This window comes from Siniperca chuatsi, linkage group LG17, assembly GCF_020085105.1.
Source record: "Siniperca chuatsi isolate FFG_IHB_CAS linkage group LG17, ASM2008510v1, whole genome shotgun sequence".
In the NCBI taxonomy this organism is placed as follows: domain Eukaryota; kingdom Metazoa; phylum Chordata; class Actinopteri; order Centrarchiformes; family Sinipercidae; genus Siniperca; species Siniperca chuatsi.
Window position 1 is genome coordinate 13,672,705 of NC_058058.1, and position 144,179 is coordinate 13,816,883.

The following is a 144,179-nucleotide window of genomic DNA, read 5'->3' on the forward strand; positions in this document are numbered from 1 at the left end:
GTTTCAGTCGTAGTCATCTGGACACTGTTTTCAGAATCAAGACGTTTCGGCTCCCATCCGGAAGTCATTCTCAATTGTGAAAAAATTGGACGGGAACTGGAAATTTAAACTACTCTGAGTTACATAAGCCCTGCCCTCAGGAAGGAATCTGCCTGAGTATCTGTTAATAGCTAGTTTCACCTGAAACTGACCTAATAGTTTCAAGATGGCCCAGTAATCAGTAATCAGGCCTATTGTTCTCTGGCTGCAGAGAACAATAGGGCAGGGCTTATGTAACTCAGAGTAGTTTAAATTTCCAGTTCCCGTCCAATTTTTTCACAATTGAGAATGACTTCCGGATGGGAGCCGAAACGTCTTGATTCTGAAAACAGTGTCCAGATGACTACGACTGAAACCTTTTCTACGAGAGCTACCACAGGTACAATAAATTACAGTATATCAAAAACATGATTGTTCCTCATAAGATCATGTTAGGAAAAAAGATCACTTGGCATTGAGCTTAGGCTATAGGCATTTTATCTCCATAGGATTATGATCATAACATAGGATTTTATATACTGCCATCATAGGGGAAGTATAAACCTACTTGTGACCGCCCATGTCACCTTGACATGCCCGCAAAACTAATATTATAGCAGTTACAACGCAGCATTTAGTGCAAGATCACTATAAACTGTGTATTGCAATTACCACAGACCCACTGGGTCCGTAAAAGAATATGGTATAGGAATATTTGGCAGCGTTTTGTGTTTAGGGTTGTCTTATAGGCATTTTGAAGTTGCCGCTGAATGGTGAAGGATGTGATAGGCTGAGGCTAGGGAAGAAAGGAGCTGCTCTCAGTTAGTAGAGCAGTGCCGCTGGAGAGCTCTCTCGTCGACTGCAGGCTCCAGCTAAAAAGACGTGACACCTAACGTTTTATTTTTAATTTTATTTATTAATTTTTCGTCGTCTCGTCACCTCAAACAAGATGTAACTTGTTGACATCACCTCAAATATATTCATGTATTTGAAAAGAGCCGGGAGCGAGTGCGCAGAGACGAGAAGCCGAGCTGTTTTGGCGAATGGAACTTATTGTTGTGCATTTGTTTTGACTATGTTATCCCCAAGTGAGTTTGGCTTCAGTCCGTCTCTGTCCGTCGTCGACCCTTGAATTTTGGGATTTATATCCGAATAGTTTAAGGGAAAGACCGAAGGAGGATTCTGCAAAGCCAGCAAGCTTTTCCTACAGAGCCGGGGATTTAAATCGTCATTTGGTGGTGCTCCGGGAGAGGCGAGAGTCAAAGAAAGAAATTCATGTGGCCATTCTCTCGATAGCCAAACATTTTTTGGGATTGCATAATGAGCAAGGAAAGACCTAAGAGGAATATCATTCAAAAGAAATATGTAAGTAAAAACACACCTTTTCTTAAATTGCTCACAAATGCAATTGCTCTATTCAAGTTTGCCTTGCTCGTCTCGATGAAAATGCATAAACTTTCATCACGGGCTGTGAAGGTTACCATCAGGGAGCTTGTGTGCTATTTGGGTCAAATATCCTTTTAAAAGGTAACGGCTAAGTTGCCTCAGCGTGTTAACAATTACATGCTTTTTATTTAAAGAGACAGCAATGTTTATTCAGTGTGTGTTGCAGCGTTTCTTCGACATCAGACATGTTTTAGGCTATTTGAATATCGGGGGCGTTGGGGGATTGCTTCGCTCATTTTGACTCGTTTTAACGCGTGGTGGGGGATGCACGGTGTGTCTTGGCTACGTGATAAAGCTATAAAAGGTTTTTAATTAAAAGACTTGGCAAACTGTTTCCAGAAAAGGCTTTTGTTCGCTCCCCATTTCTTCCTATTCAAAGCCGTGAAGACAAGCCTGTCGGCCATGGCTCAGCTATTTCGGCTTCCATTTCGTCCCATGCTGAGCATTTTATCTCCGCTTTAAACTGAGCTCTTTGCTCGTGAATGTAAGACCATTCTCATGCTGCAGTTTATGTATAGAGTTTATGTTAAACGTAGCGTTGTGTCTGTCGGCGCTGTGTGTTTTTTACTGGAGGGCTGGCAAACCGACATGTTTCGCGGACTGTTGTGGCTCTTTAATTTTCTCCATAAAGAGTGAGGGAGAGCAGGAGGAAAGGGGGTCATGCAATTCAGCATAATCGTTCAATTTCCAACACTTGAAACGGTGTGGGGACACTCTTGGCGTTGTTATGATGCGGTTGTCTTCGCTATTAGCCCTACTATAAATGATAAATCCGGCAGGGTCTCAGTCATTTTGCAGGTCTCCGTGTGACCTCTGTGAGCGAGCAGATATTGCAGCAGTCCGCTGTGGGATAACTCCATTTTTGCAATACTACGGGGGATTAGCTTACAAGCGTTTGGGTCTCGTCCTCAGCTACCGAATTCGCATTAGACTGCACATTATGTGGTCGATGTGATTGAACACAATGTTTCTGAATGAGCCAATCTTTTTAAGAGGCTGTGTTCAGTCGCATTGCAGAGGCTCATGTATGAAGCGATACCAAGAAGCAACCATTTTCTTTCTGCAAGTAACACTGGTGAATTTATGGGGAAGGGGCTGTGAAATAAAGCAGTTCAGCCTAATCTTGGCTTAAATTGTAGTCTTGGGTTAGGCGTTGGTCTGGCGAACACCTATTTGTCCTCCCTCATGACTGAAACAAAGAGTTTTTAATCTTGCAAAGTGTGAATGGCTCAGCATATCACTGATTAAGTTACCATGTATCGTTTTTCATGAAGACTACGCGCCGGCCGGGCCTCTGTGTTATGGGCTCTAAAGTTTGTTGCACTTATTTGATTAACTTATAGATTGTTGCTGTGCATTATACTCACGCGCCTAATGGACACAGTGTTGCGTTTAATTGCACTAGGCAAAGCCCGTCATGTCTGTTAATGCTCTGAAGCTGAAATCAGCAGAGCTAACCGCCCCCACCCCGTCCAAACAACACGTGGAGTGTCTTTTATAAAGTGTTAACTCCTGCAGGCACTTTGGTTGCTGAATAAACCGAAAACGGAACAATTCGTCACATTTATTTGGTGCTGAAATAAAATATTGCAAAAGGCCAAAGTGAGCAACAGGTTTGTAGGCGCAAGAGAGCAGTTAGACTAAATACAAAAAGGTTTGTTTCCATGCATTCTTGCATGCAGCTTAATTCAGCTGGGGATTTGTCTGTTTCTCTGAAGTATAGAGAATTAAATACATTTCATGTGTAATCAATTAAAGCATAGTCTGAGTATTTCTGCTAATAGTCTTTTCTCAAGAACTCTTTGTTTTTTATGGCTGCATTTATATAGTTCTCCATGTGGTTTCTGACACATAATATCTGTACATGTCTTAGTAAACATGGTGCATTGCAGCCCAGTCTGTTGTGTATAACATTAGTATTAGATGATTAACATTCCATAGTGTTCTTTGTCATAGTCAGAGCTGACTTTTTAAATATTCAACCGTGACAGTGACTTTTCACTTCCAGTGACCAAGTAGTTTCAGTTACTTTAACATTACCATAACCATACTTTAATTGCCTTGTGTTGAAAAAGTGGGTTGAATTGTAAAGTAAACAACAAAGTTCCCTCTGAATTGAGGAAACAGGATGTGCCATATAATTGATGACTAACCGAAACAAAAGTCCCCACTTAAAATTGAGCCAGACTACGATGGCCACCAGTGTCACCTTCTAAAATTGGATGGGCTATTTTTATTTGGTCTATTCATAACTAACTATTCATAAGAACATCAGGGCTGTGGAAATGGTTTGACTGTGTTTCTGTCCCGTGTGTGTGTGGGGGGGGGGGGTGCGCGCGTGCATGTGTGTCACATCTGTCATGTGTTTTCAGCAGCTGCAGTTAATGCATAAAGTCTGGTCCAGACCAAATAAGGCTCACAAATGTGCATTTCTGCAACAACCTGGAGGAGTCCAGTTCCCCGAGCCCCCCTCCAGGCTTTGAGACATGACCCCCCCCTCCTTAATTAGCGTAAGACAATTATACATGCTTGGCTTAACCATTTCCCCTGAAACATGAGTGTGAGTTGTTACCCCTCCACCCCCACCCGCTGCACCCAACAAACAACCTCTATCTGTGAATTATATTAAAATTCATCAGTCATAAAATGATTGAAAAAGGGGGATGAGTCCGTAATAAAAGCAAACAAGGCAATTACCATTTTCTACTAGAATTTATGACCGCCAATGTGAATGGAACCAAAAAGAAAAGCCAAATGTCCGTGTCAGTTTTCTTTTTTCTCCAAAGATGCTTCGTCACTAATGTCAGGTTGAGTGACACTGCAGGAGCAAGCGAGCACGCGTTCTCTCTGTGCTCCCATTAAAATGATTTTTGTAGGTTTATTTTCTTAATTAGTTGGTGCCTTTCAAGCCAGTGGTTGAGGGTAGGTGCTGTGTAATGGCTGAGGTAGCAAGCGCTAATCTGTGGCAGTGTTGTTCTATCTAACGAAACATGACACACACTGTCTGAGTGCATGTGTGTTTGTGAATGTGTGTAAGCGAGAATAGCAGGAGAGCAAGGCAGAGTGCAGCTCAGTGCAGCCAGGGCCATTTTGTGCGGAGTCGGCTCTTCCTGTAGGCCCCAGCTGGGGCTAGGCCTCTGATTCAAAGGTTGTGTGTGAGTGCGTGTTTGTGTGTACGCATGGTGTGTGTGTGAGACAAGCACAGCTGCTGCAGGGGCCTTTACAAATGTAAAGAGGCTGTCAGTGTTTGTTTCATCAGGCGCACAACTGATGAGGGCCAAGTTGAAAATCCATTGCACTGTGAGTGTGTGCGTTGAGCGTGCACAAAAAGAGGAAACAAAAATAGAGAGTGGGGGCAGAATGGGGAGTGCAAAGGCACAGACTCTCCCCCTCCTCTCCTCCTTTTCCTCTCTTTATCTCCCTGTCTCCCTGTCTCTGTTTCGCTCTCTCGTTCTTGGGCTGTCCAAATGAAATGTGGGCCTCGTGTAGGACCATGAAGAGAGGGTCACAGGGTTGTTTTTTCACCGTGCCGGAGCCTCAATGCGCTTCATTTAACCTTATGTTTCAATGCAAATTATTCCTTCATAAGCTCCCTTCTCCTCACGTGTGCAACATGGCAGGGTTCACTTTGCAACCTCCCTGTCACTATGGCTACTAGGGCAAACCAAAGTGTACTGTGGCAAAAGCAACATTTTACTGCCTGTTTATTTGACACTGTTTTCGCTATGGTTACTTTCCACGTGGCACCTGTGAAAGGCACTATGGGAAAAGATAACAGTGCTTTCCATATGTGCTTGTTCATTTTGTCAGCGTTGCTTTAGACAGTTTTTCTGTGAATGTATACCCATGCAGAATGTAAAGCCATGAGTGTTTCATGTTTTGAAACCAGCAGGATGTGGTGGGGATAGCCTTAAACAAAAGGCAACAGAGGATAATCCTTTTTTCATTTGAAAATAACATCACCCTGCTTTTATTGTTTTTATTTTTTATTATTTTATTCACCAATGGGGAAAAATCAAAGCTTTGATTACGTTGCCAAATTGTATCAGCGTGGCATAAAAGTAACTGCCAGGAATATAAAAAGTCTTCATGAAGATTGCCAGCAATTTACACACAATGGAAAATAACTGAAACAAACCAGGAGTTTGAGTGTCATTTACACTGTGCACAGACAACATAAAGCATACTATATATGTATACTTCACACCATTTCTAAGAAACAGGAAATGCACAACACATAACCAGATGTATTCTCAGCCTTATTTCTCTTTGTGTCTTAGTGACAATTCATTTTCTACTGCAGTGAAATTTGTCAGGTGAACATTGCCTCAGTTCATGTGTTTTTAAAGCAGGGAGGAAGCAGTCCTTCCCATGCTGCAGGCGCAGCCTCATGTCCCTTTGGCCTCATCTCTCCTCTCGCAGGGCCTGCCGACTTGACAAGCACTGCCAGAAAAATTTCTGGGAGTGAAGTTGGCGAGTGAAGAGCCCAGCCTCTTTAATTCAGCCTTATTTATTTATGTATTTAATAAGTTTGTGCTGAAATGAGGAGAAGGGAGCCTTTTTTCCCCCTTAAATAAAGTGTGCTTTGCCAACAGAGTTTACTGCATCGTTACAGGCGCTCTGTGAGCTGCCGGCTTCAATTTGGACTGCCGATGGATGTTCAGCGGCCAAATGCATCACCACTCAGCTCTTTTCTCTGACATAAATAGACTCTCTCTCCCTGTTGACTCTTTACTGTCTCTGCCCCCCTCTTTTTCTCTTGTGTCTGTTTTCTACAGCATTATGTCACACACAAGGCACAAACTCCTGTTATGCAATATGACCTTTTCTCTTATCAGCTGTTGACATTGAGCACAATCTCCGGGTCTTTGCTGGCACCAGCTCACTCACTCTCACACAACACGCACACTCAGGCAAAGGTCTTTAGGTGTGCACCTGCAGTCAGTAGGTGAGAGAAACTGGTTTTAAAGCCAGCCTTGCAAGGTGTCTTGTGGATATCAGCAGCGTAGGCTATTTACCGTAGTAATGACATAAACTGGGTGTGACCGTCTTTGTTATATGGCATGTGTGTTTCTGTCATGAGCACTGTGTGCGTAGGCTTGTGTAGGTGTGTTTTATAGCAATATGCTCCAATAGTTGGACACAAGGGATGGTTGGACACAGTTGTGGACGGCCAATGCACAATGCGTGTGTGTCATGTACACCACGTGCGTTCCCTCCGTGCGCGTCTTCATTCTGCCGAGTGATTTATATCCTCCTGCTCCTGTGGGTTTGGATGGAGATTTGGGGGCAGCTGGTCAGGCCCTGAGAGGCTCTGTGTGTGTGTGTAAATGTGTATGTGAACACACATGCTCACTCGTGTGTGTGAGAGTGAGTGAGAATGAGTGAGTGGTTGCCACAGCTTATCCGTTCAGGATCCCTATGAAGCTGAATCAACACTTTAGCTTTGTCTTTGGTTTGGCCTTGCAGGCTTTATGGGGGCCCATGAAGGACATTCAGCAATAGTAGAATGAAAAGAAAACAATTGCGCTATTTTAATTCACTATATCTTTCTGCAAGCATTGTCAATTTTTTTTATTTACTTATTTATTAATTTATTTTTTATTTAGAAAAATACACAATCATCTTACAAATCATCAGGTGTCTTTTTGTTTTTTAGTTCAAATTTAAGCTTAGCCATGGGCTTCTCTTTAAGCTCTGTAAAGCTGAAATAGGAGGCATTAGGTTGTTTTTTCATCTGTTTTTGAATCACCAAGCTATTGTAGCTTAGTCTGGCATTAGCTTTTAATGACCATTATGTACATCTCTCAGACAACCTCTTGACAGATCTCTGCTCACCCTCTCCCCACTCTTCATCTCAGCTACATCAGTTTAATAAACACTCCTTACATTTTCATCTTGTGGTCAATCCCATCTGATCCCCTATTGTGACACCGTCGTCTTTACACATCCAGTGAATTAAGCCTCGGGGGATGAAGCAACAGAGCAGAGGCTCAGTCGGTATCGATCCTCCATTACTCCCTCTCTTTCTGCCCAGAATACCACAGTTTCACTGTCAAACATTTGCCAGTAAGACTCTGTAGGCAACATCATAAAAGGTCTTGACTGTGATTCTAAGATCAGGAAATCCTGAAGCTTTGCTAAGAAAATGCTATATGCTGACTTATATTTTCTGTGAAGATAGCTGGTTGTACAGTGTCATCAGATTTCAGTCTGGGAATACTATTCAGTTTTACCATTCAGTGTACATTCATAACTGTTCTTGTTACGTGTTACGGTCCCACAAGCTTTCTACCAAGTGCAATAATCTATGAATCATTCTTTTTATGATGAAGCAGTTTGTTTCTTCCTGCCAGCAAGCCACTGGCCACTCAATTCAGGCCCTCTTTGGCACAGCGCTGCCTTGGCTGATGAAACGCTCCCTCATTTAATCTCTCACAAGGGTATTTTCCTGTGATAACTTTTTTTTATATTTAACTATCATTGTCCCACTTTTTCTCAACAGTCATTTGTGGCTCTCCAACATGCATGGCTAGTTGTGGAACAGTGACCTCCCTTCTGTTAAAGCGCTCTCGAATGCAACCCTTTTCACCAAGCATTTGGCCCCTTGCGAGGGAGGCCTTAATTCAGGATGCCCCCCTCCCAACCAGGGGAGTAATGAGCCAGTGGAGCAAAGTGGCTGGGTGACCACTGTTGCTGCCTAATCTCTACTTCTCAGCCCTCGCTGAATGATGATGATGATAATAATGATAATAATAATAATAAAAAATAATAATTAATAATAAAGCAGAATAGTAGTTGTATGTCTTGTGGTTTTTGACTGATTAGAGGAAAATAACTGGTTACAGAAAAGGTGTTAACTACATCTGGCCCTCACTTGTACAAATTCTGCCCGCCAAACTATATGTGGAGGATGGGTGAGCATGATTAAATGCTGAAATCATGATTGGTGGAAGGGTATCAGTGCTGCTGAGTTGTTGGATGTGCTGGTTCCCGTGTCAGCTCTCATGTGAGGAAACAGGAGGAATGAGAAGGTAGTGGTGGTGGGTGGTTGAGGGCTGTAAGAGGCAGAATAAACGGTTTATTTGATTTGCAGGTCAATATATAAACATTCTGTTTGCGTCTATCCTCCACCCCCATCCTCCAACTGCCATGAGAAACGCATTACTTCCCCCCCATCTTGTCTTGTAATAGAATACTGAGTGGATTTTTTTCCCTCTGTTCCACTCTATCTCTCTCACCTCCTCCCTCTCAACCCGTTCGCTCTATTACTCAGCACAGCTACAAAGAGAGGAAAGAGGCGTTGGGAGCTTTCTGTGGGATAACGCTGGAGAGAGGACGGAGAAAGCGGGGGTCTTTTCTCCTCGCCTAGCTGCAAAATTTCCTCGCAGTTGCAGAGGAGGAGCCAACGCACAATCAGCAGGATCTGTTCCCTTGTCTTTGCACTCAGTATAAATTTTACTGAGTATGTGTGTTTGCATGTGATAATCATTTGCTTGAAAGATCAGACTGCTTAGCGACATGATTAGGTTGTTGGCAGTTTTGCAACTCTCTTCTCTCGGTCTCCCACTCAGTCGGCATCTCGCATTCTTCCATCCGTTTTGTTTTGATTTGGTCTGCCAAAGGAAACTTTGGAATCCTATCCAGTTTGATCTTACACAGCTGTGTGAATTAACCCCCTTCAACATCACCTTGCCAGACACACACACACACCCCAACATACTAACATGCATTCACACATGTAATCTGGCCCTCTGGGGTTGTCATTTTGCACTTGGTAAATCTTGTCCTTTCTGTAACGCCTTTGCAAAAATTAAATTTAAAGAGCCTTTGGACACATTTTCAGTTTTTTTTGTTTTTTTTTATGTATTTTGTGCTGTTACCAAACATTTTTTATTTAAAGTGAATTGTTTATATTTGCTGTAATAAGTGTTTATTCATTGTAATCTTGTTATATAAAGCACTTGGGGGTGTCCCTGGGGTTGTTCTTATTCCCATAAATGAAAAACGGTATGAAAAACAGTATGAACTGACAAGAGGAATATTGATTTTTTTTTTTTTTTTTTTTTGAGCAATAGGTGCTTTTTAAGTTTTTCCACAGAGAGAAGCAGAGTGTGAGTCAAAGGTATTGTTCTCCCTGTTTTTAACCTCTGCTCAATAGATGAGGGCTTTTATAATTCTCCTGGCTGCGTGATTTCCTCCAGGCCTCACAGCAGGGAGCTAGAGTGCATGGTACACTGAGGGAAGGGCGCCAGAGTCTGGGCTGAATGTCTGGCTGGCCTCCCCTGGCCCTGGATCAAACATCACAAGGCCTGGGGCCTTGGAAATCACAACCTGTGATCGTCAAGGAGAAGAAATCCAAGAGGATAGAAATAATCAAATTAGGCACCATCTCAAGTGGAATATCCACAGTGACGGCGAGGCCTGTCTGCTGATCTGTCAAAAATAACAACACAACAATAACAATATGCAGCTCCTGAAAAGCACATGTACATCGCAACGGCTGACACAAGTGCTCACTGTTTTAGATTTGTTTGAGAATGTTGATAGGAAACGAGATAACCACTGGTTGAATCCAAGCCTGACTGTCGTGGATGTACGCTCACTTTCACACGTTTGAAATGAGTAATACAGGTGTTGGTTAGCACTTAACTCGAAACAAAGTCTGGGTAAACACAATTTGTAAGCCAACTAGCAGGAAGTTACCATGGTGACTAGAGAGTATTACCCCCCCACCACTTTATTCTCTGTGCCTCGGGGTGTGTGTGTGTGTGTGTGTGTGTGTGTGTGTGTGTGTGTGTGTGGGGGGGTAAGGCATGTATGACTGGGGGGACTTATACCCCCCACCCCCAGGTTTCTATAGAAACTGACAGGCTGACAAGGTTACTGAGCAAGTCAAACATCTCTTCCTCTTTGTATCAGAGCTAGCATGAGGGTGTGGAACTAGATGAAGAGTAAAGTTAGATTATTGTTGGAGCATCTGGTTCCTGGCTGCATTCTGGGGGAAGTTACTAGATCTGTCTTGCAATCATGTGAGTCAGAGAAATCAAGTGTGTAGCTGTGAAACTGAGAAAATGTAGTTGAGAAGGGACATTTTATGTACAAAAGTTGGTATTGGATTAGTTGGGTTTTTAGCAATAGAAATTTATATTTGAGACTTTAATTACTTCCAAAGACTAAACTGTTGCCTCTAAGCATGTGGTAAAACTGATAAGAGAGAAAATAAACACCCTTTTATTTTGATAATCATTTGTAGAGCCCTTTTAAGAGAATAGAAAATGTGCATTTTTGTTAATACTTTTACTTTATTTAGTCATCTGGTTTTCTTGTATTACCCAGCTGTTGAAACGTCTATTCACTACGTTCAATAGTCATAAGAAACTGGTAAGCTTTCACAGTTTATGATGTTGGCCAATTTCCTGACAGTAGATCAGTTATTTTACTATTATCGACAGTCATTTTCTTTTTGACAAAAACACCCCCACCATTCAGTCACTGAAATCAAGAGTGGAATTTCATATTACTCATACCATTCAGTCAGATATGACTGTTGTTTTTAATTCCTGTCGTGTTCCTGAGGTGGAGAAGTGATACATGAATTCTTCATACGCCGTTTTATTTTATTATGTGCATGAATAAATCAAACAAACAAATATGACAAAAGAAGGGAGCCGTAGCAGGTATAAGATCTACTTATGCCATTGTAGTGTGTTGCATCATAATAAATGATCCTTGCAGTGTTTCTTAATGTTTCTAATGTCTGTAGCTGTATTTATAACATTAGCTGTGACTTGCATCTTTATGTGGCACAGAGTTTTCAGTCAGAACGTCTTGTGCATGTTGTCACCTAACAACTTGAAACTAAATGACAAAGGGTCAGTTCACCCTATATCACAAAAAAATTCTCACTCACCCTTACTGGTATCTAGTTGTGCAGACAGTTTCACTTTTATCTGCTGGGATTTCATTGGGACTATGTCCTTCCACTGAAGAAATAGTCCCAAACAAAACTGTCCACAGCAAGTCTGAAGCTTATTCAGAGTAACAGGGACATTGTTTCTGTACACACTGATATTAAGTTTTCTGATTTAAACTTTCAGTGCTTTAAGTAGCACAAGATGGTTTTCATTTAACTCCTTTTATTGGGGTTGCAGCAGAAATCTCAGTCGAATATCTCGAAACCTAAGCACATAAAACCAAAACTATATGCGTAGCTAGATACCACTAAGTGTATGTTTTTGTGTGTGTGTGTTACATGCTTTTTTGTTTAAAAAAAAAAAAAAATGTTTTGGGTAATTTAACCCTTTTTTAAGTGCGTGAGCTAAACTACTAAACCCACAACATAAATGCCTGTATTGAAGAGATAAACCATGTGTGTCATACAAGTTGGAAAAATTTGGTCAAAGTCTTTCCAGGAAAAGGTGCAACCAGTAACATTAAGTATTTGCCATGGTTGGCTACATGTCTGATGGTGAATTAGAGCTTAGAATAACTAGTGTAAGAAATCTATTGAGTTTGGTATACTGAAACATCATTAATGGATTTATTTGAAAGACTGAGTCAGACAGAATATGTCCAGTAATAAAGTTAGCTAATTTGTAGAGGACTACCAGCTAGCCAAGTGACTCCCATTCATGATTTAACTATACCTGCTCGACCCATGCAGCTTGAGCTGGTATAAGGTTGACATGTTTTGAGCTACCTCTTTCTTCTCAGTGCTTGGACCTAAATTCATTTATTTTACTTCCTATCCAGGCTCCCTTTGAGGTCAATTACCAGTGATAGTCTGCAATATACATGTGGGCTTCTCTTGCTCTCTCTCTCTCGCCCCCCGTCTGTGGGTTGCTAGCTACACTGACACTATCTAATCGCCCCTCATGCATCACCTTCATTCTTCATCCCCACTGTACCAATGCCATTATTCACCTCTTTCTCACATTCCATCTACACTGCCAATGTTCCGTTGCTTTTGCACACGATATTTCCTTTACCATGTCTCACTATTCTTATACTCCCTCTTTTCTTGCCATCTCTCACCTTCTCTCTCTCTGTCCCCTGTACTTGGTCAGTCTTGTCCCCCCTTTGTCTCGGCCCCCTAGGCCTTGGAAACTTTGCCTTTGTGTGTGGGTGAGTGGAGCAAGGGGTGGGGTGAGGTACAAGGGTTTTGTCCCAAGCTGTGAGGTGAAAATCATTTCTTAATTGCCTCTTGTCTTTTTTGTGCCAGCGGTTGTGCCAGGGAATGGACTCCTGGGCCTGCACTACAACTCCGTAAGCAGAGGAACTCCCTTGCCTAAGCCCTGGCTTTGTTTCATAACGTTCTCTGGCTACATTTTGTGTGTAATCTGCAGTCATACAGCAATACACGCACATGCGCGCACACACACACACACACGCACACAAACAGAGGCTTTAAAAAGGCTTAAGATGTTGGACACAGCAGAATACAGAGAAAATAGGCTTTGGATGTAGCACTATGAGGTCTAGATGAGTTGTAAATGAGCAGTTGTGCTGCATTGTAAGTTGAGTGTTTCAGTGTGTGTGTGCTTCAGTGTAAAGAACGGTACGTGTTAGATGTTAAGCAATTGGAATCTTTGCACAGTAATTTTCAATATTGTCTGAGATCCTGACTAACATTTGTGAACAGTTTGAGCTGTTTTTGTTTTGTGCTTTTCATCTCACATATTTTGTAATGTATTAAACATGGTGTATGTATGTATGTATGTATGTATTAAAAAAATATAAATAAAAAAACAGCAACTTGGCGCTCACCACAACTTCTTGCAGTTTTCCTAATATCTGCAGCCCTATTTTGTAAGTGTAATCTAGTTTTTAAATCTAGTTTTTGTTCATTAAACTTGGGGTTGCTGTAGTATAAAGCTAGATTCAAATGTAGATATCTCGTTAGCCAAAGCTCTTTTGGAAATGGAACCTGAGAAGCCACATTTTGCTTAAGTTGAAAGATCTTCTGTCTGTTTTTCACCAATTTCATACTGGAGATAAGAATATGATGTGTGTCTAATGACTGTGCGCTCAGCACACTTGACCCATTTAAATGGATCTCATATCACAGGTTCATTTTTGGCCGTTGCGGTTCAGAGACTGATCTGCTAGAGTTTGCACAAGTCAGGAATTCATTTACATGTTATTTAACCATCTGTAACATTAAAGCCTTACCCCTAATCAAAGCAGTAGATTCTGACTCATGTTTAATCCAGGTCAGGAGGAAGGTTGTGAAGCCTGTTTGGATGATGTGTGTTGACCATGGAGACAGGTTGAACCCACGTCATTCAAACGGGCTTTACCCGTGGTCAGGCCCCATTCCTGCCTTTCCTGTCAACTGTCAGCGCAGGGCTGTGGTGGCTTCCATTAACCACCACGCTAACTGGTAATCTTATCTCCCTGACAATCTGCATTAGGCTCAGCCTGCTGCCGGTTAACCCTTTAAAGGCCACAGCACAGGCATAGTTTTTCTTTGATCCCCAATGGTGGAACTGTTGTCGTTTGGGGTTTAAACTTTGGCTTGTTGAAAAGGCCCAAACAGAGTTTGATTGACGGGTCATATTCTGCACTTGATCAGTCTGTCATAGCTGCTTGGACATAGAAGGAGCTTATCTCTCTCTTGCCTCCTCCTTCTGTCAACTCACGAAGAGGATGTATGAATTTCGGAGCAGGCTACTTGCTAGTTGCTTGACTTTGCAGCACAGTCATAGACACACAGCCCCTGATCGCCATAAAATCTGTCTCCCACTCTCCCTCCCTCTGTCTGTCTCACTCCCACTCCCCTTTAATTTTACTCGGCCGCAATATCCTACCTAGACCGTGATTGTTGTTTTCGGAGAGCTGGAGCATTGTTGTTGTAACATAATCATTTAGTCTCCCTCCCGTGGTTCTGGCAAGCTGCACGCTGAAATCTATCCACTGCTCATTTTTATGGGGAGCGAATTTGTTGTAGCTACTGTGACTGCCGCTGGCTCACCTTTTTACGCTGTATTTACCAGTGTAGATGGATATCTCCCCTGCAAAACATTTGAGAGATGACATATGTTATATACACGTTTAATATACCCAAGAGGTCATGCTTGTGAATTTGATTAGCGCAGCTGAAATATGACTGTTGTGATATCGAGTGACTTGGCCTATATTGAATTTTTAATCTCTGTGTCGACTTCAGCTTATAGGACATTCCATTTCTCCTGATCAGTGTTGTTGGAACTGGAGAATTGTTTGGTACCTCATTGCATTAAGTTAGTATAGTTAAACGTGACAAGTCAAGGGTTTGTTTTTAAGGTTAACACAGAACCCTCATTGTGGTATCATTACTGGAAAATACAAGAGGTTGTTGAGGTGATCACAGGAGCGGTTTTTACTCAGGTCAGATTTGTTGACCCTGAATGAGTGTTCAGGACAGCAGTTTAAGCTTGTGCATATAATTTCGAGTAGAGCTAGGGGCCAAGGTGGTATCATGGGAAATGAAGCTGCTTGTGTACTCAGCATCCCCGCCATTCCCTCCTGTTGGTTGCACACAAACCCCCTTGGCCTTTGCCTCAGTTTGTCTTTTTGTCTTTGTCATGTTTCTGTGAATGTACAACTGTGCACACTCACCATGTCATGTGAATTGTAGCAAATCTGTCGACTATCCTTCCACACAAACCATACAAATTAAGACTCACACAGCTCTAAATCTTTTATTTACTTGTCTTGTTATTGTATCTGTAGCACATGCTAAATTCCGTTGATGCAAGATCATAAGGATGCTTAAATCTATTTTTCTCCAACCTCTGCTGCTGTAAAGAGTCATAGATTTCAGTAGATTTTCATGCACAAACTTTAATGCTACTTTTGGCTTTTATTCCATCTTCCTACTTCCTACATCTACTAAGAAATGTCTGTTTAAATTGCAGATGTCTAAGCTAGCACAGTTTATCATTCTCTCCCCTCGTTAGTGAAAAGCTTGCCATAAAAATATCTCTTTTCTTCCGCACTGCAAGAACACCAGATGATCTTGTGGGGTAATTGGATAAGACCCTTGTAAATGTGTCTAGTGCTCGACAGCGAGTTTGCATATGATTTCCATAAACGAGGGTGTTGATATATGAATTACTTGTCAAATGGATTGATTTATGAAGGCGGCTGTCACTCACCGGTGGAGTCTATTCTGAGCGTGCCCAACCTCACCCATCAGTGGCTGACTGACTGGCTGGCTGATTGACTATCTGGCTGACTGATAAAAAATGCAAGGTTATCGAGTAATATCCACCTCCACTGCTTTCTTTTTCCGTTCATCACACTGTAGCTGAGCTTTTTTTCAGGAGTGGACTATTTTTGTCAAATGAGAGGAGAAAAACTCACACAAGACTTAACTTTCCTTATGGGGAAAATTTTCTGCATGGCAAGGAAGTGAATGGATATCCATTGACAGGCTGCAATGCCTTTTTCCTTCTATGTCTCTTTGTCCATTTTCTGTGCCTTCTCCCTCTTCTTTTGTATCTCTCTGGCTGGTAGGTGTTATCAATGCAGCTATTGTCAGGGCTAAAAGAGCAGGGGGGCTCATGAGACCCCCTGACAATGGGCACATGCTTCCCCCTCTGTGGGCTTCCTGTGTTGTGTGCATGTGTGTGCAATGGTTGCAGGTCTTTGTGTCTGGGAAACACCTCTCTTCATCTCCTATAATCACCTGTTTTAGCTGCAGGTATTATGGCACAAACAGTTAAGATCAATCAGCTATGAATCCATGACCGTGGCAAACCACACCCGTTAAATAAAAAAAGAAAAAAATAAAGTTTAAAAAAATTACTGCACAGCTGGATGGTAATGTTACACTGCATTGATTTCGCCAGAGACTTCATATATATCAAGTTTGATCTGGAAACCACCTGAAACTCTTTTATTTAACTAGCTTCTGATTCAGAGGATCCGCATGTCTGTCTGTCTTAATTTTAGGGTGTGAAACTCTGCACTTAGGCTGCATTTCTGAAGTTGTAACTAAACGTGTGTCCATCCAGGACTTCCTAAACAAAAATGAAGTATATGAAGTGTTTCTTTGGTGATGAGAGATCTGAATAGCAGAACTTTTGTGCTAGTTTGCCAAAATATGCCAGTGACTGGCATACGTCTGTATTCATAGACTGTAATCCAAGACTTGCTTATCTTGACTGAATGGCAGTTGACTTATTACTGAACTATGTGTTGATAAACCATTTACAAAACAAGAATTAGAGTTCAGTTTTCAGGTGTTAGTAATAACCTGCAAACAAACAAGTGGCCCCGACAGAGGCCAGGACAAGGTTGCTAATGCTTTAAGCACTTTGTGCTTGATATCATTCCAGAGAAGAAGAGGCGTTGGCAGTACTATAGCCCTCTCAATGAGTTTTGAACAAACATTTTCTGTTTCTAAAAGGAATTTCTTTAAGTAAGATAGCAGAGAAAGCATGTCAAGGTTGTTTTTGGCTGAAAGGAGTCTGAATGGAGATGTGGTGAGCTGTCCATAGCTGTGATGGGGGGAAAAAGGATATCTCACTGTCTTAAGAGGATCAAAGGACAGAAGTTAAGATGTGATCTTACAAAATGCCAAAAAAGATGATTCATACTGGATTTCTGAAAGTTTAAAAGGCGCTTCTGTGACATCAACACACACTTTCCAGACATCTTTCTGCTTCACATTTTTACTCATTCTATTATTCTCACGCACACAAACAGACAAGATGGCTGCTTAAGGCTGTAGCTGGCTGTTAACACCTCCAGTCTACAGAAGGGGGCCTCTAATTGTTGCCATCTCCTCACCACAGGAAAGAAGGTGGGGGGGGGGGCTGTGAGGTTAGAGCCCCCTCTTGATCCTAAACATTCACATCATGCAAACAGCTTTATTGCAGAGTTTATGTTGAGTGCAAGCGTGCCCAGCATTTGCCTCTGAGTGACAGTAAAGAAGTAGGTCAGCAAAGAGACCCCGTTCAACCCGAGCTGAGCCACTTGTGTGTGTGCAAGTGCATATATACTGTATGTGCGTGCACATATGCACTTGTGTGGGCATGTGTAGCGCAGTGTGTAATTTGTTTCCTTCCGCCAGGAACCAGCCTGACCTCCCACGGCTTCCACAGCATCAGGCAAGTGTGTGTATATTTGTGTGTGTATGTGATGGCTTAAGCCCCGGCAGAGCTCTGTTCAATGTCGCTGTGAGCAACAGAGTCAGCAGTCACAGACTGACAGCCAAGGGTGGCGGTGGGGGTGTGTGGGCGGCACTGGATGGGGAAAGCACTATTTTTCAGACAGAGCAAGTATGCATGGTAGATTCAGAGAAAGACAGACTAAAGGGCACTGGCACGAAGGGCACGTAAAGAAGTGGAGAGGAAGAACTAAATACAAGAGATGGTGAAATTGGATGAGTGTATTCTCTATCATGCTCACTCACTCATTTCACAGCATGCTGCTGTTGTTAGGGGATGGCTGAGCTGCTCCCCCCCCCCACGAGCCAATCCACTAGCATATTCCTCCCTATCCTGCCATCTGATTGGTGGGCTGTCTGAGCCAGTGGAATAAAATGGGATTGATGGGTAATCTGGGACTGGAGGTTGGGGAAAAAGGGGCAGGGGCTCAGGGCACATCTAAGGTAAGAAGGTAAGACTGACTTGGCCATTTGGACAGGGACACAGGGCAAGGATAAGAGCATGGCAGTGCAGTCACATTACAGTACACTATTCCAAATGTGCAGGATTGAATTTTTTTTCATTTTTTTCAGAGAAAACGGGTCAGTCACAAAAATTGGCTACCTGATTCCAGGTAACTCTGGTCACATTTGGATTGGGATACTAATCACTCTGTATACACTTAATGCAACATGTAGCTCTATGGCACATGTAGTACTGTATGCACAGCATGGTAACTTCCATTTCCAAATACGACCTCTGTGCCCTAGATGATGCCTCCCCAGGGTCGCTAAGGTTAGAGGTTGACTACCTCTTCTCACACACTCTTCCCTTTACTACGGGAAGAGAAAGTAGGTAGACAGTTTTAGTCAGACAATTAGGGGAAAATATCATCACCTTGCAAAACATGGGCCCTCTGGAACAGTTGGTAGGGTACATATAGAGAGAGAACTGACTAATGTGAGGGCCTTGGCAGAGGGGAAAAGCCAGGGCTGCACAGTCTCCCCCCTGGGTATTGTCATGGCTCTGAATGGCTAATGGGAAGTGAAACCAGAGCTGGAGATTGCTCCGTAATGGCTGCTGAGCTTTGTCCTTGGGTATGTTGTATACTATACAAGAGCTGCATTTTGTTGAACTTTGTTTGCATATTTATGCAAGTCTGTAAAGGCAGAACAAAATATAATATATATGCAAGCAAACACACTTCAAATGCAAGTTGGAAATATACTTGCTTTGTGTGTGTGTGTGTGTGTGTGTGTATAGATAAAAATATGGTTCAAATGCACAAGAAGCGGCTGTCTCAATTTAATCAAAGTTTCTTTAGATACTGACTGATGTTCTGTCTTTGCGGAAGTGTTGGTTAACTGTACTCACACACAGTAAAACTACATGTTAACAACATGCTGTTAAATGTTAACAAACTGTGCATATGGAGTGCTCCTTGGAGCAATTCTGAACATATTAAGAGTGGTCCCGCATTTTTTTTCTTTAGTGTGTGTCTGTCTACCTCTGATCACTAGCACCCTTTCTCCCTCGGTCTCTTTAAGATGCCTTAAGCGTCCAAATGAATATAGATGAGAGGAGAGATCAGCACGTCTTCAAATCAATGGCCTGCTAAACACAATAAAATCTTCTGCTTGCTACCAGTCACGTCAATAAAACATTGATTTGGAAACACAGGCATTTTTTTGCGGTTCTTAACTACCTACACAATTTTCCTGAGCTGAAGTTGCTAAGAAAAGGTTCAGCTCAGGAAAATTTTGAATATGTTATCTGTATTTGTTTTTGCTAACTTGCATGGAAAAAAGTGACAAGGCAGTCGGCTACACTGAAACCTTTTAGATTTTAACACATCTCAAAGGTAAACATATAGAAACTGATGAAAAACAGTGTGCTCCTTTTATGTTGTGACTGTTCTCATAACTGAGATTTTCCATTACTGTCACTCCTGTTCATACAAATTTCTCATCATATCTGTATTATACTTGGTGCCTACACCCTTCACTCAGACTCAAAAGTACGTACACAGAAAAGTAGCAGAAATCCCCGTGTAATGGGTAACTGGGAACAGATCAGAGAAGCTGTGCATCATCGTGTCTCGCAAAGGAGTCTTTTCTCTTTTGATTTCTTTCTGAAATGACTTAGCCGCCACAAACCGCAAATGTTCACACCTTGAATTGGAGAAAGTGTGTGGTGTGTTTAAGCGCAGTCCCATAAGAGCCAGCACCGTCTCCCCATTTTTAGCCGAAACCTGAAGGAATTAAAAAGGGTGAGTCAACGGTCCAGCAACTCTAAATAAGCCCAGAGGATAAACAGGCCCCAAGTTAATTATTCAAACCAGCGGGAGAGATGCCTGGCATGAAAACACACACAGGGTTTCCCCAGGGATAGTGCAGGGGCCTCCTGCTCGGCCTCCTGTGGTTTGGTTATGCAAAATACTTTGAATGGTAGTGTTGGTAACTGTGGTAAAAATAGTTACTTTAAACATCAATGCACATGTTGTACGATGTCCTTATACCAGACGGCATTTTCAGTTTGGCTTTCTAAATGTGTGTCTGCTCATGTGTTTTCTAAGATAAACGGAAAAGCTACACTATCTTTAGCTTCAGTCAGATGCTCTTGCACAAAACCATTATTTTCAGATTATTTTTTATTCTTAGTCATCATACACTTTCCCCTGTACCACCTCCTCCTTGGCTGCACTGACAGGAAGACAACCTGATTTCAGATTACTTTCACTATGATGCAACTTGCAAGAAAAGCCTCCATCACCAATAAACATCAAGAGCTTAGAGAGGGGAAAATCTTTGTTACGTCACCACTGGTTTTCCAAAAAGTAGTCACATCCACGACCTCTTACGTTTGGTCCACTCAGCTGTTCGGTGCTACACGTAATTTCCAGGAAATAGATTCCACATAACTTTTGATTTGAGCCCCATTGGCACAGTTCTTATCCAGTAAATTAGCTTCACACAATGTGACTTTAACCATACAGTGCTGTACATGGTCACACTGTTTTTATAGCAGTAGTTAGTAACAGAACCTGACATTTGCCCCAGTATGGTGCTACTGTCTTTGATCCCACTTATCAATGGATAACAAAAGAGAAATGGTACCATGCTGTGTCTATATAGCAAGCCACATCATTATGTCTTGTAGACGGTCATTTCAGAGAACTCTTGTTTGTGTATGCGAGACAAAGTGAGTGACAGTGTGCGTAGGTGTGTGCGAGCAGGGGAGTAGCGTTTGTTTGAAACGGCAGGCCATATTTGCTTTTACTGTATAGGCTTTCCATCAACATAGGCGCTATTCACTTTACCAGGAAAGTGGTGGATGTGACCTAGGTGGTAAATGGAGGTGTGGGAACAAGAGGGAGTGCAGATTGTGTTCTGCACTGACACATACTCCTCCATTGTGATGAGCAAAGCTGAGATGATGCAAAGCCACACACTCACGCATACTCCTCCATTGTAATGCGCTGTACTGATATATAATGAAAAGCTCAGTCACACCAGAGAAGCTTGCGAGTGTGTGTAGGTGCTAAACACAGATAAAACAAACCACCCAACTGCTACTCCTAAGACTATGGCATCACAAACTTTCAGTTTGATGATAGTTCAACCGAAGGAAATAGTTTTCTGTTGCATTCTAGTCCTGTTCCAAATGAATCCTTAGCTGTAACCCAGTTCCATAAAACATACTAGTTCCAAGCAAGGGTTGAGTATGTAGTGTATTCACAGGAAAAGTGACAAAATTCTGTATACTCAAAGACTCTGCATACTAAATTCACATTTTTGAGTGTGCTGTTGGTGGACACTGTTGTCTCAGAATGCAATGCACAAAGGAAATGAAGAAAATCAGTAACAGCTGGAAAAAATCTAAACTGAAACATTTTGGCAAACAAATTAAAGGGATACATCTGTGGAATATCCTGTTGCTTTCTTGTTTAGTTTAATTGGCAGTTGTGTTCCAAAGTCATAGTTTGATTGACATCTAATTGATAGCAAGGTGCATTAATTTCTTTGGGTACTAACTGCCAAACAGCATGCTCATATAGTGTGTAGTTTATAGTGTTAGATATGGGACACAGCTCTTGTCCCTCCAGTCATGAGAGTGTATCTGTATCTGCTAGCCTAGCACCACGTGTGGGTGGCTGGCTGGCTTACAATGGCTTCAGTGTACCGGCCTCTCTCCTCACTGAGTCCTCACTGTACTCAGTGCTCACACAGAGAATTCCTGGATCTTTCTGACAGGATACCGTCCCTCCCCCACACTCTGAAGCTTTAGTGGGAAAGAGAATCCGAATAGCGAGTGATCGCAAACTGGGGGGAAACCCTGACAGTCGTCAAAATTCCTGAGTCTCCCACTTGGTAGTTGTATGGCAAAAAAAACACAGGTCTCCTGCGATTCACATCATTCTGCAGAAACGCAAGGGGATTGATTGTGTGGGAAAACAATCTTGGGAAGTGGAAGGGGGGGGGGGATCCCAGGGCCATTTTCATGTTGTACATGCGGTTTGCATGGCTATCAGGCAAGCCTGAGTTGAATTAACTTCCCTGCCACACAGACCCACCACTTACAGGGGGATGGATGAAGGCAAGGAAAAAACAAGACTTTTAATTCAGTGTAGAGGGATTTTTATTTTTATTTTTTTGCCTGGTGGTCAAGCTGCTGACTGACATCGCTTGGCAAAGAGAGAGGGGAGAGGCAGGGAGTGAGTGAGAGGGAGGGAAGGAATAAGTGGTGGGCAAAGGGAGACAGAGGGGAGGAGGTGAGAGAGAGGGCGCAGGTGTGAGGGACGGGGGAGAGACAGGGAACAGATGTAGAGAGAAAAAGGGAGTGCGAGGGAGAACGGGAGAGATCAATGGCTGTTCACTAAATAACGGATGTTTGGGGCGGCAGCTCTCTGGCCCGTCTTCCGCTGTGTGCAGACACTGGCAGTTAACCTGTCTCCAGTGCACAGGAACACTTCTCTGAGCAAGCTCTCACACACATTTAAACACACACACAGACACTCCCCTATGGCCTTCCCTGTACTAATTCTGCTTCTTTTCCCAGTTGGTCTAGTTAGAGGTCGTGTTAGCTCCCGACTCCCAGACTGCCCTTGTGGTCAATAAATCCCCAGAGCCTCCTGGGAATTGTGGTTTTAGAGGGCCAGAGTCACAGTGCCCCCCAACCCCCCCCCCCCCTTACCCCTAACTCGGAGGGTGTGTAGAGTTCATACACAGCCTAGCAACATTACACCAAGCTCAATGTTACAATACTGATGTCAATGTGTGAGATAGTTAATGTGCTATCATTCCCTTTTTTTTTTTTATTTCTTGCGATGTTGTGAAATACTTTTTCTCTCCTTTCCTTCTTCTCCTCTGTCAGGTTTCTCAGGTTAAACCAAACGCTTAGCCTCAGGAATCCCAGGAATGTCAGTGTAGATCTCAACATCCCTGCATAAACACACACACACACACACCTAATGCCATGTCATTGTCGCCACAACACATTTCTCTCCTATTGATTTAGTTTTCCTCCCACTCCCTCTATCAATGTAAAATGAAAGGGACACGATAGATTAAGATTGATTATTTTTGCAGAGACGAATGTGAACATTTTTCTTCAGTGCCACGCTGTGATAGATTGCTTTCAGTGATCCTTTGTCTAGGGCAAAAAAAGAGAAGTGAGCGTGTACACACAGGGCATATGGGTGGTAAGCTTTTATGGCAGGATAAATCCATCGCAAATCATTTTGAACTCGTTCCTCCTGCTCAGCCGAGATAAGGATACACATGCCGAAACACACATTTGATTGTCTTTGAGAGAGAGAGAGAGAGAGAGAGAGAGAGAGAGAGAGAGAGAGAGAATTACTCAATTGCAAGATTTCTCTGTCAGATTTTGCTGGGCTGTATGAGACCATCTAGAGAATTTATTAGCATATTGTGACTACTGTAGTTTTTGCCTTGTCTGGCAAAGCTTGTTGTTAAAGCAACGAGGGCAGCTTTGAAAAGCTGGCAGCAGCATACATGACCAGTGGAACATCTTTTTTCTTTTTCTTTTTTTTTCTGCACAAAAACCTGTCAACTCTAGTTTTCAAAGCTGGATGACAACATGCCCACACAGCCACCATTAGCACAACTTTTCCCCAGCGCACTTGAAGCTGTTCTTTTCTAGTCTCTTTTTGCTGATTCCAGCATACACTTGCTTTCCCGCTGCACACAAATGTTTCCTCCATGAGAAACCTCCTCTGGGTTTCATTAAATAATGACACTGACATGAAAGCGTGATTCAGGGGATTCTGACTCAGACCTGGATTCACCTCCGCCAACCCTCCCTCTCTCCTTTCCCCCGGCCTTGCATCACTATAAGTCATTTTCTGTGTGTGATTTGTGTAACTAGAGTGAGCCACTGCACCATGTCACTGACACACATTTGAGTCAGCTGAATGATTTCCTGCATGTGAGCAGCAGCTCCTGTGCCGCTTATCCGCGATGAAGACCTCAGGCTTTGTTGTGGTTGTTGTAGTTGCGTCATTTTCCTGAGACAAACATGAGGAAACCCCTGGAGGTATTTCCCAGACGCAGGGCACGGGCCGATGACGGAATGGCAAGTGCTGTGACGTGGCCAGACAGAAAGTTCTTTGGAGATAAACACGAAACTCTGGCTTTGGTTAAAATGTGTTTTTTGTTTTCATTATTATTAGCTCTGTGGTTTGTCATTGTGGTTTCACCCATCTCCTTGAGTATACAGTTACTCAGCTAAAGATAGACAGACAGTAATTATGGCCAGAAAAGGCCTATCATTGGGTGGGCGCACCACAATGGACAAAACAGGATAGAATTGCACTGAAAGGACGATACACAGCCAAGGATTTTTGGTGATATTAAACAGATTTGGTCTGTGGTGAATATCAAAATCTCATGTGTGGTTCAGAGTGCTTCTGTGTCTTGTAGCTTGTCTGAGTCACAGCAACACTTTGTCAGACTTAAAGACAGAGATGCCACCAGCTATTAATCACTCTCTATAAAGCGCCCCACCTCTTCTTCTCTCCCTGGCTGGTGTTTTCTTTTAGCCATATCAAAGCACTGCCTCATCTTACTCACCAGTGACACTGCATACATTGCATAGGTCTCTCTCACTGGACTTCTATGTTTCATTAAAAGCCCATTTGGCTGGAGTCATTTTGGAGACCCAATAAAGTGGCCGGCCTATAAATCGAGGGGTTTTAATGTGGTTGGGACGCCATATGAAGTGTTTTTATGACAATATGCAGACAGCCTTGAGTTTAAACTAGTGAGCTGGCCTCTCTGTCGCTAGCTCGCTCTCCTTATCCTTATTCACTCACCCCCTGCCCCCCAGTACTTAGACATCGCTCACCCAACCATGCTCCTCCGGTTATTTAGGTCTAAGCTTGCTTTGATCCTGCCTAGTAAACCCTACCCCCACCCCCTGCACATGGCCGATGATTAAACAAAGGGTCACAGAGTTTGGTTGAGGAAGTTGTCTGTGTGTATGTGAGCATGCATTTGTGTCTACAGGGTTTGAAGGCGATGGTGTTTAACCTTTGGATGATGGCCTTTGGAAATCTGTTTCAGCAGGCTAGATGTATAGTGAAGGGAGATTTGCAGATATCCAATGAATACACATGCCCTTCCCAATAGTAAGAAAAAAAAAATCTAGTATCTTGACACCGATTCCATACTGGGGAGTAAATGGAGGTGGATGACTACAGCCAGAACCAGAGTGACCAGAGGGACACTCTGAGGGCAGCGGTGGAATGCAGTTTACACTACACTACGATGTGGAAAGGCTGATGGTCTTATATGGATTTATAGCAGACAGGGCAGCTTTAAGTGCAGCGAGGGAGGATTATTTCAAAGCTTTTTGTTGGCTTTGGAATGTAAAATGTTTGGATCACCCTCACTCCGAGTTACAGGGGAGTTTGGGGTGTCCTCCAAAAACGGGTGCCTCTCTTAAAAGATGGTAAATCAGGTAGTCATTTAAAATAGTTTGGTATGAGAAAAGATTGTTGCTCAGTTTATTAGGAGAACCAGATTGTGTAGCAGCTGTTTATAGTGTTGCCAAAAGATCTCATGAAATAGACCAATAAAGTACAGAATTTCAGAGGGAGCCACTGCATAAATTTGTGCCTGACTGTGTGGTATGGAGACATGGTCCCAAGTGTGCTGCACTGAGGTGTACAAGTGCAAAAAGTAATCCTTTATCAGACAGAAAGATAAATCTGCTTCTGCCTGAGTTTTGACCTACTCCTTTTGCATTCTGTGTGTGTTTGTGTGTATGTTTCAGTGAGTGTATCCGTCTGACAAGTTATGTACTTGCTCAGCTCTGTTGTGATGAAGCCACATTTACTGGCTGCACATCAAGATCACTTCTCTCTTGCTCAGGCCTGATTCCTCTCTGTCTGCTCGTCATCTCGTCAGCCTGACTCACACAGGTCTCCAGCACAGATGCCTTGGCCCACTCTGCATGTGTGCAAGCGTATTTGCGTGAATAAGCGTGTGTGTGTGTGTGTGTGTGCGCACCTCCTGCTAGCCCTCAGCAGGACTGCCAGTCAGTTTGTGACTACACTCCCACACATCTCGGTCTCTTCTGCTCTCTCGCCATTTCTCCCCCTCCCTCGCCTCCCTTTCCCACCCGTCCTTTTGCAGTTTTTAATATCCTAATCAAATCGAGGAAGTACGTGTTCCATACAGGCAGATGAGGGTTTAATTGCAACATTCTTCATCTCACTTTCGTTAGCACAACTTCACATCGCAGCTTAATCCATGTGGGTTGATGTTGTTGTTGTTGTTGTTTATGCTGAAGTGGATGGATGGGAATTTTGGATTTAGACGAGGGCTGGACACGAATGTGAGAATCGTTCCCAGATCATTCTCAGGCCATGCCTCATGATATGTCTGCCAGAGCACCAACAAGCCCACTAAAGCTGTGAGACCGTGTGTCTGTATCTCGAAGGGTTTTTTTTTTGTTCCTTATTGCAACTGGAGCTGGTATTTTGGGGAAGTTGGTGCAGATATAAATATCTCTCTGAAGCCACTTTGTGAGGGCTGCTTAGCTTGCCTATTCATTCACCCGTTCCCGTCAAACCCATGCATACACACTCTGATGCAGGCGGGTGTTGACTCCCAGTGGAGATACTGTCTCTGCTACTGCTGTGGAGTACAAATGGACAGACAGGACCTTGGGTGCACGCAGGCAGCAGCAGCAGCAGCAGTCTCTCTGTCTCAGTAATGCACTATCGACCTCTTTCCTACTTTGCAGACCTTGGGCTCTCCAGTGGCCTCAACCTGTTAAGTACACAGACACACACACATGCACCCTGTGACCACGCTGACCTTTAGCTTGCAGAACGAGACTTGATTTCCAATATGGGTTTGTCTTACAGCACTCTGCTCTCTCCGTCCTCCCTTCATCCTTCCTCCAGTCAGTGTTAATGCGATTAGGCTTGTGTGCCTGCTTCCCGCATGCTGTTTTCTTTGTCTTTCTGTCTCTCTTTCACTTCGTCTCCTTCTATCTAACCCGTCTTCCTCTCTTTGCTGCTGTAGCTGAGGTAATGGCATGCTGGAGTTCTTTTCTGTGCACCTCTGCTGTGTGCTAATTCACTAATTCACTTTACAAATCCCTTTCTTCATGGTAGACCATTCCCTTCGTTCTTAATCTAATCTGGCTTACTTCTAGTCTGTTCTTCTCTCTCGCCCTGTGGTCTCTCCCTTTCTCTCTCCTCAACACTCCTCCCTCCCTGTGCTCGATAACGCTAACGCAATGTCATTTCCTGTCTAAACTGGGTAAACGTAGCAGGGCCAAGGGAATCACAGCATGCTTAATGAAGCATAGTGGCCACTTTACCTGCTAGAGGCCCTGAGCTATTTATCTCAGCGTTGTGTATGGTTTTGTGTGGGTGTGTTGTTGCTTTACAAGTTCCTATTACCTTTTTTGTTTACCTACAAATATGATGAATATCAGTATGAAGTTAAGATTGTCAAATCCATGTGATGAGAAGAGAGAAAGAAGAGAAAAAATTCAAAACTCAAAAATTCTACTGCGAACACTATTTGGCCACGTGGTTGACGTGACCTTTAAAAATTCACAAGCAAGAGCCTGCTCCGAAGAAGGTTAATTTCTGAATTTGCTGATTTTTTTTTTTCTTTTTTTTTTTCCTACCTCACAGGAAATAGCACCAGCGGCTGCTCGACACTTCATTTATCAAGAACCCAAGGCTAAAATTTTCAAGCAAAAGTTTATTGAAACCAAAATGGTTGGTTGCTTTGGCTTCACAGCTCATTCATTCCCTCCAGCATTCCCAAATCTCATTAAGCAGCAGAGGCCCCCCCATGGGGGGTGGTGGTGGTTGTAGTAGTATTTTTTTTTTTTTTTTTTTTTAAGCAGAGCCTCATCAGGAATCATCTTAGCTTATATTTAGCTGCTATTATCTTGATGTGCTGAGTGGGATTAGACAGAGGTCATTAAAGGGAAGGTGGGGCAGACTGAGATATGGTTAGAAATGACAGCCAGGGGGAAAAAAATGACCTCACTTAGGAGCCCTTTGTGGCGGCGCCTCCTGGATGTTCTGTTTGTCTATCTCCTCCTCTTCCTTCTCCTCTGCTTCTTCGCTCCTACTTCTGGCAGCAGGCGCCAGGCTGGCAGACTTCAAGTGTGTGTGTCTGTGTATGTATGTGTAAGACTGTGTATGTATACTTGGGCCATTTGGACAGGAAATTGTGGGCAACTGGATTCCCCTGCGTCTCCTGAATCCAGGGGGCAAAGGTAATAGTGAGTGGTTTAGCAAGAGATGGAAATTTCTTGCTGCATTTTGAATTGACTTGAATGTCTTAACCATTATGATGCATTCTTACTGCAGGTAGTATGGACTATATGCTTTTCTTGTCTGCCAGAGGGCATCTTGAAGAGGGGCAAAGTTGAGTGCAGTCAGGTGGGGAAAGGCATGTTTTGGGGTTGGAAAGGGTGAGGAGAAACAACCAGACTCTATGAAGGCCAGCAGCCTATTTGGCCCAAGAGCTTCAGGCTGTTCCCCAGCCAGCCATGCCTGCCTATAGCAATATTTACGACCATTTTTTGGCAGGTGAGAGTAATTGAACAAGCATTTGTTATTTGGCAAACAAGTCTCTGGCTGCCGTGTCTAGACTCAGAGAACGCCCCTCGTGTTGTAGTTTTTAACACTCTGCTAATTGGGCCACATTCAAACAGCAGCTGTAATGTGTTTTGAATGATCAGAGGTAATGTTTTATTGCAGAATGTTTTATTGCTGATGAGAATGTGACACTTATAGCCCTTAAATATGCAGTTTTTTAAATTTGGATTCTAATATTTGATTTTAACTGACAGTTGATGTTGTTCTCCATGTGTAGAAATAGTTTTATGTCAGTTGTGCCAAGAAGGGGTCATTTGCAGAAACAAGCATCTCAAGTTATTCCTGAAATAATCAGCAGAATAGTGCAGAGAAATGGTGCTGTCAACTTTCTCACTTCCAGCCTTATACCCATCAAATCTATGAATGCCTAGGCCTGAATGATTTTAGAAGAGGAGGCAGGGAGTTGTACCTGAATGAGAGCCTGCCATTATTTCAATGTCCTTGTAATTTTAGATGGAAGTGCAGAATGAGGCTTTGCTTTTACTCAGCCATAATAGCCCAAGCCACCACACTAAAATGTGTAACAGTTTTTCCCCATTTTCTTCTTTAAATAAACAAATGTTCTTTTTGTTTTAACCACTTCACCTCTTCTTGTTTTTAATCCTGCCTTAATGTAAATTGGCAATTACACCATCAAAGAAAAAAGGGTGCTAGTGGTGGTGAAAAAATTTAATGCAGCATGTTGATTTGATTCTGTATTTCTGATGTCTTTAGCACGTTTTTTTTCTGGGTTTTTTTTTTTTTTTTGTTTTGTTTTTAAAGCAGCACAAAAGCAGAATTCAAGTTGATTGCAAGTGGCGTGCAATTATGCCCTTGTATTTCCTGTGCTTCTCTGCTGCGCTCCCCTCTTACTCACTCCCTCCTCTTTTTTTCCAGTCCCCAGTTATAAACGACAGAGAAGAAATAAAACCGTCGAAGGCTCCTCACTGAGCTAATACAGGAAAACGATTGTGAGCATTTTCTAACAGAACATCAGCTTAAATTAAATGGCACATTTTATGAGAGCTCTGTAAATCACGCAACTCAGCTCAAGACATGTAAAAACACAAGCTTTGGTTTAAATGGTACGTTGGGCACAATTAAAGGTACTTATACTGATGGCACCTTATTTCTTGGAAAGGCACTAGCGGTAGATGGAAAAGCACTCTTTTAATGGTTTCAGCTAGTCAGCCAGAAGTGAAGTATTTTTTTACTCAGCATGTTGTTAAAAGGAGCCTCATAACGTGAGTGTGTTTCTACTGTTGTCACAGTGAATGGACCATTAATTATATCATAAGCTGCGTTTGTGAGAAAGAGAAATGGGGACATGAGGACAGGGTGTCACTGTGCCGTGAAGCCACCAGGCTGTGCGGGTAAACTGGGCCAAGAGCAACAGCTGACCCACACACAGCTCACAAAGAATGACACACACTCTCTTTCTCTCATTCACCGCAGCTCGAGAGGAGCACTGTTTTCTACTGACTTTTACTGCAACTGTCTGTCATCCTACCCACATGCTTTATGCTGTTCTTTTGCTGTGCAACTGTGTGTCTCTGTAGCTGTGGCATGGGGCTTTTTTAAAGCCCCAAGTTGTTCTCACTTTTCGTCTGCTGATTTCATGTGACAGGTACATTCCTCCGGGCAGTTTAGAGTTTGAGCTTTTTATTAAAGCATGTGAATCAATTAAGAGCCAAGGTGCTGTGGGGCACAAGCACATGCACGCTCTTTACCCCTATGTAGAATCTCGCCAGGAAAGGAGCCAACATCAATAATAAGCAGAACAGGGCTGGCTAGTATCAAGACAGGGTGTGCCATGCATAGCTGGGTGTCAGTTACCAACCTGTCCAGTGATAAGTGAGGCGGTTATGGCCGATACTGTGAGTCTGCGTCATAGATGAGGTTTGGCAAGATGAACAGGTGATGCAGGAATGGCTCTTTTTAGGGGGGGGCTTTTTGCCTTTTTATTGGATAGGAACAGCTGAAGAGACACAGGAAAGGCAGGAAAGAGATGGGATGACCTGCAGCAAAGGGCCCCCGGCTGGAATAGAACCCGGGCCGCTGTGGTAAGGCCTCAGCCTTAGTACATGGTGCGCGTGCTCTTCCAGGTGAGCTTGAATGGCTAATTTCTACATAAGTATGTTGTGAGAAGCCATGGCCTGTTGCTAACATTCTAACAACATTCTTTGTCAGAAACTGCCTGAAAAAACGCTTCATCAGTGTTAGCACTATTGTGCAAGAATTGGTCTTTTTTTTTTTTTAACTTGGTGCCCCTACAGCTTCGGAGTGCAATTCACTTTTACACCACTGTCGTAAATACAAATCGCACCATGATGTCTGTACTGAAAAGACTGACCTAGCTTCTTCTTATAGCTAGTTGAATACCCATAGGGACATCGTACCTGCTCAACTCAAGAGACATAGTGCAAGAACAGGCGTTCAGGGCTCGTAGTGGGAATGAAAGAGGAGCGCCATTCTCCCCATTACAAGTCAGGGTACCATCAAAATGATTTTGACGATATTATTTTAAGGTAAAATAGTTGCATAATGTTGCTTTAAGGAGTATCAAGAACATGCTACAAAACTGTTACCACAGTTGTCAAATGTGAAAGGCAAAATGGATACATGTTGGCAAAATAAATCCCAGTTATGCGCCATGTTTTGTTTGTTCCCATCATTTTCACCAGTTTTATCCTTTTGTTACACAACAGGTAAGCCAGGCCTCAGTTGTAACATATAGCATTTTTGTTGTTTGTATAGACACAATAGGTCAGTCAGACACAAAGTAAAATGTCAGTCTGAAACACCTTGATGTAGTGCTGTGGGCTCTGAAGGGGGAAAACCTCTTAAAATCTAAGAAATACAGATTAGCAAACATCCTGAAATGTCTCACATAAATGGATGTATTTCAAGTTATATGTACATTTACAGGTCACAGCATGCACACAAACATTTTAGCTTTTTCTCCTTATTTTCCCTCCTTCCCTCCCCCCCACCGCGAAGTCTGTGGCAGGTGAATAAAATAAACATACATCTACCAGTGGCGATGGCAGGCATGTCAGACTCCCTTAGCTGTCATCAGCCGTGTGTGTCTATGTGGGTTATTTGATGCATGTGTGTGAGTGTGTTTCTAACACACTGTCACTTTTAGCTGCAGCTCGTCTGTCAAAGCCCTCTCTCTGTTAGTGCCCCTTCCTAGGTTCATTGGCAGCCCATATGGGGCTGGGCATTAGCTTAGCACGCTGTGTACCAGTCCAATTAATGGCTGTTCATCAGAGTTCACTAGGGTGGTATGTTGTAATTCTACTCTGGTTGGTTAAATAGGGCATCTTCCTGTGGGAAAATGATGTGTCCCTGTCATTTGATAACTCTGACTGGTTAGTAATCTACAGTAATATTATGCTTTATGTGTGTTTATAAATGTTGTGCCTTATGATTCAATTTGAGTATCCTGAGACTGAATTAATGTAAAACAGGTATTGGTTACAGCCCTAATGTGCACTATTTTGCACTGAACTATGCTGGTGTAGGATAAATTGGTCAGGTATTATTATGCATAGTTACTCACTTTCTTTAGAGATTAACTACTGCAGGACTGGAGAGGATGTTGAAGAGTAACGGCGCGCGCGTGTGTGTGTGTGTGTGTGTGTGTGTGTGTGTGTGTGTGTGTGTGTGTGTGTGTGTGTGTGTGTGTGTGTGTGTGGGCCTTGTCCTCTAAAGGCTTTGTGGTGTAGGCCAAGCACAACACAGCTGCCCACCCACCCAATCTGTCTCTCTCTCACACGCGCGCACACACACACACCATCTCTCTCTCTTTGAAGTTTGTCCCAGTCCAGTAGAGTGGTACAGGGTCAGGATGGAGAGGAGGATTAACGAGGCCCCTGTTATAGACGGATGAAAGGATGGTGGGATGAATGGTCTTTATGAAGTGTTAGATGAGAGGAGGGAAGGCCAGGTGATGACGGCCAGTAGACTTTGGTTCTAAAGCAGACACTGTGATAGAGAGCCCAGATCTGAGGTTTAGATTAAAGAAAGTCCTGGCAGCACTGATATCAGCACAGGATGCACTTCTCTGTGGCCATATTTACAGTAGTTTTTAATGTTTGACCTCTGGCTGTCAATGGATGTCAAAGATTTCTTTGTCCGGCAGAATCTAGATTTGAATGTAACTTTCGTTTGCTGCTTTCAGGGGTGGTGGACTAAAGTTTATACACAATTTGTTGGGATAAAGGTGAGATGAATGTGTAATATAACCAAATGTGAAAAAGAAAATTTAGTGACTGGCGTAGTCTCATGTTGCCGTATTTGTCATTTGCCAAAAGTGAGGCTCCGGTGTGGTTTTCAATGGTTGCTGGCTTAGATTCCATGTCCGCAGAACTCCAGTCACAGAAAGAAATGGCGTCTGCTTTATATTGTTTAGCTGCTTCTTGCTCACACACCCAAAACCAATATGCATATTGCAAACACACTGTGAATGTGTGTTTGCATGCCTCACAGCCTTGATGCTGCGTGCCATTAAACAGACAGTGATTGATCTACGGTATGATTGTTTATTTTGCAGTGCTGTCAGTGATGGATGAAGATTTGCGCATATTTGAAAAGTCTGTGTGAAATATGGTTGATAGCAAGGGGAGGGGGTTGTTTAAAATCAACTTCCCCAAGGAGAAATGCCAGCGGGCCTATGGCGCGACCTGTCATCATACCTTCACCTGGTCTCAAATTAAATGCTCCCCATAGTGCAATAGTAACTCAGCAATCACCATTTTAATAGGATTTGTACGATTTGTAAACGGTTATTTTTCTTGAGGTGTAAATAGTTTTTGTGTCAGAGAAACCAGCTGAGTGTGTGGATGCTGCATGTGTAGAGGAATTCAGTGCCCTTTTTTATTTTCTGTCTTCATATGTATTCAGCTTTTTGAGAAATTCAGTGATTACGGTCATTCTGAGATTGATCTCACTTAATTTCATACTGTTAGTTTCTCATTCACATAACAGGCTACAGGCTAATCAAAGTTTCCCTATAACACCATTGTCTTTGCTGGCACTGTTGCAGCATTTGAAGCTTGTGGCAACATACATTCAGCTGCAAATGTGACATGTCTCTTTAAAATCCTACAGCTATTGATATTCAGTGGGCTCTGTTGTCCTCTACAGATGCCAGTTGATTGAATTCCTTCATCCTTACAGAGCACCGCATTACAAAACTTCCCTCTGTCCACAGATGACAGCCTCCGAGCAGCAAGACATTTCTAACACCCTCTTTAGTTACCATCCCCCAAGAGACCAAAAAGGAACCATGGTGAATGAATAGAAAGGGGAACTTGAGACACAATGCCTACCTGTCCTCCCTCCCTCTCTTCTTCCTACCAACTCCCCTGTGACACCCCTTCTTTTCCTCTTTTCTTTTTTGCTGGCAGAAACGGTCTTGAGTCCTCCGATTTTTTTTTTTGATTTTTTTTTTTTCACACAGGCAGATGGCTTGATCGGGAGTTTCTCCAGCCCAGACTCAAAACAAAATCAAACCCCAAATCCACCATCTTCTCAGTACTAATACCCCCCCACATTTTTTTTTTTTACTCATAACAGACGCCTTGTTTGTCTGCCAGTTTTTGTAAACCATGGAAACCAGGCTTCCCCTTTTTCACAACTTGTTTCTCTCTTTCAAAAACGTTCGCTTTCACTTGCCAAAACATTTCTCTGAATCCAAGCTCATTTGAAGACAAAAGGGAGAAGGTTTGCTTCTGTCTTCTTGTCTCTTTTAAGCAGTGATAACTTTAGCACATTGCACATCATTAGTGAGGGCGAGGTTCAGAGTGAGGTGAGTGAGCTTACAGCTGCGAGCTAAAGTTATAACACATGCTGTAGAGTAGCTCAGAGCGTTAGCGTTCAGAGCAACCCGATCTAATTGGTTTCTAGTGTGCAGAATGTTTGCTGTTACAATGACAGTCTGACTTTAAAATAATGCTTATTATGTCAGGACTGGTTGGAAACTAAAGAAATAAAAGAATAGCTTTTTGGACATTATTTTTTAAAGCTTTAAGATTAGAAGCAGTGATTTAGGACTTTAATTTGAGATCAAACTGGTGCAAGATACTTGATATCATGTTGGGCCAGGGAATCCAAAGTTCCCATTTCACCTTTGAGTTTTAAATTAGAACCATGTGACCATAACCTTTTGTGGGCAGAGGATTTGCTCCCCACCGGCAACTGAAAGGAACTTCTTTCTTGTCTCTGCCCGGGTCTTCCACAGCACTTTGTCATGTAAAGAAGCCCTTATCTGGCTCTGGTTGGGGGTAAAGAGGCTGGAGAGAAATAGCAAGCTGGATCCCTGGGGCCAGCAGAGGTCGACGCATGATAAATAAGTGAGTGTGATTGACGGGTCCTTTGAGCAGAGTGCTTTAAGCCCGCCCACTGATGTGTCCCTCTGGGAGGTCAACTTTGACCCCTTCCGGCCACCTGCTTGCCCCCGACCCTTGACCTTTAACTGGACTTTTGCGTGGAAAGGCTCAGGACATCAAGTCGATGTAGAGCTTTAAACGCATGTGGCCTTTGATAAGAAATTAAGTGGTTGTTTTGCAAGTAAGCTTTTGTTTGTGTTTTTTGTGTTTATCTGTATTTTCCCATATATACATGGACCATTTATATAGTATAATATATATAATTAAAATCAATTTCCTCTCCTCACTTTAAAGCTATAGTGCTTTTCTTGCCTACACTTTAAACACCTGCATGACCCCATTTTACGGCTACAAACTCTGATCCATCTTATTGAATGTCTCAGCAAATGATTTCTCATTTAGCCCATGTACCCCACCTCCCACCCACCTAGTGTGCTGCAATTTCCGCCATGTCCTCTGGCTTTCTGCTCTGCTCCTTGAGCGTTACATTTGTTTTGCTGCGTCTCATAAATGGCTGGCCAACAATGACAATTTAATGGACAAAACGAGGGCTGGGAAGTGTAGCGATTTCACAAGGCCTGATTTAATTTCCCTCATTCGGGCTAAATTGGGCCACGGTGTCGGGGTAAATAAACAGAATGCATCTGGACTGCAATAAAGAGAGTGAACCGGCAAACGGGTGTGTGAATAAGAGGTTGCACTGTAAAGGTTGCTTTTTCCATTCCCCTGTGAACTGTTATAGATTTATTACAGAGTGCTTGTCTAGCACTTCACTTGTGGACTAGCTTAGCCTTTTTAAATGGTGCAGTAAATAAAAACATTTTAGGTGTGTGTTTGTGTGTGTAGATGTGACTGTGTGCAAGCTTATGTATTGCTACCTCTTACTGTTCATATTATAGATTCATTGTAGTTTGCAGTTTCATTTTAGTTTATTGGCTGTGATTGGTAATTTTGTCAAGATTGAAGTTTATGAGATTTTTTTTTTTTTTTTTTGGCTCCGGTCCACTTCAGCCCACTTGCTGAATATTTCCACTCATTTGAGATTTTGCACACCAGTCACAGCTGCCTTTTCCATAAGGCTTATAACTGAGAAGACATAAGTTGGTCTTTGTTGCCAATTTCTAAGAAACACATTGGTATGTAACAGGGATTGCGAAGGCCACAAAGCAGCCATTTTGTTGAACAAGACACTCGGTCATATGTCTGTGTACACATGGTTACATGGTGAAGTGTTTGCGCATGTGCATCCAGCAGAAAACTCCCTTAGCTCCGCAGAAGTGTGTCATGTCTGACATATATTTACTGTGACCCCTGTTGTTCTTGATTAATGCCAGCACATATAGGTTTTGGATTATAACTGTGTGTGTGTGTGTATATACATGTACTTGAATGTATGTGTCCATTCAAGGTAAACTGCATGTGCATACTGGGAGTTTTAAGACAGGGTGAGAAACATCGCATGTACCTCACATTCCTCGAAGTGTGAGCCAGATGAAACAAAGGAGCTTTACGGCACTCACACACTCCCTCCCTCTCCTCTCCTCTCTTCTCTTTGATATTGAACTACCTCAATGACCAGGAGAAGCAACAAAGTAATAACAGGCCTACTGACCCACCCCAGAGCTTCCACATAGTTCTTTTCTGAAGAACTCTGCTGATGTCAGCTCCCCACCATGCAAACGCAGGCCTCTGTGTGCACATGAAGTCTCATTTCCATAAGGAAAATAGTTCACTAGAACCAGAGCCAGAGGGTAATTATTTGCTTTATTAAATTGGGTAATTAACTTGTCACACAAGTGATATTTGTGGCTTGTTCACAACAGTTTGATTCATTTCCCCCCTGTTAAGTGATGGGAGACTGCGAAATAATTGTTGTCTATGAAATAGTTATGTTGCCTAATTATTGCTTTGTTGGAATGGTCTCATTTGACTTGCAAGTTACATGAAAAATAGCACACATTATTGTATTGTAAATAGCATGTCATCAAAAATATTTCAACTGCCGTGTACCCATTCGTTTCAATAAATACTTGCCATATATTCTAATTTGCTTACTTTGTAGTACTTTCCTGTTTGAAGCTGTCTTGGTGGTGAGGTACATTTTGAAGGCAGGTTTTAGAGATATTCCTGTTTGTTGCAGTTGAAAAGGATGATGTGTAGGAGGTACCATTTCCAGACGGTTTCTTTGATTCATATGTAAGCTACATTTGAATGCATATAATTAGCAATCCATGATTGTACATGTGCATACACATTGAGACATGCACAAACACACATTGACAGCATTGACTTGCTTGTCAGAAACCGCTGCTAGGAGAAGGGATGGATGTGCACGTCTTGGCCCTGACTATGTGTGTATGTGTACATAACAGTACACAGTCTGCCAGTAATGATCCAGACAAGCACTTGTAAAGTGTGAGCTTTTAAGTCCTTCAGCAACGGTCTTGTGTATCTATGTGTATAGTGTGTGTGTGTGTGTACAGTGTAGAAAGAGCACCATGTTGTGACATGCTTGTTAGTGAGATTGTCAGCCAGAGAGAGACTTGACCTTACATGGTCTGTACAAGCTACTCTGTTGTTACTGTCATCAACCCTAGTCACACTATGCTGGGATTGCAAAGAAAAGAGACCCACTAGGTTTTTTTTTTTTTAGTAGCATTACATCATTACATTAATTGTATCACTAGTGTGGGATGTCGGGCTAAAAGACGTTATCAGTATCGGAACATTTTCCTGAGAAGAGTCATATTAACATTTAAATTTAATTTCACTTTCTACCTGTTTTACAAATGTTACAGCTATCAAAGAGACCAATGAACTGTTGTTGAGTTACTGAAGAGGAATCTTGTTAATGACAGCATACCGCTGTGAAGTTGTATCTGCAATGAAAAAGAGGTATTTGCACATCCCTGTCAGATACAAAACCATACACAGCCTTTAGCCAAACAAAGCTGTCTATTCAGTTGTGAAAAGCAAGTATTATTCTGGAGTGGAGGTAGAGCCCCAGAGCATGTACTTATAGGAGCTGATATGGTCCATTCCAAGGTTATTCAAAGGCCTGGATTTTGCACTGTTTTCAAATGGGATTTAGGAGTGCTAGCCAATATTTTGTCACGTTCTCAGGCTCTCTGCTCAGTTTGGTTTGTTTATGGTCTGGATCCTCATGCCATCTACCACTGCAAGCAGCTGCATGTCCACTCATACACACACGTTTGGTCACACACACACACACACACACACACACACAGAGAGCATGTGCGCACAGTTGCACACACAAAGTCAGACTTACCCTCAAGACTTACCGACAAGTGTGCACACACATCAGGGCCAACGGAGTGCATCTTAGGACACACGCACACACAGAGCGCTGCCCCACCTCTAGCCTGGCTAGTTGTTGCCCGCATGCCCCCACCAGCCGTCTGCCAACAGGCGGGTTAATATTGCCACCAGCTGCGGAGGGGGAGATGCCAACCAATGCCAACCGGCACCAGGCCCAGAGTGGCCACACAGGGGCCACTGTGTGCTTCTCTTCTCTTGACACTGTTTTTTCCTGTTTACACAGTTTTTTCTGCTTCAATTCAAAGTGAAATTTAAATATAAAATGTCAGTGTGTGTGTGTGTGTGTGTGTGTAAAGGCTGATACGTGCTTCTGTGAAAATACAGGGTAATGTCTTTGCATAGGGATGCTGACAGGGGGTTTCGAGGTAAACATATACAGAGGCCTTGTTTGCACCTGGCATTAGCATGCATCTTGGGTGATCCGATCACAAGCAACACGCAAAGGTATCTGTCCATCAGGAAACTCTATAAATCGCAGAAAGTTGAGGAAGAGAGCAGCCGGAGGACATCACACAGCGTGTCTTGTGTGTACTCATCCACGAGAATCCATTTTGACTGTTGTTATGGCTTCTTCTTGTTGTGTCACACTTCCATATGACGCCGTTGGTGCGTGAATGAGTATGTACTTCCACTTACACAGAGGACATCAGTTGAGTAGGCGGTCCTTCAAAAGGCCTAGACCACTTCCAAATGTGGTCTGAGCAATTGGATCTCAATGCGTCTTTGGTGCATTTACACCTGTACGTAGAGCTGTCCACTTGTGATCAGATCACCCAAGACTCATTTTAATGCCAGGTGTAAACAGGGCCAGAGGTTTGCAGAGGAACCAATGTACACACAACCACAACATTTCATCAACACATAATGTCTGTGGCCCTGTGTGACAGACTGAGCAGATAAGGATGTAGCACTGAGGTTAGGTTAGGCCAATACCCAATATAACAAAGAACCAAAAAGGAAAAGCACACAGATGGTGTTGTTATTTTACTATTATTTAAAAAAACATTTATTAGAGAATTTTTCCTCAGGTTAGAGGGTGTTTCATCATCATTGGATAAAATGTCACACACTTTTTTTATATTATTTTTCCTACAATAATTCAACAATTCAAAACACAACATGATTTTCGATTGATTGATGAGCCTAAGGCCCTTGAAACTGCTGTCAAAACCGCTACAACATTGACAACAATGAAGAAGAAGAAAAAAAAAACACGCCTGGTTCCTAAACAAAACTTTCCAAACATTTGAAGTAAATGTTGCTGATCCACATAGCTGCTTTTGTAAATTGTTACAATGCAGGCACAATCCACAATGGTATCAGATTGGGTAAAATGGTATGTGTAGGAAAGTGTGTGTGTGTGTGTGAGAGAGAGAGAGAGAGTAAGGGTAGAGAGGGTATGAAGAAAGAGGTTATTTTGTGGCTACAAAAACAGTAAATAGCTTAATTCAGAGGCCTGGCCGAGGCTACTGCTAGAGCACTGCTACAGCACACACACGGGTGCTTATCGATCTTCTAAAGACTTAATCGCGCTCACATCAACAGACACGACCATTCAGTGTTTCTAAAAATGATTGTGCCAAGATTGAACTTCGTTTGGGAGATGAGATAGGGAGGTGCAGAGGCCATCTGTTTTTCTTTTCCTCTGCGTTTGTTAAATCTAAACAGAGATGTAAGCAGGATTCAAATACTCAGTGACAAAATTTTAGGCATCTCTACGAAGAGCGGGAGATGCTTCTGAAGTGGCTTCTTTTTTCACAAATGTACTCATTTGTGGTAATCTAACTTGTCGCGCAATACATAGTCATTTAGCTCTTCACTTGTGTGGGCAAGCGGCGGCCTTTTTCAAACGCTCAATATCTTTTTATGTCCTGCTTGTGGAAAGGGGAATTAATGAGTCTTTCTAGTAAAGCAGCTTGTCTGAGCTCGTGCAAAGTTCTGCAAGGGTAAATGAGTTTAAAGCCTCAGGCTATGAGTTGTTGCTCTTGTGTAAGTGTGTCTGTGTGTGATGGTGCTTGTGTGTTTCTTCCTGTCTGATTGTTTACAACTTCACCTAACTGGATTCCAGATGTAATCCTACAGTCTTTCTGATGAGCCTGACTATCCAAGGCTAACAGGGAGACTTTCTAGAAGTCCCCCTCAGGCGTTGCTCTCACACCAGCTTACTTCCATACAAATGGCATCTTCCACTAGTAGCAGACCGATGCTGCATTAACTGACCAGAGGCCGGTGGTTTTCTGTATATTCGTATAAGCCTGCTAGCCTCCAGGCTGTTCCTGTCAGACAACCCATGAGGCTAATGAGGTTACTCTGTTTCATGTTTCTGCCTTCCTCTCCCCTCCTTGTGTTTGTGGTAGTGGGAGGGCTTCAGCTCTATGGCACGATATGTCTACACACTGTAACATAACTTGCATATGCTTTGAAACATTGTGTGTGTTTGTGGATATATGCACATACACCGCACTTCTGTAAGTATTTAGCTACACTATCTGGTAGTATCTTAAGATGTTCCAGTCATGTAATGGGACTGACATACACAACATTCCCCCAAATACAAAAGAATGTGTCAAGTGTTGCCACATTTAAAGGCCAAAGCTGGCAGGCGGAAAAGCTATATCAGAGTTTCTGGTAATATATCACTGTTGTCATATGAAATAAACCGAGGAAGTCAGTTTTGATTCAAGTAAATACTCCTCAGCATGCCTACAGTATTTAGTTTTATGACCCTGGAGTGCATTAAATCCACCCAAAACCCATTACAAGAATCAAAATGTATTTCCAATTTCTGAAATAAGATTTGTTTTTGTTTATTCCCCTAAACCCAGTGTTTTAGAGGTCCAGCTGCAGAAAAATTGTGACCTTGTGTTTTTAGAGGTCCAGTGGCAAAAATGTGACCTTGTTTGTAAAAAGAGAAAATATTCTTAAAGATTTGTTCATTAGCACTGCCATAGCCTTAGGCAGTTTGCTGGACAAGATTGTATTTATTTATTTATCATACATATGTAGCAAAAAAACTTAGTGACACAGATATTTCTTCTATATTCTGACCTTTTACAAAGCTCTTAATACATTTGAACAAGTAGGATTAAAATTTGACATCAATCTAAGTTAACAAATGTCCTGATAAGACTTTTATTATGTGGAAGGATTTTTGTAATCTCGAGATACACACAGCGCCTGGTGTCATATAGCCTGGGTGACAATGAAGAACACATTCCTTTGACTGAAATAAACTATTGCTACTGATATAAGAAGTCATACCTCATATTTTTAATGGGTAGACCACCACAGCTGGTGTGTGGAGGAGAGAAGGTTAGAAATGCAGCTCTGGTAAGAGGGATCAGCAGCAGGGCCTTCCAAGGCTCTCGAGGGAATAGGAGGGAGGCGCAGGAGCCATTGCCGCTGCTGCTATGATGAATGACAGCAAGTTGGGGAGCACTGTCGATCAGAATTCACTGTCCACATGACCACAGCTAGTGAGCTTGTTTGTGTGCATGTCCCCGCAGTGCACACAAGTGCAAGTGTTGCTTTATACATTTTAACATACATTTCTCCCATAGGTCTTTTGTAAGACCAAACGTAGCCCTGTCCTCTACCTGAACAGTCAGCACTCTCAAACTGCCAAATGTAACTTAAAATGAAGAATGTGGTGCCCCGATAGCTCACCAAGTAGAGCGCGTACCAGATATCAAGGCTAAGTCCTTACTGCAGTGGCCTGGGTATCGAACTTTGCTGCATGTCATCCCCTCTCTCTCTCCCCGCCTTTCCTGTCATTCTCTACTGTCACTATCCAAATAAAGCAAAATGCCAAAAAAAGTATGAAGAATTTTCCTCAACTGAACCCTAAAAACCATGGCAACAAGGCTGTGAAACTGACAGACACACCGCTACAAAGCTGATATTACGCCATTACTTCAACATTTCACTTTGTGAGAGACACTTAAAAGTCCCACAACAACAATTCCTCCATCCTTTTTGGCTTTGTGGCACTGAATGCACAGGAAACTGTTGCTTTGAGCCCCGACTCTTTACGGTAATGCTCCTCTGGTGCTGTGTGCCATGTATGCTCTGAGCCCAACCTTAAGAAACTCCTTCCATGTTCTGATAATCAATACTGTTAACAGTCAGTGTTCCAGGAATGTGACAAACAAAGCAGTTGTACAGATTAGCAAGGGCTTTACAATTTTTCTAATAATTCTTTATTTTCAAGATTTTAACACTACAAATTAATGACTGTTTGTTTGTTTTAAAGACATCTCTCAAAGTTAAGAGAAGATTCGGATTTGTAAGTTGCTGTTTGTGTATTTAGGGTTATGAGTCAGAACAGGGGTCAGTTGGTCACATAGCCAGTGTGGGTGGGCAACCAATTTAAACCCCTTATTATGCAGTCAGTTGGGCCTCTTCTCATATGCGCACACACACAGGATCTTCAAAGCACTGTGACATTTTTTTCTTTCAGTCAAAATAAACTGTCACAGTCAGTATTTAAAAGCTCTCTCCCTCTCTCCCTCTCTCTCTCTTTCTGTGCTCTACTTTTTACCAGCCTGATAGCGTTTTATGCTCGACAGGGCTGAATGGCGCTGGCAGTCTGTCACTTATGTACGCTCAGACAGATTCAGACTATGTGTGTGTGTGCGTGCAAAAGCAGACAGCTGATATGATTGACAGTAGAGACGTGTGTGTGTGTGTGTGTGTGTGTGACACTGAGCTCAGCAGGAGAGACCATCACGCCCAGGCTACAAACAGAAGGCATTGTTTTGAGGGAGAAACCTTTATCTGCTGCATATGGAGAGGGAATATGGTCACACACACAATTTTTTGCGTGTAGACTATTTAAAAATGGCTCTTTTGACACTGAGTATCCACAAAGCATCTGTCTGGTTCCAGTTGATATTGCATCATTATCATTATTTTTTTTGCAATTCCGTTGTATTGTTGTAAGGAAGTTGTGGTCAGTAGAATTTCTGCTTATGGAAAAACTGTGGTTTGTCATTTATACGATTGCAGGAGAGGCATCTTCAGCCCTTGTAGCATTCGTCTCATCTCCTCTCATGCAGATCGAAATCTTCAGGATCCCTCTACTCTAAATGTTGGGGCTATCCCAGCATAGCTAATTTAAAGGAAAGGCCGCACATGCATGCATGCATGCACGCACGCACGCGCACACACACGTTTGTTTCACTATCCCCGTGGGGACAGTCATTGACATAATGCTTTCCCTAGCCCCTTACCCTAACCTTACTCTAATTGTAACCGGTACCCTTAAACCAAGTCTTAACCCTCAAAAAGCAGTCTCTACTCATGGGGACCTCAATTTATGTCCCCATGGTGATACAAGTCCCCATGGTTAGTGTGCATTCAGGTTAAAGTCCCCATTGGGATATAAGAACATGAAACACACACGATTCTAAACCATTAGCAGTTGGTGTAAGCATGTAGCTAATGTTAGCATTATAGTATTTAACAAGTATCATGTGGGCCATATGTGATTTACCTTCAACCGACTGGTCATCCGTTTCTGTGTCTTCCACCACGGTTACCAACAGTACAGTAGCTGGGCTGCTGCGCCAGAGAAGGCTGGCCTGGGACCCACCAATGCATCGATCCAGATGGTCAAACTACTTGCTGCTCCGCCTGTCGGAGAACGACCATTCAGAAATGTTCAACTCTGCAAGCCCGCACCCCGAAAGTTCCTGTACTTTTGGAAGGTACTACCACCCGAGCTGGGACCTTTTTGGGGGATAAAATAATGTCCCCGGAACTTAATTTAGACCCTGGTCCCTGCGGTGGAAATGCACTGAGTTCCTCTAAAGGTTCCTAATCTCTGGGAAAGTTCCTGCGGTGGAAACGCAGCTATACATTCCGATGCAGTGAGCTTGTGGTGTGATGAGGCGATTATATATGGCCTCTCGTCCCCGGCAACCCCACAACCTTGTTCCAGTCGCCTATTCTCCGAGCTCTAAGCTAAGCATCCGGTCATGGGGACCAGGATGTAGTTAGGATTGGAATGTGAGTCTTCTGAGCAAACATATGCTTCATAGTTGAGGAAGTCAGCCTGGCTTTAGCAGCTGCCTCTGAACTAGAACTGCTAAAAAGCATTTGTCACATGGTCTGACAGGTGCTTTTTGGGAAACAGTAGCCATTTACATCAAAAGTGGCAGTGGGCTCGAAAATACCTGGACTGTCAGTTTCCAAATTTTCAGTCAGAGTTTTCTAATGAGTCACTTGTTCTCAAACATGCTGCTTAGATGCTCTTATTTGCATTTGCATCTTTCACTCACAAGATTGCTTTGAGCCCTCCGTTATTTTGGTGGCATAATTTGGTCCTCTTGCTGCATTGTCTAGGCTTTATTTAATGCTTTGCAGTTGTTTTTGTTTCTCCACAGGGTCATAATCAGCATGCCTTAAATGTTTCTAATCCACAAATGGTTGGTCATGACCCTAACAAAGGTTACAGTGATGCATTTGGGAATTAGATAATTGTTATCGCTGCCATCTGCACCACTTGTGAACCCTGAGCAGTCATATCCTTGCAGCCAGTCATCTGGGGCCCATGTGTTGGTGAAAGAGTAAGAAAGATCAAGATGTGGAAGGAGGAGGAGAAAAGAGGGTAGTAGTGGGGTAAATACTGTCCTGACTACTGGGTACAATAACCCAAGCTTTGTTAAAATAACATTTCTCCTCTATCTATCTATCCATCCATCCATCCATCCATCCCCCTCCCTCCCTCCTCTAAAGGGCAATGTGTGTTAGAATAACAGATTTTGGGCTGGTTTTGTAGAGCAGATCGCAGCTGGCGCGTGGCCCACATTCCTCTGCCATGACATCCACACAGTCGGCAGCAGCACAGCGCTATTTTTGGAACAGCTAGTGAGAACATACGCACACACTCACGCACACAGAAATGTACGTATATGCAGATTCCTAAGAGTGTTAATGTATACGCTCTTAAGCTTGAAGGTTTTGTTTAACTTAGAAAGGGAAATAAAATAGTAGTGCTGGATGCATACCAACATTTTGACTGATTGTAGCCTTGTTACCTTGGTGTATATGTACACTAATTGATATATTAGACATTTAATTGATGGATAAAAGCTGAAACACTTAAAACCAAATATTAGAAAACTGATTTTATCACCTTTTTTAAATCTGTGGTTTCCATCTCTCCTGTACAGTAAGCACTGGCATGTCTGCAGAGCTGAAGTTAGTGTAGCGTGGCTTAGCTTTCTGTCATACTTGCACACGCAGACCCAGAGCACAACACAGAGGCTCTGTGATGCTCTTAAAGGCACAGTGTGTGTTTTTCAGTGAATGGTGTAATAAGCAATTTCACACATTAAAATGGACACACTGTACAACCGGTACTCTTCATCATCCTCCTTCCCTCTATCTCTCTCCTCCCTCCTTCCCTTTTATCTAATGCTACATCCAGGGTCTTTTTTTTCAGCATCCACTATTACACACAGCCAGAGCAATCCACTTGTTTCCTCATCAACTATCGGAGTTATTGGATTTGCCTGCTGTGGAGAGAGGATTGTTGAGTAAGGCTGGGGTTATGAAGTGGAACCAGCTCCACTTTTCATCCAGTTAGATAAACCGATACAGATGCAGTGATAGATTAATCCTGCTCAGACTCTTGACTTCTTACCATTGGCATGCTGCTACAAGCCTTTTAACATTTTCTCAATTCCTGGAACAGTTCTCAAAATTCAGTTTATTCGCAGTTGTTCTGTTGTTGGCAATACTCTGTCTAGCGGAGATGTTTTCTGGGTATTTATTCGCTGGATCTTTTCTCGCTCTAATGAATTTAAATGTGCATATCTTCAATATAATCTTGTATAATCTTACAACAAAATTGCTAGTTAAAGTAATAAACACAAACTCTAGCTGGAAATGATATTATATTTTGAAGCATAAAAGCCTTGTTATGCTCCAGAATAATGTCAGGAAAAGAATTTTAATGTTGCAAGAATTAGAAAATGCTTCTCAAGTGTGTTCAGTGATATTTTCTCCCCTTGGATTTAATCTTTTGGGGAAGTTTATTGGGGTAAAATGTTTAAAGAAGCCCAGCGGGAAAGGTATTACATTGGTATACTTCCAAGAACGGTCTGATTATTATTATTTTTTTTTTTTTTTGCAGCACGTGTGTGTGTGACAGAGAGATAGACAGAATGAGAGAGGAAGAGGCATACTTTTCAGAGTAGTAGAGCCAAAAGGTGTCTGTGTATCTGTGTGTTTTTTGCAGGTCTGATTACCTGTGTATTCCAAAGGAGTTGGGGGTGGGGATGCCGGGTGATAGTAGGCACACAACGTTCCTGACGCGTCACTTGGTTACACACACACACGCACACGCATGTGCACAGAAAAAGTCCCTGCGCTCATTAGTGGAATTCCACTAGCCTGATGGGAGCTGGTCGGGGTGTAGATGTGTGTGTCAGTGCCAGGTAGTGCTCGGCTGGCATTGCTCTGTGTAAGAGTTGTCTCTAAAGAGCTCTGGCAATACCTCAGAAACATGCACACACATTGCTTATTGCTTATTTGAGTTTCCCTTCCTCTGTCATATTACATTCACCCTCTGGCAGGCAATGTGAATGTCTTCGGAGGGGTTTTGCATGCAATTTCTGCCCATCACTTCTTTATTTTGCACCTGGAAAACACAGACACAGGCAGGAGCTGGCTTTTGTGACTGAAAATCCAGCCCTGAAAGCAGCCTTGGCCTGGAACAGATGGTAAACTACTTCTCAGGTCAGATAAATAGTTAACCTACAGTTGAGCAAATGTTGTGAAAACCCATTTAACCTATTATCTGAAGTTATGAAGAATTATTAGTGAGGTTTCAGGGTACAGCAGCTGTAATAGAGCAGAGCCCCAGCTGATGAGAAGTCAGTCAGCATTCCCCCCCTTTTCCCTCCAGACCTTGTTGCTATGTATACACAGTGCAGGAAATATCTGTGGCACGCTGCCAACAACTGTGGGGAAACCAGAGAGAAAGTGAGAGAAAAAGAAATGCAGATGAACTTTAAGGTCAATATTTGGAGGGAAGATGTTTTTTTCCTCTCAGCTGTGTGTTGTGTTTACGTGTGTGTCAGGTAGAGATGTGGACACCATAGAAGCTGTATATGTGAGAGCACTTGTAACCCTGAGATATACTGTCAATGCTATGTGTGTGTCAGTGTACATTTGGCCTTGTGACACACCAGGAGGGAAAGAGTGCCAGTGAGCTGTCTAGGTAATTGGTGCTTACCTGGCAGGCTTTTGCACACACACACACACACACACAGAATGGATTAGATGACATTAACTACAGGAGAAAATAATTGAATACTCGCCCTACCTTTCTCGCCAATGTGTGCACACGTGCACTCACTTGTGACAATGTAATGAGGGACTGCACGCTACACACAGAACACACCCTATCAACCTCTGTCAGAGGCTGCAAACCATCGGCGCACTGAATGGTCTGCTCACTTTGTGTGTGTGTGTGTGTGTGTATGTGTGTGTGTGCATGTGCCAGCGTACTGTATGCATGGAGATGTGGCTGTCACCCATCAGCTCCATCATGTGCAGACACCCAGCTTTTAATCTGGTGCTCCCCCCCCCCTCCAGCTCTGCTGAGGCCTCGTCCCCAAGGCCCTTAAGCAGACCTGGGAAATCAAAACAGAACTCTGCAAAAGCTTATTTTTATCTGCTGAAGAGACAAAAAAAACAAAAAACACACAAGCATGACAAACAAGCAAACTCTTCAGTCTTGTCAATATTGTCAAAAAATATTAGGAGTTATGAAATGAATCAAGTGAGTGAATGAGGTCATATCATTTTTTTATGTTCTAATTACAGGAAGTTTTCAATTACATGGATATAATAAACCATATTCACCAATTTCTAAGTAATAGTTCACTTGCAACCTTCTCTCTCATGACCCACCTATGGCTTTTAAGTAATCCACTAAGAAGCACCATTTTTGGCTTTGTGTTGAATTAAACACTATATAGTATTGATGAGTGACAAGGCAGGGAGCTGTTGCATGATGTAGATCCAAGTTTATACTCAAAACATGGTGAACTGCAACTTCATTTTAAATAAAGTGTATGTATGAAGCACTTTGAGTAGTCAGAAAGACTAGAAAGGCGCTATATAAGTACAGTCCATTTACCATGTATTGTAACGGTTCAGAAATGTCATCTTGTGTAAGGCCATTGTCCTGAACTCTGAAACTTTGAATAAACGCACACAGACACATTTGCACACACTCTGTTGTGATGCTGCTATAATTAGCAGTGAGTTGTCTGCACTGATCAGAAGGCACATTTTATCTATCATAATATCTCTTATATCTTGTGTGTTTGAGTGTGAATAGAGTATAGTAGACCCGGGATTGCAGCACTGAAAGAAGGACATTTATGAGCAGTAGTCATTTCAGTAGCCTTTTATTCACTGGCTGTGGGAGGATGCATAATATCAGGATGAGATTAACTTTCTCCCTTTCACAGAAATATAGGCTGACACACACTCACACTTTGTGTTACCCCAGCCACAGTCGTCTGAATTCCTCCTCCATTTTTTTTGGGGGGGGGGGTTTGAGAGCGCACTCATTCTTAATGGAATGCTGTGACTGTTATCTTATTACATCAGCGATAAAACATCTTTGGAGTAATTATTTTCATGTGAGGTGGAGATCTTTTTATACACCCTGCACTGATGTCACTGTGTTGCCCGCCAGCCACTTACCTGAGCAGACTCAAATGATCTTGAGTCAACTGGATGACGCGCTCCCACGCACGTTGCTTTTCACGTCTCCCTCTTACATTACATTTGACTAAGAGAGAAGGAAATGTGCTTGCTGGGATGAGCCAACAGGATCAGAAATGTGTTTTTAATTCAAATAATTAGCATACATTAGCCTTTCACGCAAAGACAGAAAGTGTTTTCTTTTCTCAAACCTTAGAGCTGAAATTCACTCGCCTGATGGCTTGACTAGAGAAAAGCAGTTTCCAGTTTCCATTATTTATTAATACCTCTTTGTTGTTGCTCATGTCCTAATCTCATTTCCTTTAGTCATTAGCGTTGTTCGACATCAAACACAGCTGCCAGAGCAATGAGTGTAGGGGAGCAAAGAGGGGAAGAGAAGTATGGTTATTGCTGTTGGACACTCACTAAAAGACCCTTGTAACAATCCTCATTTCTGTGGAATATTTTTCTGTTGCTGTTAAAGTGCTCAATATCAGCAATATAGTGTTTTGAATAAACTGCGGCTTTGATGTGATATACATTCTGCTATCATGTGTTTGTTGCTCACATTGTAACTGACTGGGAGGGAAAAGGATGTGTTGTGTGTGACTTATGGTGACCTCTTTGACAATAACATCTTCTGTCTCAGTCTCCCTGGGAGAGATTAGCAACACATGAACTCACAGTCCCATGATGCTTTTTTCATTTGCTTCCTACCTATTCATCGCCATAACACTCTCCCAACATGGCATTGTGGTGAGATGCAGTCCTTCGTGGCATTCTTATGCTAATGTGTTTCCCTGTGTTTAGCTGCAAGCTAATGCTATGTTATGCTAATGTTGTGTCATGCTAATATCACAATACAGCATGAAATGGCAGCCGGTACAATACGTAAGGAGATTCCCTATTATACAAAAACTTGTATAGCTGTCATAACTTTTCATGCATTTCCACATTGAACACAGCATCATGTTGTTTCCTGTATTTCGTTATTGTTGTCAGACTACTAAAATGCTAACTTACTGCAGCTACTATCACTTCTTGATGTAAGCAAATATATTTCTAGGCAGTTTTTAGAGTTTCCATAGTTCAAAAAAAGATACATAGTAACTCTGTTGCACCTAATTGGCTGAAGAAGGTTAAAATGGAGAGTCTGTGCTGACGTTAGCTTGTTAGGTTTTGTTTTGTCTTGGATATCTCAACACAAGTGGCCTGTAAGTTACACTTTTATGGGCACGCTGTTGTCTGACACCAGAAACAAAGGCAAAAGCTCAGCAAAAACAATTCTCCAACTTGTAAAGCAGCAGACTATCTTAATGGGTTGTTCATTGTCTGTCTTTGATTTTTCGAACAATAACATGATAATTCAGAACTGTCTTTTAGCTAAGTATTGGAATTGTACTTTCCCACAAGCGCAGAAACACAGCATAATAGTTTGTACATAACATGCCCGGTGTTTCTATCTGTACTGACCCATTCTCTCTCTATCTGGATGTTTCCACAGGATGACAGTGATGGGATCCCGTGGTCTGAGGAACGGGTTATGCGAAAGGTGCTTTACCTCTCCCTAAAGGAGTTTAGGAGTGCACAGAAACGGCAGCTGGATGGTGACGGAACCACAAACTCCAATGGTAAGTTCATATCCATGTCCTTAATGCAAGGGAGCTATACCACTGTGTATCTCATCCTTCCACTTGTGTATTTTTACTGGGATAGATGCTGATATCGATATCAGGTGAGTATATTTATAGCTGTCCACTTTACCACAGTATGATATTTTGGTAATTTAGTGTATTCAATGCCACATGGTGAATAACAGGAAATCAAGCAAACCTCATATCAGATTTCAATTCAAATCACTAGAATACAATAATTGTAACAAATAATACATAATAATGTAAAGTTCTGCCATATCCTACAAGTTAAGATTGAAGCCAAAGGTTTAGACATACAGTACCATTCCATGCCAGTCTAAGAAGTTTAATTTACCTTTTTTTTTTTTTTTCTTCAAGTGGAGATCAGGTTAGACTGAATGTATAAAAGTATCTTATTTGTCACTCATCCTGTACTTGGAAATCTTTATTTACCTCCAAAATGAGGACTTTTCAAAGAGCTACATTTAAATGGAATTAAATGAATTACATATCTCACAGCATACTGTAAACAGCCCTGCAACAATTAAAGGATATCTTGAAATGTAGCAATTTGACATGTTGAAAACTTTCACTTTGTTTTGAAGAAATGAAAGAAGCAAAAAACTGCTGCACGGCATTTTGTGGAGTAAATGTCAGAGTTGCCAATTTTGTCTGGCTTGGCTGACATTAGCGTCTCCATGTAGCTCTTCATTCCTTTAATTGCAAGCGACAGTTTTATTAGTCTGTATGTAAAGACTAAGCATGTTTTCTTTGACGACGGAGCCTGATTTAAGTTAAAATGGAGAGAATCCAATGAGAACCGATGATCAAGGACTTTCATTTGCCTTTTGTTGTGTGTTAGTGGGCAGCGAGCTGCAGTCTTTCACTTTGCTGGTTCAGTGTCACATCCTCAAAGGAACCCTTGAACTGAAAGTTTTCAAATGTTGTTTACGCATCAAACAGAGGGACTCTGATGGGGTCAGTGCCCCACACACGAAAAACACGTGTAGAAGTTTTGTTAATCTTTTCCAACTTGGGTATTTACACTCACCCTTGTGTCCAGACTCATTAAAACATGGACTAATAGAAACCCTGACATGAATTAATACTTGAAGTTGCTTAGTTAGACAGAAATCCAATTCCAGGTGGAAGCCTGCTACAGTAACAGTTGAGGGATTTTGCTTTTGTGCCGTGTAAACCTGAAACAACTCAAGAAGAGTGAGAGCACAGGGGGATGAACAGCTTGTTTTGAACCTAGCTGCCACCATGTCTTTGTTTGACACTGGTGCTCCCATACAAAAAAAAGCCCTCAGCCAGCCAACAGCGCAGATTTGAACTTCACACGTGCCTCAGAAGCTATTCTCAGCTGACATTAACACAACCCAGACACCGAAAGAAAGGAAAGTCATCCAGCCATCCAGCTAGGCAGAAAGGGAGACAGGCAGACAGACAGGAGGGAAGTCTCTTTTGAAATGTAGCTTATCTTTTATACCTAGTGTTTTTTTTTCCTTCCCTATTTTTCTTTATTATATATTTTTCCACACCTTCATTTCTTCTCTCTATGTCTGTGCTGAGTGCCCCCTCCCCTCCCTGTAGCTAGTGTATCTCTGTGCGTCTGTCTGGCATCTCATAGCTGCCACTCCAGAGCTCCTCAGGGCCTTTTAAGCCGCCGCGGGTAGCTGACCTTATCGCCTGAATAAAAATGACTCATTAGAAAGCGTCGGTGGCCCGTCGTGCCGGGGGTAACGACAGCAGCCCGCGCTGACACAAAAGGGAGCTGGGCTGAATAGACGGGCCCTGCTGTTTTAGAGCACCGTGGGTTAGCAAGGCTTTGGAGGTTGTACGAGTGGCACAGTTTCCGATCTCGCATAGACGTTGTGGTGAAACTGTCAGCCATTTTGGAGGATCACACTCAGCGTGCGCTACATCCTGAATGGGCAGCCCCTGCTGTTTTAGAGGACTGTGGGTTGGAGAGTCTGGGCTTATGTTGGAGCCAGACATGTGCCACAGTTTGCAGTCTCACACAGGCATTATTGTGAAACTATCAGCCATTTTGGAGAGCCAGACCATGCATGTACATGATCATTAATGTCACAGATGGAGTTGATGAGATGATGGATTAGAGATAACTGTCATATCTAAATGATTAGTCAGTTAATGTGTGTGTGTGTGTGTGTGTGTGACTTGATTGGCAGAAAATTAGTAAAGGGGAATTTTAATAATTGTATAATTGCTTAAGGAAAAACGTGAGGAATTATTGCATTTCTCTGTTTGATATAAATTTGATAAGTTTAGGCTTTGGACTGTTGGTTGTACACAATAGTCATTTTAAGGCATCGCCTTGAGCTCTGGGAAATGATGATGGGAATTTTGTAGTATTTTCTAATGAAATTTTGTACTATTTTATAGAAAAGTAATTGAAAGTAAAAAATTTGTTCAATAGAATGTCACAAAATAGTGAAAAATGCCTGTTTTAAGATTTCAAGGTGACATCTACAAATATCTTGTTTTGAGATTTTTACACTGCAATCATAGTAGACTAAGAGAACCTGAAAATATCCACATCTGAGAAGCTTGTACTGGATAATCTTTGCCATTTTTGCTTAAAAAACGACTTTGATTATCGAAATAGTTGTAGACTAATTCTCTGTAAATCAACTAATTAATTAATTAATTTGCTAATCGTTTCAGCTCTGATTAAAAGAATATCAGAAAAAAAATTGTTAGTCAAACCCTTAGTCTATACACAGGATCTCGTCCAAATAAAGGCAAGGTCCTCTCTGCTTCAGTATATTTTAAGATAAGCATCCACCATTTTGGGAAATAGGTAGGTCAACTGAAGGAGGTTACAGCAATACCTGGCTGTAAGCCTCCGTAAAACAGCATTTGTCCCCAGTCCCGCCTTTCTACCATCCATCCCCAAACTCTCCCTCTCTCCTCCTCTTCTCTCCGTCACTGCGTGGCCGCAGTGGCAGCAGTGGCTATCTATTTTAAAGGGGGTGTGGCAGTCTGTCAGTCAGCTGTGTGTGTGTGTGTGTGTGTGTGTGTGTGTGTGTGTGTGTTATTCTCAATCTCCCCACCCACCCAGCCTTCTCCCTGCCCATAGCTACAATTATGCCATCTCCCTAGCCACTTTACCTCTTGCTGTTGGCAGCCATCCATCTCTGTGTCCATCACACTTCCTGCTTCTCCCGCTTGCTGCCTGCATTATTTAACAAATGACATTATGCCCTTCTGCGTCCCGGCTTCCGCTTGTTCATCCCCTCACCCGTCTCCCACTCCATCATAGCCACATTCTTCCTCATCCTCTCCTCATCCCTATCTCCCTCCATCCGTCTGTCCTTCCTGTTGTCTCTCCCCCGGATGCAGGGTTTCATTACACATCAATAGGACTCTGGTTACTGCCTTCTACGCAAGCTCCTGTCTCCTCTCTCCCTCCCACTGCTCAATCTCCTCGATTATGTATCTCCACACCCCCACCCTCCTCACCATAGCCTCTTTCTCCCGCCTGTTGCCTCCATCCGTCTCTGTCTCCCCTTTTTCTCACCATCTCCCTCTTTTCCGCTTTGTCCTTCCTGTCCTCTGCCCCGTCTGTCTTAACTATCTACAGTATCTGTCACACAAACCCTCCCTCCTCCTTTTTCCATTCTTCCTCCATCTCCACCCTCCCTTCCTTTCCCTCTGTCCTGTTTCCCACCCTTCCTCTCCTGTTTTCCGAATTGTTGAAGCTGCATCTTCTTCCTGTACCTCCTTACCACGCCATCTCCCTCCGATAAGCACGTGTGTACCTTTCCTCTCCCCTGCCATCCATTCCTCCCTCTCCATTTCCCTGAGTGCTATTGATGGAGGAGCTGGCTGCTGGCCAAAAACCATGAGGGGCTGAAGAGACGGCTCCCTGTTTGCCCATTTCTCTGACTGTCCCCTCTCTTTCTCTTCCTGTCTGTCTGCCCGTCTCAGGACCTGCCGCTCCTACCCGTTTTTATGCATGTTGTCCCATTTCCTTCAGCACTCACTTCGCTGTCACTCTGCTGTCTGTCTGTATTTCCCATGCCGCCAGCCCCTTGCATGGCCAGAGTGGCATCCGTGGCAGCTAAAACACTGTGTGGGCCCTCTATTCTCTCTGCTGGTATTCCGGGGGGGGGGGGAATAAGAGAATCACAGTAGCCGAAAGAGGGAGAGTTCAGGTATCGAATCAAGTGAGTGAAAGAGATCACATCTATTCTGCCCTCACATGCTCTTTTTAAACAACGGCTCAAGCCATTATAGAATCCCATCTTTCCCTTTGATGTTTTAGATTTAGTGCCTTGAACTACACAAAGCAGATGCCATGTTTCTGAACTGCACATTGTTGTATGCTTTTGTTCTGGCTTGTGGTAAGTGTCATGCAATGTTGTTAGGTCCAATTTTGAAAGGAAGAGCAGTATATTTTGGGCTGTTTGAAATCCTCTTGCCAGGCAGTCAATTATAGTATCTGCTTCTACTCTGAAAAACGTCTGGGAATGGATACTATGGGGAGTTTCCCTAAAATAAAACTACCCATTGTTTCTTTTTATATTATCCCGCAATTTTAATTGTACACAGAGGATTACTTGAACAAAAGGCATGAAATAGAATTTTAGTGCCCTTGTTTACAAGAGGGAAATGAAAATTAAAGTTTTGTATAACATTAGAATTTCAACTGCAAATGTACAGAATTGTTCATTTATGAGAAAGATATCAAAAGATAGATTACTACCATATATGTTAACCTAGAAACAAGTATGAATTTTATCTCTTAAAAGGTTCCCTGTCCATTAGGTATGATATTGCACTCATTTTCACATTAAGCCTGTGTTTGTAAGTGTAATCAAGAACCTATTAGGGCAGTCTCTGCCCCCACGGTAATTCTTTCTTATGGCATGACTACTCTGCAATAGTTCCACTCTTATTACTGCAGCTCACACTAATAGGCTCCTCTCAGCCCTGTGATACGCCATGTTACGCTATGTACCTCTGCTCGCTCGCTTGCTCGCTCTCTCTCTCTCTCTCTCTCTCTCTCTCTCTCTCTCTCTCTCTCTCTCTCTCTCTCTTTGAGGTGAACATAGCGAGGCGATGGGCTTAGTTAAGCACGCATAAATCTGATTAGAAACTCCCCCATAGGAGCAGCTATTGGGATGGCACACTAGCATTTTCCTGCGCTGCCCCATCTCATTCCAGACTTAACCCCTGCCACTACTCCAGGCCTCTACCAGCACCAGGAGCTTGAGTTTAGGCACCGGCCTTTGGCTCCCTGCCTGTCTGCCACACTCGCCCATCCCCAGCCCTCTGCCTTCCAATGATTCCCAGCTCTGCCCCTCATATGGGCATTCATGTGCAACCAGCATATGTCAAACAACTCTTTGGAGGAATGGGGGGGATAGATGGAGGGAGGGAGAAAAGAAGAGGGGGCAGTGAAATGGGCCTCTGCCCGTTTGTTTACGTTCTGTGGGGACATCATGCGTCAGTCATTTGCTGAGCACAATTAAAGTTAATGAGCTATTTCGGGTTTTTTTTTTTTTTTTTGCTCTGGTGCAAGTTTCACTGGCAAAACATATTGTCCAGAAGTTGCAGTAAGACTCTTTGCACCATTTCCTATTTGTAGTGTCTCAACTAATTATAATTTTTTCATGGTCACGAATAAAGTACTGGAAAATGTCTTAATATGTCTCAATCTTTTGGAATATATTCTAGAAAAAGTGTAGAAAATCTTTCACAAATGTAGATTAATTGAATTTCAAAGGGTACTTCAAAGTTTTAAGTGAAACTCTTGATTGATTAAAGGCACAGGTTTTAAGCCCTTCGTGCTAACCATGACATTGTAAGGCAGTGATTCACCCCTGTCCCATAGACTTCAAGGCTCTCCAACATAAAGCATTGCCTGCAGTGCAGTGATCACTCATCACGCCGGCGCTTGGTAACTTTCTGACCGCAACGGTGTGTGTCTGATAACTGTACCTCTACTTTCAGGTACTGACCTGCCCTGCGTGTGTGAGAAAAAACAACAGCTGGTGTATATGCAACGATAAAGTGTGACTGCGCTTGTGTGCGCTCATTCAGCCCAAAGCACATTTATAAATCTCATTTAAATCATATGTTTGAAAACTCCTTTTACCTGCTCCACAATTGCTCATCCTCATCCTGTCTCCTACTCTGTCATTTGATCTTACAACTCCCCTCCCCGTCCCATCTTTGTCAGATGACACAATGCCTGGGCATGTTCGACAGTAGCCTCCTTGCTAACAGGATATCATTCAAGTTGCCACTTATCCTAGCCCGTGCTCCACTCGTCGTTATTATCTTAATTTATTTTCCTTTTGACACCCACTATTATGAGTTTGCGGTGCAGGGTGAGTGACACATCCCACCAAAGCATCAGTCAAATGGAATTTCACTGGGTGTGCAGCAAAGGCAATGGACTAAGAATCCCTCAGCCAATGAGAAAGTGACATACCACTGGAAAGGTGAATGAAAGGGTTTGACAGCAGTTGTCTTGGTTAAACAAACCTCTGGGAGCTTGAATGTTCAGTGAGTCATCATTTGTTTTTGCAAAATCAACATGAATAATTTAACAACCTGCCATACCAAACTCCAGTCAGACATGAATACTTGTCAAAACGGGTAAAATTTGATTAATTATTGTCAGTGTCAAATGTTTGATTGCTGCATTGCTCACTCACTGATATAAATCTTCAGCTTTCAGCTCCGCAAAGTGATATTTCAGCAGGCAAGAGCAGTGCAGTTTTAAACATGTGACTGCCTCTGTCTCCAGTCGGTTACAGTCTCCTTGGCAGCTCCCGCATTCTCCTTTTTTTTAATAACTCTGAAAAGCTTTGAACTCCCCCAGTTGTTTCTCTGATAAGTTTGCTCATTCACACGCTATTGTAGATTCAGGCAGGCCTGTGTGACACGTTCCAACAATTGCAAGAATTGCCCATGAGGAAATCAAGCCTTGTGATATCTATTTCATTTGGTTGTCTCCCTTAATTACCATTGACTTCCACTCCTCTGTTTGACCTAATTTGAATTCTTGGTGCCTGTTGTTTCTTTTGATTTGAGAATCTGTCTAGGGGCTTATTTTGTTTGTCTGAGTTGCTTGCTAAATATTTCATTAGGGGTCTGTCAATCGGGCTCACTAAGAATGTCAAGTCCAGCAATATCTGTGCACTTCTCTCACTGCCTCTGGCTTGTTTTGTTTTTTTAATCCTTTGTCAAAGGGCACACATCATGTACGTCAGCAAAGAACAGCAATTGCATTTGACAAGGGAAAATGTGGACAGGAAAATGAATAAGTAACACTCTCCTCCTAACACTCCTAAACTAGTCCCCATGATGCTGCAATAGATGTTGCAATACGTGATGTGAAGGACTGTGGGAGAGTTTCAATCACATTCGTTGGATAGACGATGTGTCACTATCTTCCCATTGTTTTCAGCTCAGGGGCTCAGTGTATTTGTACACTCTAGATGCTTGAATAATTTGTGTTCTCTCTGTATTTATCCCCTTCTCTCTTTTTATCTATCTTCTGTTTTCCATGTTCTGATCATTCTACACTGTCAGATAAAAGCAGACCTACCATAATCTACCAAAATTTCAAAAGAAATGTATCTACTCTGCCTTCAGCCCTCTCCACTGTTTTAAATCAAAAACAGAAGGCTTTATTAACACTGTCAGCTGAAGACGTTGTTTGTTCCCCAAAGACTATATTTTTATGCAATGTTAAGCCCCCATAAAATATTCACAAAGGACCATGCCAGATTTCTGGAGTTGGAAGGTTTCACACAAGTGCTCAGTAAAATATTTGCTGGTTAACCCTTTTGGTGCTTCTCTTCTCAGGTTCCCTAGCCAATGGGCAGCTGAACGGCTCGGGTTCAAAGGGCAGCCATAAAGAAGATGGGCGCTCTCAGGGCCTGGATGGGAGCAACAAGTACTGTGAGGACGGTCCTGCAAAGAAGAGGTGAGACTGTGTGTGTGTGTGTGTGTGTGAGGTTCCTAATCCTGTTTGTGAGTCATTGGGTCATCAAAGAGCTTTATAGAGCTGTGAATCTTGTATTGGTGTAGAATTGTGAGCCTGTTGGTGTCTGTATATGTCAGTTCATACCAAAGGCTGCTGCTGCTGCTGATACCTTGAGGGTGTGAGTGTGATGAGAAACTTTACACACGTTACTGACTGTAAGTGCCGCTTAGTTGTGATGAATGTCCTATGCTCTGAGGGTTAAGAAGCTACCACATGATACCAGCTGCTTTCAAGTTCTCTACACACGCTTTATCTTCCTCTTTTTTCCCCTCATTTGCTCTTTCTCTCTATGTAATTCATTCTGTCTGTCTCCCCATGCTTCCCATGTATACTCCACAGCATCTTCCAGCAAAATCAATTCTTTCAGTGCTACTTTGTTCATTGCATTGATTTATAAACGTAATGCATGCACTCTCTTTGTCATTTCTTTCTTGTCCCTCGTCTGACTTTTCTCTCCCTTCTTCACTCATAAGTATGTGCAGTTAAATGTTTGGAGAAGAGCAAGTTGCCCATTAGTTATGTAATAGAAGATGGCAGTCAACAGAGTAAGTAAGTGTAAATAGTACCACCCTGTAAAGGGTGGCTAGGTCTTTTAATGAGCACACCCCCTCGTCTTTTAATGTAATGCCATGCCATTTCAGTCATTTATAATTAGCCACTTAAAAGAATGTTGCCATGCATTTCCAAATGAATCATTCAAAAGTGGAAGTTGTTGCAGAGTACAATAAGCTGTTAATTTCCGGCCGGTATCTTTTTTTTTTTTATTTTTATTTTTTTTTTTAAAGGAGGCATTTATATCACAAGTGAATTATTGAAATGGATTTTGTCTGTGAAAAAATAGTAATTCTTTAGAGAGATTGGTATAAAACACTGCTCTCTCTTAGACAAATGTTCTTGGAAAATTGAATAAAGGATCTTTGGAAAATTTTATGCTTCTAATGCATTCAACATGAAGCAGGTTTTGAAATCACAAGCCGGAAAATATGATTTACAAATAAGCATGCTCTATAGAGTGTACAGCAGATTAAAATGGCTAGTGTGATGTTTTTTCCTCTGCCGCATGCGCACACACATAATACAGAACACAATGCACTATTACATTCATGCTTATCTTTTTGTGTCGTAAACCAGCAGCCATAAACCTTTTTCTCATATTTTTATTCTAGCTACTGTAGGTGGCAGGTGTGTGTGAACGTGGGTGCATGCCTGTGTGTTGTTTTGTTCTGACGCTGGTCTCTCACACACACATTGACAGGGCATCAAAGCATCAGTGTAAAGCAAAGGGTGGAGTCTGGGGGCTGGACAGCAGCAGATGTCCTTCTGTAATGAGCAGCCCATACAGGCTCCATTCACTGCGTGTCAAGCACCTGCCTAAGTCCTCCTAGCTGTCATTCGATACTGTAACCTCCAAATCTGAGCTTGGCCATTACAAGCTTCCATCTACCTGATTTTGAAACAGCAGAGCGGGCCTCTGAAGCAGCTGATAAGAAATTCAAGTTTTTCAGGAGGCTGTTCTAGAGATGTAAAAGTTAGAGATCTTGTAGACTTTGGAATTTAAAAAAATAGTATAGCCTTGATAATGAAATAAAGGTAAATGTGTAAAAGAAAGAGAATTTTTGCTTTTTCTGCAAGCAGTAGAAATAAATTCTAGTTATAGGTGATCTTGAAGTCAGACAGGATAAATGAGGTTGAAGTGTACTCTGAGAGAATAATTGTAGTGGGTACTGCCTGACTGACCACAACAGCAAGTGTTATATTAAAGCAAAGCATAAATGCTCTACTCTCTACCAACTGAGGAAGAAAAGCACTGAAGGAATAACGTAAAACAAGGGCACTCACACTTTTATTCTCTCTTGCTCTGATGCCCTGTAGTGCTGTGTGTTGAGTGGAGTTAAGGTAGAAGCCAGTCTGCTCCGTGGTTTTCATTAGTTCACTCCACACACAAACACACATACACACAGCAGGAATGAATGAAGAAAGCCTCTCTATCTGATGCTAATGAAACACAAGCCTAGCCAGTACTTGGCAGTGCCTCGTGCCCTCTTAAAAAGCTTATTTTGTGTGTGTGTGTTTGTGTGTGTGTGTGCGCTTTATGTGTGAAGGATGACTCCAGTGCCCTGGCATGGCTGCCCCACACTGTTACTGAACAGGACTAACTGAGATGATGCCAGGAGCTTTTACACCTGGCACTGGCCAAAACAGAGGAGGAGCGGTGGTGTAGCTGCTTCCAATTTTGAGCGAAGAAAAAGTTTCACACTGTGGAGAGAGGATGAAGGGATAGAGTGTAGACAGAGAGGGAAAGACTGGGAGGAGCAGCAGAGAGCGAGAGAGGAAGGGAGGCAGAGACAGAAGGACAGGTGCGAGTGATTTTTGGCAGGATGTGGTCCCCTTTAGAAGTCTTTGAGATCAACTCTGTGTTTGCCTTCCCATGCTCCTGAGTTTGGCGAAGAGACTGGCAGCACATCCCCTCAAACATGCCAGCTCATTGTAGCCCTCTCATACCAGCTTTACCATATTCTCCAAATGGGGTTCCCCCTGCCAAAAGTGGGCCCTGCTCTCACACACACACATACATACATACGCACACACATATATATAAAAACTTTGATTCACAACCCAGCACAGTCTCATTTTCACTGCCATGGTTTACTGACCTAGTTATATTCCCGCACCTCTGTTCGCCTCCCACATTTGATTTAGGTTGAAGACCATCTGTGTCACTGGAGTGTCAGGACTAGTCCCAGAACAAGCTTTTAAATGGTTTTTACCATGAAGTTGTTGTCTTTGCAGCAGGTAGCCTTATCCTTTGCATGTATGATTTAATTTATTTTTTTTTTTTTTATACAGTTGTCTTCAGTTGCATTTGAATAGAATACTTTTGTGTTGCCCCCTGAAGGATGTTCTCAGTTGAATCATAAAACATGCTGCTGTTACAGAAGCTTCTTCTCCAATAAGCTGTCATCATTTTAGCATTTAGTCAGCATCTGGTAAATCTTGTAAAGTCTTAAATGAAATGAGTAAATCATTCTTTGGTATTTTAATTTAGTATTACTGCTCTCACGGGTACAATCTAAACATGACTCCAGTGTGGTGTTCTTTTTCATGGTCAGGAAATTTTTGTGGGCGTGATTGTCTAGACTTTGGAGCATGTAGGTGTGGAATTCTGGTTTTTAATTTGTGTTACACATTATTAATCTGGTCATTTTGAAGCCTCTAAAAGTAAAAAAACAAACATTGTGAGCTCTTAATCTGGGGTGATTTAAGATTTTCATATCTGGTCTTATAAACCAGAAAAAATAGATCATGATGCATCTTGTTTTAGCTCATCTGGTTAATCCTAACAAGAGGTTTCCATGGTGTTGCCCCGGCGACTCAGCGATTAGTTCAACTGTGTGTGAGTTTAAAAAGCTGAAGACAAACTTATGAAGCAATGCAAAAGGGGGGGTAGAGTGTTAGTGTGGATCAGAAGTTGAGTGGCCTTCTTAAATAGACCTCTCAACTTAATTTCTGCGTTCTCTTTCTCTGTTCCTCTTTTCTTTTCTTCTTTTTTTCTCTCTCTCTTCACTGAACCCCACTTTTGGCTCTCTTTGAATCTGTTCTCTCTGTTGTCTCAGCCAAGACACACACTCACACACTCAGCTGCTGCCGCTTGTTTTGTTTCGACTTAATGAATGCCAAGTGTGTACACACACGGAGACACACACACGCACACACACTTGTCTTGTCTAGCGTAACCAATGACTCTTGTCAGTAATACATAATCACCATTTCCATTTATGAACGATTACATGCATGTGCATGCAGGCCTGCACGCACACTGTAAATGTGTGCGTTAATAGAGGGCCATAATGTGTCTATTGATTTACTTTAGATGGTATTGTGTAGGAACCTATATGCAGTGCAACACCTAGCTCTACTACTAACACCTCATCTTGTATTCACACATAATGGAGTACATGCATGCACAAACAACTAGGCATCCATTGAGCTTATTAGAAAACTAGACAGCTAGTCAGTGTGCTTTAGCCAGTCAACTAGAATGGCTACTTGGATTTTGCAGTCAAATGGTGGCTGTGTTTGCAAACAAACAAAAAAAAAAACCCCAGAGAAATTTGGAACACCACTAAACTATATCTGTGCTTATTCCAGTACAGTTTAAACGGTCTCTCTCTTTGTTTTTCTGCCTCCCTCTTTCTCTGTCACTCTCAGTGACTCACCCCTGCATGTCAGCATGTCAGTCTCCAAAATCTCCTCTAAATTCTCCTCTCATTGTCGCTGCCTCGCTGCAGCTTTATGAAAGCCTTCCGCTCTGCTGAAATGGCGGGGTGAAGCAGCATTAACCATCCACCACAGTGCATAATGTCACTCAGCGCACAAACTCGCTAATCACTGTCAAATACAAGTGCTACTGCTGTGATTGTAGCACAGATTAACCATGTTACAACTGGTTTGCATGGTGCCTCATGGCATAATACAACAACATCTAAATGGTTCAAAGGATTTACTGTCACTGTTGTTTTTGTATCTGGAGCAATCCTAAAGTCAGAAAAGTCTGTGTCCTTTTTTTAGATGCAAAAATATCTATTGTAAGCCAATCTGTTAAGATGACTCAGAGTACTGTAACAGTATATTAAAATAAGTTTATGATTTCTGAAGAATATCTCATTTTGAGATGACACCTCTCAATGAGAAGCATAAATCTTGTATGCTTTATACGTTCCAGTAAAAGGCAGAAAGTATTCCTTTTTTTAAATGTAGCTCGACAAAGCCAAAGGCAGGCAACATTACACCTTGCTGTGCTATTAAAGCTAGAGCTCAGTTGGAGGTTATGTGAAAAGAAAAACATGTTTCAAAAGTGTAGCAAGAGGTTCTCTACTGCAGTGCAGACCCATTGGAAGGGTCAGTCTTGTCATCTCAACCTAGGAATCCTCTGTAAATTGGAAACGCACCGTTGAGAGATTGATCAGTTAGGAGCAAACTGTGTGTGTGTGTGTGTGTGTGTGTGTGTTTTTGTGTTTAGCACTTAGAACAACTAAGCAGACAGATTTGAAAGAAACTGAAGTGCACATGTACACAAAAGCATGGTGATCGAATAGGTGAACTGCAGGATACCAGGATATTTTAAACTGGAAATCATGAAAATAACAGAAAAATCTGCATTCCAAATAGAAAAAATAAGAAAATGAATTTCTACTACTCAGTTTATGTACCTGTTTTATTTCATTTGACCCCTGCTTTACTCCACTTGCCCCCGATCTTTTGTTTGAGCCACAGCCTCCTGTGTCTCTAGCCCCAGGGCCTCAAGTCCACTCAAGGTCTCTGAAGGTCTACATACGGGACTCTGGCATAATTAGACTAATTGCTAAACACATACAGAACAATCTCGGATGTTTATTGACCTAACCTGGCTGTGGTCAGCCTCTCCCAGGGGTGATTTAAGGAGGACTGCAAGGTCAGAGGTCATGGGGTTTGAGTTCAGCATGTATTGTGAAGGTTTAGGGTGTTGGTGGGTGGGGGAGTGTCAAATAGCCATGAGCAGTGGACCTTGACTGCTAACAAAGCCCACATTTAAGTGCGGTGTTTTATCTTTTCTTTCTGTCCACAAGTGAAAAGGAAGCAGAGCAGGAAGCACTGTTTATTTCTTTTTTTTCTACCATGTAATTCACCACAAATTCAAAACCTCTGGCTACATCTGGGGGAAGCTCTATTGGTACGGTATTTTAGTGGCATTTAGCTTAAGTGTAGTGCCACTTTTGTACATTAACATTTTAAGGTGACAAAGGGGACAATGGCTGACTTCCATCTGACCTAATATAGCATTTATATATTCACAGAGATAAAGCTAAGCTTGATCTATTGTCAAGATGTCTTTTCTCTCCACATCTGCCTATCAGGCCATCTCAGCTCTCATTGTTTCTTTCAAAAAAAAAAGAAAGAAAGGGGTGAGTAAAAAGCCAAGGTTATATTTAAATATGCACGCAGGACCTGCTATATCTTTAATCTGAAATGAATATTAGCCTTATTGTGACTGCTTGAAGCATGTAACTGTCACAGCTGAACTGGGACAGGGATACATGCGCGCGCACACACACACACACACACACACACACACACACACACACACACACACACACACACACACATCACACCTCTGGATAACACTCTCACATTTATCTTGATGTCAACGCAAAGCAGTTGAGCGTTAAAACCACTTGCTGACAAAATAAAACAGAAACAAATTCTTCAGTACATACATTACTATCATGGTTGTTAAGGCCTGTTCCAGTGGACTACTCTGTGTACTTTTCCGTCCAATATAGTGAGCAATAAGTGGACTTCTGTGTGCGTATTTGTCCTCTCAGCGGGCTTGGCTCATTGACTAATGATGGTGTTTATTTGGTGTGCACATGCTCAGTGTATATGTGACTGGGCTCTATACAGGGGCTGTTTGCATATGTGAAGGTCACAAGGTCAGTGGGTCAGTTCACTTCAGGGCCTTCCCTCACCTACATGCATGGAGACAGAAAAGCAATAAACACATTGAGTAAGGTGAGTGTTCAGTTACGACTGTTTACTGACCACACATCATCCATTTTAGGATTTGTGTTGGGAAACTGGTCTTTTAAGAAAATGGTTTTGCAAGCTCAGCTTGAATATATTTTCAACCCTGGTAGTTGCTCTAACATCTGTAAAGGCCAGTTTTCTTCATTTAATATACAGGCTTAGAGCTCTTGAATTTGTAATGCCAAACTAAAAGGTATACAGTGAATTAACAGTTGGGATGCCTGTGAAATGCAACACAAGAAAAGTTTGGTACCCATGCTAAAACATAGTTGCCTTGAAGCTTTGTGTCCTTCATACATATGCTTTAATGCTCATATTCACACATACACATGGTGTCAGTTACAGTGTGATCGTTGTGCATACACACAATTTCTTTTCCCTCTTATCTGCTGATGGATTTTATCTGAACAGACTGCCAAATAAACACACACACACACACACACGCATACATACACAGAAATAAATACAGATAGATGAGTGGGAAGATCATTGATTAAACACACATTTTGTGAAGCTTAATCCCTGCATGTAAACATTGATACACATTTCACTCTTATGTACATAAACATGTACATTTATGATGCTCTGATTTGGACAAAATGGACTCAAGCACCCACACTGACACACACACACACAAGCACATTCACAAAGCCAGCTGCAGCAATGTAGTCTTTTATCAGGACCATGTGGGCCATCTGGAGCCAATCAATTCAGCCCCTAAGGTACAGACTCTGGATCTGTGCTCTTCTCCTCACACAATAACCTTTACCATGGGAGGGAACACAAAGTCTGACTCGAGCCCAGCCTCATGCCAACATCTATCAAACCTTTGGACACACTGTGGACAAGCTCAAGACTCAGCTTGATCCAAAGATTGAGAAGTAGTAGCCGGATTTTGAATGTCCGACATAGCTTGAGGATTACTTACGCTGGTATAGATGTATTTACTGTATTCCTGAAACAGTTCTGATTACTGAAACACATTCAAATTATACATATATACAATTATTTTGTCTGTTAGCTGTATTTTTTGGCAATTTATTTCAGTCTAACATGTATGCAAGTTAAATGCAGAGAATAATTGTTTAGCTCTTCTAATTGCTCTTTTCTTTCTTGCCATTTGCCTTGCTTTCAGTCTTTCCTGTTCTCATCATACATGTGACATTTTGGAATGGATGCAATTAAGATACACAATTATTTTCCAATTTAATACTGCATTTCTGGCATCGCTGGTGACTACTTGTATCCAAAGAACGTCACAGTATTAAGAGTGCAGAGTGCTTTAAAAGTCAGAGGCTGACACATTTTCACAATTCCACACAGGGACTACTAGCTCATGTTCCACTCACCAGCCTTATCCAAATATCAGGTTACAGTGGTACAGCAAAGGTCTGAAACCAAACCACACAGCAACTGCCATACATACTGTAACAGCCAAGGCTCCACTGTAGAGGACCCAGGCATCATCTACAAGGGACACAGTGTACAGTTTGTGACTTTGGGACCCGCAGACACACATGTCATTAAATGGCTTCTCACATTAAGGTGCTCATTCATTCAGTGTGTCATAATTAAATGATTTAGTTCTGATGCTAAATTTGGTGGAAAATGTGAAACTTCTAGCTAAAAGTAGAATCTGGCTTTAAATGTCCACATATCAGAGAATTGGCTTCACATTCAATTGAAACCCGAGTATCATGTTTCATGTCTAACTTTAGAATCAGAAAGTCTTGGTATCTGGTGTTGTAAAAGTTAGATTTCACCCATTAACACAAATGCCAAAAACAAAATGTTTTCTCAAGCTTGAGCAATTAAAACGGAGTCATCCAAAACATGCTGTTAAGTTCTCTCTCTTTTTATCTCTTTATTTGTCCCCTCTGCTTGCACTTGTCCATATTGGTCTCTATTCATCAATATTTAATATACGTAAAGACTTGAAACATGCTGATATGCTGAGCCAACAGCATATTCAATAAATCAAACATGCATGGGAGACTGCTTTTTCAACAATCAGTCCTGCCTAATTGGCATTTAGAGTATTTTCCTTTGCATCTATTAAAAGTGTTTTCTTCACAAATTAGTTGATATGCAGTTTCATAAATCAGCTGTTGTCAGCTCTATACACACAAACACACACATGTGCTTTGTCATCTAGTTTCTTGCACTCTGCACCCTGCTGTAGTGCTTTGGCTGACAGTAAACTGGTATAAGGAGCCAGTTGGGGTTTTCTATTTGTGATACACTTCTCCTATACTGAGGGTTGTTGAGTTATTGATATTGAGTGTGAAAGAGAAATTAATTTTTTTTCTGGCTTCCCTCCACTGGGAGCAATCAGAGATGAGTGTCAGTTACTGATCAACATCCCTGGAGCTGGTAGGGAGTGCAGTCAGTGTCTTGCTCAGTGACACTTCAGCAGGGTGGATGCTTGCCAAAACCCTCGTAGCAGAAGTCGAGATGACCACATTGAGAGAGTCCTGCCATCACAGCAGTTCCTGTTCCATCACTGGAAAGTTGTTGATAAGATGGAGACTGAAGAAGAGAGCTAGAGGTCGCGTTGTCTTTGATTGACAGGGTCCATGTGCATGTGTGGGATCTGTGTCAACTTTCCACAGCTGTGCTGCCGGAGCACACGGTGGTCTGGCTTTGGCTGAGTAAAATACATTAAACTAGCTGTAGCTTATCGTTCTCTCTGTCCCAGTCCCTCTGTCCCTTCATAACCACCTCCTTCCCATTTTTCACCTTACTTCATTTTATGTGTTAGAGGGAAAATCACAAATGCCCCTTTATCCTCTCCCTTTCTTCTTCCTCCGTTTCGTCTTCTTTCCCGGGATTGCTGGCTGACAGTATCGTCAGATTTTCTCACTCTGTCTCTCTCAGAGATAATCAATGCTCTAGCAGCTACGGTGGCATGTGTAATATTAGACATTAGAGCAGCCCTTTGAAGGGTAGATGGCTGGGGGGGTAGCAGGAAAGGATGGAGGGAGGAAGGGATGGATGAAAGGTGGATTAGAAAGGGATGAATGGGGACATCCTGCTGTAATCTCTCTGCTTTTTCTCCCGCTATTGGATCTCTATTTCCTCTTTTCCCTCCCTGCATCTCTCCAACTCTCCTCTCATTTTCCTTCAATCAGGCCAATCAAGTCTAATTTTAACTTGCATAAGCCTCACTTACCTACCATGGCACTGTACCAATGAGTATTCTATAGTTCAACACGCTTGGGAACATAGTGTACCCTGGCTTACACACACAGGCAGCCCTCCTCTGGGCAGACGAAGGGCTAAATCAGAGGCTCATGTTACCACTCAGCACAGTGGCAGCACTTACAAAAACAGTCATGTCATTGCAAATTGTTCCCATGCTGATTTCTCAATATTTACCTGGTGCTTGGGACTCTGAAGTGTGTGTGTGTGTGTGTGTGTGTCAGCTATACTCAAGCCTTTCTCATGCATGCCTAATTGTCTCCTCATTTGTTTTTTTATCTAAAGAGATGAGGCTCAGCATTGACATAGTGGCAGAACTTTGGGGACAGTCCTTCATCTTAGAGGAATCTCGACGAATTTGTTAGATAAGTGTTACTATAAACTTCATGCTCTTATTGCCTGGCACCCTTAATAGTGAAAATAACAGTAACTGTTTTGCCACCTGAGCAATTTTTCCAAAGAAGAGAGCTGTCTGTCATCTTTAAAATAATAATTTGTCACTGAAGTTTTTTGCAATGTAAGGTGATACCATACCTACCTGTAGATTCGCTGCCAGACCATGCATTATCACATCATCGGTGAAGATCAGTTTTTATTACCTTTTTTATTAGCTGTGTCTTTGCTTTCAGCATACCAATAGAAAAAGAAGATAACTGATAATGCATAGAGAAATGTACATTAAAGAGAATTTAGTCCAATTAGTAGAGATTACCTGTAACCAGAATCTCCCATGTTAGTTAATAGGTAACAGATAACAAGGGATTGTCCCAGAAAAATCTGAGGCTCGTCTAAAGAGGCTCTGGTTGACTGTCTAGACAGGATGTAGTAAGCACATTGCTTTATTAGCTCATCTGTCTCTGTCCCCATTCTTTTGCGCAGTTGCTCGTGCTTCATTTCTGCTGTCATACTGCCTGTTTTTCTTTTTTGTGTGTGTTAGTTATTCCCTCTCTCCCTCTTTTTAAACAGTTAAATAGGATCCTATTCATCTAAGGCTGGAACTATAAAACTATCCAGGGTTTAGCTTACCAAAGAGGCTTTTATGAAGAGCTCAGTTACTCCTCTGCTTACTATTTAGAAAGTGTTCATAGCGCTGATTAGTCTGCGTTGTTCCCTTCTCTGCAATATTAGATTGCAGACGATTGAATTTATAGCATTGTGGGACTGGTTTGGGTAGCTGCACATTTGAACCATGCATTAGCACAGCAACAGCTACACAGCCATGCATACATAGGTGTTCACACATGGCCATGTCTGTATGAAAGCACTTCCCTGAATTAAGACATTTTATTGATATAAAATATGGTATATATATAAAGGTGTGGTAAGGAGAAGGAGAGAGTGGGGTTTTGTGTGTATAACAAACAGTTGTCCCTTAATGGTCCTTTTACAAGCACACATATTACTCATACAGTGCATGCACACTGACACCGGAAGCTTTTCTGTCTTCAGTCAACTTTTGAATAGAAGGGTGGGTCAAAGAAGCAAAAGAAAAGGTGAAAGAAGGATGTTAGGTGAATAAAAAACGACATTAGAAAGGAAAGACCATGGATGAACAACGGAGAATGCACTTGAACATGAAAGAGAAGCTGGCTGGATATCGAAATGCCGAAATGGATGTAGTGGCATGTTTGTGGTTAAGGTTACCTAACTATGATTGTGTTATTTCTGTGTATACTGTGTCTTTCCTTCTCTCTCTTATTTCCTTCCTTCCTCTCCCTCACTTACAGCAACTTATTCTTACACACTGTATCTTACCAAGTCTTGCAGTCACGCAAACCTCCAGCCTCCCTCTGCACATCACCCTCCCATCGGCTCTTTCTCTCCTCACTTCATCTCACTTTCTTGCTTTGGCCTCATCCCTTTCCATACTTCTCCCTGTCAGTATGCCCTGCACTCTCAATCCCTAGTGGTCATAGCCAAAGCAGAGTTTTATTTTGGTGTGTGTGCAGACTGAGCAGGTAAATGTTTCATGAGGGGTAGACTTGAAGTTGGATAGGCAAGGGTATAAGTATGTATTTTGTGTCTTTGCGTGTGTGTATGTTGAAGTGTTGGCATTTGTTTGTGGCTGTGTACATGTTGAGTACCTCCAGTCAGGCAACAAGAAAAGGCCAGCCTAGCGGACACAATGTGGATGTGTGAAACACAGAGGTTTGTGCTTTACCTCTCACACTAGCTCGAGCTGTTCATCACGCTCCTCTTCTGTAACTGGCCTTGAATGGGTTTTGATGTTTTGATTGGTTCCTTCACTGCATTTCCTCAGTTTTTGATAATTTTTCCGATCTTTTCTTTTTGATCTTTTTCCTTCTCCATATGCTTGTTTGTCTTTGTTGTGTCCCTTTTTATTCTATGTCCCTTCCTCTCTCTCTCATTTATTACCCTGTACTACCCTATCCTGCATCTAAACTGGTTGGCAACCCGAGAAACTCAGCTTCTCCCTTATCAGTTAGTTTGTCTCTCTTTCTTTCTCTCTTCCATTCTTTCGTTGTATCTCAATTCTTTCGTCTATGTCCGTCTTCTTGCCCTATCTTTTTTCTCCTTATTTTGCAAGTATATCATAGCCTTGCGTGAAGTGATACCTGTCCCCATTGTGTTGTTTTGCCTACGCACCTAGCCTTTAACTGAATGTTGAAATAAGGCAGCTCAATAATACCTTGTTTTCAGTAAAATTAGTGATTAAACTCTGTTTGTTTGAGAAAATGCCTGAAATTGATGGATATGATGGACGTTTTGGAAATTCAAAATCAAATTCAATTAGATTTGTTTAAATGGACTGTACTTATATAGCGCCTTTCTAGTCTTTCTGATTACTCAAAGCGCTGCAAACTTAAATGCAGATCACTTTTGTGTACTATTGAATTCCAGCTTATAAAATCCCAAGCCGATCACAATCATGGGCTTTTGTTTACTCAGTGTTTGATTGTAAACAAACTGGGCATGTGCAGATAGTTGTTTGTTCAGTTTTCTCACACCTTGCGTCCAAATGCAGCGCTTTGGCAATGTGTGTGCAATCATCTCTCAGTTCCGCACATATTGAGCTTACACCCATGTCACGGCAGGATATTGACACGTTTTGACACCACATTTTTCTCTGATTGAAGTGTAATCGTAACTCGGCACCTTTCAGTGCACCAAATGCATTGTGGGTGTTCTTCAGACATGATCCCATCTTCCCTTACTTCAGTCCGGTCCGCAGCAAATTGACAAATAATACCAGGATATCACATTGCTTCTATCACTACTCCTCAACATTTCTAGCGTAGCGCTCTCTCTCTCACTCACACACACACACACACACACACACGCAGCAGCAACACTAATCGATTCAGGCCACTTGCTGGTCCATGTGGCCTCTGACAGTCTAGGACTTTAATGGTTTCTGTATGTGTGCATGTGCCTACATTTTATGTGTGTGCGTGAGAGTGAGTGTCCACACCAAGGTGTGTGTAGTGTATGAGGGAGGCGGTGTGACAAGTAAGTCCATCGCTTTCTTTCAGACATCCACTTTAATATTCTCCTCCTTCCCTCGCCTCCACTGACACTCACTGTGAAATAAAGAGAGAAAAGAGACAAGCAGAGAGAAAAATGAGGGAGACATCTCAAAGGTTTTGTGCACCGCATAGGAAAGTAAGCTCAACGTAAGAGACAAGAGACAGAAGTAAAAGAGAAAAAAGAAAGAGAAAGACGAAGAAACTTAAGTTGTTCTCTGGCTGAGCGTGCTTGTTTCTGAAGACAGTTCCTGTGTATTTGGTTATTATCAGCTGCCACCACTGGTTCTGCCTTAATTATCTTTCACTCAGTGCTCAACGGGGATAAAACAGGAACTACTACATGTGTATAGCTGTGACCACGCACATGTAGATTTGTTTGTGTAATCACATTTCCAAGTGATTATGATGGACTCGCACCCATTCACTGAAAAAATGTTCATAGACACACACACACAAAAGTGATCAATTCAGGGTAATTAAGGCAATCCACTCTACAGTGAGGTAATATCTATAGAGAGAGTGTGTATGTGTGTTTGTGCATGTATGTAAAAGAGCAAAAATGTGATTTTATTCAGCTGCATACTACGTTTGTCTTTGCTGAGATGTAGAGAGATGAATGATATCAGCACCACATACCTCAAACAACATACCATCCGTGTGCGTATTTTTCACGTTTTTTCCTAATGTATAATTATACGAAACTATTTGAAATGAATGTGATTTGTCTTAATATAAGTCCTGTAGTGGTTATTTCCATGCGAACATAGGGCATAAAATCTGATAAAATGTATTAACTTATCTCAAGCAGTCAAGGCAGCCTCCTTGGCGTGGTGGCCCACTGCTGCGGAGTAGACGCTGGTTTGCTCAACTGTAATTAAATAATATATATCAGTAACTTACGTTCTCCTTTCCTTCTCGTTTTTTCCCCCTCAGACCTCGGCTCCAGGCTCAGAGGAAGTTTGCCCAGTCGCAGCCCAACTCGCCCAGCACTACGCCCGTCAAAGTGGCCGACCCAGGCAGCCTGAACACCGGCCTGGCCACTGTGCCCTCCTCATCCCTCTCATTGCTCTCCTCTTCATCCCTGTCCTCTTCCATTCAGGACCTGTCAAGACGCAAGCCCAAGACTGAGGACTTCCTCACCTTCCTCTGCCTGAGAGGTAAGACACAGCAGAACGGAGCAGATGGAGACATAATTACATGCACACCCATAACCAGTGGTACACGTGGAAGGATGTTGTTGAACAAGAAAACTGCAGATATGTCTTGCTATTATATTAGAGGTTTTTATACGGGTCCAGGACACAGGTCTCTGCTAGAAAGCCAAACTACATATGAGCTCTGAGGCTGGATAACGTTTTGCTACTGTTTGGCTGTCTTTGGATAGGCCTGCACTATGTACGCTTCTAATTGCAAACTTATGAACACACCCAATAACTGCTAAATATCAGGATTAAGCATTTCCAAGACCTGTCACACAGTATGTACAGCTCAGTGCTGGTATTGTCAGACCGAGATGGATTGTCTCATATAAAGGTCTAAAGGGAAATCTGAGCTGTGGTTTAACACTTTGCTCTGCTCTTTATTTAGACACACACATGCACATAAAGATGCATACCTAAGCAATTCAAGTGGACATATAGTAAGTTTTGTTAAGTCAGGTTTTGATCAGCAATCCCCACCCACCCACCCACCCACCCACTCACCCACTCATACACACAAAAAAACACACACACATACTACAAATTACTGTGTACTTGCCCAAGGCTAAGATTATCCTGCATTTCATCAGCTTGCACATCTCCCCCTCCTACCTTTCAACAACTATCTGTCTCTTTAACACCCTGCCCATCACCATCTACCACAGCAGCTGCTCGTGCATATAGTACTCACACAGTCACACACCCTACACTACAAACACTACACAGGTTCATCGACACTATGTAGCACCTTCGATGTCAAATGAGCTGTAAAAGCCATGGCAGAGTAATTAGCAGAGTTCGAGTTGTGTGTGTGTGTGTGTGTGTGTGTGTGTGTAGCTCTCCTGTGCCACACACAGCAGCAGTGTTTGTTGGGAGTGTTTTAACAGTGAAAACTATCTGGGTTAAATACAGGCACTAAGACGCTATCACACACCCCTATAAAAAGTGCCTGTGTAACTCAAGTTAACTAAGACCACCATTCGACACTCACAGTAACTTAAGTCCTGTTCTCTCTTCCTCTAGAGTTAATGAAGGATTCATGTTACATATGATCTATGCTCTGCTGGCCAGCAAACAGCAAAGGCTAGTCCACTGCCAGAACACAAAGTTTCTGTTCTGCTACAGAAAGTTCTGCTTACTTTTATTTTCTTAGAAACTTTCAAGACCAAAGACCCACGTTTCAATATCCAAACCCATGAATCCTCTTTCAAAATCTGTACTGTAATTTATAAATCTGAGCATGCAGAAAACTCTGAAAAGAGAGAGACATTTTTAAGATTTAAAACTGATTTAACATCCACAAAAATAACTGCAAAACATTTCTTCAATCAATAAGAAACCATAAGGGTTGCTGTGGAGGAAGTATTACAGTAAATTCTATGTAATGACATTGTGTGCTTTTTAAAATTCTATATATAAATATCAAAATTGCTTTTTGGATAAAAAATAATAATAATTTTGCTCCTAGTTTCTCCCTCAGCAATTTTTCCTGCTAATATACACACGTGTGTTGTTGATTAGAACATAAACAGTCTCTACTTCATGTCCTGTGTGTAGGCAGACTTGTACATAAGATGTAAGGCTGTACAATGACCATTATACACTTCAGTAAATACAGTAAAAAGCTTTACCTTACATTTAATTCCTAAATCATCCTTTTTCTTAAGAAATATGAAAGGAGAGGGAGTGACATTTTCTCAAACAACCTTGGCCGTGACTTCTTTGCTATCTTAATTTTATCCTTTGTCGTATATCCCACTCACCTTTTTCTTAAACATGTCCTCACAACCAGAATTAACTCATTTGGAAGACAAAACCCCTCGCTTCAGATTAATTGTTACTGTTATCATTATTAACCTCTGCCCATCTCACAAAGTAGGCTAAAGACTCAGGAGAGGCAAATTTAGATTCAAGTCTATTGGGACGTGATGGCTAAACATTGCTATTCTGACGAGAATACTCCCATTATGGAATGTAATTTTAACCTTACAGGGCTCATTCAAGAACGTATAATTGGAGGTTGCTAAAACTGACTGAAGCCTTCGGTGAGAGGGGCTTTGATTTGCATATATAGGCCAGGATGTTACATAGGCTAATGATATAATGTCCCATATACTTTGAAGTTGAGAATATTCTGAGCTCTGGGTACTAAGCTGACCCCACCCTTACATGTGGAGTGGTAGACTAATGAGGTGTGTAGGTGGCTGGTCCTGACTCAGTTTTGCTGCTTACTCTCTTTATAATTAAGGTTAGGAATGGTGTGTGTGCAAGGTCTGCTGTACTCTTCTGTGCTACTAAGGCTAATTTTAGAGCTAGGCTGCTAAGCTAACGATTGAATGGTTTTCCACTGGGCTTTTTCCACTCTGCCGCTCCCTGCTTTACCGCTGTATTTATAGACCCAGTTTAGCTCTGTGTATATGTATGTGTGTCTACTATCCATGCCGCGAGGATGACATTTTCCTGTGCGGACTTCTTCTGCTCTGTTTTTCCCCTTGGCCTCTCATATGACCCATATGCAGGGACCCTTACCAAGAGAGGGACATGGGAGAATGTCAGCAGAGCCCTTGAGGTTGTGCGTCTGTGGATGCGTGTGTTCAAGCGTGTGCATGAGTGCAAATCCATGCTCAAGACTGATGTTGCCTGTTCTGCTTGTCTCCTTTGTGCCCGCCATCATGTGTGTGTGTGCATGCGCGTTCCAGGGTATATGACGAGACACAGCCCATGAGGAATACCATGTTAGTCTGGTTAATCTTTTCAAAGGGACTCAAGTCTTTGATATTGTCTGAAACCCCCAATCCCCTTTAGGATTCTGATACGTCTCTCTGGTGATCTGACCACCACACACATTAGGCTGCTTCATGTCTGCTACCAAAACACCTCTGACAGGATCTCTAGCTATATTATGGAAATATCATATCCATTATCTCCCTAATTCTCTTTTCAATTTCTTTTAAGTATAAGAGGGAATTTAGCAACATTTCAACCCTAAAACCTAAATCAGTGGCGATTTCTGGGATTCGTCCCAGGTCAAACGTTCACAATGTGTAAACACATACCAGTACACCCCCACACACCCACTGCAGTATTTGCTTTTCTTATCTGGTAAACATTACGCATCCACCCAAAAGTCTTCTATCATCACTCATTCTGACTGCTACATAAAAGCAGTTAAAACATGAGGCAAAAGTGAGCAAAAAAAAGAAACAAATGTTGTGAAAGCAGGGATCTTGTGTCACTCCGTATTGTGAAATCACAACAAATTTTTCCATCATTCTGCATGTTACTCATGTTACCTTTGAATTCAATCGGAGTTTGTAATTGACGACATCTTATTCTTTTGGGATTTTTTCTCCATGACAATGAATTGGCTGGCTGCTAGTGGTAGCGTTGTTGCGGTATCCAAGGAAAAGTTATTTTTATTTCCTCCAGGGGGGAGCAGGGGTGCCCGATTATTCTGATGCAACGTGGGAGTAACCGGACAGAGAAGTGGAAAAACAAGATTTCTATCTACTGTATAGAAGGATGCACACCATGTATGCTCACCACCCACACTGTCTAGAGCCTATATTCTGTATTTATCTCATTGCTCATTTCTTTCTCCTGCAAACACACACACTCGAGCACACAAACTGAGTGCTCAGCCTGTGTTCTTAGAATGGTGTTTATGTGTGGTCCAGGCCTGTAGTTGGGCTGTTTATATCCATGGAGAAAGCCATTTGGGTGGTAGCCAGACAGTCTGCCTCTGGCTCTGTCTGCCTCTGGTAACCTAGAGGGTGTAGTGCTGCTGTTGGCAGGGTGGGGGCAGCACTGAGGGGAGCAGAATGAAATAGTGTAGTACATTCAGATTGAAGTGCTCAGTGTTAGCCTGCTCCAGGTTTTCCAAATCATCCAAAGGTTTCAATTCAAATTGAGATATTTGAAATAGAACAGTCTTTCAGGATTGATTGTTGTCAAGCATGTAAACTACACATCTTAGAAGTGGTATTGGTTGCTCTCTGACCTTTTTACATTTTTGAGCAAGCATTAATCTTTAAAATATTCAACAATAAATATCAGGAATTGTTTCTTTTGTGCATTTGGGAACAAAGTTATTTACAGAAGTTTGTTCTCAGTGAGGCACAAATACACACACATGCACACACTCCCAACCACGCACAGTATACACATTGACATAGATGAGATAAGAATAGATTAGGGAGTAAATTAATAACTGTCTGCACACACACTCCTGGAAATTTGTCTCTTACATAAGACTCATTTCTAGGACTGTGATTTTTATTATTATTTTTTTTTCGTATGTCATGTCTGTGTGCCAGTTTCCCAGTTTGGCAGTGTATAAGTGCACCACTGCTGTGTTTACCTTTTTGCCCTCTGGGCCTTCTTCTGTGCCTGCCAGCCCCAGCGTGGTACACCTCTCTCAGGTTCAGCGAGGCCAGTTTCTCTGCTCTGCTTGCATAACCTCCCAGCCCTGACCTAGTGAACCAAAGACCTCAGATTCCTAGTACATGATTACACATGTGAGACAAATGTGGAATCTGTCTGGTTTATAAGAAAATACTGCCAATCCCGGGAATTGTGCTTGGGACCTCTGTCTTTGTACGTAGATTGTTAGATTTGATTTTGATATTTTTATTTTCTGAGAATCTCACTTAACTAGAAGCACATTTGCCTTCCTGGGAATAGGATTTCAAGTCCGACAGCTACTCATGTGTCTCAAGTGCATTGCTGCTGTGACAACTGAATTTCCCTCTGGGATAAGGTACTTTTTGCTCTCTCTAATGTATGATTGCTATTTGATTAAAGCCTGGAAACTATTTGCGTAGAGTTGTGACTTTCTTGTCACTCATGATGCTGTGCAGGATTTGGTGGTGCAACACCGACTGATTCTGCATTCTCCTCCCAACAGCAGGGCCACTGTTTGTGGGGTTAATGGTTTTGCTGACATCAAGGAATGGAGACATACTCCCTAATCCCCCCCCCTCGAGTGACTGATTAACAGTTTTGGAAGAACCCCGCTGTAGGAGATAACTTTTGCTCTCCCTGCCAGAGAACCTAGATTCGTCTCTCCTTTCTGACCTTCCCTTAAAAACAGCACTCATACTTCTTGTGCATACATGTGGCACTTAAGTCAGCACGTCCACATGTCCTCATGGCAGCTAAACCTTCCTGATTGACTATTTAAATTGTCCTCATTGTTTCAGTTCCAGTTAAGGGGACAATAGAAGGGTAGCTAGAGAAAGGAGGGTTTGTAATTATGCACCCCCCCCAACAAGCCCTGTTAAAAATGACAATCCTAATAGACTCTTTCAGACCTTATTATGATTTGTCTGCGGTTGGAATGAGGTGGATGAAAAGCCGATGTAATTGGGGGATTGGGCTCAAACCCTGTTGGAGATCTTGGAGAAGGACTGAGTTGTGTTTTTCACCATGTTTGTGTGTATGTATGCATATTCATTGCAGACACTCCTGTAGTCGGGATGGTCAGTGTTGGACCACTAGATCCATTTGGCAGGCTGGCTCCTTCACTCCCAATCCTAGACAGTCTTATTTTGGGGATCTTGAATATATTAGAGGATACAGCTGTGCTGTTGTTACATTGGTCTGATGTCTGGCCCTTGTTTTCTACCCTTCTATTTCATTTTGCAGCTTTTAAAAAACATTTCTTTCTGTCGCTTATTTTCTTTCTCACTTTCACAGTTCTATCTCACTTCTTCTTTTCAGTTTCTACTCCATATCAGCAACTCTGGTTACCTCAACATACTTATCCTGTTAAATCTCTTATCAAAGCTTTTGATACAGTCTATCATAATATTCTGCTGAACCAGTTGGAAACACTACTTTGTGTCACTGCCACTCCATTATCATGGTTAAATTCTTTCCTCACAGCTAGACAACAGTTTATTTCCATTAGCAGCTTTAGGTGTCCCACATCCCCCCTTTCCCACGGTGTCCCCCAGGGCTCAGTTTGTGGACCATTACTGTTCATTACTTACATTCTCCCTCTTGGACATATAATTCGTCGACATGGCCTCAATTTTCACTAAGCTAACTAAGCTGACAACAGGCAACTCTACATACACACCAAGCCTTCGGACACTCTACCACCATCCAACCTGACAGACTGCTTAAATGATATTAATGCTTGGATGACCTGCAATTACCTTAAACTTAATCAGGATAAATCTGAGGCTATCCTCATTGCCTCCCTAGCCACACTTCGCTAAGTCTCTAAATTTGTCCATTCCTGGTTTTATTACATCCTCCTTTGCTGAGGTAAAAAATCTTCAGACTCCACCCTCTGTTTTGACACACACATAAAAAAAACATCACCAAGATGGCCTTTTTCCACCTGAAGAACATCTCCAGACTATGCCCCTGTCTTTCCCACTCATTTGCAAGACTCTCATTCACGCCTCTATTACATCCTGGCTAGATTACTGTAATGCCCTTCTCCTTGGTGTACCCACTCGGGGGTTAAACAGACTACAGTATTTCGGCTGCCACACATGGTCCTGGGAGCACATCACCCCTACCCTTCAGCAACTGCACTGGCTCCCAGTTAAATACCGCATTTGTTTTTAAGTACCTCTCTCCATGGCTTAGTGCGTCCCTGCCTATCCAATCTTCTCCATCCCTACACACCTACTTGCTCACGATGTTTCTTTGATGCCCATCTACTCTCCACTCCCCCCTCCAGGCTTTGCACTATGGGTGACAGGGCCTTAAGTGTTGCTGTCCCTAACCTCTGGAATGCTGTCCCTCATCCACTGGCTCTAGTGCACATCTGTTGCTTCTTTTAAGTTGCAACTGGAAACTCACTTGTTTAGATTAGCCTTTCCTGGTGCTTCGTAATGTGTATATTATGAATGTATTCTTTTATCTGTGTATATATATTTCATTGCCTTTGTTGTTCTTTGTAATTATCATTATTGTCATTATAATTATGGGCTTTGGTTGCATGCAGGTAAACAGACCGTATGTACAGTAAAAGAGACGCCTAGAGATTATATTTTTATTACCTTTTTATAAAATGTATCTGCATTCAAATCATCGGCAGACGATAGCCGATGGGTTCTGAGATTGCTAATCAGACTGTAAACCATGACCGGTGAACGGAAGAGGAAGTCTTGGCCTGGATATCCGTTATCCGGATATCTGCTGGCTCCGGAAGCCCCACAAAGGAAGCCCCAAAACATTGGCTGTTGCCCCCAGAGGCTAAATCGTCATCAGACGATAGCCAATGGCTTCCGAGATTGTGAATTAACTGTCTTATCTGGATTTGTAAAGTGTCCTTGGGTGACTTGAAAGGTGCTTATAAACAAAAATTATTATTATTATTACTATAAAGGCACACACACACACACACACTTCCTCTACTGTATTTGAACATTTTCACTTGTTCGTCTCCACTTCCCTGCACCCCCAAACAAACACACACTCCTTCCTCCATTTCTGCCCCAGGTGCCCCTGCGGTCTGTTTGCCATTGGCCCTCTGACCCCTGTTCAGGGCAGTAAATTACAGCCATTTAGCTAATGAAGCAAATCATTAGAAGCTGATTTGGCCAGTGTGTGTGCCGCCTCGGCGTGTTTGTTTGGTCTAAGACAGGAGCGTTTGCTCTGTGGCCAAGATAAACGAGGTCTCTGTGTGGTGTGTTTGTTCGTGTGTGTGTATGTGTGTGGCATTTTGTATCTGTTGATTTGTATGTGTGCTGCGGTCACCTAACATTAGAGGCCTGATCCACTGGTTAAAAGCCAGAAAATTGTACTTTGCTACAAAGTGGCACTGCTACATGGGTTTAACCACTTATAATTGTCTGCATCCTACTTCAGATGCTGTATGCCAAGAAAACACACACCGGGTATGGGTTATGAGGGCTTCTTTATACAAACGTGGTGTGAGAATCTACCCTTGCCTGCAAAGAAACAGGCCTTACCACGTGGGTCATTATGGATTATGTAAAAGCCATATTTCACTGTTGTTGAACAGTTACTTTTTTGCCCTACAGACCTCCTTTTAAAAGTTAAAAACAGGTAAAACTCCAATATTATCTGTTTGCTACAGATTTTATATTCTCTCCAGCTCTCTGAGGAGATAATTAGAAACTGGCAGAGCTGCTGTGTGAAGTGTAATCCAAGGCACAACAAGATTTATTATTACCAGGCTCTATTTTTTAGTGTTTGGAAAAGCTTTGATATGAGTATGAAATATAAACTAAGCTTTCAAATTAAATGTGATGTGACATGTGGTAACCACAGGTCCCCCGCCAATAATAGTTGTTAGTGCACTTTAAAATGGAAATTAATGTGTTCAAAGATGTAGCTTATGCTTTAGATAAATGTTGGAAAAAGTTGGAATAATGATTTTAATATGCTTATTATTATTATTTTATGTTCTCATTACAAAAGCAGAAAGTAATCTATCAAATCAATGTCATTTAAGAAGTTGATTCACAGCAGTTTGTTGGTAGGGAAAGAATAGGGTTCCCTTAAGGACTCTTACTTTCTATTCTTATTTTCTTATTTTACTCTGCAGTGTAGGCTATTTAAAGGAGAATGCCTCAATACTCTGGTCTGCAAGGTACTAGTTAGCACCAGTTAAACCTTGCACCACGTCCTCTCCTTTGTCATTCAGAAAGCCCAGCCTAAGTCAGGATGTTAGGGTGTAGCCTCACATACAAATGTTTAGTGTTTCCAAGCCAAGCTCCATTGTCCACTTATAGTGTAAATGTGTTTGTGTGTGTCATATTGCGCACACATGGATTACAAAAGGCTGGTTACTAAACAGTTATTCAGTCCATAGCAGCTTCAGTGCAGGGTTACATTACATTATTCACTGATGAGCTAATAATTGAGCATATTCTCTTTAATCTAAAATGTACTGTCCAACTAGAGACCTCGTGAAGTACTGATGGCATTTGCTGCTAATTTCTGGCTTGTTCTAATATGTATAACATATTGTATATCCTTTATGTAAGTCTGTTAGAAAATTTAATTATTTTGGTGTCCTCGTACTTGTGTTATCTCTATATTTTTATTAAGCCGCTTAATAATGTATTGAATGTGTATAATCTAAGATAAGTATTCAGCACCCTCCAAAATAAGAGCACTAATTAAATAATTGGCTTGGCTAATTCTTAATTCATTCTGTGTGATTTTTAAGTACCCTGTATAGCGTAATGCAGGCTAGTTAAATTCAGCCCATATTTCAGAGGCTTAACATTATTTTAATTGATATATAATCATGCATTGCTTCCCATTAATGCGCTTTAAAAACTACGGCCCCTAAAATCCAGTGTTTCCTGCTCATAAACAGCCAGATTTAATCAAAGCTATGAGGATGTTGCATAACCACACATTCCAGTTAACTATAAATCAACAATCACAAACACACAGTCAAACAGTTTAATTTAATAAAAAATTTACCCAAACATGCTTGCTGATTGTCCTCTTGAGGCCGTTTTGATAGAAGGCAGTGAGAGGTGGAATGCTCCAGTAGGTTGTCAATTCAGAAGCTATCTGTACAAACAAACACACTCACGCAGTGAAGTGTTCTACTGGCCTGTTTGTGGCAAAGATCAGCATATTGCTGTAAAGATTTGTATGTTGTTTCTGGACGCACACAGTGTCTCTGTATAGATGTTTAACATTATAGTTCTAGTCACTACTGCGACACTCTACAAGCCAGCCTTAGTTTTTTATTCCTGCATCTGAATGACTGAACCAGCTGTTTGCACACTGATTTACGAGTGCAACATTATGAGATTTAATAACATAGCTTTGGGCTTTATGAGCTTTTTATGAGAGTGTGTGTGTGTGTATGTCTACATTCAGCTAACTGAGGTAACATTGTTGGCTACCTACTGCCAGCATGTATTGAGCTAGATTTCTCAGAGATGACAATGAAAGTGATTGAGTGTGACAGAAGAAGGAAAGAGAGAGAACGTCAGTTTTCTTCTCCAATAGGGGGAGAGACTGACAGCAATCATGTTTGGAAGAATGAAAGCGACAGATTTGGGATTAGCTCAGCAGCTACTCTTTAGTTTTCCAAAGTAACTCTTTTACAGAGTTATATATTTGAGCACATGTAAAGTATATATGTCTCAATAAAACTGTCAACATTGAGGGTCTCTGTGGAAATACGGTCTGTTACATACTCCCATTGCTCTGGCTTTAGTTTTAGCTATCAGAATATGTTGCAAGTCATCCTCTCCCTTTCCTTCTGCACTGTATATATTAATACCACTCATATTGCCAGAACTACCACCACTACTACTAATGTCTGGCAGTGACATTTGCAAACATTGTAACAAGAAACAGAAACATTTACAGGACAAACACCAGAAACAAAGGTCATGGTCAGTAGATAAATGGTAAATCCATACATGCAGATTCAAGAAGTGATTTGGAAGAGGTTTAGTCTGATTCAACACAGTATAAATGCTGATAAAGTAAAACTGTCATCGCTTTGCAAATCATTTGAACATTGTACTGTGCATGTGCTTGATTATGTTTGTGTGTTCTAGAGTGGGTGAATGTAACAAGGAAACCGCTATGTGCAGAGCAGTTTACAAAGCATCAATAGGCCACCAGCTGGGATAATAACAGATGAAAAAACAGCAGCACAATCACCATTATTCACAAATGCTTGAGCAACTTCTATTTTTACATTAATATTTCACCACTTGCATATTGATGTTGATTCATTTGTCATGTCAGAGATTAGAGTGAAAAAGACATTTTTTCCATACATGTACAGCTGGGGGTCTCCAAAAAATAGTGTATTGTGTTCAAATTGTGTGGTTTTTTTCAGTGCCTTTTTCTTATTTCAAATAGTAATTTTTTCCCTTCTCTTTTTCCTTTCTCTTACTCCCTCCCCCGACCTACCTCTTTATTATTCATCTCCCTCTCTGTGTCCCTTTCTCTTCCTTTACTCCACCTCTCTGCACTCAGGTTCATCGGCCCTGCCCAGTAACATGGCCTACTTTGGAAGCTCCCAGGAGGAGGAGGACCTGGAGGTGGATGAGGAGGAGGAGGAGGAGGAGGTGAGGAACGGAGGTGGGAGCCACTCTCACGGTGGTGGAAGCAGCAGCCATCCCTCGGCCTCTTCCTCCTGCCACTCGACACCCCGCAAGGGCAAGCTCCCCGCCAGGCAGCCGCTCAACGGGCATGGTAAGGACGGGACTAGAACGTGGAAATGAGCATGCCATATTTGTATTAGTAACACACTTCTTTTGTCTTCACACACTCTGTTTTACCCCTACGTAGAGTATACAGTTAACGCCTTTCCTACATACTCGATGGGAAATGCAGTCATTCATGAATAGGAGCACTTTTGTGGGAGAGACAGAATGTGTTCAATTGGCCAAATGGGCTGCAGAGATCCTGCCAGTGTTACCTGTCTGAGAAGGAGGAGAGAGAGAGGAAAAATAAAAGAGAAGAGGTACAAGAGGGCCGTGTATAGGGGATGAAAGTGTGTGAAGAGGAGGGAAAGAGGGAACTCTGGGGGAGAGAGATGAAGAGGGAGGTGAGGGGAGAGGAAGAAGAAGGGTAGTGAAGGATGATGCACCAGCAGAATAACTAGAGAGGAATGGAAAGATCCATTTTGGAAAAAGATTTAGAGAGAGTGAAAGATGGAGAAATGCAACGGCAGAAGAGGAAAAACTTGGGCCAAACAGGGACACAGAATGAGTCATGGGACAGAAGACGGAGTAGTAGTGCTCGTCTCTGTGTGTTTGTGTGCCCTCTTTGTGTTTGAACGAGAGCAAAGTTTGCACTCTTGTCTTCCTCTGCAGAGACAGGGTAAGTCACATGGGATAGCAGAGCAGCACATCAACGCTTTCCACCCCAATTAACACTTAGCTTGCTAAGCCCTAACAAGGTGTTTATGCACGCACTGCAACAGCTGGCCGGGGCCCTCCACACGCACACACGCACAACGTAGTGACAGCATACGTACACCCCTTGGGGTACATAGACATTTGGATGAATACACATACACACACTTGTGCACAACATTTAGGAATTGCATGCATGCAATTGAGCCCATGAGAACAGACTCACTCACAATCCCAACAGTGATGACTATGAAAACAAGTACGACACAAAAATCTTAATTTTATCAAGTGATTTTTTTTTTTTATCTGGAAAAATAACGCTTGATTCTAGAAAATCCTTAAAACAAATAAACTTACTGCACAGGCAGATTTCCCCCCCTAAAACAATCTGACTTTCAGAGATAAATAGAATGGATAGAAATTGATGAGATGGATTTTTTTGCAGTGTACAAGGTAAAAATATGTGCTAATTTCATAGAATCCAAAATATTTCTCCCATGTCCCATTTTTATTTACAGTGGCACATCATGTGTTTGGTATATCCATATTTTAGTTTTGAACCTGCATTTTTTTTACTGAACAACAGAGAAACGATTTTAACCTGGAGGCCCTCCCTCCCTGGCAGACTTTGGAGACATACAATCCTTTCGGCCAGGCGTTTCCCCATGAAACAAGGGCTGGATTTCATAGTTCCTTCCTTTCGCCCTCCCTGACTCTCTCCCTCCCGCCTCAGTCTGTAGAATTGCCGCCAGAAAGGTTCAAAAGGTCAATGCTTTGCTCAGCTCTTTCCTCTGTCATCCTCTCAAGTGGAATGTGGAGGAGGAGAAAGACAGGAGAGAGACTGGTGGGATTAAGAGAGAAAGAGGGAGAGAGGTCCATAGATTTGCTTGCACTGAACTCTTGTACTGAACTGTGCACTGCCTTTGTATAGTTCACTGACAGTGTCTACCTCCCAACACACACAAAGATACATACTTTTCTCTCGTTCTTTCAAGATCTGTTGTTGCAGCTTGAAACATGAACTGTACATATGCACATATCTGTATAAGGAGCACGAACAGTAGGATAGTGAAACCTGTTTGAACAAATACAGGCTTGTTGTGTGCATGAGGACAGCTTAGTCTCCTTTCTTATCTCATAAACCAACACTGTTTGTAAAGCAGCTTGGTGCCTTCGCTCTGATATGCTAAATAAATAGATAAGAGGGAAAGAGGCAGATATACTTTGTAGGGGACAATAAAGATGAGGGGGTTAAGGACACCGAAACAGACGTTAACATACATAGGTGAGCACACACAGTCAAGACTGGGTCATTGCTCCAGTGTTGAAACAGTGTTCATGCTGTGTTGGGTATCAGGCAGGCACACACACACACACACACACACACACACCAGTACATTTTGCGGTATTAAGATTGGTGTCAAACGTGACACTTTAATATGCCGCTTGGGCCACTTCCAGCAGAAGCAGGTTTATATGGGCTCTTAGGGAGGGAGGGAGGGGAGGAGAGGAAGGAGGGGGGAGTGGCTGAGGAAAAAGGAGAAATAGAATTTGTGAAGGAGAGAGAAACATTTTATTCTGGGAGGTAAAGAGAGACAGGAAAGGCCATACATTGTAGGCCATTCATCAGCGCTCCGTCTCTCTACTTCTCTCTCTCGCTCGGCCATGTGCCATGTTGACATAGCTAAATTAAACAGCTTATATTGGGCTCAGTTTCTTGCTTAGCTCACTTCTCAAAATGTCAGGATTTCTCTTATTTTTCAGTGAGCCAGGGGCCCAAGAGACCCGCAGACGTTCACTTGTGGCTATGAGGGGATACACACATACAGTACAACACAAACACGCACACTTTTGCAGACAGAAACATGCACTGATGCTCAAAAATGTACATACATATCATCTAAAAACACATGCCTTGCTTTTCAGAGTATACTGTATATTTTGTGCATTGCAAGTGTTCTGTAAATGCTCTGTGTGTTTGTGCTGTGGCCTCCTATCATTCCTTCCATGCGGCCTGTTGCCTGTTGGTATTAAGATCCCATGAAACTTTAAATTGAGCCTCATAAAAGCTGAAGAGAGAGCTATTGAATGTGTATGTTAATTGCCACGCTCGCGTTCGACTCGTTTAGCATCATCCCCGGGGGTTGATGTAGTCTACGTCCATTTTGAACAGCTTCATTGACATGTAGTATAAAGCCGTTTTCATACACACCTTAAATCATGCATATTTTACTGATTGGGGGCTATATGTCAGCCAAAAGCCTGTCGCTCCAATGTTTGTGCGGGCTTTTCCACTTGGTCTTTGTGGTTTGGTGCCAGGGGTTTATAAGCCATTCTGCACTACAGGGGGGCTTATTGAGACTTACAGTATGTTCACATATTGGCACTGGCATAGGTAGACGGTAGCCTGAAAAAACATAGTATATGTCCTATTAAGGGCATTTATGCCTTGCTACCTGATAGGAACTTTCCACAGTGTCTTGTTTTCTTTACAGTTGCTTAATTTGTTGTTTTATTTATTTACTTGTGACTTGTTGTGCATATAAGGATTTATAGAAGGTTGCAGAACTTGAAAAAAAATGTGTACATATACCATATACAGTATATTCCTAAATCTCAACAGTGACTCATGCAAAGCATTACTACAGAGTGTGTCCTGTAGCTGCATTCCTAGCAGAGCCCTAAACTAAGGAGGAACCCTATGGTCTCTTCATAATCTTTATTAAGGATAAGAAGACATGCCTGTTTCATAAACTGGGAGCAGAACTAACCAGTTAGCTTCATCAACGATCACAGGTCAAGAAAGAGTACAATATTGCTACCTTATTTAGCTCTCTTAAAAGAAATTGTGTATGGAAAAACTAAATGCCATTTCAGCTCATTTCAAATCTCACTGCCACATACAGCTTGTACAAGTCTATACAGTATATGTGAGTAGCCACTTCATGCTAATAAGAGATATGTCCTTAACTTGTGTTTAATATCTTCCTCTCCCATTTTAATTAAGAATCACAAAAGCAACACACCTGATTTCTCTCTTTCTCCCCTCCAGTGTTCAACAGCCACGGTAAAGCAGGGACCAGGGAGAGTCCGAGGCCCAAGGCCGGAACTCACAGCAGGGATTCGCCCGCCCCACCGCTGCCACCTCCTCCACCTCCACCTCCGCCCCTTCTGAGGGAGCGCAGTGAGCGGGCGGAGGCACGGGAGCACGCGAGGGAACAGCAGGCCATGGCCAGTGGTCGAGGCTTAGCCAACGGGCTGCCCTCGAGGAGAGCTGCTGAGGAGCTACGCAAACAGGTACTGTATGGCCAGGAGCACCCAGTATTGGAATTTCAAATGGATCACGAAGCCGTTACATGCTAAATATCACACAGAAAGGAAAGGGGAAAGCTTGAAAGCATTTCTATAGCTTCCCCAGGAGAGCTTGGAAAATGTGACAGTAGCATGAAGGGAAAGTATTCTCTTATAGGGAAACTGCTATGGCAGGTGAATGGTTTGCATTAGCTGTGTTATAACTGAAGGTACCATGGAATATTCCGTATTAACAGGCTCGAGGTGCATCATGCTTGTTTGGTTATTATGCCCATTTGAAATCCTCCCCTCTCTTGGCTCTTCTTTTCATTTACCCATCTGCCACATCCTCTTTTTATCTTCCCCTCAATGATTTCTCCTAACTACTCCTGTGCCTTTCTTGTCTCCCTCCTATACTTTCTTTTTATTGCTAGTTTCCTGCTTTGCCTTGTCTTCTCCATGCTCTACCTTTTACTTTCTCCTCTCCTCTCCTCCATCCATTGTGTCTGGGAGAGTAATGATTGTGTTTTGGCCTGTCGTGACTGCAGCTATATTTAGTAGTGCTGGCTAGGGGCTGTGAAAGCCTGCCTCCCTCTCTGTGGCACTAAGCAGGTTTCAAGGAACCCCACAAAGTGAAAGAAGAGTAGGAGAAGGAAGAGATGGGATAGAGGTGGCATTAGTCAGAAAACTGGCATTCTTATGACCACATCAGCTAGTCAGAAGCAATTATCTACAGAGGCACCACATTTCATTCTGTCTTTTTCTCTCTCCTGATCGATCTCCTGCTTTTGCTCCCTTTGCTTCCTCTCTGTCTTCTTTTCCATTTCCTCCCCTGCCTTTTCCTTCCTGTTGAATGTCACTGTTGTTGTTGTTGTTGTTGTTGTAATGTGCTGATGCAGACTCAGGCATATGCTTCAGGTTTTTAAAGTGGCTGGAATTGTCCAGTAAAATCAACAATGAATCTCAATGACAGTGACCGCCTGCCAAGACAAACTTGAGCCTCACTTACTCACTAGTTTTTGTTCTTCCTCTACTCTCTCTGTTTCTTTTTCACTTCGGTGTTGGCACCCTGTGTGATTCTTTTGACTCCTCTCATATGGTGTGTTTTGTTTTTCCTCCTGCGCTCTCATTCTACCTCGTTATCTCTCTCTCTCTCTCTCTGTGTCTGTCTGTCTGTCTGTCTGTCTGTCTGTCTGTCTGTCTGTCTGTCTGTCTGTCTGTCTGTCTGTCTGTCTGTCTGTCTGTCTGTCTGTCTGTCTGTCTGTGTGTGTGTGTGTGTGTGTGTGTGTGTTTGTCTGCACTCCTGTATCAAACAGACGGATCTTGCCCTTGACAACATGGCTCCAATCATTTGGAAGGATTAGTGCTTTTTTATTTCCCTCCTTGCTCTCCCTTCAATTAGCATGAACAGTATGTGCATTAACCATGTGTGTTCAAGACACACACGCACACATTTATACACACGGCCAACTGCGAAAATACAGGCTAAGTCATATAAAAGGTTAAGTGATTATGTAGCCGTAAAACGAACTAGGGGTTGTGTGTGTGTAAAACCGGAGGGTAAAGGCATTATCATAATTCAATTCACCATGATTCAGTTCTCCCTAATTTAATAGCAGCTTGTATCAACAAAATACATGCACCGTAACAGGACCTTTTTATAAAACAATATGATTCTATCCATTTTAATTAAATAACAAAAGTGGGGATGTCAGCAAAGCAGCTGCACACAGCAGCCAAGCGCAGGTGGGGTGTGCAGGGCCAAACCATTTAGCCGACTCGGCATCATTTGAAAAGGACTCTGCACTTTCTTGTTCAGTTGTTTGTCCTTTGTCCTCAGCCATCCTGAATTAGCCTCACTCATAATACTACTACATGTGAAAAATGACGCTATATACTCAATATGAATTAAATGCTTATTGAAGATACTGTATGTAGATATCTCCCTATTAGTTTATAAAAGGGCTTTTGCATTGTGTGTGTTATTAGTGCTGTAGTGACCTTTCTCTTGCTGCTTAAAAGTCAACCTGCCCAGGGCCGCATCACATTGCGCTCTAATAAGACAGCAGAGGGGAAAGAAGGCTTAAGCCGGATTTATGCCTCGCCGTCGAGGTGTTCCGGCAGTCGTACCGTAAATGACTCCGGCATAGGAATTGATTTATAGTTCAGCATAAGATTTAACCCGTTGATTGTCATCGCACCGCTGCAACACTTGATGGATGTGTTGCATGCTATCAAGCTGTGTCATGCATTCATTATACACCTAAAGTTAAAGTGTTTACATTATTTCATTATCCTGGTGATAGAGACAATCATGGTGAGGAGAAGGTTTGCGCTGGAAATGGTTTCACTAGATTACAAAAAAGAACATCTCTTCATCTTGCCCAATGTTGTCTTCACTTCAACAGTCTCTACCAGCCTCAGGAACATGTTGAAGATAACACAAAATAGCTGAAGCTGACCAATCACAGTTCTTGTGGTTCCCACATGGTATCTTTTGTTGCCCTGATGTGTAGTTACGTTTTTAAGGAGGTGCCTGTCAGCACTAGTGGTACCTTTTTAGCTTGATCTACAGGGCTTCTGCAACATCCTGACAAATAAGTATATATCTGGCTTTGACTGTATACGATTTAAAAATGTTGGTAAAAGTGTTTGATGAACACAAAAATGCTGCATGTAGGGCTGCATCCCCAGTCTCTTCTGCATTTCCCTTCTTTTGTCAGTCAGCAGGGCTTTGCAAGGGTTAAACTTTCTCCTGTCTTCTTCCATCCTCTGGCTGGCCTTGTCTCGCTGTCTGTCTTTCTCTCTCTCTCCCCCCTCTTCTTCCCAGGACTGGCTCCTACAGATGTTGCCTGTTAAAAATCTTCCTGCCAGGCCTCAGCTGGGCTATAGCAACACATGATGTCATCTAGACCCACCTCCCTCTCCCTCCCTTCCCCGCTCATGTGCGACTGAACACTCCAGAACAGTCTCCGGCCGCCTGCCTGTGTGTGTGTTCTATTTTTTCCCTTTGGCTTCATTGTCTTTCTTGTTCTGTTCATCGTCCTTCTCATTTCTGTTCTGCAGTGAACTTCCATATAGTTTTAGGTATCGCTTGCTTTCTTTTGTCTTTCTTTATAAGTATCTAAACTAGCTCCTGCCTCGTATTTTCTCCTCTCATCATCACTCTCTTGCCATCCTCCTTTTCCACCAGACCAAATAATTAAAGAGAGAAAAGTGAGGGAGACATGCCAAGCCCCCCCTGAAGAGAGTCGGTCCGCTGAGCCCTCCTGTGGCAGGAAGTGGTCATGACAGCTTTGTCAGCAAACGGTGGCTGGACAAATATAGTAGATATCTGGACAACTGCTGCTTTAGCACTTAGTTAATATTTCAAAATAAGTCAGTTTGAACTTGTGAGATTATATGTCCAATTGGTAATTCATTCTTAAATAACAAGTAAAATCACAATGACTGTTTTTGTGAGGAGTGCACATAGTGTGACATGAAATATGTATCACGCGAAAACAGTAGTGCTCTTGCTGTGCAGCTTTCCTTTATCCACTCATATCGTTGCTGTATTCTCTCTTTCAGTCTTCCTTTGATCCCTTTCCCTTCCTCACTTCTTCTCAACACCCTTTCTTTCTTTCCTCCCTCTCTCCTTGTCACCTTGTGTTTTTCCATTGTGGTGTGTGTGTGTGTGTTTGGGGGGAATGATTGACGGAGGCAGGGTTAAGTTTCAGTCCCCCCTTATCTTTTAATGGCCTGGTCTTTGTGTCTGCCCCCTGCCACCTGAGACGAACACAATACAATACATACACACACACACACACACACACACACACACACACACACACACACACACACACACACACACAAATGTGACACGAGAGCCCTTCAAAGGCAAACCTGTCAATGGGCCGGCTGTCACCTCCCTCCTGTGGTGCCCCGACTGTGATTGATAACTCCATCGCTCCCATTCCTCCTCCTTTCTTTCTCCTGTGGTTCACTTCCAGCTGGTCTGGACAGAAAGACACACAGATACTGGAGATAGATGGCAGCAAAACATGATTATAGATGCAAATTTTTATGTTTTCTATTGAGAATTGCCCACCCCTAATTTGTGTGCATTGTTTAGATGTTTGAGAATAAAAATGAGAAAACATGTTTGCTCTGTTTGAAAATAAAAAATTAAATGTAACTAAATATAATAGGAAGAAGTAGCCCCTTTATGTTATGAAACTACAGAAACAGATTTCCAGTTTCACCCATTCAGATATTGGCTACCAAATACTGATCTTTAACTTTACAAGACCTCTTAGCACTTTAGCCCCCCCCCCTCACACCTCACACACAGACCAATCAGAGAGAAGGGGGGGAGGGAGAAGATAAAGGGAATGAGAAGCTCCTTGCAGCACTGAAAGTGGGCCATGAAAACAACATAAAGATGAGAGAGAGAGAGAGAAAAGTGGATATTCTTAGAAATACATACAGGGGAAATATAAGTGGAAGAAAGGAGATGCGGGGAATGAAGTGATGGAGTGAAAGAGAGAGTGAAAGATGCAAATAGCTAGACATGAGTCCCATACACATTTTAATTTTACACAATGGATTTTAACATGTACTGACCATGCTGCTTCCCACAGCTATAGCCAGTAAGCTAGCCATGGAACCAGACACCACTGTACCAAACCTCTGATCTACAGCTGGGGGCCTCAAAGACTTCACACGCATTCATGTGCACATACACACTCGCTCCCTTTCTCTATCTCTCGCTCACACACACGCGGGACCTTTATTCATAGCACAAAAATTAAATTATAGCGTTTAAGGAAACCCATAGCAAATAAAAGGCTGTTTTATGTGCCCGGATGGGCTTTTATTCCATTCCAATGACCCCACCTCCTACCCTACTGTCCAGCCATCTGCTAGCAGAAACTATGGAGCAATCCCTGCTTTACCTCTCATGTCTACGATCTCTTTTTTTCTACCCCTTCTAAACTGTTGTTTATCTCGGGATGTAGTGGTTTTGGTTTTGGTTTGCACATATCCTTTTCTAAATCTCAGCCTTTGTGTTGACAGCAGTTTGAGCTGCAGTTTACAAAAGTGTACTGTATTTGAAAGTATAGTAATCAAGACAGTTAATTGGTTCTCTAATGAATAGCGTAGGTTTCCACAAATAGCTTTGGTCTGACCAGCCAAATGTTTTACTGCAGTGCTAGCATCTGACTGTCTGGCCTCTTCATTGTGGAGTGTGGGTGCGCCCGCGCCCCTGCATGTGTCTTGTCGTGCTTTCTGATGATAGAATTTTATTTGTGTATGGGTACATTTTGGGATTTTTTTTGCTATCTTTGATGCAATTCATGTGCATGTGTACAACATTCAGAGATCTGATCAAACAGGACTCTTTCAGAGATTTAAGTTTTATCAGCATACCACCCCCTTTCCCTTCCAGCAAAGATTCCTCCTTTCCAAGATATTCCCCTTCATTTACATAATTGATCCACAGCATTGTGGTAAGATTTGTTGTCCTATTCATCTAATGTGTACCATCTCTCTTTTATCTACTTTTCTGTTGATCTCAGGTCTCTAAAGTGAACGGGCTGACGCGGGCAGGCTCGGCACAAGCTGTCAGTGGTGCCAAAAAGAGCCGCGACTTCCGACTGCCGTCCAAAACTGTGAAGAAGTACACAGCCACCGTGTCCAAGGGCCACGTCACCTACACCAAAGCCAAACAGAAAGAACTGGGCAAGAAAACCAAACTCAGCAGCAGCAACAAACACAACAGCGCCGCCTCGGCACCATCGTCAGCGAACAATCACAATCAGCACAGCCAGCCAGCAGCCAGCAATGGGCTGGCCAACTCAGGAAAAGCAGTGGCACCAGCCCACCACAGCAATGCAAAAACCCGCAAACAGGTGCTACTATCCAATGGGCTGCACAATGTGGCTGCCAGCGCCCGCCTCAACGGCAGGCTAAATGGACAGCGGCACAACACCCTGGCCAAGGAGGACAGGCAGAGACAGTCCCAGCAGGGCCAGGGGGAGTGCCCAGGTCGAGAGGGACTGCGTAACTCCAAGCGGCGTCTGGAGGTGGTGCTCAATTCAGTGGGTACAGGGGTTGTTGAGCAGAAAGCTAAAACCACTGGCTCTGAGGCCAAGAAGGCCAAGCTTCAACCCACGCCTCTGGAGACACGCAGCAGCAAGAAGGTTTCCAATCAAGAGAAAGCTGCCACGCAAACCACCACCCCTACCACTCCAATTTCTAATGGACATGAATCAGAAACACCTCCTTCTCCTAAACAAACACGACCTATTACCCCACTTTCACCTCCTACTCTCCCTCCTCAACAAACCCCGCCTCCTACACCAGCAGCCAATGCGGAGCCGGTGAACCAGCGACCCAAGCGGGCATCGGCTGGCAAGCTGATGTTGATTCGACAAGCACAGCAGCAGCAGAGCAGGTCTCATGGTCGGAGCTCCTCCTCTTCCTCCCCCTCATCAGGCCAGAATCACCCACAGAACCCCAGTTGTGCCAGCACTACCTCAGACCCCCAACAAACCTCTGTGTCCTCCTCCACCACCTCCTCTCTGCTTACTTCCACCAACAACCCCGGACAGCTCAAACCAGCAGCATTGAGGACCGCTGACCGTGACAAGGAGTGGGAGCATGAGAAAGAGATGGCACGCCAGAAGGAACTCGAGCAGGAGAAGGAGTGGGAGCGCCAGCGGAGCAGGCCAGAGGGCTGGGCAGCGCTGGGTGAAGTCCCTGTCTTTCGGCCAGTGCCGAGGGAGTTCCAGGACCCCCTGGTGTACTTGGATGCAGTGAGGGAGCAGGCAGAGGAGGCTGGCATGTGCCGTGTGGTCCCGCCCCCAGACTGGCGGCCAGAGTGCAAGCTGAGCGAGGAGATGCGTTTTGTTACACAGATGCAGAGGGTCCACATGCTGGGCCGGCGCTGGGGACCCAACGTGCAGCGGCTGGCCTGCATCCGCAAGCACCTCAAATCTCAGGGCATTACCATGGATGAGCCACCTGTCATCGGTAAGTGAGCCAAACAGACAAACACACATATGTATATGTGAATGTACACAAGGCAATTTAGTTGACAAAACTCCTTCCTGAATTGATTGAATTAACTAAGCAATAAGCCACAGGTTTCTTCCTGCGCACTGACACAGAGGACCAGAGTTATCGATTTTACGGGGATGAATTAAACACTGACACCCTATTCCAAACTGAAGTCTCCTCCTCAGCCCTGTCTACACTTGTGGTTGTTTCTCTTTCACAGCTTTTGTTGGATGTAAAGATAAGAAACTGATAAACTAGTTACAGTACATCAAGGGAAGATAATGTACACAATGTACAAAAAAGTGCTGTTTACCTTCTCAGTGTCCTGCTGTTTTTAAAATAGTTTTTTTTTTTAATAAAGCCATGATAAAAGCAGCCAGTAAGCAAGCATTACAGATGTTGCTATTTCCATTGGCATCAGTGGTGCTCTGAAAGCCTGAGTGGCATTCCGACCGATTTTATCTTCCCGTTTATAGATGACAATAAGAATGTGGAACAACTTGGCGAGGGGCCTGACGGGCCACGAAAACAATATTTTCCCAGATTGTCCCGTCACCTTCCATTTCTCACAATGACATCAGCATTTTATGAGCCTTTAAATGGCCCCAGTTTAGACAGAAACTGTAATGTGTGAGTGAGTTTTCTGTATGTGCATATTTATGCATCCCATGCATGCACATACAGTATGTGGTTGTTGAAGTTTATTAGACTTGCACTGGTTCATGTTGTGCATGCACTGTTGCATTTGTATACAGCTGTATTCAGATTAGTCCAGTATGAGTACAGTTGGAATGCGGCTGTTGCCAGAGAGACCTGGCAGCCAGTGAGCCACAGTGGAGAGGCTTCAGCCAGCCAGGATACCCTGGTTCCAAATGACTTCCTTTACTGTGCCCAGCAGATCAGTTCTACATTAACAGAATTTGTGTCTCTGTTTGGCACAATGATGGTTCAGATCATTTTGAAAGGTGATAGCTCAATTGGCTGTTTCAAATAAAATGAACTGGGCTTGACGAAACGGCATGTTTAGCCAAAGGAGCAGATGCTCCAAGATGGCAGTCTTCGTGATTTAATTTGATTTCTGTGTTTTTTCAAAACCTGAGTTTAGACAAGTGAAAATGGACAATTTCTTAATATACACAGAGAGGGCCAAAATTTCTGTTATTGAAGATGACAATTATTTCACCTTTGATTGGTTGTAATGTTAGCCGACGAGACGCATGGATTCCTATTGGATTTGTCACAATTTTTATATTTAACCACTCTAAGCTCACTCCTCATTTTTTTCTCTGATTTACCTTCTCTTTGTCCTTCTGCTCCACGCAGGTGGCTGTGAAGTGGACCTGTCACGTTTTTTCCAGATTATCAATGACATGGGTGGCATGCAGCAGGTGATGGACCTGAAGAAGTGGACCAAGCTGGCCGACCTTCTGCGCATCCCTAAGTCAGCGCAGGACCGGCTGGCCAAGCTGCAGGAGGCGTACCTCCAGTACATCCTCTCGTATGACTCGCTCAGCACAGAGGAGCGCCTCCGACTGCAGGCAGAGGTGCTGCAGGAGAAAAAGAACCTGGAGTCGCGCCGCGGCCCTCTGGAGGGTCTCTCGGACTCCTCAGCACCTAGTGCACTGGTGCTGCCACGCTATGAGCCCAAGAATGGGCTAGTAGGTGGCATAGTGGGAGGGGCGACAGGGCACCACCGCAGCAATGGAGTGTATCACCGTCTGAAGGAGCTGGAGGCTCAGGTCAAAGCGGGCCGGCGCCGGCTCTTCGCTCAGGAAAAACAAGGCAAAGAGGACAGGCAGCATGGGGAGCAGCAGCAGCAGCAGCAGGAGCAGCAGCAGGAGGAGGAGGAGGAGGAGAGTGGCGTTCTCAGTGACCAGCACAAATGTATTAACAAGGTGAGGATGAAGAAGACATTTGACATTTGCTGTTTATGCCACACAAGAAGCACGTAACTGTAACTTTTCTTTTGGTTATTCTTTCTTTCTAAAAGAGGTTTTATCTTAGGTCATTAAGTGCTGTGAACAACTGTTAACTCTTATTGACTACTGCAAGGTCAGTTGTTCATTACATCATTTGCTGTCCAGTTAGCCATCTTTGCATCAGCAGTAGCACTAAGGCATAGAAACATCTCTGGATGTTGCCTCTTTGCTGGCCTGCCTGTCTCATGGTTGCCCTTGTTTTCGTTTTTGTCTGTGAAAAGACACCTAACAAATCTCCTTCATCTAACTTTTATAAAATATAAGACAGCATATTTTAAGTTACACAATGTGATATGTAAGAGCCAACTGTCATACATTGTTTGATTTTATTTATTAATATGTTGGCATCCATAATCAAGTTTGTTTTAGTCCTTCAATCAGCAAGCTGGCATGCCTTAACTAAAATCAAAAATGATATGCACATTGTTTTGTTTATATGGTAAATGCCAGATCTTTTAGCTTGTCAGCACCTGAGCCGTCTTCAAAGGCCTCTTATTGCTCAGCCAGATGTCTGCCATCTCACTACTATCTGAATCAAGACTAATGTCACACATGAGGTGTAAACAGCCTACACCTTTCATAGTATCACCACTAAAAATTGAGTGTTTCGATATCACTGTCAAGTGACAAAATATGCACCCTAAGGACCCGAAGGAGCTACGCTGTGCTATAAATTGTCACAACACACTATGACTGGGTTTGTCTTAGGGAGAATGTTACTGTGATGTGAACTGCATGTTAATGTATATTGAAATTCTTAATCAGTATTCTTGGTGCATGCTGTTAACTGACATAGTTTGTGGTTTATAAAATCAAATATAAGAGGTTTACATGCAGCAGTGTGTGTAAAGTCATGTAGCTGCATTGTAAAGACCTGGTTTTTGGTGTGCAAGCGAGGGACAGCAGTTTTTGTACCTTGCACATCTTGTGGTTTTGTTAAATATTTCTGTGCAGCTATTTGTGTGGTAAGGTGGTCAGTAGTCTTGCGTGTGTGTGTGTGTGTATACACATACACATTAGATGTATTCCCACCTCCCCAGCCTGCTGGCAGCTGTGTTGATTCTGGCCGGCTGAAATGTAGGTCAGAGAGAAGGCAGCCCCCAAAGCAGCCCATCCCCTCACCCCTACCCCGCCCCCTTCAAACCCCGCCTTCTCCAGCTCTCTCGGCTCCTTTAATCCAGCCCCTTTCCCCATGGCTTCTCTCCTTCAGCTCATGCCCTTGCTCTTAGCTATTTCCCCAAATCTCCGGTCCTCTCGACGACCCTTTCTTTCTCTTTCGTACCCGGTCCTCTTGCCAATGCCTCTGCCAAACCCCCCTACCTCCAATATGTACATCAGTGCAAAGGCTAGCAGTTCTTTGTGCATGTGTAGAAATCTGCATGTGCAAATATATACACCACACTTGCTTTTCACAAAAAATGTGCACTTATTGTTGTGTTGTTGTTTGGTAGTGCCACAGCATCTTGATGGGGTGAAGCAGTAATTATTTCTGTAATTAAGGTAACTTTGATCTGTGTTGACACTCTCTCACACACACGCACTCTCACACTGTGTAATACTCCACCCATCTCCAGTGTGGATCCCATTTAATTTTTTTCCCTCCAGTTCCTTTGGTAACTAAATCCCTCTATATGACCTCCCTCTGAAGAACTCCGATATTGTCAACAGACCTGACCCAGTACAGTCCATAGACCTCTGAATTATAGAAGTACTATTCAACGTAATGACATGTGAATGGCTGTCACCATCCTGACAGGACAGGCTTGTCTAAATATGACCCATCACTATTCTCCACAGCTCAGATTTGTATGCATTTTTCATCTGGAGTGGCCCCCAAGAGGAGGTTATATTTCACTTCTTCTATCAAGAGAACAAAGTGCATGTCAAGGGTATAATTAACTCTAATTACAGGAAAAGCTTGGATAAGTGCTGCTACTGACTGGCCCAAAGAACATCTTGTCAGTGCTTACTAGGTCACTACTATACTGTATTATTTAACTGCATTAATTCACAACCCTGTAGCTATTGTAATAATAGAGATTGTAATAAGGTCAGTCACTTTTTGAAATCATGTGGACACCTAAGAAGGAAAAAAGCAAAGAAAGACAAACTGTCACCGGACATAAGGAGGGGTCAGCAGGGTCTGTACATCTCCAGGTCTGGGCCGGCAGATTTCCAGGGGAGATGTATCTGGGACTTGTAGGGGAGGCACAGAGGTGCAGCCTTATAGAGACACATGTACAGTTGATACATTTGTCTGTGCACATACAGTACATGCATTCTTTTGACCATAATGCTTTCCTGCTGACTTTCACTCTTTTGAAATATGGTGGGAAAGAGGAGAACTTGCAGGTCATTGACATCCAGCAATATTTTCTTTGCTCATATTTTATTCACGCTCCAATCTCGGTTCACATTTCCTATTGTTTTTTTTCTCATGACCGAAGACCATAAATATGTGGAGTGAAGTCTGCAGTTTTTTCCATGTTCCCCTCAGACTCCTTTAGCATGTTGTGACTCATAATGTTTAATGCCTGTTTGTTGCAGGGGAAATCGGTGTCTTTGACTAACTTCTTCAGGATAGCCCGGAACACCATGACAATGTGCTTTAACAAGGAACCAGGAGCTGCTGACGTTGAGGTTAGCATGCTAACGTCTAGATTAAACAACTTGTACTGCATTTTTTTTGTTCCTAAATGAAACATTTGCTATTTGCCAGATGAAACATTAGAACTGTTGATCAAATGTTTATGAAAACCTTAGCTATAAGAAAATCATTCAAAAGGGAGTTTTCTCACAGACCTCAGCTAGCAGCATTTGTTCAGTTTGCTGACATAACTGACTATGAGGCACACCTGAAACCTGTACACTGCTTCATGCATTCTTCCACTGATCGGCTTTCCATCCATTTTGTTCTTGCAGCAAGAGTACTGGAGGATTGTGGAGCAGAGAGATAGCCACGTGGTGGTGCATTGTGGGAAGGTAGACACCAGTACACATGGCAGTGGTTTCCCCACAGGAAAGTCAGAGCCATTTTCAAAGTAAGTAGCTCACAGACCTTACAGAACTCACTCACTTTAAAGTTTGGACAGAGTATTCTGCCTGTGTTGCAAGACTGTCTGAATGTCAGATGGTGAATCTTGGCAGGGAAACCTCAAGAGTAACACTGTCCGCTTCCTCAAGAGTGACCATGGAGGTGCCCTTGAGCTATCTTGCCTAGGTATTCTTTGGTATCCCTGGAAAAAAAATGCAGAAATGACCCTTCCGCTTATCTTTTCCTCAGACATGGATGGAACCTCACTGTCCTCCCCAATAACTCTGGATCCATTCTGAGGCATCTGGGTGCTGTGCCTGGTAAGGACATGTAAAGGCAGTTCTCTACACAGCATAAAGGCTGTAGCAGCTCAATAGCAAACTTAAAGAAAGACAAAGCTGGCTGCGAAATGCTCCAGAAAAATGCATATATAGGAAATAAATTTTAGCTTACTTTTTGGCTGCATCTCTAGATATTCTATGCTATTGTTTGTGTAATTTGCAGTTAGTAATAACGTATGCTCTTGTTTCTTTCTCTTTAAACCCCTCTGTCTCCCCAGGGGTGACCATTCCCTGGCTTAACATTGGCATGGTCTTTTCTACCTCATGCTGGTCTCGAGACCAAAATCGCCTTCCATATATTGATTACTTACACACTGGTGCTGATTGCATTTGGTAAGTATGCAATGGACTCTTTTCCTCATCATTACTGGTATAGTGTGTACATGATCACACTAAAAACTCACCACAAATTCTATTATTGTAAATATTTAAACATATGTAAAATTAGCAAGGAGACCCAATAGGAAAAAGTGCATAGTCTTCTCTCGGTGGACAGTTCTTTGCAAGTGGGGTGAAGTCAACTGATGCTTTACGTGAAGAAATGTTCAGTATGTCTCTGTCTTGGTGTGTTCCTCCCACAGGTATTCTGTCCCTGCTGAGGAGAAGGCTAAGCTGGACAAGGTGGTCCATACACTGCTTCAGGCCAATGGCACCCCAGGACTAGAAATGTTGGAGAAAAACATCATGGTCAGTGTTTTCTGTGTGTGCAAATTGAAATATATTGCCATCTACCATCCATGCTTCTTTGTCACGTATTGATCACATATTAAAGTAAGAAACGTTTTCAGTCTTTCATCAGTCATAATACTTTCTGAAGCCCCTTCATTACTAAAAATATACAGTTTCAGATATGTAACACGTTTTTCTTTCTCTCCCTCTCCTTCTGTTTGATCTTCAGATCTCTCCAGAGGTGCTATGCCGTGAAGGCATCAAGGTTTACCGTACGGTCCAGAGGAGCGGCCAGTTTGTGGTCTGCTACCCCGGAGCCTTTGTCTCTAAAGTGTGCTGTGGCTACAGCGTGTCAGAGACAGTGCACTTTGCCACACCGCACTGGATGAAACTGGGTTACCAGGCCGCAAAGGTCAGCATATGAATCTGGGTGGGCAGATCAATACAAGGGCCATGTTAAATGAATAGCACATATGTGGACAACAAAATGTGCAAAAAGGCATGAAAATGTTTTCTATAAATATGAAATATAAAATTAAAATGTCTCTGGAATGAATATTTTGCCTGTGTATTACAGATTTTACATGTTGTTTTATTTTGCTCCTGCTTGGTAATGCCTCACAACACTGGCCCCCTGTGGACAGTGGCAGTTAAAACTGATTTATGTGGAGTTGACTGAAACTGAAATGGATAAATGAACTTAGAACCTAGAGCTTTATTCTCTAATCAGCCAGTGTGCTAAACTTTAAGGAATACTTGCAGCTGTAAGTCTCCCAGGGGTTTGTATTGAGATTTTTTTGTGATCATAAGCAAGCCTTTGGACCACTGGACCTCATTAAAGCAGTAATAGAAGAGAAGAAAATGTTCCTTACTGTCATTATAGGCATTATGGTGATGGAAGTACGTATACCTTCAGCAATACCATCGTATTCATAGCCACAGCAAATATTGCTCTTAAGGGTAATATGACATTCATACAATGTGCTGTATTGTGGTGCACTGCCTAAAACATTTTCTCCCAAATAGTGAACATTTTTTACTTAAGAAATATTTGAGTGTACAGAGTCTGTGATTACACTGCAAACAATTTCATTCTTACACACTGAAGGACATTATCAGCATTGTTGGAGCATATCACTTAACTTACTTTACTCTTACTTCACCTAGTTAAAATATCTGTATTTGAATGTGTGTAAACGTCTGAAAAAAGGAAACAAAACTGGTTGAATAAATGACCGATGTTGAGGGGAAAAAGTGCTGTCTTTTTTTATTTTGAGACATTACACAACAAAACATCAAAAAACAGTCTGTTATTGATTTAATAAAAATCATAATTTGTAATGTGTTCTGAATTTGTGTGCAGGACCTGAAATGTCGTCGTATAGCCAAACCCTTCTCCATGGAGAAGCTACTGTACCAGATCGCCACAGCCGAATCCAAGAGGGACAATGGCCTTCTCCTCACCACCATCTCCGCCCTACTCAAAGACCTCAGGTAGGATGCAGCAGTGGTCCTAAATGTGCACACACTCATCTTCACAGCCCTTGTCAAAGTAGCAAACGACCTCCTCCTCACAGCAGCAAAGGAGAATGCTCAGTTTTAATCCTTTTTGACCTGTGTTCAGCTTTGATACCGTAGATATGATACATGCTATTTTAATTGAGTGCCTCAAACAGTGGGTAGGTATCTCAGGCTTAGCACTGAAATGGCTCAAATCGTATTTATCAAATAAGACTTTCTCTGTCACTGTAGGCAAGTCAACGTCATCTACAGCAGACATCACCTGTGGGGTACCACAGGGCTCAATTCTTGGCACCATCCTCTTCTCTGTCTACATGCTTCCACTAGATCAAATAATTCGAAAGCACAATGTTTCTTTTCATAGCTATGCTGATGACACAATTATATACCTTAAGACATAATTATCCCAACTGCTTCAATATCCTCAAACAGTCTCAAGGACATTAAATGTTGGATGTCAAATAACTTTCTTCAGTTGAATGAAAGCAAAACTGAAATACTGTTATTCGGTCAGCACAACCCAAGAAATCTTGTCTTAGAAGATCTAGGTGACTTATCCAATATAATCTGACGTCTTGTTCAGAATGCTGCAGCTTGAATTTGAAGTGACACTAAACGTAGAGATTACCCCAGTATTAGCACATCTACACTGGCTACCAGTAACGTTTATAATCGATTTTAAGATCCTACTGATTACTTTTAGAGCACAGAAAGGTCTAGCCCCTAGTTATATTGCTGACCTTTTAACTCTCTATAAGCCGGAACGCAGCCTGAGATTCTTGGGCAAGGCCCTTTTGGTTGTTCTACGGTCCACAGAGACAGGTTTTACTGTATGTAAAGCACTTTGTAAACATTGTTTTTAGAAAAGTGATATACAAATAAAGTTATTATTCACACATGTATACGCAAAAAGTAACAATACTGTTACTGTTCTAAAGTGTAGAATTTTATCTGCAAGTAAAAACTTGTTTAAATATAGATAGGAATTTAAGGAATCAATCAAATGTTACGTCAAGGGTACGGTATTTTCTATTCCTTTATGGGTGGTATTTGATCTTAATAACTGTTCTTCTCCTCTGCAAATACTATTCTTTTTCATTAGAGGATGTACATCCAACTCTCTGTATTTCCCCAGAGCAATAAAAAACATCCAACTTGATGAGCATCTTTCTTGTCCAATAGGAACATAGAGATTCGCCAACGGCAGGAACTTTACAAGGCAGGTTTGCGCTCCTCTGCCCGCTATGGCACCCATGACAGCAGCCTGGGGCCCAGTGAGGGACGCAAGAAGCCTCGTGGGAAATGGCTGGCACTGGAGTCCTCAGAGAGACGCTGCCAGATCTGTCAGCATCTCTGCTATCTGTCCATGGTGAGAGCAGAGGGCACAGGAGATTAACACACTGGTTATAAGATATGAGGACTTATTTTTTAAAATGCCTATAGTGCTAGTTTGTCAGCCAAGGGCACCCTTCAAGAAAGTTTGAAGTCATAAATATTTATTCATGAAATCATCATTTTTTTCAGTTTGTATGTATTATTTTGCATTATGCCTTGCAAAAACATATAGCTTATATACTGTATTTACTAACTACTACCTGCTATACATAATAACATTCCTATTTATTTGTACACTGGCAAGACTACATTTTCTTGTGCTTGTTATGCCTCAATATTTCAAAAGTAAAATCTGATACAGTTTTATAACAATGTTATTGAATTGAATGCCATAATATTGTAATATGTGCAAACTTACTAACTTGTCAGTGGCATAATACAGAAGTAGTGGAAGACATTTAGATGATTTATCAGGTTTCCCGCCATCTCAGTAATAAGAGAAGTCTTGAGTGTCTGGTTTCTACAGTAATGTCTCGGTTTCTGTCTGTGCAGGTGGTTCAGGAGACTGACAATGTGGTCTTCTGTCTGGAGTGTGCCCTGCGCTATGTGGAGAAGCACAAGTCCTGCAGAGGCCTTAAGATGATGTACCGCTACGATGAGGTGAGCTGCAGCTGTTTGTTTCTGCTGTGGTTCAGTTCTCTCTCTGTCCAGATGGGGGAGACATCAGCTAGGTTTACACTGCTCCAGGAAGTACATTATTCAGCATGACAGTGTTCATGTACTGTCTTTTCTTGTGTCAATGCTGTAATTCCTACTGTGTGTGAATAAGTTATAGATGAACAAAATTATGTTAGAGAAGGTGATGTACATGTACAATGTACATTGTTAAATGGTTCAGTTTTTAACCTGTATTTTTTTTTCTGTGCCTTCCAATCAGGAGCAAATCAACAGTTTGGTGAACCAGGTGTGTGGCCGGGCCATGTTAAAGAACGGAGGCGGTGGTGGAGTTATCGTCAATGGAGGAGTAGGGGACCCCTGTCACGGCTTAAGCCCAGCCAAAGCATCACCGGCGAAGCGAGGCCCCCGAAAGCGTGCTACCGTAGAGGTGTCCCTGGCACGCCTGTCCTCCAGCCACATACCCAAGGCCGCTGCTGTGTCCTGAGGGGGCGCCTAGGCATCACCACCCGGTGCGCTGTTCCCACGTCCTGCTCCGACCTTCCCTGAGCCCTCCCAAACTCCTGTGTTTTTTTTTTTTTTTTTTTTTTTGTTGTTTTTTTTACATTAAGCAGGATCACTATCAATCCCTCCTAACACCCCCAATGTTCAAGAAAAAAAAGAAAAGCAAGATGTCTTTTTGCACTAGTGTGAAAGAAGAATTAGTTTTTATTCTGGATGATTTTAGAATCCCCCCCCCGTCCCTCCTTAAGTCGTCCTTTACAACATTACAAGCATTAAGTGTAACGTTCACAAGAAGACTTGATGGTCCCTGTTATACCCTTTACCTCCATCCACATCCTCCCTTAACTGAAATGGGTTACATTTGTTACCTTCTTCTTGCATCACTCTTTCCTGCCCTCATCTCGCCCTTGAGACTGAACCCCCTAATCTCCCCTTCCCCCTCATCATGCATCACTCAACTGTGAACATGGGACAAATGAAAAGGCGGCCTTTTTTTTTCTCCCCAGTTTTCTGAAATGAAAATTACATCAAGTAGTTACCCAAAGTTTCTCTCTGTCCTTGGTTTGAGGAAGAAGAGTCCTTTTTTATTGATTTTATTCTTTCTTGATGCAGCCCCTGCTGCATTGGTTTTTTAAGGGGGGGGGGCAAGGTAAAAACTTGAACGACAGACGATGTTGGTTTATTGTTGGTTGGCTATGTTTTTTCAAGTTCTATTTTGAATTTTAGCTTTGTTTTTTGCTAGGTTTTTTGCAAGAAGTCTTCTGTGTATTTTATTTTTTTGTCATTGTGGATGTTCCTGTTCGTTGGTGGACGTGAGAGGGGGCAGAGCTACAGCTGCTTGACCTTTGAAAGGTCACCGCTCACCTCACTTCCTGGTAGTATGGAGGGATCCTTCCTTCGCTAGCAAGTGAAAATGGTGCCTGATACTTAGCGAGGAGATCCATTTTATTGGTGCTGTTGGTTATAATTACTGTATAACAACACAAAATTAAAAATCTGGGGGTTAGCATCTGCTATTGGCTAACAGCTAGCTCACGCACCCCCACCCCACAGGGCAGAAAGGCTTTCAGGCTTTTCTGGTTCTAGATGTGCAATCGTGTTAACATTCCATTCTTCCAGTCCTCTTGTTTCATCTGTACCAGTAAACATTAATTATTATATTATATTATTATTATTATTATTTTATTATTATTTTGTGTTTTTTTTACTTTTGTTGATCTGATGTGTTATCTCAAGTAGAGCCACTAGTCAAAGAGTGTAAAATGTGAAATATCAAATCCGAGTTTTGTTTTTTGTTTTCATTGTCCTTTGTTTTTTGGCTTTTGCATTTTTTTCCCTTTTCCAGATATATTATGAGTGATTTTTAGAGAGAGGAAAAAGTCAAACACAAACAAAACATCAACTTTTTTTGTACATAATCCTGTAAATTTCTTTAAATACTTGAGCCTTTTTCTGGGGTGAAGGAAGAAAGAAAGGAAAGAATAAAGAGAAAAGAGAAAGTTCCAGAGGAGAGTGGTTGATGAAGAAAAAGCCTTACATTTCCCTTTCTTCATCCATGTGAGTTTGATGCTTACAGGGTTGCTCTGGTAAACGTGTATAAAAAATTTTAAGTGCTGCTTATATCACTAAGAAAGAAGATATTGAGTAGCCAACGACTGCCCCCCAACCTAGTTTTGTTTGTTTAGCTTTACTTTTTTAAAGAAAAGGGAAAAAAAGATATGTTCACAAAAAAAATGGGTTTTTACATTTTCATTACTGAAAATTCAACAAAAATGTAGTAGCTACTCATGTTGCACTGAGCTTGCCAGTGGTGACTGTCAAGGAAAAATCCTATAATCCAGTTTGTTGGTTGTCGTCCCTCGCAGAAGACTGAACTGTTTTAGGACTATTTAATGAAATACCAAGTCGGGTGTTTTCAACATAATAAAAAGTGGTTGTCAAGTTTTTATGGCCTTACAATATATTTTATTCTGATGGGATTTTTTTTGTTTCAGTTCTTTTTGTTTGTTTGTTTCTTCCATTTTCTACAGTATAAACTACTTGCTCACGGTGGGGTCTCTGGTGACTTAATTTATTAGTGCCGCATCTCGGCCTTTCCCTCCACTCGGAAAGAGAGTCTCATGTTGGTTATATTGACAGTTTTTTACTTTTGCAGTTTGTACTTAAGGTTTAATAAAAACTTACCGACAATTCACTGTCATTTCTTTCCAACCTGCGTGTGTCTCTTTGTGTGCCGACTTTTGACATGACTGCAAGAAGAAACTGTTTTAACAGCTTCATAATTTAGATCTGGTGGAGTAACATCAAAAGGGCCATTTCACCCAAATTATAAAAAAATAATTTTCTCACATACCTCTAGTGGCATCTAGCCTAGAGCTGAGATGATTAGTTGATAATAGATTGACAGAAAATTAATTAGCAACTATTGACAACTGATTAATCTTCAGTCATTTTACAGCAAAAATGCCAAAAAATTAGATGGTTCCACCTTGAATCTGAATATTTTTGGGGTTGAAGACTGTTGGTCAGACCAAACAAGTAATTAATGCTGTGAGCACCATGAACAAATTCCCAAGCACCTTCATTGTATTGGGGTTTACTGTAACCCTAGAGGCATCTCAAAACCTGGGCAAATTATACCCAAACTATCTGCATTGCTACATAGATATCACTAGAGGTAAGTGAGAAAAAACCCCCCCAGAGGTTTGGTATAATTTGGGTGAATTGATCCTTTCACAACAATACAAATACAAAGGCTGTACCATGACATAATCAAGTTCCATAGTAAGCAGCAACAGGTGTGTGATATATTAGAAGTGCTCTTATGTTCATTTAACACAGAGCTTATCACTCTATTCACACGCCACACGTACATGCAAACTGTTGGAGGGCCCTGTAGTTCCTCATAACCTTAATTAAAGAGCACTGGAGTGACTGTCACGCATCAACACCAGCTATTTACTATTCACAATGAATACATCTGCTCTCAGCCTTCAAATGCAATTTACTCTCTATTGCTTTTCCTTATTTTTCAGTTAAACATTTAACTGTAATAATGAATATATACATGGTAAAATATCCCTCCCTAAGAGAAAACGCCTGTATTTCAAAGCCCTTTTCCTCTCCTGCAGAACAGTCTATACATGTATCCGTTCCCTCACCATGTCAGCTTTCCATTTGTAAAGAGCTCAGGCAGGACTGTAAATCAAGAATGAGCGCACCGGGACTGTTAACATGCTCAAACCCTGAATCCTGCTCACATTTCATTCTTTAACTTGTTCCTGAAATGCTTAGATGAAAATTAAACAATGCTAGGGGGGAAACATTTATTACCAACAAGTCAGAAATTGTAGGCAGGGGAAAAGAAAGGAACGAGTAATGCTGTCACATCGCACAAATGTCAACATTTCTGTGCAAAAATCTGGGTACAGATATAGTTAAACCTTCTGGGTGTTGTCCAGTGCATAGCACACAGTCCAAATAGGGATTTGGTCCTCGTTCAAAAGGAGAAGTTCACCCAAATATTCTTTGTTAAAGGAATGGCAATGGGTAACTCTCCTGAGTGTGTGTGTGTGTGTTTTAAATCATTGATATCCTGGTACCTGAACTCCACCAGTCTGTCAGCTACTATGCAATATAACCCACTGCCAGTTTTTATGCCATGTTTATCAAAGCCAATTGCACAAAAGTATTATCTAATTAGTAGTTTACTTTTAAAATATTGCAGAATCTAGCTTATGAACCAGTTAAAGAAATACAACAAGCTTTGGGGGTTCAGCTTATCCATAAAGTCATGAAAATTTCATCCATGTGCCCGCTGCAGACCATTTGTCAAGTGCTCTGTGCTAATTATTTAGCATTTGCTATATTAATAGGGTAAATTCACCCCCCCTCCATTTTTTGCATGACAACATACAGTCTAAACTTTTAGTAATTAAAAACTGCAGTAAGTTTTAAAAATAAAATGTCATAAACCTGACAGATCTGGTGATAGCCTTTTACTTTTGGCAAGTATTTGGTACAAATATAATTATATTCTGAAAAAGTTTCACCAATCTCCAACATATATATTAATGCTCAACAGCTGCAGTCTGTCAGCATAATGAATGCTTAAGTGTTAGCATGGAGCACAAGAACAAAGAACTGCAAAAGGGACACACATATTACTTTAGTGTATACTTCTCTGTCATTCAATGCTATTATGCTAAAGGTAACTCAAACTGATTTTACAGGATTTAATTAGAATTGAAAACTCACATCAGTGCTCTTTTAAGGCAAGGACATGTGGCAGTTAGTGCAACCTCAGTGTATTTTCTTTCATATGTTTTTTCTTCAGTATGAAAGGAATTTGAGAAGGAAGCCAATATTGTTATATATCCGAGTTTGATTTCTCAGCTCTGTGTGTTTGTGTTTAAATCCAGTCCATCTCTCCTCAAACCTTCGGCCTGCCCTCGTCACAGTCTTTGCTGGTCTGGTCCTCTTGGTCCACCAACGCTGTATCGGGGTGCACCTCCTCTTCATCCAGTGTCACCACCACGGGGGCCATTCTCCTCCTTCCTCCTCCCCCTGATCCTCCGACGCCTCCTCTTTGCTCAGGCTCCTCCTCCTCCTCGTCTTCATCCTCCTCCCCAGCCTCTGTGTCCTGGCTGGCTGAGTCGGTGCAGGTGGATGAAAGGGAAGAAAGCTTGTGGCGTAGCTCAGCCTTGGTGGGAACCTGGAGACTGATCTCTGTGGTGAAGGACTCGACATCTGGACCTGGGAGAAAGAGGAGTCACTTAGATGACTTCAGACTTTGTTTAAAAAGATACATACCAGTATAAGTTGGGAAGGTGGTAGGCAGGTGGATAAATAATGCTGCAGTGGTACCATCAGATCCAATTGGTGACAACCTCCTTTCAGTGTTTGTACAACGCACCGTTTACTCTTAAAAATTAAACCCAAACAATTCTATTATTTATTATTATTATTAATTATTTATTTGCTTGCTTATTCTGACAGCTGCAAATAAAAGGAGGGCACTGTTCTAGTTGTGGGAATGACTTCATAGGTTTTGTTTAAACGATTTGGCTCCATCGCCTACAGACATATAAAATGTACCAGAGATTTACTTGCATCAAATAATTTTTAGACGAGCTGTCAGATAGATGCTGTAGGTTGTTCACTGTGACAAGAATTTTCCCAAGCAGATGTGGACAGATGGTGTTGGTGCATCATGCCTAAACATTGTCCTTGTCAATCTTCTTAGTCACATATTTCTGCTTCAGCGAATTCTTTGATATGGATTAGCTATACAAAGTTATTTCACTTCAGTAATTAAGTGTTGAATTATTACAGTTTAAATGAATTTAGTGTATTTAGTTTAGGTACACATATTTTATATGTGTGTGTGTGCGTGTTTATGGCCACCTACCTGTGCCAGGCGAGGCAGCACTGTTGTCCTCTCCCCCAGAGTGCAGAAACACATCCAGGGCTTCGTGGTCAGACATGTCCATCAGATCCATCTGCTCCAGCATGTCCACGTTCACCTCCATGGACGACATGCTTCCTATTGGCCCTGGACACGACACGGGACAGCAAGATATTAACCTCACACAAGGTTAACACATTAAGAGGGCAGCAGCAAGGGGTTGAGTCAAGGAAGAGAGGCACTTTGAGTTTATTTTTATTCCAAAATTTGCCAAGCAGAAGCAAATGGGAGCACATTCAAGCTGGATGGCATTTGAAATGGGTACGCTTGTGTTCACAGAATAATTTGTTTATCTTATGATTAAACCACAAATAATGGATTGGCAGGTGTCAATGTATGTATGAAGCTGTATATGAAGGCAACAAACAACACCTACAATATCATTAAAGGATAGGTTCACGTTTTCAAGTTTATCTTAATACATTGCATGCCCTTATGTACATTGTAAGAGTAATTGGTCGCTGTAACCCTTCCTCCGATTCATAGTGGGATCCCTCCTTGAAGCACTTGAAGGTAATTATTACTATTCACTTCTTAAGGTTGATCCCAATTACTTCAACTGGTAAAAAGTGGATGTGTACATTCTCTTTCAGGAGGCTTTTTGCTTCTGAGCCATTGAAAAATAAAGGATAGGTTCCCGTTTTTCAAGTCTTAAAACAATGCACATGCCCATATGTACATCGAAAGAGATATTGTTTGCTGCAATTATTCCTCCTCTCCATACTAGCCGTGAAACTATCCCTTCCTAATGCAATAGCAATGTAAGTGATGTGGGACAAAGTCCATAGTCCTTGTTTTGCACAAAAATGCATTTATAAGTTCAGCTGAAGCTCAGTCATTTTTGTATGAAATTCCCTCTTTGTGTTTTCTTGCTGAGCTGCTACTAACACAAGGACAGGCTTCCACACTTAAAAAAAGACTATAACTTTGGGAGATAATGACTTGATTCGACTAACTTAGACTTCTGAAGCTTCATATTAACTTTGGCTAATATTTTAAATACATTTTTGCACAGAACGAGGACTGTGGACTTCCCTATCACTTACATTGCTACTGCATTAGGAAGGGATAGTTTCACGGCCAGTATGGAGAGGAGGAATAATTGCAGCAAACAATATCTCTTTCGATGTACATAATGGCATGTGCATTGTTTTAAGACAGACTTGAAAAAACGGGAACCTATCCTTTATTTTTCAGTGGCTCAGAAACAAAGAGCCTGAAGTAATTGGGATCAACCTTAAGAAGTGAATAGTAATAATCCTCATGGTAGCCACATTTATATTTCAGGGCTGGGTAAAACACCTCAAAGTGAAATTAATGTACAACAAAATCAAAGATTGATCTGGCCACATAATGCAATGTCCATTGAAGGTACATTAAGTAAGGAAAGTGGACAATACAATACGTTAAACAGATGAAAGCCATACAGACTGAACTTTTAATTCAACATAACGGTAATTGCATTGTGGTTGATTCTATATTGGCCACATAATTCTTCTGACATGCAATGGGGCAATATAGTAAAGATTTACCGTATAAATAAATAAATAAATAAGCAGTATACAACAAAATCATTGGAAACTCATCTTACACACCAACCAATACGCTAACTACTACAGTCCTGGATTCACCACCTTGCAGGGGTACAACCCTCCCCTGTTCAATGTCATGATGTGCTGCATGCGTCACAAACAGCCAGTCAGTGCACTGTGGGGATGGGGATGGGGATGGGGGGCAGAGTTGTGAGGAAGAAGGGAGACGATTGGTCAGCACAGAGCAGTGAGAGAAGATGCCATTGGCTACTGTACCTCAAGGAAATGAGGAGAGCAGAGGAGGGCGGCACAGGGAGGGAGAGCAGAAGAGTGAAGAAAGAGATAAAGAAGGGGAATGTTATTTCCCATTAAGACTGCCCTAAAAGTCTCCCCGTCCTTTAAATAGCAACACACTTACAAAAGATCACACACAGACACACAAGTGAGTGTCATATTTTCAGATCACTCAACTTTGGCAATTCATCGGAATGTCCACAAATGTACATTATACAAACTGATTCTGATGTATAAACACACAAACCCGGATTAATTTAATCCGTATCCACACATACACAAATGGAGATGTGTATTATTTAAACGTACAGACATACAAAAACATCATTCCACATTTTATACACCAATCCAGTTATATAGACGTTTTCCTCTCTCTCTTTCTCTGTGGAGACAGCAGTGGTGTTTTCTGTGACACATCTTAGAGGAACTGAAGTCTAATGCTCGCTAATGAATTCGTAGTATGCATCCTCTTCTCATGTGCATTTCCATATCTCGCCTGTCAGCTATGCAATTACCACCACATAGCAGCTATTCAGCCTCATAAAATGTAGTATGGAGGATGTTGATTCAGTTTTCAGCCCCAAATGGAGCCGTCTTTCCTGCACATGAACAAAAATACAAACAACAACAAATGTGCACACGCACACACACAAACACATATACACTTGAACACTACGGCTATGTCTTGCTCCAGAAAGCACTGCATTGAGAACATCCTTTCCATGTGACTGCCTCTAACATGTTCTTCTTTTAGACCTAGTGTGACCTTGCCTAAAAGGTTCCCCTGCTGGGAAAGACTGTATTTGCCTGCAGTGAGATTGCAGAGAGTGTGTGTGTGTGTAAGAAACTTGAGACTGCTTTTTGATGGCTCAGTGGCTTATGACATCAGCAGCCCTTTCTCTCTTTTTCTTGAATATCTCCTTTCAGTTTATTCTCTGTATCTCTCCTCCCTCTTCAGTGGCGCCGCCCTGCTGTAGGGATTTGTGGCTGCGTGAAGGATAATGAGTCGCAATGTGCTGTGTATTATTCAGCTCTCACACCGTAGCCTTATTTTCAGATGTGTTTCACCAGAATTATGATGTGAGCCTCCACTGTAACTGATTACAGATATTCTTATAGTAATTATGGCTGGTTGATTCTAATTCGGCTGCCGTGCATTTCTGTTGAGCAGCCCACTTGCTTGCCTTTGTACTGTGAATCACATAATTTGAAGTGCGAAGTCTGAATGTAAACATCTCTGTCTTTTTAGCATGAATGAATGTAGACTGCAAAGGATTCTGACTAGTCTTTGGATAATAAGCTGTGAATTTTTCACTCACTCCACCTCAAGCCTGGCTTTGGTGATTGTTTTTGTCATGGAGGTCCATTAAGAAAAACACAGCATTGATGAAAAAAAAAAGCAGTTTTGCGTGACAGTGAAAACAAAGTCTCTCACATTCTCTCCCTCTCCTCTCCTTAAGTCTCTTTCCTTTCGCTCCATCTCTCCTCCTTCCTTGCTGCTCCACAATCCTCTCTAATAAGCCATTTCCAGAGGATTAAGGGAGCAGGACAGATGAGTAAAAGAAGAAGAAAAATCACATTACAAACTCAGTGCCAGTAGAGTCCAATACATCTTTCAGTGCAGGGTGCATATCTCATGCAGTCCCTCATTTCAACACATCCTTTGGGTATTTTAGCACAGGCTTTTGGCAGTAATACATAGGGTAAACTGCAGCAGGATTCTATTACAATCCCAGTGGAAGACTACATTTATATGGTGCAGTGGCATTTTTCAAAGTAAAGTCTACTTGTGTGTTTAGCGACAGGCACTCAGAGTGTGGAGCCTCGCTGCAGAAAGCTATTATGGCTCAGTCTTGTGATATGCAGTTGAAGTGTGAAGGTTTCGGCTGATGGTATCAGGACTCTGGAATTAATTCATTTGAAGGCTGGATGGCTTTGCATTCACCCTCGAATGAGTTACAAACGCCACAACCTAAACCTCAACTCCTCAACATTTTCCTTTTTCCTTTGCAGGCCTCAGACCACAAGAAATGCTAAATTTCATGACTGTGGCATCTGTGAAGAGCTTCTGACCTCACCTCTCCTCTCAGCGATCTGCAGATAGCCAGTAGACAGGTACTGCTCCATGTCTTGCTGGAAGGCCTCCTCAAAGAACTTCTGCCTCTCTTTCAGCTTGACCTGCGGGGGTGGGACCCCTCCCTGTTCTGCCCCAGGGACTCTCTGTGCATGCTCCGCGTCTAGCTCCACTAGGAAAAAAAGAGAGATGAAAGTTTTTAAAGTTTGCAGTTAGTCAGTAGCTGGACATGAGACGAAAACATGGAAAACTAGAAAGCACGCAAAGAGTGCAAACCTCAAACCACCAAAATCTTGTAAATTTTTACTTGACTCAAGGTCTACTTGCTGTCCACTAAATTTCATGGAAATCCATTCATAATATTTCTGTCTTGTCTGCAACAGACATTCAAAAAGGGGAAAACATCACCTCCTTTTAGAATACAGTTAAAACTTAACTTACTTCTTTACAAAGTTCTCTGACCAAAACTCTTTGATCTGAAACAAATGAGCGCCATGGCAGATAGAAATCAGGCTGGGGACAATCTTTACTGAAGCAGAAAGATGTAGAGCTCAGCGCTCCACAGCATTCACATATTCTGCGATTCACCCCATCCTCAGCAACTCAATACTCTGTCTCCTGTGAGTTGCACAGGAGGGACCACAATCACTGAAGTCTCACGCATGCAACCCCCTCTGCTGCACACACTTCAGTAAACCAAGACTCATCTCCTGCTGTCTGTATCCTCAGTCATGCTGTGGCATTATAGGGGAGGTTCATCACTGCTGTCAAGGAAAACAAATGACTGCTTGTGTTCGTTGTATTCTTTCTTGAATTTAAAGATTACAAGGTCATTCAGTTATTATTTAGTCACTGAGTTGGACACACATTAGGGGTTAGGCTAAAAGGGTCTGTTAGATACTGCAAAATTTCAGCGAAACATCAATTGGTAGGATATAAAAATAAGGAGATGATTTAACATGCTGAACAGTGATTCTTCAATGTATGTTGCCTTGACAAGGTATTTATTGGATTCTGATTGGTCCTCGCAGGACTCTGGGGCAGACTGTGATTGGCCTGAACAGCGCACTTGGCCCTGTCCTGGCAATTTAAGACATCTGGGCAGTCTGTGTTGACAGGGCAGGAGAGGAAAGGCTGTGTGTGTATGTGTGTGTGTGTGTGTGTGTGGGCACGGCTGCAGCCTAGAGTCTCTGACAGGCTGTCTCTTTAGTTCTCTTGTCTTCTTCTGATAGACGGCAGCATTATATAAGACTCGCTGACACTAACTACTGTGGCAAGAGCCAGGCCACTACATATAAAATGTCTGATGTGTCCCACATCTTTGATCCTGGTTTATTATGGACAAAAAAACAAAACAAACATCCAATTTAGGGAATGATGGGTTAAAAAGATGCCTTGCCATTTTGAATTTACATCTGTTCATTTTCTCTATTAGACATCAACTGTCCTTAGCAAAATGAATCAGTAATGTTGCATCCTGTCTTTCACTGTTCAAAATTTAATATAAGTCTGTATAGAATTACTCAAATGTCTGGGTTTGCCACCATGGCCATTATGAGTCGATTTGCAGCATTTTCTGTAACAAAAGGTATTCCTTGAGAGCTGCACGCTGTTCAATTGTGACATACTGCTCACGCAGAATTAAATATATGTTACTACTGACACAATGACAAGAAATACTGGGTTTCCAGATGAAAACCGTAGAAAACGTGAAGCATAGAAAACAGACTATTCAAACTTTATACTTGAGCAGCTGAGCAAGAAACAGGCCAAAAGTGATGGCGAAGATTGAGAAGGAGAAACTGCATTTCCTTATTTGATAATAAAAACAAAATCAAAAAATACCAGCGACATGTCAGTACACAATCAGCTGAAAAAGGGCCAAAGATGTTCGCAGACTAACAGAGGACAGAGCCACACACACAGGTCAGTGGTTGGTCAGCTGTCTGGTGCGAATTGAACATTAACTCCGTATGTTTGCGTTTACATCTTATACAGCTCTGCACCATTCTCTGTCTTTCCTCTGTGTACACCAGCCCCCCAAAATCAATACACTGCTTCAGGAGTGTTAACTCACCAGCAAGGATCAGAGCGGAGACCCTCACACAGACCAGAGTCCTGATAAAATAGGCTGGGCCCTAAAGGAGCTTGCAGCAGATGGACACAAAGAAGGGAACAATGAGGTGCCACCAGAGCTCACTCATGATAAACATCACACCAACAGCCCTTCGAGACTTGGAAAAGAAAAGCTCTGTCTCTCTGTCATTTCTCACTATGCGTCCAATTTATCTCCTTTATCTGACTCCCCGTCTTTTTTCTCAATCACTCCCTCATCATTCCCTCCTGACTCTGTCCTACCCTCTCTGTTGGCTGGTGTGTGTGTGTGGATATCTTGTAGAGACTGCTCTATTAGATTAGGGGCCTGAGGGAAGCTTTGTTCGGTTTGTCAAGCATTGTGTGGGGTTAGTAACAGGGGATGGAGAGGGAGTGAGGGAGAAAGAGGGCAGTGCGTTTAGTTAGAATTAGGGTTTGCAAACAGACAGCATTTATGATAGAACTGGATCATGTCCTTTTAACTGTCTCTAATCAAATTCTCAATCCATTATTAGCCTGAGCTGTCTATTTATTTAGACCATCTATGTACCAACTGAGTATGTACCGATCTCTTTGTCTGTCTGTTAGTCTCAATGTCTAAACCCGTCCTTCCTTTCTCCATCAAATCTACAAACAAACAGTTTAAATATAAAACAAATATGAACAAAACATCAGGGATTTCAAATGTATCCCAAATGCCACATTATTATCGAACCATAAAGCTTCTTAACCTAAGCAAGACATTAAGCATACATAATGATGGTTTATATATATATTATAAATTTTTTTTTAATCTTTCCAGGCTTTAGAACATAAAACCACCTGTCATATAAATTTTTCTTCTTATGCTACATCTTTTCTTACAAATCTCCCCTTCCTCCCCCTTCTGCTTCTTGGTCTTTTCTTCATCATCATCTACCAGGCAACCATATCCTGCTACGCACATTACTGTAGCTACGAGGACTATTTTTAGCTCTCACTCATATTTAGCCCGCAGGATTAAGTTTGCGCTGATGACTTTAGTGTAAGAGCGCAAGTCTTTAAGTCAAACAAATTCTACCCTCACAGGCTGTGCTGCACATACTGTTTTATACAGTTGTACAGACATACCTTCAGATTCATGTAAATGCTCACACAGTCTCACAAAACAGTCTATTACACACTTGTACGACATGATTCATTATGTACAATGTTGAATGCGCGTTCACACAGATATACACATCTGTTGATGATTCATAGGAGCTAAGGCTTTTGCATTAAGTTAGTCGCAGCCGATGATGTCCACTGAAATGACATCATTTTATTCAATTACAAGTGTTTTTAAATGGCACTCGTGTAGAATAGCTCCTCCAATCTAAAACCGAACCACCTCTTCTGAAATGAACACGAAAAAAAGACAAAATCAATATGTCACAAAGTCTCTAGCAATGAATTTCCTGTAATACTTTTGCTTTTCAAAATGAAAATGAAATATTTTCAACTGAAAACACATGAATTGAAATTCTGGTGTACTACCTGAGTTTGCACTTGCAGTGTTACTTGGTGCGTCTGTTCCCGCAATCATCATGCAGGCCAAAAAAGTGATAATGTCTCCTCACAGGCTGTTTCTTCTAATTGTAAGCACACCGTGTACTCACAAAGTGTTGTCTGCTCTCCTTACCTCTCCACTGTGTGACCCAAAACCCAGGGGAAATAAAAAAAGAACATAAATGAAATTAAATAATCTTGTTCTGCTTGTTCAGATGGCTATTTGTGCAGATGGGTCAATATGAAATGAGACTTTAAATGTAATTACACTCGTATCTGTTTTCAGCAGTAGAAAAAACATCTGGTATGTGCTCTACAAACGTAGGAAGCAGAAGCCACAGGAAAAGGCATGGTATGTCAGGGTGTGCACATTTGTGTGGTTGCTTGCTCACATGCAAGTGTGTATACCCATTTCATATACAGACATAATAAACAAGCAGAGAACCATTTACCTGCTGATGAACTTCACTATTTACTCTCTCATAAACATGCTGTCTGTATTGCATTTGCTTTGTGTTTACAAGTGTGTGAGTTTGTGTCTGTGACTGAAACTGTGAATGTTCTTTTATGCGGCATGTAAATGTGTGTCCATATATAGAAGCGCAGAGACCAAACCTTTATTTGCAGCTATTGTATAGTGAGAGAAGTAGCTACGAACTGCAGCTGAAAAGTAGAGAGGAAACATGCCATCAAGGGCAATTCAAGGCTTTAGGATTCAACTCTAGCTTTAGATTTGACTAAATGGAGTCATTTTCTCACAGCTTGGCACACAGAGCAAAAATGCAAATCTTAGTGTTAAGTGTTCATCATACAAACTTGGTCACCACATCTCTTTTGTACAGGCAATGCTAATTTGGGCTCACTTGCAAAAGGAACAAATTTTATTTCTTCGAGGACAGTCAAGACTCCTTTTCAAGAGGAGCCTTTTTAAAGCACTAATCTTAATTAGAGCTCTTTCAGAATTTAGTTTAGTAAGGTATAAAGAATATTGAGTTAGAGCACTGACAGACTCCATTTATGTGACCGTAAATAACAAGTAACACTAACAGCCCCCTTTTCAAAACGGAAATATATCTTTTTATGAGTCATCAACAGCCAATTCAAGTCTCCACTGAGTCGGTCCACAGTCATTTACACTTTGTAGTGCACTTCACATATCAGGTGCCGCCATAGGCTTTGCCAATGGAGAGAAGGTTATGTTTGAAGCCTTGGTGGACAACTGAATGGACGGACGGGTAGATGGATGAAAGTGTCAGAATCAGAATCAGAGAATCAGAAATCAGAATCAGAAATACTTTATTGATCCCGAGGGAAACTCTTTCGCTACAGCTGCTGACTATCACGTCGATGAACACTTGGGAATAGAGGAATAGAAGTACTAAGCAAATGAAAATATAATACGCTATAATACAGGTAAGATCAATTATGTACAAGGTGGATATAGGTATAAAAGCTAAAATAAGTTTAAGTACCAAAATGGATTTAGAGGTTGATTAGTATGTATGGTAAAATACAATGTAATAATATAAGTAATAGTGCAATAATGAGTACTGTCAAGTTAAGTGTAGCTTATTAAGATGATTATGAGACAGTGGATATTGCACAGCAGTAAGAGAAGTATGAATAAAGATCAATAAATATGGAATTTTAAACTGAAACAAAGAATATTGCACAATTATTTCAAGTATTGCAGTGATGTTAATGATCCAATGTCCATTTTAGTGACTTAGGGTCATACAGACTGACACTTAGAGGGAGGAGTTAAAGAGTTTGATGGCCACAGGCAGGAACGACTTCCTGTGGCGCTCTGTGGTGGATTTTGGGGGGATGAGTCTTTCGCGGAAGGTACTCCTTTGTTTGACCAGCACGTCATGGAGTGGGTGGGAGACACTGTCCAAGATGGCTATCCTCAACCTGCTGCCCCAGCATGCAACAGCATACAGGATAGCACTGGCCACCACAGACTCATAAAACATCCTCAGCATTGTCCGTCCGGCAGATGTTGAAGGACCTCAGCCTCCTCAGGAAATAGAGGCGGCTCTGGGTCTTCCTGTAAAGCGCTTGAGTGTTCTTAGCCCAGTCCAGTTTATTGTCCATGTGTACTCCCAGGTACTTGTAATCCTCTACAATATCCACACTGACCCCCTGGATGGAAACCGGGGTCACTGGTGCCTTGGCCCTTCATAGATCCACAACCAGCTCCTTAGACTTTGTTGCATTGAGCTGCAGATGGTTCTGCTCACACCATGAGACACCACCACAGCCCTGTACTCAGTCTCATCACCACCGCTGATACATCTCACCACAGCAGAGTCATCAGAAAACTTCTGAAGGTGGCAGGACTCTGCAGTGGACTTGCTGGCCAGTTTGCCTTTAAAACCTGCCTCAGGCCCCAGGACTAGAGCCAGTGTTTGTGGTGCTTGTGTGTGCAGACAGTATTAGACATGGGGCACACAGAGAGATAAGAAGTGGTATGAATTGTGAGATGCAGGATGTGTAGGGGGTAAACGGTTTCATCCATGTGTTATTCTTGGTAAAAGAGATGACAAGAGGAAAGGGACATGGCCACTGGGCGTGACCTTGAAGTCAAGGCTGAAGAGGTCACAACATTTTAAAACACTGTGAAAGGTCTGTGTTGCCTTGAATCCACTCCGAGACAAGACAATAAAACTGCTCAGTTATTAGGGGTTATCATTATTATTATTATTATTTATTGTATAAATTATAAATTCCTGTGCGCTGGAATGAGCTAGAAACACGAAACTTGGCCCAATAACGGAAATGATGTGCATGTGCTTCCACAGAAATATGAGCCCAGTCGGCCACATGGTGGCGCTATAATTAAGGCCCAAAAATTTTGAACAGGCCACGCCCCTCACACCGTAAATCCGAATGACTTTGTCTCACAAGTCCAGTCATCACAAAACTTACAGGATATGTCCACATAAGTACCTGAAACATACCCTGAAAGATTCATTCAAATCGATCGCTAGGGGCCGCTACAAATGCAAAAAATGGGAGAGGCAAAACACAAATCAGAAATTGTTTGTCCTATCATCAAAAAACTTACAGGATATGTCTACATAAGTACCTGAAACATACCCTGAATGTTTCCTTCTAATCGACTGCTAGGGAGCGCTACAAATGTGTACAAAATGTGCGTGGCATAACACGAATCAGAATTTCAGAAATTGTATGTTTTCTTCATTCTATTTGTGAAAATGCAAATAAGGGAGATTTCACTGCTTTTGTCACGTCTAGGCCACATTTGACCAGGTCCAGCTTTAAACTTCTAAAGGTCTGTGTTGGCTTGAACCCTGGAATTGCCGCTTGAGGCTATATTTCTCATGCCTTATGAGCTCAAATTATATATTTTTTTCTTCCTATTTTGATTAACGCTCAAACAATCCATCCACGATGTCATTATAGCCGTTTCATACACTTTACATCACACTAACTCACCAAACAGATCAAACGTTCAATATCTGATATAAAATCCCCCTTGTTCTACCCATCACTTTAAATTAGCTGTCTGGTCTCAGATGGATTTGTTTCCGTTTGCTTATAAAGGCCTAATATTTCATTCTGAGACAGAAGCGCGCAGCCTGAAGACCAAGAGGCAGGCTTGACAGTGGAGACAGCCACTGCTTCTTCTTCTTAAGCCCTGCTCACTCAGCCGTGGTATTTTTAGATTCTGTCTGCCTCGCTCTCTCTCTCTCAGGCAGCCCCATGCTGTAAATAACACATACACAATCACTTCTTTTTCTCTGTCGCACAAACACACACTCACACCCATCAAAATTACTCGCATTTTAAGTGATAAAATATGCATGATATAAAAAGGGAATGGATAAACTTTCTGTGTGTGCAAATGTAACGCACTTAAGCATGCACAGGTGACGAGGCACATTACACACAAAAACAGAGGAGTGCGATATTATTGTGGCTGAAGTGTGTTCAGTGTATTCTCCAGAATGAACCATCCTGCCGTTTATCTGTATACCTGAGTACTATCTTGTAATGACTTGCATTGGCTGCAGATAGTCAAAAGTAAATGTGTATATAGCTACTCAAATACGCATTCAGACACACACACACACACACACACACACACACACACACTGCTGGCCTTACAGTGACTTCACACTGATCTTCAAACCGATCATCCTCACGCTCTGTGGCTCACTTACACACAAACACACACACATACCACACACAGTACACATTCACAGCTCAAACTTCCCCCACATATACACAGGACTTTTTACTGTTCTCGTTTCACGGTCTATCTCTTCTTTCCTTTCGAACACCTGTCTGTTGTCACTCTGCGTGTTAAACTGCAGCAGCTTCAAAAGGTTTCTGTCCAGTCTTTTCAAGCTGCAAAACATCAGCTGCTAAGTTCATGCACTCACACAATCACTCACGAATGACTGTGAAACTGGAAGAGAGTGTTTGGACTTTTCTACAGTTTCAAAAAAAACAAAAAAAACATGATGTCATCCGAATTAATATTTGGCTCAAGAAAGACAAAATCATTAAGCTACTGTATTATTAGCTGTCTTGCAGATCACTAGTACATTTTAAATCTAATTTTAAGCCTTCGACAGCCTTCCAGCACTTCAGTGTTATTGTTCTACTTTGTTGTATAAGTTTGTTTTCTTAAGAACTCTTGCCTTGGGGATCTAAGATTGAAACCAAAACTATAATTCTTTCTGTCTTTGTTGAATATGGTGACATTTTCACAAACAAAACCTATACAGTGGCTTTCTGCAATATTGAAAAAAAAATGTTACTCAAAATGTTCCACACTAGCTGCTGGCTTTAAGTGTTTACTGTACTTGTTCTAATTTACATGGCTGTTAGGTGTGTGGCCCATCCTATTATCACTCAGGGAAAATTCTGTTTAAAACTGAATAGAATATGATTTAGAATATGTGTGGCTGTTGTGACACATCAACATTTGTATGTACTGACTATGTAGATATTACTGTTGCTTCTGAAATACTTTGTCAGTTGTGTTGGAAACTGCAGCATTTAAGATACAGTAGAGGGCTGCGTTTCCGAGTGGGCTACACTGTGTACTACATGCAGCGTGGGTGTCAGCAGAGTTTACCACACAGTTTGTGTGTTTTCCTTGATCTTTCAACAACAGAGGGCAATTGATTTCTTTGTGGTTGTTATTTATTTATTTCCCCAACCTTGTCATTGTCAACATTTTACCATCAGATTCAGTATTTTAATATTTTAAAAGTTTATATATGTGTGTGTGTTAGTCTGTGCACAATATGAATATGACTTTGAAACTGTGTGGAACTGTGTATAGAGACATCAGTATTTGTAATGAGGATCGATTACTTACAGCATACTTATAACATCTTCATTGGAGGTGCAAATTAACTTAGAGTGAGTGCTTGCCAGCTGTGAGTGTTAAATATAAATATAAAATATAACCACAAAAATAAAATACATTCCCTAGAAAAGCTTACTATAATACATCTAGTGAGTTTTTGAACAGAAGTCTAATTTTCAGTTGTCTCCTTCTCCATACTAAAACACAAGTCTCCAGGACAGACATTTCAAACATTTACAGAGAATTTATGCCTTCTAATGTGGCACTGTAGTGGTGTACAAACACAATTGTTACTTTATGTGCCAAGCATTCACAGCTGGCAAGCATGTAGAAACTAGTTTTCACTGGTTTGTAATCAAATGAGTGTTTGCAGTGATGCGGCAGTCAATGATGGGTATCTAATGAGGGGCCTCATTGAGAGGAAATGAATACAATAAAACACAGAGAATACTGCAGTAGTTTTAGATTCACTGTGACTTCTGCTGATCTATATGACGGATTATAAAATATTATTGAGTCATATATCTGTCTGGAATTGTGAGTTATGTTGTGAGTGGCAATGTTTAGTTAGACTTCAAACACTAACTCTCTTTATGCTTGAAGCTGTGTTTTGAAGATAAAGATGTGGGCACTTGTATGAGAAAAAAGTCAGCTTGTTAAATATTTGCTTGGTGCACATGATTCATGACTGCATATATCAAGGTTTTTCTTCCTTTCTCTGTCATCATTTTATTTGAGTGGGAGTCAAAACACATTAAACCAGTTTTGCTAACTACACATGTAACCAGGCAACTGCACGCCAACATGTAAAGCAAAGCTCAGTGGGAGGGCTTCTATCTGCTAAGTCATTCACAGTGTGAGCACCACCAGAGGATGAACATTTTTCATTACAAATTATGACTTAATATATGTTAAAAGATATCATACAGTTTCAGAGACCCTATACAAAATGTAATAGCCCATTACACAGCCCCAAGTGATCTGATTAATTCCTTTTGACTGATTCCACATATGAACACATTTAACTAATGTGCCAAAACAACAAGCTGCCACTGTTATTTACCTGGTTTACGGTCTGTCAATTAGTCACACAAAAAGAACAGATGGATAGAAAGATATAAATTGCTTAGACAGACTGCAATGTGTGCAGAAACACACACACACATAAATAGAGTGGATGGGTCACGACTACGCCTAGCAGCAAATCAGAGGTGTCAGCTAGCAGCCCAACCATTCACAGTAGAAGGCTGTACAGTGGGAATAGGAACGTACCAATTAGATGTGAGAGGGGTGAAGGTCACAGTGTGAGGCTAGTAAACTTAGTGAGTGTGTTTGGATGAGCATGAACATGTGCTGTGCTCCTCTTCTAAAATGATATTTTATTATACAACTTAAAACTTTGTGTGATTCTATTATGTTATCTGGTTGAGCATTTATAATACAAACCTGTGAAATTGGTGCTACTAGTGAATAACTAACACTTCCCCAAACATTAAAGTTCTCAGACTCACCGCCATATCAGACCCTCATTTATTAGTCCAGTGATAAAACATTTGGGCTTGTCTATATTGCCCCGGCCTCCCCTCGGCTCTAATGTTGCTGATGCTTGAACACTGGGGAGATTCTGGCAATTTTACTGTGAATGCACTGCAGGGGATTTAAATGCAGCCCCAGTCTGTATCATCTAAAGAGCTTAAAGCCAGATTTGATGAAAACCCAGGTGGCTAACAGAGCATTTCGCCTCTAAAGTAATCAAAGCACCAGCAATATCTGTTTGGGCCTCATGAGGTAGAAAATAAATACAGCTTAGGTGAGGAAAAAATAAAGTCATGACCTGAGTCTTAAATGACCAAGCCAACTTTAGTCAAAGAAAATGTAATCTGACCAAATATCTGCCCTGTGACATACCTGACAGATCATTTAAAGGATTTTGTTAAGAAAGTGAAATTCACTGGTGTAAATGTTGCAAATGCTCTAACAAAGCCGTGTAACTCAGTCAGTTGAATAACAATGCAGACACACGTCACCACACATTATGTTGATAATAACTGCATCCCGGATCTCAAGGTTCATTTCTTATTTTTCCACTTTTAATCTGATTTCACACAGCAGGGAAGAAATATAAACTGTGTTATGATTTCAAATGATATGAGATATTCATCCTTTTTTAACCAAAACTCAGTGATGAAGGAGTGATATTCAACCACCTTTGCTCAAACTGTCTTGCTGCTTCAGAGGCACACAGTGAGCGGATGCACTTGTACTTTTCAGCTCTGGGATGCCATGTCTGCTCGTTTGTTTTGTTCTGAATGAGTTCATAATCTAAATATTGCGGGTAGAATAGCCTGAAGCAGAGGCAACACAGGGGAATGTAGCAAATGTACTCTATGGAGGCAATATGAATATATTTTTTATATTTTTAGCTTTTAGCTTCCCACTGCCAGCTGACATTTACCTCAAAACATTTCCAGTGCTGCAAGGCACCTGGCATTTTGAAACGTGTATATTCAAGCATACAGTACATGTGTATGTTAGCATGCAGTCGCACAACAGACAGGCTGGGAGAAACAAGTTTACACCAGCAGGAGCCAAATGGTTAGAAAGGTCAGTAGCAAAGGAGATAAAGGGTATGGAACATATCAAGACTATGCCTTAGCTGGTTATATGTACATTAACACCAAGCAGGAATTCAGGTTAGGATAAAAGGTTGTATATATTATGCTCCCCATAAAAATTCCACTTTGGATGAGTGAATAGTTGGTGGCTTTGTACAACCAAACCAACGGGAGCTGTAAGTGGGTTTTGTGAACTTGGACTGTGCATCAGTGTATCAGAGACTGATGGTGAAGTGGAGCCTTTTTGTTTAGAAGGTGGATGTAAGTATTTCAATCTTCAGAAATTAGGCCAAAGTCTTTCTGAAATGTGAAATTGCAATGCTTATGCATTCCAAAAGATGACTATGTGTTACATGCTTAATTCTTGATGACAGAATGATTCTGTCCTTGTGGTCACAATGATGATGATTTAAGCAAACACTTCCTGTAGTAGCCTTGTGATCTTAAGTCACATGCAAATTATTCCACACGATACTCCTGTCTAATATGGTTCTGTGGCATTGAACTGGTATCTTAATAACTCGTGATAGAGAAAGACAGAGAGATAGAGAGTAGGTTGTTTAATCTGACAGCACCTGACAGTACATTGTCAAATAGAGGGTCCATCCATCAAGGAGAGAGAGGAGGAAAGGGGAGGTTGACATGTTCTCAAAGGTCTCCCAGCTCTTCACAAGCGTGTCAAACTGCGCACCTTACACAATCGTCTCAAAAAAACGACTTCCTCGTTTGCCAACAAAATGTACTGCCCATGTGAACCCTCTTCATGATGCCATTTTAACCGACTGCATCTGGCTGCACACATGGTGATTCTTATAAAGGATACCGAACATACCATACACTTTCATACTGAGAACCCACTGTAACTAATGTTTGGGGCATGGGTGATAAATGGTGTTACCTAATATGTGGAAATTGAATTCTTGGGCTAATTAAAATTTTGCAGTTCCAGTCCTGCTTCATTTGCCATTCAAATGCAGCTAAACCCATCCTTTCAAACAGGGATTAAATGTGTCTTAATGAATAATGAAAAATTAAATTTCCCATACTCTTCCCTGTGCTCAGAGATAAATATGGGAGAAAAAGAATCCTTGGGCTGCCAAATAAATCAGCGTTCAGCCAATGGGCTCTAAGCACCTGACAACATGGAATCGAACTATGGCGGAGCTGGATACAATTTATTATCTTCACAAAGGCTTTACCCATATGTACATATAGCACATCTATGTCATGCTGTACTGCTGGAAACAGATTAAAAAATGAGCCTGCTCCACAGGAGACAATTAAAATGCTTACATCACCAAAACCTCTGAACTGTTAATAGAGGCTGAACAAGGAGGTGAAAGGAGGAGGAGAAGAAAAAGAGAGGATGAGAGACATTTTCTAACAGGTTAATTGCTTGCCTTGAAGGGAGCTTTACTCAGACCGATAAGGGTGATGTCTTGTTTAACGATGGGTAACGTAGTAATGACTGTGTATTAGCCTCTAAATTAGGAAACCTGGCCAATCTGATCCTCACAACAAGGAGGCAGTTGAAAAATAATGAATAAAGTCGGAAAAAAGAAACCAGAGTGCACAGATGCCCTCAGGTGTTTTGTGCAATCTAAACCAAGCAGCTGGAATATTCTGGACAGGCAAAGGCCCTTCACAACAGAATATTACTGTGACACGGTTACAATGGTCTTGAAAAACACGATTATTTGTAAGTGAACATGATGTTTGCAAATGAGGAGCTGCATGCATGAAGATATTCACATCCAATACGCACATGTATTCGAGACATGCATATACAATGTTTATTTTTGGGGATAAAAATCTCTGAATATTTTAGATTTCTACAACATTCACACAGGCTTTTGATGCAGGAACCTCGTCTCCTTCTCAAATACAGGCATACAGCAAAACCCACTGCAAGTTCTCAGTGAAGACGCCTCTCAACAATGACCTATTCACTCTTTCCTTTATTTTTTTTATTTTACTAAGCAGAGGAAAGTGAAAAGAGAGATATAGGAGACAGAGACGTGGGATGACATGCATCTGAGGCTGTGAACCAAACTTGAACTTCCAACACTGTAGAAACTCAACACCCTCACTTCAGCATTGACACAAGTAGACCAGAAAGCATCTGTATACAGTATACTGTATGTGATAAATAATAACTGAGCTCTGCAGTGCTCACTATACAACATATTATGAAAGATCAGGTTTGGGCTCCTGGAAAATCACCTTGTTAATATACACTATAAAAAGGTAAAAATCCATTCAAGCTGTGAATAATTGCATGTACTGTAACACAAATTTTTTCAACAATCAAGTTGAGAGACAGTGGAGCACTGTGGGGTTACACAAGCATAGTAAAGACATAAGTCCAGTGAAGTGTATGCATATTGTGGGAAAAGGATGAAAAAAGATTAAAAAAAATCTCATTGGAAAGAGCTGTTCAAAGTCTCATGTGGAGCCAGTTCATATTTTAATAACCTTGACAAAGTTAAATGTTTCCTGTCTTTAAACAAATATCTGCAGCTAATATAACTTGACTTACAACTTGAATGTATTTCATTTAAAGGTCCAGTGTGGAGGATTTAGTGGCATCTAGAAGTGAAATTGCACTTTGCAACCATTTGAATACTGCTCGCCTCACCCTCCCCTTCCAAGCATGTAGGAGAAACTATGGTGGCTGCGAAACTCGCCAAAAACGCCAGTGTTTGGTTTGTTCTGGGCTACTGTAGAAACGGTAGATGGCGGTGCAAGATGGTGGCCTCCATGGAAGAGGACCCGCTCCCTAAGTAGATTGAAACAGCTTATTCTAAGGTAAACAATTATTTTCATTTTCTTATTTTCAGGCGATTATAGACTAATGAAAACATACTTATACATTTTATATTCCATTTCTGCCAATAGCTCCTCCTAAATGTTACATACTGGACCTTTAATAATCTTCGTGTTCATCTATTACGCTTTGAGTCTCCTTGTGCATGAATATCCCATCATCTCAGCTAAGAACATGTGTTTTCCTACACAGTACAACAACCACACCGTGCACAACAGGCCCTCACACATGTTCCCTTTGATCAATCTTTCATCAGTACTCATGTTGGAGCGAGAGCCAGACGGGTGTAAAAGTACTGTATGCAGGTCTTTTCATTTAGGGAAGCTGATAAATGATAGATTAGTTTACATGCAAAGCGTCTTGCTGAACCATAGTAAAGAATCTCAAACAGGTGTTCAGACATATGTGCAATATGGCTGTTTTATTATTTAAAAGGTAATTTAATCAGGTAGCTTTGTTGGCAACAAATGTATATTTCTGGGATCACCTGGAACGAGTCAAAAGGCCTATTTCAGGACTGGTGGGAATTAACGCTGCAATCTGTAGTTACAGTATGGTGCTTTCTGTTGTTTGTTTGAAATTTCTTTATATATTATATTTCTATATTTTAAAGCTATTACAGGTAGATAGAGGACAAGACAAACAACATGTCAACAAATCACAGATGGTTCCCACATTTAACTGAGGTTACATGTACGTATCGGCATCTTATAAAGTCATTCGTAGTCATTTTGACCCACCACCCACAAAAAATTATATTTCTGAGAACTGTTAAACTGTCTGTGAACATCTTAAATATTAATTTCTGAACTAGGTTTTAAAAGACTATTATTTTGGTTTAACATGTTCGTTTTGGAATTTTACAACAATCTCAAAAGAGTGGAGACTCAAAAGAGTCTCAAAGAGATGGTGTTTTTGTTAAGTTTTGAAAGGAACCAAAGAACAAGAGATTTCATGTGAGCGTTGGGGGCAAAATTGAGGGAGTTAATTTCCAGCACACTAACAATTTTATAATTTTTATTAAAATCCTCATCAATTAGTCAACTACAAGCCTACATTATATACTTTCCTTCTACATTTTGTTTTAAAAATTACTGCTATTGGTTATAATGTTGTGCTACTTTTAATTCTATATATCACTTTTTATTTCTCAGGCTTATTGTAAAATGCTACTCTTCATGTCTGCTCTACTCTCACAAGAGAAACATCTGATTTTGTCTCTTTCTTGGGCCTATGCCATCCCTAACCTTTTCCTTTATTTAGCAACCCCATATCCTACTCCACGGCTGAACAATAGAGAAGCTTCCAGCTATAGGGGGTAGTGGGAATGCATCTGTATAGACTTAGGTTAAGAGGCAGCCAAGTGGGATAATAACTATTGTATGAATCTACAAATGTGATTCCCCAAGAGCTGGCCTACTGTGATGACTGAGTAAATGGGAGGGGGAGTCTGAGATATTCTGTGTCTCTCTGTGTATGTAAGGCAGAAGCAAGAAAGTGGTTACAACTCTTATTAGGGGTCCAAGCCTGAGGGGTCTCGGAAAAGTCTGCACAAAATTTTGCATGAGGGATCGATGGGCCCTCATGATCAAAAGTTATTAAAAGAATTTTGATACTCCAAAAAATGCACAAGTTATAAATGGAACAAGTTCTTGTAAGTTGCAGTGAAACAGGAAGTGATGTCATATCTCCGTATATGTTTGTCCGATTAAGACGAAACTTGGGCCAGTACTTTCCCATGCCCTACTGAGGCTCTGTGCAAAATTTGGCGCCAACCAGCCACTAGGTGCCGCTACAAATGCATACAATTTGGTAATGATTGATAAAAGTGGGCATGGCTTATTATAACAAATGTAAATTTCTACAAAGCTGAAATTTTTTCAGCACATCCACTGATGTGTGACAAATGTTTGCCTCACTGCAACCTATGGTCAATTCAGAAGTCTGTCACTCTATATTTTTCAATTAACATCAATTAACATCTATATTTACACATAGGTCTGTCCGATTAACACGAAACTTGGCTCAGTAGTTTCTTAGGCCCCCCCGCCCCCGCTTTTATTGCAAAATCATGAAATATGCGAACATACTTTTTCGAACTCCTCCTAGGCAGTGAGTCCGATCTATCTATGGACCCTCATGATCCAAAGATATTAAGAGAATTTTGATACTCCAAAAAAATGTGCAAGTTATAAAGGAACAACCTACTATAGGTTGCAGTAAAACAGGAAGTGATGTCATATCTCCACATAGCTCTGTCCGATTAACGCGAAACTTGGGCCAGTAGTTTTCCTTCCCACCCTGAGGCCCTGTGCAAAATGCGCAGCCAGCCACTAGGTGGCGCTTTTTTTGCAAAATTATAAAATATGCTAAAATAATTTTTCCACACTACTGTCTTTGATCTAAATGTTTTCCAATCTCTGTGCTGATCTCCTGCGACTTGCATCGCGCTCGTGGGACTGCAGGTCTGACTTGCACTGCCTCCGCGGGCCGCATGTTGCGACTTGCGCCGGAGGCTTGGACCCTGTTCAGAACTGCTTGCAGTTCTAGTTCTATTTCTTTCTCCAACTTGCAGTCCATGACCTTGATAAATCCACTTTATTACATAGTTTAGAAATCTGAGATAATACAGACAGCTCCTCTTGCTCCTTCTTCAGTTACTATTCCTCTGTTACTGTTGAAGGTCACGCTGCATAATTTAAACTACTTTTCACATGGTTTGATCACTGACATGCAAGTTCATGCATTTTAAGAGTTTTTAAACATCAGAGTTTACTAAAAATTATGCATAAACAGCTGAAAATATCCAGTCTGTTGCCGTCTTGTGGGTGAAAATGTCTCATTTATGAGACAGTGCAAAGGATACTAAATAGAGCTGTTGAAGATATGTTATTTATGTACTGGCAACCTTCACTGAACCTGTCAGCACAACAGTTCACAATACAAATATGAGGCTACAGTGGGAACATAATCATCAAAATTGAATGCTCAAAGTCTGGACATTTTTTTAACCTCAAATATAACCCAGACTGATTTTCAAACAAGTCAAGTCAAGGCCGGAGGGATCCATCCAGCCTGGTGTCAAAAGCACAGCATCATTTCAGTGCCACAGTAAAGCTAAATACTGTTACTAACCAGGTGATCCTTTCATGGGATTAGACCATTCCTTATCAAATTGCTACGTCCAGCAGGAAAATGCACCTCTTTTCCAGGTGGTTCAAGGAACATGAGAATGACTTTAGTCGTTAGTCCAATGTCCTGCACAGTTTCGATCCATCAATTCAACAGATCGCCTTAAGGTGAGGCTAATAGGATGTTAATAACACTATCCATATGGCTGAAATATCCACAAAACCTCCATCACACCATCAGGTCAAGATTGAGCAAACTCTGTGACCTTCAGAGCTGCTTTGGAGATAAAACCTGGGACTAACTATGACCAACTTGTAAACTAAATTACATTTGAGAACGGTACAACAGGAAGAGACAATACCAGATGTTGCCCAAATAAACTATGTGGAGGATCTGTGAGATGAAAATGTCAAGAAGTGGAGTTTTGTTGCTCTACAAACTGAGGTTGCCATGCTAGTGTATATTCTACTTGTACAGTAGAAAACATTTCGATGCACAGCCTCTGTGCACTTGACTGCAATTTCCATTTCAATGGCATTTTAATGTTACTGCAAACAGGCCATGTAAGCAGGCCCATAAGCAAGAATAAATGTGTTATGTTCATACACAAAACATTACTTGATCAACCTGAAAGACTGTTATTCTTGAAACAGTTTTACTGTACTTTTCCAGTTATTCACATTAAAGTGTCATGGTAATGATGTGTAACTAAAAAGGAGTCGTACTAACCCTATCTGAAAACTCAACACTTTCAGTTCTCTAGGCAGAGATCTTGTTCTTCTCATCTGCGCTGAAGTCTTCCCATAAATATTTCAAGGGTGCTTTTGTTAGACCCAGAGATATCAAAAGCTATCAGCAACGTCTCTTTGTTTTGCCAAGCTCCACTTCTCTTCACTGTCACTGCATATTTCTCACATATTCTCTTCATCCCTCTTTTGTTGCTTTTCTCCCTCTTTCACCCCCTCATTTATCTGCAGTCAAAGTGTGCCCTCATCTTCGCTACAGCATGAATTGTGAAAAGCCTAATCTTGGCTGGGGGAGAAAATGTTACAAAGAGCATTCGCACAGAGATGAGGCAACATCACATAAGGGCACATGCAGGCACACACAGAGTCCCCCCTGGGCATGTCTTACTCCATACTGTACTACCTTTCTTTCTCTAATGCCCTTGTGCTCACTTAGTACTGTATGTTCTGGGGCATTAGAGTACAATTGCTGCATCATGATCATGTGGTTCAATACTGTTGTCCGAATACGTATACCTATGCCCTTGTAGCTCAATGTTACATACGTTCTCACCCCTAAATCAAAAGCAATTTTTCACAGATTTTCACCACACGATATTTTGCACAGTTAAAACCTTGAAGCCAGTATTCAAGAGAGTTCTTGAATCAATTCTTCATGAAGAATGACATATTACTGATTTACAGTTAGACCTTGTTAATGTGATGAGATATGTATTATTTAAAGGGCAATGGTTATTGTAAAAATGATTAATATTTATCTAAGCATCCATCACAAACTGTAGAGGTGATGCAATCTTTATACAATATTTTAAATATTTAGCTGTCAATGTGAGGTAGTGTGTGTGTTTTCTTTCCTCAAGGCAAGTAGGCTTTAGCAATAGCATCACACCTTGGGATGAAACATTTGATTAGCGGCCCAGAGATTGTCAATCCATCTGTTGTTTTGTTGTATCGGACTTCTACTTGGGCCACACACAGTCACCTGGCACACAGCGGGAAAGCCTTCTCTCCCCCACAGAAACCTGCCTTGCTGTCTCCTTTTGTTCGTTCACACAAATCTGTGAATACACAATACCAGGCAAAGAACCAAGGACAGACACATTCACGATATCCTCATGTATGTACGGATGTGCACACGGTCTAACACTTTCTTTTCTGCATAATAAGGTATATAAAGTCACAGAGAGAGAGGGAGAAATGGGGAGTCGGGGAGAGAGAGGAGGAGAAAGATGTGTTCTATGACCCCCATCCAAATGAGAGGTCCTTGAGGGGTTTATCTGTCTCTGCCTGACCTGAGTTATTTACCCTTACATAAGAGGCAGCAGGTAGGGGGTTGGAGGACAGAGGGAGAGTACAGAAGAAATCCTTGGAAAGAAGGCTATGGGAGCCTGAGCAGTGACACACAGAAGTACTGAAGATGAGCACAGCAAAACTCAGTTCATACAAACAGACAGACACACAAACACTTGCATAAGTATGAAGGTGACAGAAGCACAAATGCAAAGAAGTGTGTACATGCAAAAACAAACTCCCAGGAATTGACATTATAAACTCTGTAACAAACTCCCTCTCTGTCTGAGCCTGTAAATACTGTCTGTTCAGCCATGGACCTAATTAGAGCAACTCTGGCTGTCTGACCACACTATATCTTCTTTCTCGATCCTCTCTTTCTCCATTTCCCAGAGGAGTGGGAGGAGAGGAGAGAAAAAGCGATAACCCACCTGCTGAGTTACATCACACGGGGATGGAAAATGCAATTTCTAAACCATCTGTGACCAGAATTTGAGACAAAAACACAGATTATATCTGCTTCTTTTGTGACTAGAAAATAGATTTTGGGTTTCGATAGATGTCTGTATGACAATGCATGGTGGTCTTTGTTAATCTGTGTGTGTGTGTGTGTGTGTGTGCGCATGCATTTGAGAGTGTATTTTTGTATGTTTTTGTGTGCAATAAAATCTAAGACAGTCTGTCACATTTGGGGGGGTATTTGAAATCATCTGACAGACTAAATTCAGAGTCATCCCTCTCACTCTTACTTCACCACTGAAGTAACTGGGGAACACCCGTAACCCTCTGAGTAAAATGATATACCAGTCACTATTGTCCCTTTAATTACAATCATTATGCTCCTTGTGGATCTGTCCACGTATTTATTCTACTACTTTTCAAACAGACATTTTCACTTTTCACAGGCCTGCCGTACCTAGTTACTGAAGTTGCTAAGCTATGATTGGAGAACAAGCTGTTCCAAGGAGGGGTTTAGAGAACGGTCAGTTCCAATAGCTGTAGTGTTTACTCTTATAGGTTAAGATCAAATCATTAATTTGTTGTGTACAGATAGATGAGCCTTATCTGTCTTCAGACTGCATGCAACTATCTCCCTCTACATGTCTGGTAGATGATACTTGATTAAAAATGTGGTGCCAGTATTATTAAAACAATAAGTAAAAATTGCTATTATGTAGTAAATGTGCCAACAAATATATTGCACATATATATGTAAAAGAGCTGTGGGGCTGAAAATCCCACTATATTAAAAGTGTTCTGCACTGAAACCTCAAACAATATGTTACATCTGAACAGTATTGTATGTGACAAGGTCCTAGTTTTTTCAGTTTCCACTGTCATTCATTTTTAAAAAAGAATGAAACGCCCTGTCCTCCAGATAGCAGAGGCTAGAGATTCTCCATTCCTGCAGTCTGTGATCTCTGTGCAACCTCCGTACCACCAATTAGACTTCCAGATAGTGTGGAGGCCTGTCTTAGTCTCCTACGTCTTTTTATTATTCTTTTTCATTATCTGTAATGTGCTTTTTGGTTTGGCTCAATCTTTTTAATTCCTCCTCTTGACAAATATTCTCTTTCTATTATTCTCAAGTCACTCTCATCCTCTGTCTCTTCACCCACTCTCATTCATCCTCCACCTGTTATCTTTGCCTTCTCTATTTTATCCCTCTCTGCTGCACTACTCTCTTCTTCCTCTGCTGTCTTTTCTTCATCATCCTCTTTCCCTGTTCATTGTTCATCTCCTCATTTTTGTGCCTTCTTTTATTTCTTTCTCCTTTCTTCCACCCAACCATCTCCCCTCTCCTCTGTCTCTCCCCCTCTTTCAGTCTTTTATTGCTCCTCTTCCTCCCTTTGTCTCCTCTCTTTCTTTCTCCTTCTGTGGCACTCTGTCTAACAAGCTGAATCCCTAAAGCATCTTTGCTGTGAGACTGCTCCTCCTAATCTAAATGAACAAGAATTATCTTAGTGTAAAGAATGGCAGTAGTACAGTTGAGTAAATAATATGAGTGTTGAGAGTTGAGACAACATGCTCACAGTTTTCCAGCAACACCTGTTAAGCCAGGTGGACACTGCTGGCGACAGAGTGGAAGGAAAAGAGGCAGGGGGGGGAGAGAGAGAGAGAGAGAGAGAGAGAGAGAGAGAGAGAGAGAGAGAGAGAGAGAGAGAGAGAGAGAGAGAGAGAGAGAGAGAGAGAGAGAGAGAGGAGGTAGGAAAGGACAATATACAAGGTAGAAGTAAAGTGAGAGATAATGTGTCATCCATCCCAAAACACAAAACAATCCTGCAGTGGGTAATACAAATAAAAATGGATGGATGGATGGATAGATGGACAATTAGCATCAACACCATAGTAACCCATGTCACTTCATGGAAAAACATTGTAGTCTTGTGTACTTGTGTGTGAGTTCAACTTGTGTGTGCATATTTGTGGCCATGTGCATGAAAAAAAGACTCGACACATGCATCAGTTATGCAAGAGTGGGAGCATGCTATACAAAGACTAGATTTTTACATTGAACTAAAATATTGAGACTTAAGCCGACAGATAATTACTTTTTCATGTCACTCACAACAAAAAGAAACAAAAAAAGGGAGTCAGTCAAGGTTAAAATGGGATTATTATGTCTTATGAAAATCAAGTGGAGCTCTGCCCTTGACTTTACCCTTTGACAGCACAGATTCTTTCATCTCTTGAACAAAATCTATCTTTAAAGACAATAATACCATCACTCCCACTCTTAAAGGAGCATGACCTCCTTGACAATGAATAGACAAATTAAGACACATCTGCTTGGGTATACAGGGTCTGTGTTTACATGCGGTGTGATTAATGTTTGAATACGCTAATTAGCAAGCTAACTGCATTTTGGTTAAGAGAGTTTGAGGTGCACAGAGAAATGTATGAAGGCATACAAGTATTCTCTCTCTCTCTCTCTCTCTCTCACACACACACACATACATTGGATAAAAAGTCAACACAGGATTCAAACATTTTCACTTGGCAGCAATCGTGTCACTTACAGTAAGTGTTTAAACTTTTCAGCACAAAAAAATATTTGGTTGAACATAAAAAAAACCCAAAAAACTTAAGCACCTTCTGTGCTGCCGCCTGTTAAATGTCACATCTCAGAAACATTTCCTATTACTCCATTACTTGCCAGTTTCTTATCAGAATGAGTAGACTGATTGCTAATTACCATTTTAAAATGTCAAATACAATTCTCTTGACATATATCAGCCTGCAATCATAAACATATATGCTGTATGTTGATATTGTTGTAATGGGCCCTTTTAAAAATCCATTAAATACTGTTGTCTGAATAGAACTGAATATTTATAGAGATTTTGATGCAGTGAGCAGAACTGCAAGACCAATAAACCTTCAAGAGAAAGCACATTTAGATTTCTCCAAGATCCTCTCAGCAATATTTTTTTCCGCTTTATCCCTGATAACTTTACTTCTTCGAGAAAAAAAGGGTTTCTTCTGGCAGCAGTAAAAGTTGAGTTTGCCTGTGGCTTTAACCATCAGAGACAGTGCTGGAGCCAGTTACTGTACCATATTTCAATAGTCCAGACCCCACTCATTAAAGCAGCACAAAAGACTAATCACATCTGCAGCGCTTTGATTTACATGCAATTAAAGTTTCATGTGAACCAAGATAAACCAGACAGGAGGAGAAGAGAAGGATGAGAGAGGAGGAGGAGGAGGAGAGGGGAGAGGAGGAGTGCTATGGGGATACAGAGGAGAGGAGATTAAGGAACAGTTGAGACACCAGCAGAGAAGAGAGCAGATGTGTACAGCAACCAGGTGCAAAAAGAAGGAAAGGTGGGGACAGGGAAAGGCGGAGGAGAGGAAAGGTGAGACAAGCCATCATTTGGCAGGAGAAGTGATGACATAGCACATCCATCTCAGTGGCAGGTGCCTGCTGTTGCTCCTTTACAGAGGACACAAACTAACAGGGAGAGAGAGCTCTGCACCAGCATTACACTGTGATAATACCACACTGAGTTGGGCTGCTGGAACAGAGATTTAAAAAATGCTACCGATTGTTTATCTAAAAATATTACTGCCTTACAAATGAAGGGCTTTAAAACACATGTCCATAAATAGTCCATAACTGCTCTATTTTTGTATATTTTGTATAAATTTATTTTAGATCAGCAAAATAAGTAAGCCTTTTATTTGATGTTTTAATGACTTTATATCATAAATTATTCTAACTAATCTGGCATTGTTTGGGTATGTTCCTTTGATATTTACACCTTTGATATTTAACGACTATTCACAACTCATGAAATGGAAATATGATTAAATAATTTCTTTCTGCATATGTTCAATCTTCAACTCATCTAATCTCCATTTTTCCTTCCTTTCCTTCCTTCCGTTTAGCCGAAACTATTGACTTATTTCCACAGATGCCGCATTTGGTTATGTAAGATTACACTTTATTAATCAGTGATTGTAGCCTGCGGCCAATTGATGTTTCCATTTGAAGGCACTGTTCTATAATGAGGTGATGTGATGGATGTGTCTTGACAAGGAACAAAGTGGTCAAGTACAAAGCAAAGCAGCCAAGAACTAGAGCTAAACATGTGAGAGTGAAATGGGAGTTAAACAATAAGCTAGCATATTACCCAGCCAAATAATTGAACACACAATGATGTCATTTTTTTTTAAAAGCCCACAGTCATAAACACACAATAGGTGTCTAGTGTGGGTGGGTGTGTCAGTGTGTGATCATTAACACATCACCCAGATACACAAAGGTTTCCAGGCAAGTTATATGCAAGGATGGGCAGTAAATAACATCCAGAAAATAACAGGTGGGAGAAGGGGAATGAAAGCAAAGAGGGGGATGGTGCAATAATAATGAAAGCAATAAAAGGAGACCCATTTTCCCAGGTGTGTTTTGTGCCTCAGTCAAGGCGGTCAATGTGTGTGTGTGTGTGTGTGTGTGTGTGTGTGTGTGTGTGTGTGTGTGTGTGTGTGTGAGTGAGAGAGAGAGAGATTTTCTGAGTGTATGTTCCCACTGAGCTCCCAGATGAGTCAAAATGAGTCACATCATTTTATCAATCACACAATTACAGTACAGTAATCCTTTGGTTGTGTGCGTGTTGCTTGAGGTCAGAATGAAGTCAAACATTAAAACCCACACACTTTCACCCACAGAAAAAGTGTTACACTTCACACTATAACATTATGGCCACATTCTTTTATCATAATCCCTGCACTGTCCTGCAAAGTTACTGCTACAGATACAGTACAAACATACAGTAGACACACACACACACACTTAACAAAAGGCAACAAGTACAGTATTTCACTCTTACTCATTCATTAATTTAGTTTAACAGACACATAGAAACTGAAAAACTAAATCCTGGTTATGGTTAAAACAAACAGACTGTCTTTCCACTGTAAAAATACTCCTCAGTTTGACAGTAGTGAATCAGGAAGTCATCTGGTCTTCCTCTTCCCAAAAAGATACAGCTGGCTTGGTTGTCAATCGATGCACAGCACCCTTCCAACAGATCAATACCAGGAGGCGCTCCAGGGAATATGTAAACACTCTTGTGCATATTCTCACACACTCCCACATTACACACCTCCCCGAGCTTTCTTTCCATCATGTAAACATGCACAAATATGCACACACAAGCATGCATTATCTCCCTTTACTTTTACTACTGTACATATCATCTTCTCTTATACATACTGTACAGTGTTACACAATCAAACTCTTGGCATCTTCACTCCTACTAATCTTTCTGCTGTACAAACACACAGACACACCTACAACAGACTTCACATTCCTACTGCCTAGTGCATTATTTATTTCATTTGTAATGTCTACATTAATAATAATAAAAAAATATATATTTTGTGTTTTATGTTACATTGCCTTGAACTACATGTCCTTCTTCTGTCTTGGCCAGGTCTCCATTCAAAATAAAGACCCTCTGTTTGAATGGACAAAAAGAAGATTGGTTTCAAACAAAACCTATGCCACACAGACATTTGACACACTGAAACACACACAGATCACCACTCCCAATTACAAAAGAAGAAAAAAAGTCACTTACGAGAGTTCCTTTGGCTCCCGTCTGTTCCACCAGGCGAGGTGGACATCCCAGCAGGATGCTTTTTGCCCTCAAAAGATAACCAAATGAGAGGGAGGGGGAGGCAGACAGCACGACGATAGTATACCAAAAACTCCACTGATCACAACACCTGCCCACCACGCATCCTCACGCTGTCTCTCACTCTACACACATGCTCCTCCATACAAAAAGATGCTCCAGAAATGCTCACACAAACATTCTCATGCAAATAAACTCACACACTCGAATTTTTAAGCGTTCTCAAGAACCCGACACCCATGTGCATGTATGGATCGGCGCTTCACCAGTGTCTAGCTCCGGTGTGGAGACTGCTGAGGCTGACAGTGGAGGGGGAGAGAGAGAGAGAGAGAGAGAGAGAGAGAGACACGAGTGGAGCATACCACTGGCTGCTGCTGAGCGAGGGAGGAGGGGGACCGGAGGAGAGAAGAGAGGATAAAGAGAGGGTGTGTGCATTAGGAGGAAGGGAAAAAAGGAGCACAGATGATTATGAGTTTGTGCGTGTGTGTGTGTGTGTGGCTGTGCATGTTTCTATAAACCCATGAACACATTTGCCTCTGACCTTTGAACACACGCTAATGCCTCTTAACCCACTCTGCATACTTTATACACCTTCTTTGTTTATATGACTCAGTGGCTGGAGGAACAAGCTATTTTCATAAATAGGGATGAGTACCTAATAATGTGGATTCAGAGTAAAGATGTCAAGGCAACAAAACAATCATTTTCAAAAGGTTAGGTTTCTCTTTTCTGCTTTTATAATGCACACACACAAATCAAATCACACCATCAAAAGTGAAACACACTTGCGCCCACACCCACTCGGTCTGCCTCCACTGCCTGGGGGGGGGGGCATAATAATCCTCCTCATTAGCAAGAGCTGTGAAGAGCATCACAGTTCCACCTTGCTCTGTCTCCTTCTCTCATGTCCTTCACTAACTCCTCCCCTCTCTTTTTTCCTCTGAGATGCCCTGTCTTTTCCAAAGCATGTTAAGTGCAATTGATGGGAACCACTAAAGACACATTTCTTGCAAGCATGGCATCTGCAACCATGCTAGTGCCAGTGAAGTGTGGCTGTTTGCTGTATCAATTTTGTAAATGTTAAAAGTCAGTTCAGTGGAGAAATAGCAACTGAAAATAGGCCTAAAAAATGCACATCTACAATCAAACAACGTATGACTTAAGAGTCAAAAAGGGTTGTGAGTCATTTTGAAGAGAAATTAAACCCTCAAGCTTAAGCACACACAAACAAACACACACACACCAACACTGAGTCCACATAATGTCAACCCTAGCCTTCATCTTTATGACACATCATAGCCCTCAGTGCCTGAGGGGCTATTGTGCAGGAAAAATAAGATACAAACACCAGCAGCCACAATCAATAGCATTTGGATACAGTTGCACAAGTCACACTGCAGGGAACTCAATGGAAATATCATAAGCTCCTTAATTAGCTATGGGTGTTATAACTGCGCCACAGAATGAGCTGTGGGAGGGGGGGAAAGTGCACCAGCAGGACTTTCGGATGGACTCCTGGAACATGACATCATTGCAGTAGAAGAAGACAAATTATTAAACAGATAATTGGAGCCCTCAGTTCACATTAAGAAAAATACTTAAAAAACATGAGTACAGCTAACAGTCAGAAATAACTGCACTAATCAATAATACTACCACATGTACCTGTTGCTTGGCAACTACTTTGTTTAGCTGCTGTTCAAGAAGTAATTATTTCATAAAAATATGAGTGTTCTTAAACATTGAGATTGCAATTGACTAATGATGCATTGGGCTAACAAGTATGAAAATATTAACCAGTGCGTAAGACAATCATTTTCCAGTCAGGAAGTGGGACTGTTGAGATGGCACCTTAAAGCACTTTTTCTAGTCTAACAAAAAGATTCATTAGATTCATCAAACATTTGTATTTCTCACACTAAAACACAGTACTAGGTGATAAATCCAAATGCAATAACTGCAATCACTGAGAGGAATTTATAAAATACATTTTCAGACTGCAGACTGAAGTGTGCTTACATTATAGCAATCATTTTAAGCTGCGTCTCACAATTATGAAGGGAGAGAGAAGCTAATTTCCCAGGAGAGTAACCTTTCATAGTTGCTTGCCAAGTGGTCTGAGATTGATAGTACCACCTTGCAGCATCTTCTACCATTTCTCACTGTTTAAAATGCAGCTAGGTGGAGGAAAGGGCCCTTGACAGTCACCTTCACATGCACCTGTTGGTGCTTCACTAAAATACTCAATAGAATGCAAAAATACCAACACCAATCAAAATAGTTTAGTTGCTGTGATACGTACAAACATTCCTCAACCATTCACATTTTTTACTTCCATCTGAAAGTCTAAGGAGGCTGTTTGCAACTAGACAACACACTTGGTGGTGTATAAATGTGTGGGTGTACAGAGAAGATTAACTTCACCGCATTGTAAACTTGAATATGTAACTTGAATAAGTGCTATGGAATGAACTACAAATGTGACTTATGTATCAGAATGTTAAATCACTATGCAACAGTGCTAATATTTATGTTTTCTGCACATCTGTTTGCACATTTTAAGCATACTGTAGAAGAGATGGTCCTTTCATTTCTTAATATTGGTTATAATGTTGGTGATCTAGACTGTAAAACTCATATTGTATTGTTACAATGCAGTTAAGGTAGAAATGTGTCAGCTAAATGCCTTAAATGTAAAATGCAATCTAATGTGGGCCACACAAAAATATTAAATAATAAGATTAAATCAGACCAAAAAAAAAAAAAAAAAAAAGACCAAGAAGTTGTACAAGAGTTGTCTACCATCTCTGATAGCAATGTTTTAGGCTTCAGTTGGAATTGCACCTCCATGGCTGAAGTACAGCAGAAACCACTATTGGCCAGTTTTCAGTGTTCATAGTAAACATTGTACAGGGTTGCTGAACAATAGTTATTTTCTTTAAAACCTCCCTCTTTTATTCAGAGAGTGACACAGTTGTTAAGCAGCATGGCAGATAATGAGATTTTCCAGCAGTCTGCTCACAACTCATACTCTCCATAGGGCCAGTATTCAAAGTAGGAACACAGTAGAAGATGCATACGCACACACACACCAAAATAGGAAGGCAATTAAACATTTTCTCTCTTTCTATCCTTTTCTATGCATCAATCTTTTATGTTAATAGACACAGTGAGAACTCATTACCGCTTTTTCATGTTTTCATTTCTTCCTGTGCAATCACAGCCTTTGTTAAACACGTTTTCCATCTGACACTTAACCAACCATTACTAAAACTTACAAACACACAGAGCCCTCAATTGACAAAACCTGCCAAGTGTACTGAGAGAACTGACGAGAACGAGAGCAACGACACAAAAACACAGTTGCCTTGGAAACTGACATTCTGCAATCCAGTTTTATGTAATCTGTGAGGAGAAATGCCAAATTCTCCAGGCCATCCATAAACTTTTCAACTCTTCTGTCCAAAAGCCTAACAAAAGTTGGGAGAGGAACAGTGCTGTTCTCTTTTGCCATATTGTTGATGTCACATAATTGCCTGGGGAG

General features: G+C 41.8%; 2 protein-coding genes across 8 annotated transcripts in view; one reads left to right on the plus strand and one right to left on the minus strand.

Moving 5' to 3' along the window:
- The first annotated feature begins 794 nt into the window (after positions 1-794).
- jarid2b (jumonji, AT rich interactive domain 2b) lies at positions 795-107,758 on the plus strand. The gene is made up of 18 exons (XM_044170692.1): positions 795-1,383; positions 50,707-50,833; positions 58,688-58,808; positions 73,055-73,278; positions 84,271-84,489; positions 88,207-88,451; positions 94,007-95,462; positions 96,813-97,384; positions 100,016-100,108; positions 100,391-100,509; positions 100,752-100,822; positions 101,062-101,176; positions 101,425-101,530; positions 101,742-101,924; positions 102,876-103,006; positions 104,216-104,402; positions 104,921-105,028; positions 105,306-107,758. The coding sequence occupies exons 1-18, from the start codon at positions 1,339-1,341 to the stop codon at positions 105,528-105,530; spliced, it is 4,347 nt and encodes a 1,448-aa protein (XP_044026627.1). The 5' UTR covers positions 795-1,338; the 3' UTR covers positions 105,531-107,758.
- A 1,101-nt stretch (positions 107,759-108,859) lies between these two features.
- Positions 108,860-144,179, minus strand: part of dtnbp1b (dystrobrevin binding protein 1b) — a 69,441-nt gene continuing 34,121 nt past the window's right edge. For 2 of the 7 annotated variants that reach the window (XM_044170698.1, XM_044170702.1), the window contains 3 exons: positions 114,919-115,086; positions 110,958-111,101; positions 108,860-110,302 (listed from right to left, as the gene is read on the minus strand). In XM_044170698.1, the coding sequence (XP_044026633.1) occupies positions 109,980-110,302; positions 110,958-111,101; positions 114,919-115,086 (635 nt within the window). In that variant the 3' untranslated portion in view covers positions 108,860-109,979. Of the gene's footprint in view, positions 110,303-110,957; positions 111,102-114,275; positions 114,354-114,918; positions 115,087-118,523; positions 118,845-140,578; positions 140,940-144,179 lie in introns of those variants that run through there. The other 5 variants (XM_044170696.1, XM_044170695.1, XM_044170699.1 and 2 more) reach the window with 5 other exon arrangements.

Coding starts and splice junctions, on each gene's coding strand:
- jarid2b (XM_044170692.1), top strand. CDS start 1,339: ATGAGCAAGGAAAGACCTAAGAGGAATATCATTCAAAAGAAATAT. Junction 50,834..58,687: donor CGGAACCACAAACTCCAATG/GTAAGTTCATAT, acceptor TTCTCTTCTCAG/GTTCCCTAGCCAATGGGCAG. Junction 104,403..104,920: donor ATCTCTGCTATCTGTCCATG/GTGAGAGCAGAG, acceptor CTGTCTGTGCAG/GTGGTTCAGGAGACTGACAA.